At 54.1% G+C, this 134,147-nt stretch overlaps 33 protein-coding genes and 1 non-coding gene across 34 annotated transcripts in view; 19 read left to right on the top strand and 15 right to left on the bottom strand.

Annotated features, from left to right (window-relative positions):
- Positions 1-1,752, bottom strand: part of M406DRAFT_353709 (uncharacterized protein) — a gene marked incomplete at its 3' end in the record, with an annotated part of 2,262 nt that extends 510 nt beyond the window's left edge. The window contains exons 1-2 of the mRNA XM_040922782.1: positions 1,441-1,752; positions 1-977 (exon numbers count right to left, since the gene is read on the bottom strand). The exon at positions 1-977 is cut by the window's left edge and continues 510 nt beyond it. Of these exons, the coding sequence (XP_040772085.1) occupies positions 1-977; positions 1,441-1,657 (1,194 nt within the window). The 5' untranslated portion in view covers positions 1,658-1,752. The remainder of the gene's footprint in view (positions 978-1,440) is intronic.
- A 2,053-nt stretch (positions 1,753-3,805) lies between these two features.
- M406DRAFT_93945 (uncharacterized protein) lies at positions 3,806-5,936 on the top strand (the record flags this gene model as incomplete). The annotated part of the gene is made up of 4 exons (XM_040926263.1): positions 3,806-4,398; positions 4,744-5,044; positions 5,132-5,335; positions 5,445-5,936. The coding sequence occupies exons 1-4, from the start codon at positions 3,932-3,934 to the stop codon at positions 5,934-5,936; spliced, it is 1,464 nt and encodes a 487-aa protein (XP_040772084.1). The 5' UTR covers positions 3,806-3,931.
- Positions 5,937-8,272: 2,336 nt separating this feature from the next.
- M406DRAFT_358480 (uncharacterized protein) lies at positions 8,273-10,268 on the top strand. Its single transcript, XM_040923907.1, has 2 exons — positions 8,273-9,364; positions 9,447-10,268. The coding sequence occupies exons 1-2, from the start codon at positions 8,946-8,948 to the stop codon at positions 9,847-9,849; spliced, it is 822 nt and encodes a 273-aa protein (XP_040772083.1). The 5' UTR covers positions 8,273-8,945; the 3' UTR covers positions 9,850-10,268.
- A 1,874-nt stretch (positions 10,269-12,142) lies between these two features.
- Positions 12,143-14,677, top strand: M406DRAFT_12357 (uncharacterized protein; the record flags this gene model as incomplete). The annotated part of the gene is made up of 7 exons (XM_040915376.1): positions 12,143-12,603; positions 12,714-12,937; positions 13,032-13,160; positions 13,652-13,707; positions 13,763-13,916; positions 13,980-14,468; positions 14,547-14,677. Coding segments are annotated over 7 exons (1,644 nt in total), but the record flags the coding sequence as incomplete, so codon positions are not given.
- Positions 14,678-15,405: 728 nt separating this feature from the next.
- On the bottom strand, positions 15,406-15,807 carry M406DRAFT_57161 (uncharacterized protein; the record flags this gene model as incomplete). The annotated part of the gene is made up of 1 exon (XM_040924580.1): positions 15,406-15,807. A coding segment is annotated over exon 1 (230 nt), but the record flags the coding sequence as incomplete, so codon positions are not given.
- Positions 15,808-16,423: 616 nt separating this feature from the next.
- On the bottom strand, positions 16,424-17,795 carry M406DRAFT_353706 (uncharacterized protein; the record flags this gene model as incomplete). The annotated part of the gene is made up of 2 exons (XM_040922781.1): positions 16,424-17,452; positions 17,562-17,795. The coding sequence occupies 2 exons, from the start codon at positions 17,793-17,795 to the stop codon at positions 16,424-16,426; spliced, it is 1,263 nt and encodes a 420-aa protein (XP_040772080.1).
- A 3,730-nt stretch (positions 17,796-21,525) lies between these two features.
- M406DRAFT_48149 (uncharacterized protein) lies at positions 21,526-21,768 on the top strand (the record flags this gene model as incomplete). Its single annotated transcript, XM_040924354.1, has 1 exon — positions 21,526-21,768. The coding sequence occupies one exon, from the start codon at positions 21,526-21,528 to the stop codon at positions 21,766-21,768; it is 243 nt and encodes an 80-aa protein (XP_040772079.1).
- Positions 21,769-22,951: 1,183 nt separating this feature from the next.
- M406DRAFT_283033 (NAD(P)-binding protein) lies at positions 22,952-24,732 on the bottom strand (the record flags this gene model as incomplete). The annotated part of the gene is made up of 4 exons (XM_040918500.1): positions 22,952-23,430; positions 23,533-24,118; positions 24,416-24,560; positions 24,703-24,732. 4 exons carry the CDS (start codon positions 24,730-24,732, stop codon positions 23,367-23,369), a joined length of 825 nt encoding a protein of 274 aa, XP_040772078.1. The 3' UTR covers positions 22,952-23,366.
- A 4,698-nt stretch (positions 24,733-29,430) lies between these two features.
- M406DRAFT_108385 (uncharacterized protein) lies at positions 29,431-32,270 on the top strand. Its single transcript, XM_040915295.1, has one exon. The coding sequence runs from the start codon at positions 30,051-30,053 to the stop codon at positions 31,833-31,835; it is 1,785 nt and encodes a 594-aa protein (XP_040772077.1). The 5' UTR covers positions 29,431-30,050; the 3' UTR covers positions 31,836-32,270.
- Positions 32,271-32,916: 646 nt separating this feature from the next.
- M406DRAFT_t112 lies at positions 32,917-33,008 on the top strand. Its single transcript has one exon. It is a non-coding gene; the product is annotated as a tRNA-Gln (tRNA).
- Positions 33,009-33,608: 600 nt separating this feature from the next.
- M406DRAFT_334707 (uncharacterized protein) lies at positions 33,609-34,257 on the top strand (the record flags this gene model as incomplete). The annotated part of the gene is made up of 4 exons (XM_040920967.1): positions 33,609-33,699; positions 33,742-33,759; positions 33,833-33,895; positions 34,037-34,257. 4 exons carry the CDS (start codon positions 33,609-33,611, stop codon positions 34,255-34,257), a joined length of 393 nt encoding a protein of 130 aa, XP_040772076.1.
- A 3,919-nt stretch (positions 34,258-38,176) lies between these two features.
- M406DRAFT_48267 (uncharacterized protein) lies at positions 38,177-39,147 on the bottom strand (the record flags this gene model as incomplete). The annotated part of the gene is made up of 2 exons (XM_040924358.1): positions 38,177-38,764; positions 39,040-39,147. The coding sequence occupies 2 exons, from the start codon at positions 39,145-39,147 to the stop codon at positions 38,177-38,179; spliced, it is 696 nt and encodes a 231-aa protein (XP_040772075.1).
- Positions 39,148-41,011: 1,864 nt separating this feature from the next.
- Positions 41,012-43,283, top strand: M406DRAFT_353703 (uncharacterized protein). Its single transcript, XM_040922780.1, has 3 exons — positions 41,012-41,499; positions 42,119-42,962; positions 43,046-43,283. Exon 1 carries the CDS (start codon positions 41,020-41,022, stop codon positions 41,455-41,457), a length of 438 nt encoding a protein of 145 aa, XP_040772074.1. The 5' UTR covers positions 41,012-41,019; the 3' UTR covers positions 41,458-41,499; positions 42,119-42,962; positions 43,046-43,283.
- A 3,796-nt stretch (positions 43,284-47,079) lies between these two features.
- Positions 47,080-47,916, bottom strand: M406DRAFT_267924 (haloacid dehalogenase; the record flags this gene model as incomplete). The annotated part of the gene is made up of 1 exon (XM_040917901.1): positions 47,080-47,916. The coding sequence occupies one exon, from the start codon at positions 47,914-47,916 to the stop codon at positions 47,080-47,082; it is 837 nt and encodes a 278-aa protein (XP_040772073.1).
- A 1,523-nt stretch (positions 47,917-49,439) lies between these two features.
- Positions 49,440-51,025, top strand: M406DRAFT_230711 (uncharacterized protein; the record flags this gene model as incomplete). The annotated part of the gene is made up of 4 exons (XM_040915848.1): positions 49,440-49,652; positions 49,775-50,305; positions 50,423-50,650; positions 50,978-51,025. Coding segments are annotated over 4 exons (1,020 nt in total), but the record flags the coding sequence as incomplete, so codon positions are not given.
- A 7,167-nt stretch (positions 51,026-58,192) lies between these two features.
- Positions 58,193-62,540, top strand: M406DRAFT_267871 (uncharacterized protein; the record flags this gene model as incomplete). The annotated part of the gene is made up of 3 exons (XM_040917898.1): positions 58,193-61,211; positions 61,309-61,672; positions 61,802-62,540. 3 exons carry the CDS (start codon positions 58,193-58,195, stop codon positions 62,538-62,540), a joined length of 4,122 nt encoding a protein of 1,373 aa, XP_040772071.1.
- Positions 62,541-63,969: 1,429 nt separating this feature from the next.
- M406DRAFT_268882 (OTU-domain-containing protein) lies at positions 63,970-65,097 on the top strand (the record flags this gene model as incomplete). The annotated part of the gene is made up of 3 exons (XM_040917971.1): positions 63,970-64,243; positions 64,355-64,669; positions 64,757-65,097. 3 exons carry the CDS (start codon positions 63,970-63,972, stop codon positions 65,095-65,097), a joined length of 930 nt encoding a protein of 309 aa, XP_040772070.1.
- A 132-nt stretch (positions 65,098-65,229) lies between these two features.
- Positions 65,230-66,846, bottom strand: M406DRAFT_343201 (peroxisomal Pex24-like protein; the record flags this gene model as incomplete). Its single annotated transcript, XM_040921848.1, has 3 exons — positions 65,230-65,778; positions 65,887-66,601; positions 66,674-66,846. 3 exons carry the CDS (start codon positions 66,844-66,846, stop codon positions 65,230-65,232), a joined length of 1,437 nt encoding a protein of 478 aa, XP_040772069.1.
- A 6,770-nt stretch (positions 66,847-73,616) lies between these two features.
- Positions 73,617-75,658, top strand: M406DRAFT_93935 (uncharacterized protein; the record flags this gene model as incomplete). The annotated part of the gene is made up of 2 exons (XM_040926262.1): positions 73,617-74,180; positions 74,266-75,658. 2 exons carry the CDS (start codon positions 73,617-73,619, stop codon positions 75,427-75,429), a joined length of 1,728 nt encoding a protein of 575 aa, XP_040772068.1. The 3' UTR covers positions 75,430-75,658.
- A 749-nt stretch (positions 75,659-76,407) lies between these two features.
- On the bottom strand, positions 76,408-80,905 carry M406DRAFT_296638 (uncharacterized protein). The gene is made up of 3 exons (XM_040919264.1): positions 77,485-80,905; positions 76,742-77,385; positions 76,408-76,702 (listed from the first exon to the last, which is right to left on the bottom strand). Exons 1-3 carry the CDS (start codon positions 80,718-80,720, stop codon positions 76,479-76,481), a joined length of 4,104 nt encoding a protein of 1,367 aa, XP_040772067.1. The 5' UTR covers positions 80,721-80,905; the 3' UTR covers positions 76,408-76,478.
- A 1,142-nt stretch (positions 80,906-82,047) lies between these two features.
- On the bottom strand, positions 82,048-83,010 carry M406DRAFT_267766 (uncharacterized protein; the record flags this gene model as incomplete). The annotated part of the gene is made up of 1 exon (XM_040917888.1): positions 82,048-83,010. One exon carries the CDS (start codon positions 83,008-83,010, stop codon positions 82,048-82,050), a length of 963 nt encoding a protein of 320 aa, XP_040772066.1.
- An 888-nt stretch (positions 83,011-83,898) lies between these two features.
- On the top strand, positions 83,899-85,683 carry M406DRAFT_267188 (MFS general substrate transporter; the record flags this gene model as incomplete). The annotated part of the gene is made up of 2 exons (XM_040917862.1): positions 83,899-84,836; positions 84,981-85,683. 2 exons carry the CDS (start codon positions 83,899-83,901, stop codon positions 85,681-85,683), a joined length of 1,641 nt encoding a protein of 546 aa, XP_040772065.1.
- A 161-nt stretch (positions 85,684-85,844) lies between these two features.
- Positions 85,845-87,634, bottom strand: M406DRAFT_64133 (uncharacterized protein; the record flags this gene model as incomplete). Its single annotated transcript, XM_040924868.1, has 2 exons — positions 85,845-87,322; positions 87,412-87,634. 2 exons carry the CDS (start codon positions 87,632-87,634, stop codon positions 85,845-85,847), a joined length of 1,701 nt encoding a protein of 566 aa, XP_040772064.1.
- A 963-nt stretch (positions 87,635-88,597) lies between these two features.
- Positions 88,598-89,845, bottom strand: M406DRAFT_220436 (uncharacterized protein; the record flags this gene model as incomplete). The annotated part of the gene is made up of 2 exons (XM_040915565.1): positions 88,598-89,069; positions 89,157-89,845. Coding segments are annotated over 2 exons (1,161 nt in total), but the record flags the coding sequence as incomplete, so codon positions are not given.
- A 1,375-nt stretch (positions 89,846-91,220) lies between these two features.
- On the top strand, positions 91,221-91,634 carry M406DRAFT_73527 (uncharacterized protein; the record flags this gene model as incomplete). The annotated part of the gene is made up of 1 exon (XM_040925629.1): positions 91,221-91,634. The coding sequence occupies one exon, from the start codon at positions 91,221-91,223 to the stop codon at positions 91,632-91,634; it is 414 nt and encodes a 137-aa protein (XP_040772062.1).
- Positions 91,635-95,813: 4,179 nt separating this feature from the next.
- M406DRAFT_283015 (uncharacterized protein) lies at positions 95,814-97,898 on the top strand (the record flags this gene model as incomplete). The annotated part of the gene is made up of 3 exons (XM_040918499.1): positions 95,814-96,065; positions 96,207-97,209; positions 97,378-97,898. Coding segments are annotated over exons 1-3 (1,668 nt in total), but the record flags the coding sequence as incomplete, so codon positions are not given.
- A 3,058-nt stretch (positions 97,899-100,956) lies between these two features.
- On the bottom strand, positions 100,957-103,093 carry M406DRAFT_283012 (BAR-domain-containing protein). Its single transcript, XM_040918498.1, has 3 exons — positions 102,883-103,093; positions 101,488-102,802; positions 100,957-101,410 (listed from the first exon to the last, which is right to left on the bottom strand). Exons 1-3 carry the CDS (start codon positions 102,916-102,918, stop codon positions 101,388-101,390), a joined length of 1,374 nt encoding a protein of 457 aa, XP_040772060.1. The 5' UTR covers positions 102,919-103,093; the 3' UTR covers positions 100,957-101,387.
- A 1,099-nt stretch (positions 103,094-104,192) lies between these two features.
- On the top strand, positions 104,193-106,394 carry M406DRAFT_296629 (cysteine desulfurase-like protein; the record flags this gene model as incomplete). Its single annotated transcript, XM_040919263.1, has 3 exons — positions 104,193-104,487; positions 104,548-105,371; positions 105,596-106,394. The coding sequence occupies 3 exons, from the start codon at positions 104,193-104,195 to the stop codon at positions 106,016-106,018; spliced, it is 1,542 nt and encodes a 513-aa protein (XP_040772059.1). The 3' UTR covers positions 106,019-106,394.
- Positions 106,395-106,855: 461 nt separating this feature from the next.
- Positions 106,856-107,816, top strand: M406DRAFT_358474 (uncharacterized protein). Its single transcript, XM_040923906.1, has 2 exons — positions 106,856-107,311; positions 107,388-107,816. The coding sequence occupies exons 1-2, from the start codon at positions 107,018-107,020 to the stop codon at positions 107,631-107,633; spliced, it is 540 nt and encodes a 179-aa protein (XP_040772058.1). The 5' UTR covers positions 106,856-107,017; the 3' UTR covers positions 107,634-107,816.
- A 3,744-nt stretch (positions 107,817-111,560) lies between these two features.
- Positions 111,561-113,211, top strand: M406DRAFT_296625 (NAD(P)-binding protein; the record flags this gene model as incomplete). The annotated part of the gene is made up of 3 exons (XM_040919262.1): positions 111,561-112,117; positions 112,216-112,837; positions 112,934-113,211. The coding sequence occupies exons 1-3, from the start codon at positions 112,016-112,018 to the stop codon at positions 113,209-113,211; spliced, it is 1,002 nt and encodes a 333-aa protein (XP_040772057.1). The 5' UTR covers positions 111,561-112,015.
- Positions 113,212-117,085: 3,874 nt separating this feature from the next.
- Positions 117,086-119,103, bottom strand: M406DRAFT_268524 (Metallo-dependent hydrolase; the record flags this gene model as incomplete). The annotated part of the gene is made up of 3 exons (XM_040917948.1): positions 117,086-117,352; positions 117,498-118,843; positions 118,977-119,103. 3 exons carry the CDS (start codon positions 119,101-119,103, stop codon positions 117,086-117,088), a joined length of 1,740 nt encoding a protein of 579 aa, XP_040772056.1.
- A 1,533-nt stretch (positions 119,104-120,636) lies between these two features.
- Positions 120,637-123,555, bottom strand: M406DRAFT_73520 (family 78 glycoside hydrolase; the record flags this gene model as incomplete). The annotated part of the gene is made up of 1 exon (XM_040925628.1): positions 120,637-123,555. One exon carries the CDS (start codon positions 123,553-123,555, stop codon positions 120,637-120,639), a length of 2,919 nt encoding a protein of 972 aa, XP_040772055.1.
- Positions 123,556-125,071: 1,516 nt separating this feature from the next.
- On the top strand, positions 125,072-126,354 carry M406DRAFT_47152 (uncharacterized protein; the record flags this gene model as incomplete). The annotated part of the gene is made up of 2 exons (XM_040924321.1): positions 125,072-125,254; positions 125,347-126,354. Coding segments are annotated over 2 exons (1,191 nt in total), but the record flags the coding sequence as incomplete, so codon positions are not given.
- Positions 126,355-129,314: 2,960 nt separating this feature from the next.
- M406DRAFT_73518 (uncharacterized protein) lies at positions 129,315-131,291 on the bottom strand (the record flags this gene model as incomplete). Its single annotated transcript, XM_040925627.1, has 3 exons — positions 129,315-130,097; positions 130,359-130,871; positions 130,938-131,291. The coding sequence occupies 3 exons, from the start codon at positions 131,289-131,291 to the stop codon at positions 129,315-129,317; spliced, it is 1,650 nt and encodes a 549-aa protein (XP_040772053.1).
- Between the last annotated feature and the right edge of the window lie 2,856 nt (positions 131,292-134,147).

Here is a 134,147-nt window from a genome sequence, read left to right as displayed (position 1 = left end):
AGCAACATCGCCAGCAGCAATAAAACCTGCGCCCAGGGTTCCGGCGCCCATCTCCATGTACGTCGGGACGTTCTCTGGGCCGAAATAGTCCTGGTAGCCTACGCGCCCGGCACGGCTCGTGCCCGCCGTCGACGCAGGATAGCCAAGGCTCGTCCCGTCTGCCTCGGACAGGTTCCGGCCTCCCCAGCCGCTGCCAGCAGCACCATGAGCCATCTCGTTGCCCCCTTGCCCTTCACCTCCTCCTCCTCCAGGCGGCACACTACGCATCTCCTGGCCCGAGACGGTAGGAGCAGAAGCCCCAGAGCGCCTCCGCCTCCGCAGACAGAACCACGTCAGGAACCCAATCACGAGCGCGGCGACCACGACCACGCCGACGGCGATGCCTGCTTTTGCGCCGGAGGAGAGCTTGTCGCCGCTTGAGGACTTGTGCTCGACGGTGATGCCGGAGCCGGTGGGCGCAGCGGCAGTGAAGGAGGAGGTCGGAGTGGCGGTGACGGCGCTGCACATGACCTGGGACGAGACGAGGGTGCAGGCGTAGCCGGCGTCACAGCAGCCACCGCCAGCGGTGCAGTAGGTCTGGCCCTGGGCGGTGCAGCCCGAGGCGACGGGGGTGACGAGGGTGCTCATGGCCTCGGTGGAGGCGGTGGACGTGGTCCCACCCGCGGTGCCGAGACAGACGCCCTGGCCGTCGGCGTTGACGCCGCAGTCTGAGCCGTAGGCGCAGCACCCGCCGCCTAGGGAGGAAGGGCAGAGGTAGTTGGTTGACGTGCAGACGCGGGGCGCGCATGCTGCATAGGTGGACTGGGTGGTGGTGGCCGATCGCGTGATGGTAGAGGTGTAGTTGACGAGGTACTGGTTGGGCGTGCAGGCCTCTCCGCAGGTCGAGCCTAGGTCGCAGCATTGCGCTTGCCAGCTTGTGCTGTTGACTAGGCAGTAGGTCGTGTCGGGACAGCAGAGGGTGGAGTTGATGTCGGAGCCTGGTGGTGCGAGTAAGGAGGTATTGTGAGCTTCATGATGAGGAGGATCGTGGTGGTGATAGTGGTGGTGACAATGATGATGATCATGATCATGATTATGATGGAGAGACGTGGCTGCTGGTGGTGGTGGTGGTGGTGGTGGCCCAACCCCAACCTTGCAACTTGGAGGATGAGGAGGAGGAGGGCCAGACAACAAGCCACATGCGATGATCACATTGGAGCCAGGGGATGTACCGTGCACGCTGCACAGCGGGTAGGGCTGAAAAGGATAAAAAGAAGACGTAGAAAATATCAAATAAGGATGCAACGCAATGTGTCGTGCATGACAGGAACCGAACAAGAAAAAAGTCGGGGCTCTTTTGGCTGGTGGGGGGCGGGGGTCGCAGACGAGGGGAGGCCAGGGGGGCGGTGAGATCTGGGCAAGACCAGACGAGACTGCAAAGGGCCATCATAAATAACTTACATGGATGCGAATCAGTGCCGCAGTCGCCATCTCTCTTTGCAAAAAAGGGCGGTGATGCTGCAACGGCCGCAGGGTGCCAGTAATACTGCGGCGCCCGGAGGTTGTGGCTGTCATCTGGGTCGAGATCGAGGTCGGGGTTGTTGTCTCCCATCATCGCGAATCTTGCATACTGCGCGCACACCCCGTCGACGAGGAGGAGGAGGAGGGGAAAGCGCATTGTTGGCGCGCGTGGAATCAGACGATCAGCCTATTTGCTGTGTCGGTCGTGGGTTGTGACATTTGATGAGGTTCGTCATTTGATCTTTCGTTCAAGACATTTGTCTTTGACATGAAGAATGCACAAAAGAGGATGGAAAAGGAAATGAAGGCAATTAGGTTCTCTTCATCATTTTGTCCCACTCTTTTCTACAAAAGACCTCTAGATGCTAAGAAGAAGGAGAAGAAGCAGAGCCCTATGCACCTTTGAACGAGACCAACATCCACTGGATGGCAACCGAGATGCAACCTGGGTGGCACCTCGAGTGGACCAACAGCGCAAGAGTAGCCGGAGGGGACGCAGGCACCAGGTCCGGCCGCACCTTCCTCGTCACCTGCTCCAACTGCTGTGGGTAATCCGGCAGGATGACAAAGTGGCCCTGCTGGCCCTGCAGACAGGGCTGGCCGGCATCTTCTTGAGGATCCAGAAGGGGGTGAGAGGCAAAAAGGAGAAAAAAGAGTGAGCACTTGCTTGCTCACCACTGGAGCCAAAGTGTGGCGTGCAATCCTTCGGGTTCGGGTCTTTGGGGCCCCTCGTGTGACCAACCTACGGCAGACGGACCGGATTGATTGAAATGGTGGAGGGGGTAGGCGGGCAAAAGGCAGGAGAATGCAAATAGAAAGAGCTCGAATGCAGACCTGCAGTATTCTGCATTAGCGCTGGCTGGTTAGTTGGCGAGTTTTGATGCATAACATCCCGACCGAGGCCAGGTGGGCAGGAGTAACCTCCCCTTCCAGCCCTCCCTGGTACTGTTGGTCCGTGTCTGGTGCTGATGATACGAGAGAGAGAAAGAGAGGGTAAAGTAGTGTACGGAGAATTGAAGACAGTGAGACCAGACCCTTGTGCTGTAGCCCCACATGTAATGACACCCAAATGAACTCCCTCGAGCTGACTCGCAGTGGAATACCACCACTGATCTGATTATCATTTGGTTGGTTCAACCAGCAAATGATGGCCCTGCAGATGACAAACTCTCTCTTCACAAAGTAATCATGACTTGCCATAATTAGTTCAATCAAAGGGTTCAAAATTTTCGACAAATACCCAGACGGAAGAAGTAATGAGGTCTTTGTCTTTATACATTGTGTCTATCTGCTATTTATTGTTCCAGACAGCTTATCGAGAACCATATTATGCATTTCAGAGTTACAGAAAGTTAGGAAAATGCCTTCCTTCCTGTAAACCCCGTTCATTCGCACCAGTTCAGCTAGGAAGCTTAATTACTTCATAATGCTTTGAATTCCACTACCTCCTCACCAGAGTGTCATACCATTCTAGTCTGATCCACGTACATGTAATTTCGAAGGATGGTGTTTGGTGCCATGGTGTGCCCACGGATATCTCTGTCAGGATAAAAAGACTCGAAAGTGAGTACCGTGACACGTGCGGTGAGTACTTGCTTGATCCATCATGAACTCCACTATTATCCAGATTTTGAGAGTTTTCACCAGACCACGGTGTTTAAACCTGGCCGGAATTCCGTAATTGCACGGTGCCCGGTCTCGGTCATTTGTCTCGGCTGGCTTAGCGGAAGACGTAGCATCCGGAGTGGAGCTCATCCCGTCCATCCGCCTACCGACTTACACATCCCCCGGTATTTGACGTGGCCCTCTTCCTTCGAATTCACTCAGTTCCATCACGACACTGTGGAAACAAGACTCGAGCCAAAGAGAAATCGAGAATTTATCAGCGCGAGGTCAGCAGGTCTCTCAACAAGTTTATATTATGCACTTCCAATCTCACTTTGTCTCCTCCACATTCAAAGTTGGTGTATAGGCTTGTCGCTCCATACTACAAATTTGCGAGTGGCCACCAATTTATACTCACGATGTGTAACCTCACCCCATGAGTTTTACGGTGAACGAAAACCAGGGCTGGACCGTGACAGGATGATACGTGTCAACTCGTTTCTTGACGTCGGGGGGGTTGCAGCATGACCCTGGCTTATCGATGGGACAATAGTTCTCGTGACTGGTTGTTAAGAATGCCTCTATCTCCGGTCTTCGTCGTCGACAGTTTCTGAGCGCGGAAATGGTTCCGGCCACGGTCTATATTAACCACCACCGCGCCCAGCCAGACAATGGACTGTAACTGCACTCTAAAGACACATACCACACAGATCCAAAACAGCGCACCAAATTTTTTATAAAAAAAAATCCTTCCCAAAAATCCCCTGATACCACTCTTCCCTCACCGCTTGAACACTACCCTGAGCATCACCATCGAACATCCACCATGGGCTCTGTCGGCATTGAGGATGACTATGTCCCCAACGAGGACTTCCAAGTCCTCGATGACTGCCGTCCAGACGATGATTCCCTCCAGGCATTCATGGTCTCCAAGCCTCGTGGTTTTTTACCCCGTGCCAACCCTATCTGGCAACTCCCCCCAGAGTTTCAGCCCCTCGAGGATATCCTCCAGGCTATGCCCGTCAAGACATCGTCGGGTGAGCCAGGCCTGCTCGCCAAGAGCAAGCTTGGACCTACCGTCGACGCAGACTTTCCAGACTTGACCTGGGCTGTCGACAAGTACAAGGAGAACATGCCCTTAATGAACGCCCTGTACCGAGACTACTCGTTCTTGTTGTCGGCGTACCTCCTCGAGCCCTGCCACGAAAGGTTCCTCAGGGGTGAGCCGTATGGTTTGGGGAGGCAGACCTTACCGGCTGTCATTGCTAGACCCATGGCTAGGGTTGCAGAGTTGTGAGCACATGCCCTTTTCTTTCTCGTAATATGTTGTCATAGTTATTGCGCAACCCCCCCCCCCCTCTTTTCACCGTCTGTCCTATTGTCGTTGTCTCCCTCCCTTTTCAGCTCTTTAGTCAACCTTCTTTCCATCATTGGCCCCTTCTTTGTTCCCCTCTTCTGCCCTCCACGCCAAGTACCACACAATGAACTCCTTCCTTTCTCATCATCGTCTATCATCGGGTGTTGGCTTCGGCTATTGTCGCTTGGGGTGCTCGTGTCTTCTATGCTTCACTACTTCCTCTCTGTGCCTCACTCCGAACCAAGCAAGTCTACCCTCCATGATCCCTGACAATCATGCAGGACTGGCTTCCTCCCTTTCATGGAGTACGCCGGCTCGTACGCCCTCTACAACTACAGGTTGGAGGACCCAGCTAAGGGCATGGATTACGATAACCTGCGTCTTATCCGTGCCTTTGAGCATGGTCTCGACCCCAAGTCATCCGAGGCCGGCTTCGTGCTCGTGCACATCGACATGGTGAAGAGCTCCGGCCCTCTTGTCTCTGGTGTCGTCGAAGCCCTCCAGGCTGCGCACGAGAGCCGTGAGGCTCTCAATGATGCCATGAGAAAGATGCTGGGCGCCATGATCAAGATCAATGCCACTGTAAGTCAATACATATTGTCTCATCTGAACACGCACACATGCACACAGGCGAGGATTCATGAGGCTGACACCTGCCACGCAACACAGATGGAGACGATGTGGATGAAGTCCAAGCCTCTGGACTACACCACCTTCCGCACATTCATCTTTGGCATCACTAGCCAGTCCATGTTTCCCAATGGTGTAGTGTATGAGGGCATCAATGACGGCAAGCCTATGTCCTTCCGTGGCGAGTCGGGCGCCAACGACTCTATGATCCCCACGATGGACAACTTCCTGCAGATCCCCATGGTACGAAGCCTGTTCTCTTTCTCACCCAAGCCTGCCCATAGGCAGAAGCCAACCTTTATTTCTCTCTGGTCACCTTTGTTTCTCTTGTTCAAAGACTGACAACACACAGCCCGAAACCCCCCTGACGGAGATCCTCAAGGACTTCCGCAAATACCGCCCCTCCAACCATCGTGCGTTCCTCAAGCATGTCCGTGACAGGTCCATCGAGGTCAACATGCGCGAGTTCGCCCTGCAGCTGTCCAACGCGGACCCCAAGGCCGAGCAGGACGAGGAGGTATGGGAGTCGCGGCGGCTGTGGCTGCAGCTCCTCAACCAGGTGCGCGACTTCCGGTGGCGGCACTGGTGCTTCGGCAAGGAGTACATCCTCAAGATGACGTCGCACCCGACGGCCACGGGTGGCAGCCCCATCATCACCTGGCTGCCGAACCAGCTGAGCGCGGTGCTGCGGGATATGAACTTTGTCGCGGGCCAGATCGGCGAGGAGAAGCTCGGGGGAAAGGTGAGGGATATCATGGACCTTGTGAGGAGGCAGGAGGACACGCTGAAGAAGGAGGTGGCCAAGTACTGCGCCGAGAGAGGAGAGGGAGAGAAGGGGCAGTGAGGTTGTCAGAGTAAAAATAAGGATAATAGCAAAACAAGAATCGTTCCTAAAACGGGGTTAAAATTGAAAACATCCTACAGGAAATAGGCCGCCGTTCTGGAAACTATCTGAGTACCTAGACTACACGGCCCCGACAAGGTCCTTCTTGAGACGTAGTCACCTTTCAAAGACTATTACCAGTCTGACTTCCAGTACTCTTCTAGATCAGGAATCTTTCATTATGGGGCCTGTAAACATGATTAATGGCACAACCACTGTTGTGAGACCGCACTGCTGTCTCTGAGTACCATAGAGGGATGTCACACCCACCAAGATGTTTAAGAGGCAGTGTATATGTTGCTTGCCGCTGAACCTTGAAGTTCATGCCAGTCCCACACCTCTGACGAGGCCGGTCACTATGGGGTCTGCTTCGGCTTGTAAGCTGCCAAGATTCATATCTCGCTCTCAAGTTCTACACTGACAAGAAGGTGTTTCAAGTATAAGCAGTTTCTACACATGTTTACAAAGCCAAGCTATCCGTAGGAGTATATGTTCATGAGGGAGGGGACTAACGTCCACACTCTTCATGCCATCCCTGGGCTAGACAGGTGAATTGATGCACTGAGCCCCCAGTAGAGGTGTAGGTCGATAGTGAGCGCTGTCGCGAATTGCAAGTATAGAGAACTACTTTCTGATCGAAAGAGAAACCTTGGAATGTATAACAAGCACAGGTGTAGAAGCACCATAGTGCTACCAAAAGCCTACCTAGGTACGATTCAACTATTACCATAGTACATAATTCGACTCATTACTATAGTAGCATTCAACTCTCGAGGGGCATGCTTAGGAGAACCGAGATAATGCTCAAGACACGCTGGAATAGCCGTAATCAAAAGGCTGACAGGGCTATTTGCTGATCCGATTTACAGTTACGACCCTCCAAGGTTTGATAGTATGACTTCGCCACCCAGTATATACTGTACAAATGCCAAGCTAAAATTGGACTTTATAGTAGTCGTTGAGTTTGACATTGCCTCACTGACATGTCAATGACAGACAGGCTGAGGCGAGCTGGCGGAGGTGCAAATCTCGCTCATCAATGAATGACGCATTGACGTTGTCAAAACTTCTTTGGAAGAGGCGCAAAGCCCCTATTTAAGTGCCAAATCCCAATCGAGGAGAGCACGGTCGATTTTTTTCTGTCTCTCTTATGGCGGGGGGTTAAAGGCATGACACTATTAGAGTGGAGTCGGAAAGTGATTCGTGGGTGCCGCCATCTATGCCTGGGGGCTCTCGCTCCGGAGTTATAATACTTTTCATTTGTCGCGGTTGGTTGTGTGATCAAGGAGCATGACTTTGGTTGGATTTTCTAGTGACTCCGCTTTTGGTGATAGTACTCCATCGACTCGTGCCGGTGCCTGCCTCCTCCAGCCAGCTTTGGCTTCATTCGGCAGCAGACATGTTCGGCATCATGAGGCACGATGATAAAATCAGGATGCAGAGCCATAACAATTTGTTGTTGAAGGGAGGAGGGGAGAGGGGACCAAAGTGAGGAGATACTTAGACGTTACGAACCCCCTTTTTCCTGCTCCCTTTTCTGCGGGAGCGATCCTCATTCTTATTCCCTCTTGGACGAGGTGACGAGGTCAGATGGATGGATCGGCTGTGGGCGGGTTTCCGGAGATTGAGCGCTTGGGCAGTTGGACGCCCACTGAATGGATGGATGGGGTGGCAGTGAGACCTTGAAGGGGATGTGAGACCTGTCGGCGATGATACGGTGGCTTGTCCTCCATTAACAGTGATAGGCAGCAGAACTGGTATAGAAACAAGGATGTGTTGTTAGGAGTGTGACAAAGTTTCTGACTAGATACATGCAGAATTCTCAGCAGTCCTAGCGGAGACACACCAAACCAAAGTTCACACTGCCTGCACCCTCCTTATCTTGCCACACCCGAGATGGAGACTTTGAGGAGGAAGAAGATGATGATGTGGTGAGTGAAAAGTTGGGGAACGATACACTTTGTATTTCAGTTCATATTCATCTTGTAGTGAGGGAGAGACAATGAAAGGAACAAGGGGAAGAAAAGAAACTCCAGACAGGACAATAAAGAGAGAAAAAGGGAGGAGAGACCACGAAAATAGAATCGACAAGCGACGGGTTGCAGAGAAAGGAAAGGGTACAGAGGTACAAAGTGCCTTGGGTTGCCTTATGTAATCCAGTCCAGCCCCAGCCGCGGCAGGGGGACCGCGGCGGCCACCTGCAGGTGAGCTCAAACAAGGTTGATCGCCCGCGCCAGGGCTACGAAGCTCGCATTTCCCTCCAAGACCCAAACCCGTCCCGTCCTCGTCTTGGGCGCCTTGGGGTGAGTGAGGGAGAGCGCGAGGCCTGGCCACCTCAGCCCAGCACCACAGGCACAATGACTGAAGCGCGAGCGGCACCATCGAAACTTGAACGTTTCCTCTCCCACCGCACCGGGCAATAAAACAAGTCCAGGTGATGGATTCCTCCCACCCTCGCCGTCCCATCCTCTTTCTCTTCTTCCCTTCGTAACCATCACCACCCAACACCACCATCACCACCACTATAATTCCATCGTCGCCGTCGCGCACACTTTTTTCTCACTTGATCCCACCACGCACGCTGCAGATAACTCTGCACGCCTGTCATCACCAAAAAAGCCCAGCCCAGCCAGGCTGACTCTTGATTTTTTTTCTTCTTTCCTTCTATGCACCGCACCAACAACCAACCCTCCCTTCCCGTCCAACTGATCAAGTGGATCGGATCTGCTCAGCAACCAACCCGCCCGTCAAGGCACGTACGCAAATCGCACACTCATGCATACGCACTACTCTCCCCCCTAGAGACGCATACCTTTCTTGCCAATTCATCATCTCCGCCTTGCCCTGTCGCCTCTATTATTGAGCTCCATATAAAAAGGCATCGGTCCTCCCACCAGTCGGCGATTACACGCTCCCGACACGAATACTACTTTCTTGACGACGTCCAGATCCTCCACACAGCCAAAAGCGATGGCACCCTCAACGAGCCGAACTTCTACGCCTGCCAAGGACAAGCAGCGCAAGGCCTCGGCCTCCAGCAGCAAGGATTCCAAGATCCTCACACTCAAAGTCTCGCCCGATCGTCTGCGAGCCCTTCTCGACCCTGCTCCGACGCCAACTCCCGCCCCCGAGCCCGTCAAGGAGGATACGCCGGTGAAGGACATCAAGGACTCGCCTGGCGCCTCGACACCACAGCCAGCCCCTGCCTCGAACCCCGAGAACGTCTCCGACTCCAGCCCAGCCACGCCTGCCAACGGTGGCACACCCGCCCCGACCGCGATGGGTCCTCCCGACAAGAAGAAGGGTCAGAAGAGGTCTGCAGCCGCAGCGAACGGCGATGGGCAGGCCAAGGTTCGAGGCAAGCCTGGCCCCAAGAAGAGACAGCGAATGTAGGTGCCTTCTCCCTCTCTCCCTTTCTCCACATCCACGACCTCGAGCAAGCATGCAACAGTGAACTAACCCAACTCGCAGGGAGGATGGTACCCTTGAGCCCGCCCGAGGAAATGCCCACCGGCTCGGCCCCAAGGCGAACCAGGGTGCCATCAACGCCGGCTTGCGCGCCCTCGACCGTAGTGGCAAGCCGTGCCGCAAATGGAACAAGGGCAGCTTCCGCCTCAAGACCTTTACCGGTGTCGAGTGGGAGATTCATCGCTGGACTGCCCCTCCCAAGCCGGAGCCCGTCGAGGCTACACCTGAGGAAGTGCCCGCCTCCGCCGCCGCCTCCAACGCAGACAGCAGCAAGGAGAACAAGGAGAACGTCGAGCAGCCGACCAAGTCCGACAACAGCAATTCCGGTGGCGACGTCGAGATGCAGAGTCTTCCTAGCGTTCAAGCCTCCTCGCCTGCCCCTATGGCTATTGCCGCTGGTGCTTAAGTGCGGCAGCCGTGGGCAAACGACGATTCTCTCTTTTTCACGGGGACACGAACATTTTTTTCTCTCGTCTTTCATTCTCGGTTTCCTGGTTAGGGGCATGTAATACACTGGCGTTCAAGGTTTGCGGGGGGAAAACAATTCCAGCAAAGGATGTGGCACTATTCTAGGGCAAGGTTCTTGCCCATGGCTGACATCCACTTCCTCTGTCATTCGTCCTGGAAGCTGAAAGGACGGAATAAAAAGGTACCAGGCACAGATGGCGTTTACAGGTGGTTTGACGGCCTGACCACTGCCATGTCGGAAGGGCGTTGGGGGTTGTCCGGTTATGCATAGAAATCTGCCAGTAGCTGTATGCGTTGATTATATGAGACACTGTCCTCACACACTATTGACATGAAATTGAATGTGCCATATATTTCATTTCAGTACATCTACTTCGTGGTGGATGTTTCTGGAGACATGACCTTCCATGGTGGTGTGTTTACGTCTCCTACCAGTGCTTTGCTGTGTGGCCTCAGTGAAATGGGTACGGAGTTTTGGATTTGTAATAGGAAAGAACCAACTATCCTCCTGTGCTATCTAATAAGGTTGGTTCATTACAAAAATTCTCGCCATCATTCATATGATTTAGTCGGCATGCTCGAAAACGTAGCTGCTAAGCTCTCCTTGCGAACTTGATCTTGTCTGGAATGTATGCCCTTGAGCTTGCCTGCTGCTCCTAGAGTAGGGCGTTTCCGGCGACTTAGGAGCAAGGGCCAACTCTACCATGGTTCAACAGCACAAAGTATACAGTATTTGTTCCTTTTCCTCCTCCTTTCGGACATAGATTTTTTTTCTTCAAGAAATATCTGCCAATAAAATGCTGGTTCAGATTCCCAAACGCAACGAGCAGCTACGTGTTGGGCTTTCATTGCATTGAGACAGGGTGTGTCTGCTTCTGAAGGAGTATTGACTGAGTCCTCTTTAGCCACTAGCTCAATGTGCAGGGCAATGCAGTGCAGTGCTGTGGTGTGGCCTAACCTGCCAGGGGTAAACGAAAGGCAAACTACAGCTTGGCACTCTGTAGAAGACGAAACCCACCGTGCTGGCTGCGTTTGGACTTGTCGCCAGTGGAGAACATTGGATCAATGCATCATTGCGCCCCCCCCCCCCTTCCAGGGTGTGCTTTTGTAAAGAGGGCACATGCACATTCTTTGATAAACTCCCTCCTGCTATGACTTTTAGCACCACCTACCTCCTGACTCTACATGATAACGTATTGATAGCGACAACTCCACCACTCACTAACTACCCCGACTCTCTCAACGTCTTTCCTCTCCTTCCGTTTCCCCCCTTCCCCCACTCTTCCTCTCCAACTGGATTTGTCCTTCTCTGAGGAGGAAAAGCTGTTGTTTTCATGTGCATTGCTTTTCTGAAAAGGGTTCATTGCCAGAAAGCGGCTTGTCTCGGCCTCCAGTCTCGTGTGCCTTGTGTTCTCTTTATGTCCCGATTGAGCTCAGCTTAGGTAGACTAAGCAGCGGGAACAAGTGACGTGCCTCCACCCAAGGTGCACCTCATCCCACCACGGCCGGCCCCAAAGCGAGCCAGCCAGCCAACCTAAGAAGGAAGCAGAAAGAGAGGTATGCAATATTCTATCTGTCTGGACATCTGTCTCGTGAAAGTGGTATTGATAGGCAGCTGAGGAAGCTTCTGATTCTGCTGCAGCTGCCTGACAGCCCCTCCCCTCAAAGCATCGAAGCCATTCGTTCCGGAACCAACCCAGCCCAGCCATTCACGTCTTGGACCCTTAGTCTCTACCTCACCTGTCTTCTACCTCTTCTTCCTGTCCTCCGCCCAAGTCTGCTGAATAACCCAGACAACTATGAGCAGTCCTTTTCAGCATTCCCAAAATACGCAAAGACACGACAACATCTACGATCCGGCCCAACCCCATATCACGTATGCACGAGTAGCAGCAGCGTCCGAATCGCGAGAGAGGACGGGCAGCACCAGCAGGACGGGCCCGACCTCCTTCAGCAACATTCTCAATCCCTCCGACGCCGACTGGAGCCCTGCAGCACACCGAAATCACAATATCTCTGGCTCGGCACGAGACTGGGAGCCAGCAGGAATCATGACGCAGAACGGCGGCAATCTGGACGGTGCCGCTGGGGCGAGCAGCTTCTACGCAGCACCCAGCCAGCAGCTTCCAGAGTCCTCGAGGGCCTTCGAGCTGTTCATGAATCGATCCAGCTTCGAGACACTCCCGGGCGTGGAGGCCGTCCTCGCGGGGCGGACAGACCCAATCCACACGGCGGCCGGCGGCTCCGGCACCACCACATCATACAACAACTTCCCCAGACCCTCCTACCTCGAGGGCTCCAGCTACCTGGCGAGGCTCGAGCAACAGGCCCGGCAAAAGGCACTTCTGCATAGCAGGGAGCCCAACGGCTCACAGGCGGCCAACGGGGCCGGCAAGAATTCAGCGTCGCAGTCGTACCACATGGGCATTGCCAGGGACGTGGTGGAGCGTACACCCGCACACGAGCAAGAGGAGGACGCGATAGGCCCGCTGCCCACAAAGTGGGGCACAAGTAAGGAGGAAAAGGCATCGGGCCTGGAGTTGCTGTCGGACGACCTGGAGGTCAAGTGCACCGCGAGGAACCCCAACGAGAGGGAGCACGAGGCCTATGCTGTCCGCGCCGATCACCCCATGCCCGTGCAGTGTGGACTGTATTACTTCGAGGTCACGATATTGTCTAGAAAACACACCGAGTAGGTTTTTTCCCCATACCTCCTTGTTTCTTTACTTTTTCCTCTTCATCTTCTTTGAGTTGGCGGGAAAGAGTGCTTCTCTGACTGATTTATGATATCTACCGCCGCAGCACCACCATTGCCATCGGCTTTTCCAGCAAGTCCGTCTCGCTGAACCGAGCTCCCGGCTGGGAGTCCGAGTCGTGGGGCTACCATGGTGACGATGGCCACGTCTTTGCCTCACAGAATGTGGGCAGGAACTATGGTCCGTTATTCTCGGGCGGCGACACGATAGGCTGTGGTGTCAACTTCAGGACAAATTCGGCCTTCTTCACCAAGAACGGTCATTTGATAGGTATGTCTAGGGCGATCGGGACAGGACTGGGGGGAGGGGGGGTTGATCTGGTGCCCTGCGACTGCCATGTGCTGACGTACCCTCGATGTTCTAGGCCCTGCTTTCAAGGAAGTCAAGGGGAAGCTGTATCCCTCGGTTGGACTGAAAAAGACGGGCGAACACGTCCGTGTCAACTTTGGACAAACACGGTTTGTTTTTGATATCGATTCCCACATGAAGGCATGTAACATCCCTACACTCTTTTAGCATTTGACTTTCCTTTTCTTTCATTCTTCCCTCTCCCTTATACACACCGTCATGAACAGTTCTCTCGGGCATGTCTTTCCCCTGTGGATACACGAAGTCTTCGACGACCCCATCTGGCAGCAGCAGCCGGGATCGCGGAGGCAGAGTGCCCCGCTGTCGTCAGACAGAGCCGTCCTCTTCAGCTTCGACCAGCAGCGGAGGGCAAGAACTCCAACGCCCTCAAGGTCTCCGTGGTGTACCGATCGGACAGTCCAGAGCCAGCCACTGCAGAGACCAGCGTCTCCAGCAACGCCTCAGACGCCCGACGATCACCAGGTTTGGACACTGGATGAGTTCATTGAGAAGATGTCTGATTCATACTGGACGGAGCGGGGCTGGGTCTGCCCTCGAATTTCAAAATTGCAAGAATCATGTGCTGACCGACTGTGCAGAAGGAGATTCACCATCTCGAGGCGGAGATCTCCAAAGCGGACACTAGCAAACTTGCGCCGCCACTCAACGAGACGGATCTGATCCAGCAGCTGGTGGGTTGTTCTAAGGCCCGGACCTTGTTGATGACTGAAGCTGACGGCCGCTCAGGTTCTTCAATTTTTGCAACATGACGGCTACGTCGAGACGGCGAGAGCTTTCGCCCAAGAAATACAAACCGAGAAGCAGTCACTGTGTTTAGACCCCAACGTTCAGGTGCCCGGCATCGATATCAAAGATGATGAGGATGCCAACAACCGGCAAAGTAAGTCTGACCTCGGTTCAAAAATCAGACGTAGTAGTCTTCCTACTCACTCACAACGTGCAGGGATCCGGCGGGCGATTCTAGAGGGCGATATTGACAAGGCGCTTAAGCACACCAACGCATATTATCCCCAAGTGCTACAGGAAAATGAACAAGTTTACTTTCGTCTCCGGTGCCGAAAGTTCATCGAGATGATCCGGCGAGAGGCTGAGATGAATCTGGTCGGCGGCGAAAGGCGCAGCCAAAATGGACACAACCACCCGCCACAAGGCGAGGAGATGGAGCTGGACGACGACGACAATGACGTGAGAGACTCTAGCGGCCAAAGGGGTTCCGACGGCGCCGGCGACCTTACGCAGGTTGCTCTGCTGTACGGCCAGTCCCTCCAGGCTGAGTACGCCGGCGATAAGCGGAAGGAGGTGCAGCAGGCTCTGGAGGACATCTTCAGCTTGATGGCATATCCAAACCCTCTGAAGGAATCCAAGGTTGCGCATCTGCTGGACCGTAAGGGTCGTGTGGCAGTTGCGGAGGAACTGAACTCTGTGATATTACGTGGGTTTTGACACGCTCTCTCTCTTGCAAGCATCTACAGTGTGACGTTGAGGTTGTTGGACTAACTTGGTGGTGCAGAATCCCTGGGCAAGTCCTCACGTGCGGCCATCGAGAATGTCTACGCGCAGACAAGCGTGCTCCTCGATGACCTAGCAGAGAATGGTGGCCCCGGTGCCTTCGTCACCATGAAGAGCATCATTGACGAGGTCGAGCCCAGCAAGTCTGACTTTTAGGGCATTGTGGACTCGTATGTGCATCGCACTCGGGTCATCGCCGCCGACAGATTGAGAAGCGATTACGACCAGGAGGCGAGAAGGCTTAGACGACACACGTTTGTCCTGAGGCCTGACAGGCCGTCGCCGAACAGATATGAGCCCTAAGTCGGTATTGCTGCACCGGCGTTTTCACAACACAAGCCTTCCCCTCACTATGCCTCTATGCAAAGAGCCTGCAATTCTCATCTACGTACCGTTACATCTTCCACTTTTTTTCAGCTTGGGCGGCCCTGCTGTGGTTACGATAGACTCATTATCCGGAGAAAATCAGCCATCCGTGTACGGCAGCAGCGCATAATGGATATAGTACGGACCACTCCCGAGCAGGTGTCCGTGGAAGCGTTTTCTCGGAACAGCCTCGTCCTCGTGTGCAGCCAGTAATTTTCCCGTGATGGCTCGGTGGTCGACTTTTCAAGAGACATGTGCTGGCATACGGGTCCTGTGGCGTGCCTCTTCACTTCTTATGCACATAACCAGTGGCAACTCTCTCCTCAACTTTTCCTTTTTCTTGTGTTCTTTTCCACTTCTGCGAGAACAATTCGCCAGCATTTTCCGGTTGGGATGGACCGATTCGTTGATTTCGATTCAGGAGTAATACGGTTACGGAAGGAAGGGATGGAAGCTGGCGTTGTGCTCACCCGTTATCATTCTTTTTTCCTCTCCCTTTTTTTGTCTTTTTGTTCTCGGATTCGCCTTCACCCCACTCACGCATGGAAGGGCCTGACGGACTCACGACTTGGGAATGCCCATTGGGATAGATAGACACTGCCGTGTTAGGAGGACCAGTACTGACTGATTTCGAAGGAAGGCAGATGGGTTTGACTGCCAGTGGGCTGGACGGGCGGACATCGTCAGATAGGTCAGGATCACCGATAGTGAGCATGCGTAGCATATGGGAACGTGCTCATTCAAAATGGCCAAGCATGTGTCGGACAGGAATAAGCAGCGGTCAATGCACAGGCATGATAATGCGCAGGCATGTCACATAGAGATGGTAGCGGGAGCAGTACTACTACCCACGTGCTCAATTAGCGAAATGGAAATACCGAGATTGACGTATCTTCAATCTGATGTTCTCCTGGGCAGTGACTTTTAGTCCAGGGGCAAGCTGGATCAAGGATCGAGATCCAGTGATAGATAAGTGTACGGGGATGGGTGGCTCAGAGAATATTGATGAAGACGACGAGGTAGGCAGTCTCTTCGCAGTCGTCATTTTAAGAGTATCCTTTTGTGGAATATACACATATCTAGGCTTTGTACACCTTCTGCAAGTCCTGCTTTCTTTCCTATAGGACTCTCGGCAGGACTTGATGCCAAATCGTTCTCCTCTCTATGGAGATGGATGGGATTAGCTGCTGAATCTCTTCCCTTGTGTCTGAACTTGATAGATGGGTAGGTATATGTGTAACAGAGGGGAGCAAAGTGGCCAGCCTCCCTCCCCCCCTCCCCCCCTCTTCCCCAAACCCCCGGCCCTTGATCTTTCTCGCGGAGAAGGTAATTGGTCCTGAGATCTTGATGATAAATAAGAAACCATTGTATAGATCTTTCCCGGCTCACCTGCAAAGGGAAAGAGGGGAAACATTCGTGGCGCCGAGTGGAAGCTATGACGAATCGGCTATCTGCCGATTTTTTCCCCTTCCAGTTTTGTTTTAGTTTTGTCTCTCCTTCCATCGCCCCCTCTCACACCCTCCCCTGCGAGCCCCAGCCCAGCTCCAAGATCCTCTCGACATGTGCCACCAGACGCGGGCAGTCGTCTCGCACAATGTGCCGCAGCGTGTCGTCCCCCCAGGTGGTGCCGGCGGGGGTGTAGTCGTCGTGCAGGATGAGGTAGGTGTAGCTGAAGACGGCGGCGTCGAAGAGGGTCGGGTTGGGGCTGCCGAAGAACCATGGGCCTCCAGCAGCAGCACCACCTGTTGCTGCTGCTTCTTGTCCTCTTTCTTCATGTTCTAGCTCTTCTTCTTCTTCTGGGCTCGGACTAGTACCAGCTACAGCCTCAGCCCCGGCCGCAGACAGAACTGCTTCCAGCGCCGTGAACGCTCTTCGCGCATCCTCGTAGACCTTGGCCGGGTCGACCGCCGGCCTGCCTCCCAAGACCCATGTGAGCAGGTCCCCGCCGCCCAAGCTCCCCAGTGACAGCGACCAGCCTCCTCCTCCTCCTCCTGCTGCTGCTGCTGCTGCTCCTTCGGCGGCACTCGTTGTCGTCGTCGCACCGCCCCCAGAGGCGCGGACAATCTCGGCGCGGGCGGCAGTGCGGAGCTGGGTGAGCAGGGCACGGCGGACGAGGGGGGAGCGGGAGGTTGGGTCGACGTAGAGACTGCGCAGGACAGGCTCGTTGGGAGGGGAGAGGTAGAGGGTGTAGAGCCAGGCGCTGCGGATGGCGGTATCGAGGAGGGACTGGTAGACCTGTTGCCGATGGTAGCGGGCGTCGGGGGTTGTTGCGGCGGATGAGACCGGCTGTTGCTGTTGCTGCTGCTGGGAGGAGGAGGAGGAGGAGGAGGAGGAGGAAGAAGAAGAAGGGGGGAGCGAGCCGTGCTGTCTGGCGTACGAGTCTAGGCGGGAGGAGGGAATAGGGAGGAGGTGACGGGCGTCGAGGCGGTGCTCTGGGGTCGATGGGAGGGCGGCCTGAAGAAAAGGGAGAGAGCCCGTCGGGGAGGCGTGGTTGGTGGAGGGTTGGAGGTTGTGTTCGATGGAGGCGAGGCGGAGGTAGGTCTGGTGTATGTGTATGTATGCAAAGATGTCAGTTTGTTGGGTGAATCTTTGCAGCAGAAGGGAGGAAGAGGAGGGCACAGAAGGACAGGGAGAAGGAGAAGGAACTGACCTGCCACTTCAGACACGAGGGGTTGAAGCTCGGCCGTCCCCTCGCGGCGTCCTCCTCGGAGATGAAGACATGGAGAGTAGGAAGGTCACTTGATGTGGGTGACCGGCGCGGGAGCTCGTTGGGAGGGTAGGCGACGAGGGGCACGGCGGCGAACAGGCGCTGGAGGGGAGAGGGGATGGACGGGATCCAGCTCCTTGAGGAGTCCCTGGTGCCGGGCTGGTGGGCAGATGTCATCGCATCGCCTTGTAAGGGTCGCGTATTCTCTTCGTTTGTCAGGTGATGTGGTGGCGGCAGCTTGTTGCTTGCTCGTGGGGAGACACAACCCCGGTTGGCGTCTTCTAGAAGCTTTGACCTGGGTTGTTTGTGTGGGTTGGATTCGAGCCGCCTTGGCGAGCAAGGGGTGTTAAGGCCGGGGCGGGGTGAGGGGTGTGGTTCTAGAACGAAAGCAGGCCCTTCTCAGTTGTTATACAGGATGACGTATAAGAATACAGTTTCGCCTTAATGGGGTGTACGAAACTTTTTGGGTGGGTGGTGTGGGTATGGAGCAAGGATGAGATAGAGAATAGAAGAAAAAAGTATAAGAGAAGGGGAAAAAAAAATTGCAAGGCGAGGCTGAGAGTGGCTGGACTGACGTCGTGCGAGGCTGCAACAGCGGTCAGGGAAGAGGTACGATAGCGCGTGTCGGTGCTTGGGAAGGCCGGCCCGAGGCATGCGGCGAGAGTTTACCCGGGTCTCCACTGCATCTATTCGATTGGGACCTGCATTTGGTCTGCATCCTGTGCCTGCGTGCTGCATCTTCTCTCTACACCTCCCCTTCCCCTGTTCTTCCTAATTGATGCTCTTCCTTTCCAGAGCAAATACGATATCGTGTTGTTGTAATTGGATTGACAGAACAGTACTGTGCCTGGTCCTGAACAGGGAGTATACATGACCCTTCTTGTCAAGCATAGATCATGTAAATTTCCATGAGTATCACGATACGTACATAGATCTGCAGGGTGTCTACAGATAGTTTATACTATGTTGTATCGTGTATACGGTAGCGGTTATTCTCGCGCTACAGAGATGGCTTACACGTTCGAGGCCCTGCCTGCCTTGTCTGCGACCCTCAGCGCTAGAGGAGATGATAAACGGACTGAATTTAAGTAAACAATAAAGAGAAAGGAAAAGGTTACTATGGACTAGTAGAAGAGTAAGGGAGGGGCATGGGTCCAAAAAAGAAAGAGAAAAAAAAAAGTCTGCTCTTGACGCAAAACTCAAAATTCAGGGTCCAACACGCACGACTCGATACAAGTACATAGTAGTCCTCCATAGGAGTCCTCGATTTGTGGCCCTGCAACTCGGCGAAATATCCCTGACCCTCGATCAACTGCTCCCCCTGATCACCTCTCGGAAAGAAAGGGATAAAAACTTCCTCGCTCTGTCGAGGCGGTGATGATTGTATGAGGCGAGTGAGGACGCAAGATGGCCGAAATCCACCGAGGTACAACGACGGGGTAGCGAGTTTCTCTAGCGCAGCCCACTGCATGACATGGGCCGTTTTCTCTCTCTTCCTTCTTTCTCTCTATCCCACCCGGAATTTCCCGCCTGGCGGTATACATCGTACTGTAGTATGACAGGAATCCAGCCGTCGTATCGCCGGTACCATGTACTTACTATCTCGGCCCTATCTAGCCCATCATCTCAGTGCTCCCTTGCCTTGTCGCCCGCTCGCTTTTAATAGCCTCCGATGCCTTGTTTTCCCAAGAACAAGCAATTTAACGAAGGGAATGACGAGAGAGAGAAAGAGAGAAAGAAAGGGAGAGAGATCGTGATGAATCGAAGCAGGGGGGGGGGGAGAACAAGTCCGGAAGCGGCCCTCTTTCCAAGGCACTTCGCGTCCTAGCTAGTTGGAGTAGCCAGGGGGGACACAGAGAGAGAGACTGAGACGAGGAGGCTACTTGGTTGTGTCATGGGCAGATGAATGGCTCAGGTGGCATATTCTTATCTTGCTCTCAGGGTTTAGGCCCTCGGAAAAATGATGATGATGTAGAGATATGAGCATCTCTGTTTCTTTTCTCCCTTGCTGCATTGCATAAGAGAAGATGAAGAAAACAGAAGGGGCGAGGTAACATGGGCTGATGTGATGCATTTTCGTAGCCGTCCCCATCTGGAAAGAAGGAGGAAAAAAGGTCTTGATCAGGCCTCCATCCTCGAATGATGCGATGCAGTGCGGTACCGCACTTGGCGCTGCCTAGAGTACTACCGCGTTTTTTCTTTAAAGTATTCCCTGTAGTAAATGGCATGCACAAGATACAACGTACAGGAGATCATGCCCCTTTTGTGCAGATCCGTCCAAACAAAAGGTACACCCAACGCGGGGCCCCACACGCAGATCCCTCGGCTGTTGCACGCCTGAAGGGAGGTGCTAGTCCTGTCAAGCCAATGTACCCCCTGTTAAGTGCAGGATCCTCGACCACACTAACTCGTTCCACTCCTCCGTACGATCTCCTGCATAGAGTTGTCGCCCTGGCTGCTGTGCCTTGGCCCTGCCTCGGCGGGCACGCGGGGTCCTGCATTTGACAATGAAGTATCTCTGGTGGGACAAACTAAAGTTCTATATTTCTCTATCTCTTTCTCTTTGAGGTGAGGAGGGAGGAAATCAGAAAGCAAACAAATCTGCCCTGCAGCACGTGTTCTCGATGTACGGACAACGTAGCAAATACGGAAAAGATAATCTCCGCCAGAGAGGAAACAAAGAAGCATTATTGATAGTAGTAGAAGACAAGGTCTGACTCGAGGTCGAGAAGAGAGGGGAGGTCCTTGTCCTTCCCCCCCATCATCGTCACCACGCACTCTCACACACTCAGCCAGGCCCGTTCTGCCGACCCAGTGCGCGCGCAGCCTTGAAATATCCACAGCAGCTTGGGGCGGTATCCACTTCGTTTTCTTTTCTCTTTTCGCATTCTTGTCGTCTCTGCCTCTCTCGCGGCCTCGCTTTCTGCTTGTATCGCCCCAGGCTGGATTTCATCTTCAAGGTTTCTCCCTTTTCTGCCCTTCTTCTTCCTATCCCTCCTATCGCTCTGCCGACAGGGGACTGGGTTATACATGAACAAAAGAGTTTTACCCCACACACTTCGGCTCGGCAGAGTACCGATCTTCTTGGGGGCTTGACTGTGAAATCTTGAAAAAGGAAGAGCAAAGACTCATATACACACACCCTTTTTCTCTCTCTCTATCCTCGGTCTATTCTCTCCCCCGTCTTCTCCTCTCCTACAACAACCAACTAAAGACAGACCAAGACGTATCTCATGTGCCAAAACTACACCATTTCAAACCCAAACCTTATCTGGATCTGATCTCATCCACTCCAATCCAGCTCATTGTCCGGTCCAGTTCAGCTCAGGACGAACCAGTCCAGAAAAAGGAACACACAGCGTCTGCCTTGCGTAGTAACATATGATTACTCCTACCACCACTCAATAATACGCTCCCTCCCTTCCGTCGGAGACCTCGCGTGCTTTCTTTCTTGTTCTCGCCTCGCACTACTCCACATCTCCCACCTCGTTCATCTCGCCTGACCTCGCCTCGCCATACATACCTCCACCTTTGACTCTCTCCTGACTCCTCTTATCTCATCCGCCGTCCTATCGTCATCCTCACCACCATCGTCATCCGCCTCGCCGTTTCAGCAGATCTTGGTCCCACACCCCTCGATTTTTCGCCCACCTGAACATCCTACCAAAGTACACGAGCTGCCTCCACCGCAACTTCCCACGAGGAAGAGGAAGGAAAGACCCGAGCTGAACCCTAGCCCGTTGCCTCTCTTTTATCACCAGTCCCTCTACACATACAAGAAGGAGCGACCAACTACTGCCGCCGCATCTCGAACCATAGTCGTGGAGCTTCTCCCACCACCAACCCCACCCTTCAATCATCTTCTTTCTCTCATACACACTCAACCAAACCAAAGAAGAAAATAATCATGGACGCCCCGCTCTCGTCGCCCACTCACCAGCAAGCCCAACCCCCGACCAACTGGCCGCAGACGCAGGCGGCCAAGGGGAGCTTCGGCGCCATTCCCCCGCCCCCCGCCCCCAGGGACGTACCAATGAAGAATCCCTCGACCGACACGTTCCTCAAGGACTTCACGCTGGTTGCTGAGGCTGCCAAGCGCGCGCAGGTGGCTGTCATGATCAGGGATCTCGAGAACGTTGGGCTGTCATAAATGAGAGGCAGACAAGAGAGACCTCAGGTGTGGTGTTGGGTTGGATGGAAGGGGGGACACGACTTAGCCTTGGGATGGAGAGACCAGAAGAACATCCACCCTCTCGTATTCCACAATGTTTGGATGGGAAAGGGGGGGGGGGGGGCAAGTGGACTTCTGAACTGGTGGTCGGCCTGGTGGTGCTGTTTGCGGTCTGTGTCGTGCACGACTTGGGCTCCTTGCCCCAAGGGCACAGGTTCATGCTGTGCAGCACCCCGCCTCGCACAATCCTGGGATGGGACGCGGCCAATTCCAAGAGGGGTGTTTCTTTCCCTCTTTGCACCCACGAACATGAGCTCCCACAAGTCGCAAGGGTTGTTACCGATTCAGACGCTCCTGTCACCCAACAAGGAGAGTCTCTGAGTCGTCCCGTCGACATGTCGAAGCCATGGAGGAGAGCGCTTCTGTATTCACTCCTTCTCCCCCCCACCCCCCTCCCCTCCTCTCTCGGCCCCAAACCACAACTGTCGACTCGATCTTGTTGGTATCGGAACACCAAGAACACGATGCATGGGACGATCCACTAGGACGATGCCACCGAGCTCATCCAGCATGCGGGCCCAGAATAAGCAAAGAGCAACAAAACAATTATAAATAAAAAAAATACGAAGCGCACGGTCGGGAAATAACAGCATACCTAGGACGGAAAGGCCGGTTTAGGCAGGCAGGCAGGCGCATGGAGTTGGCACAGGGTGCTTCAATGATATCCCTTTTTCGGCCTCTTTTTTCTTTGTTTCTCTTTTATTTCCTCTTCTCTTTTAAATCCTGCATGCCTGAATTATTCTCATATATTTCCCTCTTTCTTGTTTCCTCTTGCATGTTCATGGTACATTTCTTTCTTAGTCTTGCTTGTATCAAGAGAGAGGCTATTCATATCGACCTGGGTGATCAAAGAGCTGGATGGACGGGCCGGTCGGCTTGTTCCTGGGCTTACAGACTAGAGATCGGTACAGAACCTTTCCAAGCCTCCTTCCCTCAGTGGCTTCATAGAATTATTTCATCATGGTCAGACAGGGGCATGGCATCAGAGAGGTCATGGGCAATGGATTTTAAAGATACAAAAACCCCCCACAAAGGTCAGACTGGGAGACAGAGAGGCGGGAGGCAGGTACTAGATTAAGGGGGAGCGCGGAGTTTTCTAATAGGACCAAGTCTAGTGTGTTACAAATTTATGAGAGATGACTAGAAGCCCTTTCTATTGAGGTGGGCCTGATTCTACATATTTTCTCATTGTGCGCCTCACTCGCATGGTATGGTTGGCTGTGACCTGACACCCCTTCCCCCCCCCCCTTTTTTTTTTTCTTTTTTTCTTTCTCCCCTCCATGATGCTGTACAGTCCGTACCCTCTGTCTCATGAGGCTTCTCTCACCCAGCTCGTAACTCCATCGCTTCATCCAGAAAGGCGGAAGACACAGGCACACCACAAGGCAGAGCGAGGATCCCAGCCCAGCAGCATGCAAGCTGGGGAATAAAGTGATCCTCATACAGTAGAATCCACTCGTGGCCCAAGTCTTCATTGAGTCAAGAACCGCCTACCCAGTCGAGCTTCTTTGTATTATTTACAGTCTAGAGAGCAGGTGTATACCGCCGTCCAGGGTGAGCGTCGCACCGTTCACGAAAGCACTGTGGCATGTCAGCATATTGCACACCCCATTGCTGTCCTATCACTCCCCGACAAGAGAAAGAAGGGAAGGAAGAATGAGAAAGAAGGAAAACAAGACTCACCCTGCCCGCCCAGACAGGAAAAGACAAGCACCCGCAGCATCCTCAGGGGTCCCGATGCGGCCCAAGGGGTTCGCCTCCGCCAGCTCCTTCCCCGCACTATCCAGCACCGCCTTCATCATCTTGCTAGGGAACGGCCCGCAGGCAAGCGTATTCACCGTGATCCCCCTCGGGCCCAGCGCCACCGCCGAGGTGCGTGTCAGCTGGTGCAGGCCCGCTTTGCTCGCGCTGTAGGCATAGTTCTCGATGGTCGGGACGCGGATGGCGTCAATGCTGCCGATGTTGATTACGCGCGCAGGGTCGTCGTCACCACCGCCGCCGCCGCGCTTGCTTGCTTTCTCCAGGAGAGGGGCCAGGAGCTGCGTCAGCGTGAAGACGCGCTGCAGGTTCAGGGTGAGAAGCTTGGTCCAGGCGTGGTCTGGGTGGGTGTCGAAGGAGTCGCCCCATGCGGCGCCCGAGTTGTTGATGAGGATGTGCAGGCCTTCACGGTCGCCCTCGCGGCGGGTGAGCTCGGCGGCGAGGGATTTGCAGGCTTCTAGGGACTGGAGGTCGGCTGGGAGGGCGATGGCGCTGCCGCCGGATTGTTGTCCTGGAGAAGATCAGCCTGGGGGCTCTTTTACTTGGTAGTTGGACTGCTTGTAAGGCTGCAATCTCAAGTCTTCTGCTTAGAAGATAGTGGCAAAAGATGCTATGAGAGGCTGTCTCTGCTGCTTGCGGAGGAGATAAGGGGGGTTCAACACAAGAGGTCGAGCAAGGGTCTGTTTCTCACAGCTTGACGAGGCTGCTCTACCTCATCAGGAACAACCTAGCTGAGGAAACAAATACGCAACGAATAGAGAGAAGAAAAAAGACCCTCTCGGCCTTGTCACCATGCAGTGATACGTACCGAGAGCGGTGAGTTCCGCCGCGGCCTTCTCACAGGCCTTGCCGTCTCTCGACGAGATGTACACCTTTGCACCATTCGCCACAAAACCCTCCGAGATCATACGACCGATGCCCTTTGCCCCGCCCGTGACGAGCACCACCTTGCCCTGATTGTGTTGTGGCTTTAGCAAAGTCTCTCTCAGCCAAAAAAAGAAAGGGAGGAAATAGAATACGAATAAGAGAAGTGTAACGGAGGAGTGGTTTCTTGGTTTTCTTCTCCGTCGCGCTCTCTCTGTGGAATTCACTCACTTTGACGTTGAAAAGGGAGTTGACATCCATGTTGGTCCGAATGAGGAAATTCAGTTGGGATCTGAGATGAGGAAGAATGAAATTATTTATTCTATCCAAAGCAGTCAAAAGGGAAGGAAAGAAGAAGAACAAGCAAGGACAAAGAGGTTCACTGTACAGTGGGAGGGTTTCTGTACACGCAGTACACCGTTATTACAGCGTCCGCCCGGACCAAGCAGATGAGCCGAGGCTCTTTCCCCATTGTATTGTACAGCAGAGCCCCTTGTAACGGGTATAATGCGGTCCTGGGTGGCCGCATTTTGATTCGCCCGCACCGGGCCCGCTGCAGGGGTTTGATAGCAGCTCTTGTGCCATAGTATGTATACTGGTATAAACCGAGTTTGAAATATCGACAGCATTTAATAGGGAATGGCTTGTTCACTATGGGAAGACATCCTGTATTTGGGGCTGCACATGCTATGCATAATTTAGACACTTAGAAATAACTTAAAACTTCTTCCACATCTTCTTTTTGCAAGTCACATCATCAGCGCTCGCCCGTCCAGGTCCAGCTTTTGTTATGTAATCCAGCTTACACGCATATACAAACGAGAGCTGTCTTGCTCCCTGTTGTTACCTCAGGACGGACTTCTTCCGGTCCCTTCTCAAGCTCATATTTACTGCAAAATATATACCAAGCAGAGACCCACAAGATGGCAACAGTCGTCGAAGATCTGCCGACCGAGCTGGTTGAGTGCAAAGTTACAGCTCTGGGCCCAAGCGATATCGCTTCCCTCCGTCTAACCTGCCGGGCTGTAGAGCGCAAAGCTTCCTGTGGCTCCTACACCACCTTCTCCAAATGCAAGAACATCCAACTGACAATGACAGCACTCTGAAAGCTGGTGGGTCTCACAGGCCAAAGCTACCTAGGGTGTCTCTTGCAAGACTGCACCATCATAGGCATCGTACTACTGGGATGGGCATCGCAGCAGATCCCAAGGCCCTCCTTCTCTTGGCCGTGGCTTTTCGAGACATCAAGCAACACTCCGAGAGTGGCGGAACTCCTCACTACACCTTGATATTGATGCAAGTTTCCAGGACGATAAGGAGGTCCTGGCGCTCGCTCAACCTAGCACAAGTCACCGCTCCTGGAAAGCTGTCTGGGATGACGCGGCGTACAGCTTCAGCATGGCAATGACAGTGCTGGACGAGGTTGAGCTATCCTTACATGAGAATCTCCATCTTTCTCAGCAAGCCCAAGGCTTATAGTCTTGCGTGCGATGTCTTTCTGGCCACCGTCCGCGGCCTGAAATCAAACAATGTCCTGGAATCCACTTAAGGAGCTGTCGCTGGGGCTGTCAGTGTCAAGTACGAGGGGGCCCCGGCTCTGCGGATAGGATGTCGGGATGGTGGCCGCAAGAGCGGATTCAAATCCAATGGTGCCGCCATGTGACGAGTGAACTTCTGCAGTTGTCGCATTTGATGCTAAATCTGCATGCGCCCCAGCTGCACTGGTACAATATCAGGTAATACGCATCCATTTTCATCCCTCCGGCCAACGACGGACGTTCATCATCATCACCGCTCGAAGAAGAACTTCAAGGCTAGCAAGGCTATCATCTTTCCCAAAGATATCAGGGTGACCAAAGATTACACCACCCCAATTCCGACCTCGCCAGCTTTGGTTTTCAATCACGAGGCCCCCGAGGATATTCATCACAAGCTGCACAACAGAGCAGCTCGCACCAGCTCCAAATCTGGAACAACGCGGCTCGGAGACTTTGGCTTGCACAGTGTATACTTGTCAGGATCCAAATCTGCTGCAATTCCTGCAGGAAGTGGCGTCTCGCAGCATTCACAGTGCCGTACTGGAATATCTCACAGTACAAGAATGCCTGGTCACTAGTTACCAACTGGATGATGTGCATGAGAGGAATCGCTTGGAACATTTCGATATCCTGGGAAAGTCAAAGGGTATTTATAACAACGGCTATCTGGGACACGATGCCTTAACCTGAGGACTTTCTGATGCGAAGACAGGTGTGCGATACTAGTTCGCAACGGAACTGGTTTAAGCGACCGAGCAATTTTTTGCAGTGCTACCAGGACAAGGAGCAAAAATACTGGCTACCTTGGAGCTATAGATGAAGATGAAGATAATTTCCATACCTTGAGGTTCAGTACAGAGGTCCAATAATACAGAGGTGTAATGAGGCCAGTTTGTCTATAGTTGTGAAGGCTATCTAGCAGCAGAACACACGGCCATTCGATGCATATGTCGTATTTACCGTTCTAAAGAATGAGAAGACATCATATCACTCGGGCTTACCCCTATGACCAAGCCATTGGCTTGCAACATACTCACCAAACAGGCTGCTACACTGACCTGCATAACGACAGTTGAGTCAGTTGAGGCTAAACTCGGTTACAATGTTTCTTCCCCGACGAATATCCTGTATGTAAAGCGCAGAGATTAAGTAGTTGCTAATTCTGCCCTCTTCTGGAATTTGTTTAATGAACTACTGTAATGTACAGCCGAGGAAAGCTCGCATAAATCCCAGCGCAGTGATACAAGCATTGCCAAGAATAAATCGGGGAAAAGGAAGGGATCCATGCACCCAGATCCTGTAGTAATTTACATACAAAATAAGTAGAATTAGAAGCCTTCTCAGGCCTAGAGTATTCCTCACTATGGCCTAGTCCATCAACTGATGATCCTGTTCTGTCTCCCTTCTCCACCTGGCCGGCAATCCTGCGTCGCTTGCGTCCGGGGGCTTAGTGATTCTCCACAGTTGAATCCCTCTCATGGGATTTTTGTCCTTTGCAATATCACTTTGGCAGGGCGTTGCAGCACACTTGGAACGGCCGGGCAGGCCGGGCGGGCTTGGTGGACAAGCTTTGTGGACAAGCTTTGTGACACTTTACTCAGCACTGTCAGCCTCTTGTTCTGATGTCTTCCCCTAGGTGTTGAAAGGGGGTTGAGATGTTGGACGTGTTCCCTGCCTGCTGACAGGAAAAGTCTCGAGATGATCTAATACGGCTGCTTATTAATTAAGGTCAGCTCGGTATGTCTTGCCGGTTGAATTGTTTGCATTACATACCATGCAATGTAATCAAACCGCGGAAAGCGTATCTCGCCCTTTGTTTGTACTTTTAGGTAAACAATATTTATTTGAGAGGGGGAAGATGAGGGTGGTGAGTTTCAAGAACGTGTTTACAAAGGGCAGTCCTTTGGCACATGAACACTAGCGAATTGTCACTCTGTGGATCATGACAGACTCTGGAAGTTGACATTGAGTATCTAGATAGCCAAAAGATACCTGATTAGTCGACCTTGATTCCGACATCTGATCATGCATTGCTGCTTGGTTTCATTACGAAGTCAGTCTATATACTCAAGTAAATCCATGGCTCGGAATTACTATCGAGTAATTAGACACCATAGTCCCTCAATGTACTTCAGCTCCTCAACTGAATATTAACCAAACACAACACTCAGTTTGAGCAAAACCTCCAAACACCCTGCCCACTTTCCGTTCTCAAAGAAGAGAGTAGGAGGTGCAGTTCAGCAACGAGGGCAATTAGTATGCCTTCCCCAGGCCATGTAACCCAGCCCTGATGCACGAACCAGTTCCATGGAGAAAGGCCACGGCCCTCGATGGGGATGTCTGCCTGACGTGCATCAACACGTGCTTCCAATCGTGCAGCAAGCAAGCAAAAAGTCTAAGCCCCAAAGGCCAAAGGCCGAAGGGCCCCGGCACTGGGCCCAATCGGCGCAGGTTCGTATTGTCTTGCATCAAGGAAGGCCGGCACCGGTCCTTTGGTTTGAGGCCCAGGGCTGGAATCAGCGGGTGGGAATTGAAATCAAAACATGCAAGGCTGCTGCTTGTCTATCACCACAGTATAGTATGCTCTGCAGGGGTTTCCTTCTTCTTCTTCCTCCTTCGTCCTGTCTTCTTTTGGATGGGATTCAAGCCAATTGTAACCCAGATGTCTAATCTTGACAGTAGGAGCACGAACAGCGCATTAGTAACTTTTAGCCTCATTATACTTAGAAAATGGAGCTGTAGGCTGGTGAAGCGAGATTTCGGCCAGGAACGTGCCCCGAAGAAATCGGGTTAGCCGTAATCATGCAAGTCATTCCTCCCGCCAGCCAACAGATACGCGTCAACACATCCACAGGGGGCCTCTTGCTTACTGGGTTCCTAAGACCTTTCGCTTATCTTACATGTAATATGCAGTGCTTGCAGTAGGGAATGTGTACGTAGAATAATCTTGCGGAGAGAGGAGGGTGAGAAGGGGGGGGGGGGCAAGAATCACACGGCCAAAGGAACCACCATTGGTGGCTTGTGACATGCCTGGAGGACTTTTTGGTTCCAGATCAGATTCCACCACAAAGATCTGTCACACACACAACCCCTTCTCCAGCATCTCTCACGTCTCATCCGTAGCACTTGGAGAGTAAGAAGCAGGACGCAAGGTCAAAAGCAGGCAGGACATCTGACAAAAGGGGCATGTATGATGAAAGGGTAATGATTGCGTGGTTAAGGCCGGTCTCCCGTTCCAGGCCAGCTGACTCATACATACTCTCTAGTATCCTTAACACTAAAATATCTTTTGGGCGGCGCCTTCTCGATCCGGTTTGGTGGAACCGGAGTAGTAAGCAGGGCAGGATCAGGCAACCAGCCTGGATCGGGGACCACACACCACACCCGCACATGCAAGCAAGATCTACAGGCATCAGGGTCAAGTTTCGATGCCATTGCCATTGCCATGCAAAGCCAAGCCAAGCCCTGCGGCCCCGGCCCGGCCTCCAAGCCCGAATCCTGTGGCATTCACTCGGTGGACGAACAAAGCGTTGCAGCATGCAGGAACGCGCGTGCACAGTACACACACGCCCGTGACCAGTATGAGGCTGACTACGACAACCTGACCTCGATCGTCCAGGCATCCCGCAATGGTAGAGTAGACACTGACCATACTGGCTGCGATGGGCTTTAGCAGAGTCGAAAGAAGAAAAAAGTGTATATATGTCACGACTCCTCCTGCCTTCTGTTGTGCTTAGTCTTCTCCTTTCCTCATCATCATCATCAATCATTCCCTCTCCTTTCAGTCTTTCACTTCTCTCATAGTGTCTACTCTGGTAGTGGCACTTTTTCCTCTGTCTTTCCTTGCAGTAATAATTCAACAACACCATTCGTTCGGTAATACCTAATAATTGCTCGTTCACTCTTTTTGGACAACACAATCCTCAATCTCAACAGACCCTCCAACTCCATCCACTGTCCTTTCCCCTCCTCCTTATTTTTATATACATAATTGTTTAGAGCCGGTCTCTTCTATCTCCTCTCACCACCCAATCATTCAATATGCGTTCCAACGAGATCCTCGCCGCCATCCTGGCCACCATCGCTTACCTGGAGACTGCCCAGACGGCTCCCGTTCAGTCTCTCAGCAGCCCCGTCGACGGCAAGTTGGACCTTAGCCTCCCCATTTTCGACATCAACCAAGAGCGATCAGTCGTCACCACCGTCGCTGAGGATGCTGCCAAGGAGGGTGAGTCCCTTCTCGACAAGGCCATCGGTGCCGGCGTGACTGGTGCTGCCAGCAGTGCCGGCAGTGGTATCGGCACTGAGGTTGTCGACGGCGTCAAGAGCCTCGCCAGCAAGATCGGCCTGAAGCGCGAGGACCAGCCTGCCTATCACGTCCGTGGCGTGAGCGATCTCTTCACCATGCCGCAGGAGCGGTCCGTGGTTGGTACCGTTGCTGAGGACGCCGCCAAGGAGGGCGAGTCGCTCCTCGACAAGGCCATCGGTGCCGGCGTGACTGGTGCTGCCAGCAGTGCCGGCAGCGGTATCGGCACTGAGGTTGTCGACGGTGTTAAGAGCCTCGCAAGCAAAATCGGCCTGAAGCGCGAGGATCAGCCTGCCTACCACGTTCGCGGTGTGAGCGACCTCTTCACCACCCCTGAGGAGAGGTCGGTGAGCAGCTCTCTGCTCAAGGCTGGCGAGTCTGCCCTCACCGGCGCGGCTGGCAGCATCGGCAGCGAGATCGGCACGGGCATCGTTGACGGTGCCGAGACCCTGTACAGCGACGTCACCTCCAAGCGCGATGGCCAGCCCTCCCAGCACGTCCGCAGCCTCGGCTCTCTCCTGGGCGACGCCGCCAAGGCTCTGGCTGGCGGTGCGGCCAAGACTGCTGGTGAGGATGGTCTCTCTGCCATCGCTAGCGATATTGGCCTGAAGCGCGACGATCAGCCTTCGCACTATGTCCGTGGCATCGGCTCCCTTCTGGGTGATGCTGCCAAGGCCCTGGCTGGCGGTGCGGCCAAGACTGCTGGCGAGGATGGCCTCTCTGCCATCGCCAGCGACATTGGCCTGAAGCGTGACGACCAGCCCTCTCATTACGTCCGTAGTGTCGGCTCTCTGCTGGGCGATGCTGCCAAGTCCCTTGCTGGTGGTGCTGCCAAGACCGTCGGCGAGGACGCCCTCTCTGGTGTCTGGGATGATGTCAAGAGTGCCGCCAGCGGTGCTGGCATCGACCTGCGCGATGTGACCGAGACCTACGACGCCCCTGTGGCTAAGCGCACCGGCTTCTGGTCCGACGTCGAGAGCGTCGGCGAGAGTGTGCTCCCCAAGGTCGCCTCCTGGGGCCTTGATGCCCTCGACGCCGCCGAGAAGCGCAGCACCGAGACCGTCGATGCGCCCCTCGCCGCCCGCTCTGGCATTGTCAGCGAGGTTGAGGGTGTTGCCGGCAAGGTCCTGCCATGGGCCCTGGATGCCTTTGAGGACCTCAAGCGCAGCGAGACCGTGGATGCTCCTCTGGCTGCCCGCTCTGGTATCGTCAGCGATATTGAGGGTGTTGCCGGCAAGGTCCTGCCCTGGGCCCTGGATGCCTTTGAGGACCTGAAGCGCAGCGAGACCGTGGATGCTCCTCTGGCTGCCCGCTCTGGTATCGTCAGCGATATTGAGGGTGTTGCCGAGAATGCTCTGCCCAAGGTTGCCTCCTGGGCGGCGAGTGCCCTCGAGGACCTGAAGCGCAGCGAGACCCGCGATGCTCCTCTCGCCCAGCGCTCCTCCGAGGTCCTGCACGACATTGAGACCGTCGGCGGCACTGCCCTGAAGGTCCTCGGTGGTCTGTTTGAGGATGAGTAGATCGATTGATGCTTTCTTACTCGCCGCTCAACAACAACAAAGCTAAATACAAAAGAAACCAAAACGAAAAAAAAAAGGAAGGAAGGAAGAGAAAGAGACGACAAGTTCATACCATGGAGTTGGTTGGAGGGGCAAAATGTTGAGACGACATGAATTAATGATAGTTTCCTTACGAATGTTTAACAAGGACTAGACGGGGAAGGAACAACCGGTACTGCATCTGAGGGCATTGGGAAGGCGCGAAGGGTGTTGGGTAGTGCTGGGCGATGATGATCAGGAGACTCTGACTTGGTGCCGATGAGAGGAGCAGGCCCTCCTCGGACCAGGGTATCTAGATTCGTACTTCCTCCTTGTCGCCTTCTATTCTGGATGGTCTGCAAGCGAGTGTCACTCTTTTTTAGATCGAATACACTGTCCACGATTTGGATCTCCTCTAACCACTTTGCTCTCCACAACGCTTTGGCTTTCAAGTGATGCTGAATGGTCGGAACGATATGAAGACCCGTCAATGGGCAGTCTTGAAGGACATGAAGGAACCGTAAGTCGAAGGCGATTTTGATAAGTTGTCTGTGTCATCTTAGCCAGCTGGCGTAGAAGGTCTACAAGCTTCTTGCTTTGGAACCAAGTCATAATGCTCGGTATATTGGCATGATAGCAAACCTGAATATATATAAAATTAGCTGTATCAAAATTCTTGATGATGTAAATGACACCATCATTATATGGGAAATCAAAGCCGATGGGCACGGCCACATGTTTATCACCCAAAGGTTGTTCGAATAGGTCGCCATCAAAATAAGTTCACCTGCATAAGTGTGACTAGTCGCTTGGAGCCAGCCTGTTCTGATTGTGAATTGAGTAGTTGTCATAAAAGAGAAATGAGGAAACGATTGGAAATAAAGGACGTCCCTACAGGTCTCTGAGGACATTCAACGAGACTTGCACCAAGTTTGAATGGAACAACGAAGAAAGCGATTGCTGAACCGAAACAGTGGAGGACCGCACCGCTAGACGATGGTGGGCTCGTTGGCGCCGTGCTGGTGAGAAACCTTCATAAAGAGGGAAAAAACACGCGGATTACGGTTGTGTAGTGTAGAGGTTATCACTCCGGATTTTGACTCGTACGACGGTTAGAACTTTCCGGCAACCGCGGTTCGAGTCCGCGCACGACCTTTACGTTTTGCTCTTTTTTCCATTTTACCATAGGCCGGATACTTTTTCTTCTTCTTCCGCTTCCTTTTTTTATTTTATTTTATTCTTCCCTCTCCATCACACCGCTTGATGATCTTGAAACAAGGTGGTCGTGTAGTCACTCGGCTTGCGTTATCCCTTGCTTATCTATCTACTTACTTATTCAGTTATACCCCATTACGGCTACAACTTTGTGCCGAACACCAAAAAAAAATCTGAGTTGAGCATTGCCGTCTGTCAACCCCCCCCCCCCTTTTACCCCCAAGCGGCCTACAGCATCGGGCCCGCCATTTCTACAATCTCGTGCCACTTGAGGGCTGCGCAACGACCGGGGCGCGCGCACCGGGGAAAATGGCATACAGGAGGAGGCTGGTGTGGGGGGCGAAGATCGCGTTTCAGACAACAAGAAAGGGGCCCATATATAATGCAGACCCCCACTCATCTTAATGGTTGCCGCCGCATCCCAAGTATCGTGGTATGCATATGTGTGTGCGTGTGTATGTGTGTTCGTGGGTGAGTAGGTGGGTGGTATAGACATCATGATTTGTCCCACATTGCAAGCTACTGTACCGTCAACAACGAATGGCCTGGGGAACGGACAAGGTCTCCCGGGCACGACACAACCTCATCCCGCGCGGGATCATGCGAATTTCTGTCAACCCCACGTTCCAGGGTTTCTATGTCTCTTGAGGATACTCTATATGCTGCTATCTAGACATTGTTGGGAATGTCGGTAAGAAGAATGGAAAGGACAAGAGAGGAGCCAAAAAAAAAAAAAATTTATAAAAAAAAATTTGATGGACAAGATGGAATTGGACACCTTCCTCATCGATCCCTCGGTCCCTCGTCTGCACGGCGCCGTCACAATTGTAAGTACTATGGTGTTCTCTGTCACTCCCAATCAGGGGGAACATGTCGAGCACGTTTGGCCCTTATCCCAGTCCAATATCTCAATCTAGCAAATGCAAGAGCTTCCTCCTGTTTCCTCTATTTGCCCTCCCTCTTCCCAGGCCCAGAAACCGGGTCCGAACCAAGGACAGCAGCGTCGGCGCCGAAGGCTACGAACAAGGGAATGAAGGCGACCGGGGCCGGTGGAAAGGTCCTCTTCACCGCTGGACAGACTGAAAGGCTAAGGGAGAGAGACAGAACTGGTGTGGAGGAGCAGCAGGAGCAGGAGGAGGAGGAGGACAAGCAGGCGGAGGCGAACCATGAATCGTTCACACAGGTCTGACACCATTTTTTTTTACCCTTCCTCTGATGCAGTCACTTACTGGGCGCACATCGGCGCATCCTGTCCCCTCCCCCCTCCCTTGTCCTCACCGAGACGCCCATAAAAGGATGGATGGGTCCGTTCATCATATTCAGCGTGGGGGGATTCCCGAGGGTTGGGGACAAGTGAAGAAAAAAGATTGACCAAGGTAGTAAATTTAGAGAGGGGACAGGCGTTTCGCCTTTCAGATGTATTTCGTTGAACGTTACAACCAATATAAAGGGAAAGATGAAGAAATGCTAAGAAGCTCTACAGTATACAGCACAACATAAAGAAGACATTGCGACCACCCCACGCCAAGAGCACCACTTTGCACCCTTCCCTCACCCACACATCACACGAAGGAGGGGGGGGGGGGTGTGGGCGAACACAAAACTGCACCCCAGACGGCAGACAACCCACGTGGGGCTGAGCTGGCTGGGCCCTTGTCTCCGACTCGGCTCCGACGGGGAAGAGGGAAGGAACCATGGCCTTCCCTTGTCTGCTGGGAATTTAGGGTAGAAAAAGAAGAAGAAGAAAAGAAAAAAAAAGACTGTAACTCGAGATTACGATATAACCTAGTCTTTGCAGAAGGGGGGAGGGGGAGGAGAGCTGTAAAATTATGGATGGCATTGGACCCCTTGGCGGGCAATGGTCGACGGGCACCACCAACAAAAAAAAGGTGTATGCATCGTGCATACCCCGGAAAATGACATCAAGGCACGCCCGCCCGCCCTGCCCCCCCCCGGCCCCCCTGGCCTCAAGGTCCAGACTCCCGGGACCCGGCGGTATGGGAATGGCGTCAGTCGACGCGGGCTGACCAGGCTCAGTATGGGAAGTATGTCCGTCACGGTAAAGGTAAAAAGGCCAAGGCCCACAAACTGCGCGAGCCGATGGACTGATCGATGGTGAGAAGGCCTAAGACCGCCGCCTTCTCCCACTAGCCGTATCTACTGTGTGTGTGCGTGCGTGTGTGTCTGGCTCTTCTCAGGCCACTTGGAGGAGGGCTCTGGGAAATGTTCCATGCAGGAGGTATCATCGGCAAAATATTCAGTCTCGGGTTAATACGAGACGAAAGAGAGAGGGAGGGGTCAAGTAAGGAATAAGGAAGAAGCCAGAAGAAAGGGATGAGGAAAGACGAAAGAAAAAAAAAAACCGCCAAAAAGTGAAGCATCCAAGGCATGTTTTCCTCTTCAAATAGAGGTACTACCAAACTAATCAAGTGCAAACATGGTACACATCTTGAAATGCCCCGCCAAGGCAGGGCGAAGAAGGACACTCAATTATGCGAAAGGCCCGCCAAGCCCAAAAGCGAGCTTCACCAACTGGCCAGAATACGACCCAATAAGTAACAGTAAAAGTAATCCCGTTTCCTTCTTCTTTTATATTCTTTTTCTTTCTTGAAGTTGTTTAGTGCTCATGCACACTTAAGAACTTTTAACTGTATGATTCACATGGGTGCGTTGGGTGGACGGGTGTGGATGGCCCAGACTGGGTCAGAAAGGGGGGGTGGGACATTTGACTAAGCTGGGTGGAGTCTGTGTGTCGCGGGGCCGTCTGACGTAGCAAGTACCCATGGTCAGAATGATGTCGACACTTAATTTGACTGACAGTGGGTTTGGTGATGGAGGGGAAAGAAGATGGGAGAGGGGAGAGAATGTAGGAAAGAGAAAAGGACAAGCTTGGAGGGAATGCGATGATGAACTGCGAGCGACATAATTTTCCTTTCCGAGAAGACGGAGCCCAGGAAGGATCTGGAAATGCAAAGGGGGGGAACCGGACAGAACACCTTTCTGCGCAACGTCACTGACTGTCTTGTACAATCGTAAAGACACATTCTGAGTTGGTGGGGAATAAAGGATATGTAGATTGCTTACAAACAAAAGATCCAATCCTTCACCGCCAACTCATCCCCCGTTGAACGCGTCAACATATAAGCTTTGGTCATGACAATCAGCAGTGATCCTCGAATTCAACTCTCACTGACCCTTGCCCTTTTTCCAAAGTCTACACACCATGTCATGTGACAGATCACAATACAACTTCAAGACTGAAAAGGAGGAGAAAGGAAGGAAGAAAAGAAACAAGGAAAAGGGTAAACAAACCGTTTGAGAACCATCCATCCCATCTTTGGGGTTTGGGGGGGCCGGGGCCAAGTACTAAGGCACAAGATCGCATCAAGGGTTGTAATCTCCAACCCCCCGGCCCATACCTAAAAGTAGCAGGTAGAAAATAGGACGAAAGGGGGAAGGGGAAGAGGTAGAAGAGAGGATGTGCATAGTCAAGAGTATCTCAATCTCGGGACCGAGAAAATCTGCTATAGGTCGGGTTGGGTTGGAAGTTGGGGGTAATGAACTTCTTTTCCCTTTGGGATTATTCAGTACCGAGTCCTTGAATTTGTGCTGCTGCTGCAGCATCTGGGACGATGGGGACTAAGTTGACTGCCCTTCCCTCCGTCCAGGCTCGGTATGTTACATAGTACACATGGTAACAGCACGAAACTGCTTTCTGTCTGATATTGGTAGTGTGAGCCACTGCCACACCCAAGACGACGCTGCAGTCCCTGTCCGTCACACCAGGGCAAGCAGGGTTACGCAGTAATTTGGTATATAGTAAAGACGTAATGCTGTGTCACCCCCCCCCCCCCCCTCCTCCCTCAAGGGGCCCGGCATACACAGACCAAGACAGTTTGGAAAAAGCAGTCGCAGGAAGCCCGAGATGACGATGATAAACAGAAATATTGCTCTTTTTTTCTTCTTTTCTTTTTCTCCCGGGGGGGGGGGGGCTTCTACCAGAATGCGATTGGTCTAACGGGAAGAGAACCATGAATACTGGAATTTTTTGGTGGAACCATCTAATGAGTATCGCCGCGAGGAAAAATAAAATAACAAAAATAGCCGAGATGCTCCAGAACAAGCAACCAAAAAAATGACGGCAGCCCCATGACACACACTATGCCGGGCCTCCTACATCTAATCCGGCCAGGGCGAGTTCCGCGCGGCACAACCCACCCCTCATCCCGCCCCTTTGCTGGGCGGTAAACCATTGAGCCAATCTCTCTGGTGTGGTGGAAAGTGAACCAGTCGACGCCGGTCTCTGCAGACGAGCCCCGTGATAGCGCCTCAGCTGCCACGAGGGCTGCCTGCTCCTCAGGAAAGCCCGATGATCATTCGAGGCCATCCCAAACCGCCACACACGACCCGTGCCCGGACCTCCATCCCCGGCGATAAGCCACACCTCGCTCTCTGGACGTGCAACACCATCAACAGTAACAACACCGAGTGCGATGAAGTTCTCACAACCACAGTACTCCGTTAAACATAATAAGCCCTTCCCTTTTCCAGATTTCCATGTAGATACCTTGGTATAATCCATCATCTTTCCTGGGCTGAGTAGCGACCGGACCCCAACCAGACGCCCTGTCAATGACCCAAACCATTTGTTTTTCTTTTTTATACTCACACGCCGTTCGCCTGGTCGAGGAAGTCATGGCACCGAATATAACGTGTATTTCCCGGGAAACAATAATAGATGCCAGGCGGGAGTGGGAACCCCACGTTTTGGGTGCTAAGCCAGATCATCTCGAGATCAGCATGGGGTCCTTTCCCCCTCTTTTCTTTCTCTCTTCTTTTGCTTGTTTTCTTTTTATTCTCTCGGGAAGATGGGTGCTGTCGCAGCTGTGGTATCTTGATGTGTGACTGACTGCGCCTCTTCCGTACCCGTCGCACATCGCCTCATCGTGGAAGGCGTGTAGAAAATGTGTGTGCAAGTGCGTGTGTGTGTTTGTATATCAAGGAAAGGCCCCAAAAGCCGAGCACGGGATGTGGATAGTAAAAGACCGAAAGAGAAAAACAAAACAAGAAGAAAACGTGCTGATGGCTGAGCTGGCAAAAAAGGCTGCTCATAATATCACACACTTCTTGTCGCCCTTCCTTCTGTACCGGCCATTGTCGGCCAGAGTGTCGCGGCGTCCCGGCGTGGCGCCGTTGGCTGACCTCGAGGGACCTGAGCCGTATGAGCCGGCGTTCTGTCGTCTTATTATCCTGACGACGTCGAAAAAGGCCTTCTCGACGTTGATGCAATTCTTGGCCGATGCCTCGACAAACTCGCAGCCAAGCTCACGTGCCAGGGCATGGCCCTCCTGCGTGGACACCTCGCGCTCCGTCACCCGATCGCTCTTGTTACCGACAAGCATGATGGGTACGTTGACCTGGCCGGCGACCTGGGCGATCGGCGAGCCAGGGTAAGAGGGAGAACCGCCGGTGGACTCCTTAACCCTCTGAATCTGGTGGTGAAACCTCTTGATGCGCGAGAAGGAGGACCGGGAGGAGATGCTGTACACCAGCACGAAGCCCTCGCCGTCCCGGATCCATTGGTCCCGCAGCGCAGTATATTCTTCCTGTCCAGCAGTGTCGAGAACCTCAAGCATGCATGCCTGACCGTCGATGACGACTTGTTTGCGGTATGAATCCTCGATGGTTGGGTCGTACTAGAAACGCAGAGACGGGATTAGCCAGAGCCGGGTAAACAGAAAGCGAGGCCAAGACATGCAAAGAAGAGCGAGAAATGGTCCTCTCCACCCACAAGCGAGCGAACTCGCCGAGGATGCAAGCATTCCTGTAGCAGGATGCCCCTGAGCAATAGACTGACCAGGCCATCTAATCAGGGGGAAAGGATGCTGTCGACGAGGAGTGGAGCGCCAAAAAGAAAGCTATGATCGGTGGAGGGGCAGGGCAGCTAGGGGGGTGGGAGAGGGGGACCCACGGTCTCTATGAAGTGTTGTAGACACAACTGAATGGTGAGGGCCGTCTTGCCAACACCACCATCACCTAATACCACAATCTTGTGTGGCGTGGTAAACCTTGACGCCATGTTGTGGACTGAAGATAAAGGTGGAAGGGGGGGGGGGTGGTGTCGCAGGCCCAGGCCGGCCTTGAGGGGTACGATCGTAGCGACGACTCGGCAGATCAATGACAACGGAAATAATCAGACTAGCAGAAGAGGAAGGGTGCGTCAAGTTGTCCTGGGAATTGTATGAAGGGAGGATCGAGAGCCGAGAGGCAGTAGAGAGCAGTTGGAAGGGGAGGGAAGGTCTCTGTTGCAATCGGGTTGGCGAGGGAAACGGGCTTGTTGCTGTGGGTGCGAACGGCAGTGGCCAGTTGTGTTTGGTTTGAAGCTCTGTGTCGCACAGCCGGGGGTATGATAGGAAACAAAAGAAGAGGGTTCTTGGACGAGGTACTGGATCTTCAGTATAGTCAGGGGTGAATGAACCCTGGGGAGGTAGGTCTGTCGACTGGTTTGGGAGGGTGACGTGAGGTCAAGTTGAGTTGTAGGTAGAAAGGTGGTGTATGTAGGTGGTAGCGAGGTTGAGGATGAGGTAGTCGGGTATGTAGGCAGGTAGGTAGGTAGGGGAGTTGGTGGGTGGATAAAGTATGAGTATGGTATGGCAGGGAGATGATCAAGGTGGGCAACGGGCCAGGCTTGACCTCTCTTGGGCTTGATTTTGATTGAGGAAAATGCAAAGGCAGGGTTGGGCACCGGGCAGAGACAGGACAGGGCAAGCACCACAAGGGCAGGGTCAGGACAGGACAGGACAGTGCGATTTCGGTGCTAGCTAGTATGCAGTGCAGAAGCAAGTGCAGCATTGCATTGGTGCAGTGCAGTAGTAGCAGCAGGGCAGCTTGCAGCAGTAGTGGCAGCAGCAGAGTAGCCATGGTGAGTGGGTGCCCCCCCTCCCCCCCAGGCCCAGGCCCGGGTTCCAGGGCCAGGTCCCCAATCCCAGCCCTGGTCCCTCAGTGGGCCCCACAGTACTGACGAAACCAGGTTACAGGGGATTCATGACAGGAGGGATGTCGATGCTGTCAGGGTCAGAGAGCTAGTGGTAGTAGACCAGACAGATGGGAGCAACAATGGTGAAGCAGTTTCTTGGGGGCGGGGGGGGAGAAGCCAAGTTCAGGGATGGAGGTGGTGAGAGACAACAGGAAGTCAGGACAAGGCTTGGATTGGTCAATCAGTCAGTCAGTCAGTCAGTCAGTCATTCATTTACAGTTCACAAGACAGTAATTAGATGGAGCAGGAGTTAGATGCAGAGGCAGAGGCTTAGACACAGAGAGGCCTGCTGCTGGCTGGTGCTGGCTGTGGCTGCTGGAGGAGACGAGTTGCAGCAGTAGGTGGGGTCGGGGAAGGATAAAGAAAAACTACCAGACCCATGCTACAAAGCATTTGGAGGGCGGATGGGGCCCTCTTCTCCAATGTGCAGTGGAGGTGCTAATGCAAACACAAATCACCGCAGGAGCTATCTGATCTGACCACCTACCACAACTCCATATAACAGTACAATGTACCGCGCTGTGTAGCCTATCTTGGGCAATAAGAAGTACATGAAGACAACACACCCACCCGCACGCACAAAGATAATCCATAATCTGAGATAATCCCTAACAGTTCTTCCCCCTCTCACAACCCTTCATGACACTAACTCTCCTGTATTCTATGATCTATTATTATGAAACGGGCTGAGAGAGAGGGAGAGGCGCGAAGAGGGCCAAGAGGGATAAAGGTACCATGATACACACAAAAAGAGCTTGCAAACGCCGCACCACACCAATAGCCATGTCTCATTTGCTCTCTCCCCCTTCTCTCGTAACGTCAAACTGCCATATAGTATCTTCTCGCATCGATCAATACCTACTTCGATCTTGGTGGCGCTTGCCAATCCTCACTACTCATTTTACTCCTCAAAGTATGTTATATGATCGTTTCAAGTATTTCTCAAGTACTCTTTCTCCTCAAGATGTAAATCATCTTTTGGGCAAGGGTTCTTCTCTCTCAGCATCGCTAAAAACGGCCGGTTACTCAAAATCATCGATCATAAATGATATCACTCCTCTCGTTGGCCCTGTCGACGGGGAAGTCCAGGCGAGATCCACTCTTACCGGGCCCAGCTTGAAAAAGAACCCGGCAATTCAAATGACAGGATCTGCTGCTTTCCCTCTCCCCCCCCCTTTCCCTTCTCTCTCTTTCCTCTCTCAAACTTTCTATCGTGCACAACAAATGGGCACCGCACCGTATTGTACCACAGTATGTTTGAGGGGGGGAGAGCCGTTGGGAGGCGAAGGGCCGACCCACGCGCAGACCGGGCGAGCCGCTTTTTTTGCCTTAGGCGAGCTGTTCCGTTATTGACGGGCCCACGGGAGGAGGACCAGGCACGTATGTATGTACATGGTAAGTTATTGCTTGTAACCCCCGACAACGCTTTGTCACAGGGATCTACCTGTCGTCTCTGTTTCCCACCCCCCCAGCTTGCTGGTGTTGGTGCTTTTCAAATACCATGGTACAAAGTAATACCAGACATGACATTTGGAGTTTCCAAGTGGTCTGGCTTAAGGTTCTGCGCCTTCCCTCCCCTCCCCTCAGTCGGAGATGCTAAGCTGTCACAAGATTGCCCTGGCCCTGTTTGTGGTCCTGCCGCTTTCTCCTATGACAGTCAGCCTCGTTGCAACATCAACTTAGTCACTATGCTGGATGTTGAAGACGCCAAGGCTGCAAGATGGTATTTACTATGGTATAACAAGGCTTCCTAGCTTGGGATGGGAAAGAGAGAGAGAGAGAGAGAGAGAGAGAGAGCTATAAGTAAGGCGATTTGATGGCATTCGAGGTGGATAAGCCGAGTTTGAATGCTTCAGCCGGGATTATCCAGTCAGGCGGGATATCAATAACAATGGGGACCTCTGAGAGCATCTACCTAAGTAGTAGAAGCATCACCACCATCAGTAACTACACACACACATACACACACACACACCAACATAGTACGTACTACGGTACTAACCACGTACAATAGTAGTGTGTATGCGAACAGGAGGAGCCGAGTCGAAGCTCCCCGCTCTCTGAAAAGGGGGCTCCCGTCGAGGTGGGCGCATAGTGGTGCGTGCCCACCTCATCCTCCACTTCTCATGGTGCGAGTCACGAATGCGAATTGTATGCTGTGGGTTTGAGAAAGTACCTACTATGGTACCTGAAGAGGGAGGGGTGCACACATCCACACACACTCTCTCTTCTTCCTGATTTTCTCTATAGCACACAAAATACTGGGTTTTTTTGGTGGTTTTTTATTTATTTAAATTCTTTCTTTTCCATGCCTGAACCCTCCTCCCGAGTGCCCGCGTCGTAGGAGCCACCTTTGATAGCGGGGAAGGCAAACCGGGAGCCTGGGTCCTGGGTAGCACATGGCATGGTTTGGAAGGGGGAGGGGGCGTGCTAGCAATGTTCTTGTAGCCGAACCTAGGCCTGAATTTCTCAAGCGGGTTGAGGCTTATCTTAATTTTTTCCCCGTGCAATATACGATCTCAGGTACTTGATTCATACAGAATCCCGTGCTGAAGCCCTCCTGACAAATATCAGCTCAAAAATCCCGACATGGACACAATGGGAAGAGGAGGGATGAATTATCAGAGGAAAGAGAGAAGAGAGGGAGACAGAGGAGAAGGAAGGGTGGTATGTATGATTTATTGCATGTACACTAGATGGTAATATTGAAGACCTGGCTGTCGGCACCGGGAGCGCCAACTACCCATGGCCGTAGCAGCAGCAGCCGAGTGTCTCCCTGGCCAGGGACAGCATTTTGCCGTGACAGAAGACACAGTACGCCGGGAAGCCTTCAACCGTTCCGTCATCCCTCGGAATATGTGTGTGTTTGTGTGCATGGACCAGGCCCAACTACTGGAGCAGGGTCTTGTCATTTCTCTCCCATGTTTCTCCCACGTGGCAGGGTGGCTCTCGGCCAGCCAAGCGACATGCTGAGGAATCATCAGCCAAAATCCTGCGCGCATCTCTACGGCAGAGCGAGCATCAGTCCAGCCGAGGAAGAGCAGCAGCAGCAGCAGCAGAACAAGAAGAAGGAAACCACCAGGAGACAAATAAAGGAGGAGGAGGAGGAAGAAGAAGAAGAAGAAGAAGAAGAAGAGAGCGGGTCGTGTGCTGACTTTCTTGGGGCAAAGGAGGGGTGAAGGCGCAACACGGACGTCCGCTACCAGACGAAAACATCATGTTCAATCCGCCCACAGCTGCCCAACTTGTCCCGACGGGCAATTGTAATTTGAAAGCGAATGGGAAATGGCCCATCTTAGCGTTGCACCGGCGAGAACAGCGAGCAACCGGCACGGCCAGCGTTATCAGCAGGAGGGACCCCCCTCTTGGCAGCCCAGATACCACCATGAGTTTTCTCTGGTAAAGTATGTTGCCATAGTACTGTACTATAGCTAGAGGAGCACATCCATCCCATTCTCATCAAGAGATGGCGCACCCTGAAGATGCCGCCGAGAGCGAGGAAGGGGCCCATCCTTCTCCTCCCTTGACGACTAACGACGACGCCCTGCTTGGATCACCCTTGCGCTTGGCCGCCGGTTACATTAACCACTCACTCCACACCCCGTTTCCTGCAGAAATATGAAGATCAAAACCTCGAGACGCTTTGGTTTTTTTGGTTGTCTACGAATGGGCTACCCAATTCGTCCCTTCTTAGGAGGGGGCAACCTTGGAGAACGATTAATGGCCCGATCCGGATGTGTGCTGTTGGGCTCTCTTCTTTTGGTGCGTCCGAAGCTATCCACTGCGACAGCTTGACGAGAGAACGAGGGGGGGACCTTTCTCAGCAAGTCTCCACCATACTGCAGATGTGAGATTTACTATGTAACACCGTCCCTCTGCAGACCACTCATCGACCTGGTTCTGTCCGCTCGTTGTTTTGGTTCATTTGCTTTTTTGTTCTTCCTTTTTTCCCTCTTTCCTTGACCCTGAGAAGAGGAGGAGGGTAGGGAAGAAGTGATATCAGACTTGTGGTTTCACCAGTCCCCCTGCACCATTCAGGGTCTTTTCTCTCTTCTGTTCTCTTTTGACAAGGCTAGCTCGCACGTCTTGTGTGGGCTCGTACTCTGTATGGGTTGTATGACGTCGAATTCAGGCCTCGGAATACTTTTGATGGCTGCAAATTACATAGGTACTGTGGCACTGAGACAAGTACTGTCATAGTTGATCACAAGAAGCTTGTGTACACCGCACCGGATGAGGCTCTTATTCGAAGATGAGCTCGTGCTCGTAAGAATTCTTTGCTCGCTCGCAAAGTGCAAGGTAATATCAATTTCTCTCTTTCTGTGTCTCGATGAGTATCTATCGTTACACTAATTTTTAGCACTGACCTCTTTCCTCCCGTATAGAGGGACCTGTTTACGAGCCATCCTCCTCTCCTCCTCCTTATCCTGCCCTTCTAGTGAAACACAGAGAAACGGAAGAAAACAAACAGAAAGGGGACAAAAAAAATCATCTGATCATTTCATCATGTGCTTCTCCCATATCACTCAAGAGCTTCACAATCTCGGTACGCAGACATCATCCCTGTCGACCAGACGAGACACAGCAGGAACCCTGCCGTGTCGGCCACACGTTCATTGTTTGGCTTTTCCTCGCTTGAACCTCCCCCGCGTGCCGTACTGTCGGGTCCCCATCCAATAAGCCTTACCTCTTGCCTGGGGCTTTTTCTAGTTTCTTGTTTCTTCTCGAAATCCGCGAGAGTGGACCTCGGCCTCACCTTGAGGTCCGGTTCGATGTGGCCTGGAACATTACTTGTTCCGGAAGTAGAACGGAATTGTAACTTGCTTAGAAGCTGGGAAGGAGCGAAGGGGGTGGGACCAGATGTTAATCGTTCCTGCGTAGTCCACGTCCATCTCCTCCTTCCCCTCCTCCCCCCTCTTAGCCTCGTACCATGGATGTCTTTCTTCTTTTTTCTTTTTGGGTCTTCTATTTATTACCCTTGTCAAGCCCTGTAGGGACTCGGTGAATGAACGGGCATAGCCTTCGGAGCAACACGGACCTGGCTCCATGCTCCTTGTCTTGTTGTCTATCGCGATTCAACCTTTCAAGTTGAGCGCTGTTGGTCCACACCGTTGGGCAGTGACGTCGGCGCCGTTGCCCCAGCCCAGGATCGTTCTCCCTCCGATCTTCAAGTCACTGCCACCACAAGCTGAGCCCAGCTAAGCAGTATTACAGTCTGAGTGCGATGAGCAGAGTTGGGCACCACTTTACTACCTCAGGATTGCCTCTTTCAGGCCGACGAGACCGCCATGTCTCACACAGCACACGTCACCTGATTACCACGTACAGTAGTTTTTCTTCCTCCTGGTCTTCTTCCTGCCTCCCCTCCCCTCCAGAGGGTCAAAGAGCAGCAGGGGTGGGGTTGCCAGCCTAAGTCAGTTACACACACATAACAAAGCGAGAGCTCACGGTCTGGATCATTGACAGGGCTGGCCGTGATGAGAAGGGAAGTGGGGGATCACTTAACATGGCGGCTACGTGCGTGTTGCACATTGTCCCATCCTTCGACCTCGAGCCGCCAAGGCCTCTGCCTCTTTTATGGTAGAGTACTTCTTCTATCCCAGAAAACTACCCTGCCTGAATGTGACGTGACAATTATTGTCTTATACTACAGGACAAGCATGCAGCCACCCTCCGTCCTCTCTTCGTCTGTCCTGCTGTTCGCCTATTTGCTTGTGACATCCATCGTTGAGCTTGTCAACCGTTTTGATATGCCGCTCACTACCCCGCCTGCATTACCTCGACAATCCCAGCAGGCTGGCAATTTAGAAGGAACATCAACACATAGGAGTTCCCTCCAGAGTGGCACACGACGGCTTGGACCATTTTGCCCTCCTCCTCCTCTTCCTCCTCCTCATCTGTTGGCGCGCATGGCCAACGGAGAATCTCCTCCCGGCACCCCTCCCACTCCCCTCTCCTTGTCTTTGCCACTGCCGATGCGGGCACCCGGGGTAGGTCTCACATGTGTGAGCCGGGGGAGGCCAGCGCTGACACGAGTGCCGAGGGATGCTGTGTGGGTGACGAGACAGTGTGGTCCTGTTCGACTGCCGACTGTCCAAGGGGGGGGGGGGGCGGTTCCGCGTGGTGGTTCTTCTGGGCTGTATGCTGCCGTCGAAACGAAAGAAAACTTAAGATGATACAAGCCAGAGCTTTGCTCAGTGGTAAAGAAGGGAGGGCTCTGGGTCTTGGTCATGTCTATGCTATGTGGACATGTAACGGACCGGACTCTTCCGTGATGCTCACTTTAATGTATCCATTAGACAAAGGTTTGCAACCTACTTTTATCTCGGCGGAGGATGATTTGTCTTTGGGGTGACTGGCTGCCTGCTTGGCAAGAAGGAGGAGGGCGAGGGGGAGTCATTGGAAGTGCTGTGTGGGTTTGCCAGACAGGAACAGGATGCGGTTGCTGTCTCACGAGCAGTTGCTGTCTCACGAGCAGGTGCAGAGTGGAGGTTGTGTAAGTATACGTATTGTAGCCTGCGCGGCGCACCTAAGCCTCTTCCTCTTGAACGAGGCTTGTTCGGTCACGACCTCGGATTTCTGGTTCAGATGGGTGGGTGGGTGACTGAGACATGCGTTCGAGACGTCCATGCAAGAAGTCGGGATTTTTTTCTTAGTCTCCTTTTCCTTCTTCAGCAATAGAGAGTTTGGTGCTCTTGGAATAAGCACCAAGGATTAGACTGATGACCAACATTCTTTATAGAGAGGAGATTTCCAGCTCTGCTAGCAGGAGTCGAGCGAGCTTTTTTAGTCTTATCGACGGCATGAGACCTGGAACTAACTTTTTTTCCCCTTTGGTCTACCTTCGTGTTGGTTCTCCATGACGTGATGACTGCCTGTTGTGCCAGCGTCTAAAGTTTGTGTGCGCTTCCGGAAGCAGAAACCGACCTTGATGACGGTCACGTATACAGTTCTCTCTTATCTTTCTCATGTTTTTCAAGATCCTCCTTTCAAGCCACACTCCCCAAGCCTCCTTGCAACCTCAACAAACCCTCCTTCCCGCTCCCCGACCCAAAGATCCACCCACTCCCTCGCACTCCGATACGTCTCCTCGCCAGCTGCCCAAGCCTCCTCCCTCGCCCTCTCGACATAGATGGTCCTGAGGCCCAGCCGCCTCGCCGCCTCCAGGTCACCCAGGTGCGCAGCCACCATGGCCACCTCCTCCGGCGCCACCCCGAGCCTCTCGGCCGCGCCGAGGTAGGTTTTCGGGTCCGGCTTGTAGGCCCGGAAGTCCTCAGCCGAGATCAGGACCCGGAACCCCAGGCCGCCAAAGGTGTTCAGGTCGGCCAGCAGGGACTTGTTCCCGTTGGACAGCGTGGCCGTCACCAGACCCAGCCCGTCGTCGCCCAGCGCGTGGATGCCCTCTGCGGAGTCAGGCCAGGGCCGCAGCCGGTGCCAGACCAGGCTCAGGTCTCTGATCTCCTCGGGCGTGTACAGGCCGTCGAGCTCCCATCTTGCGAGCAGCTCGACGAGGCTGTCGTGGTGGTGGGTGTCGATGTCCTTCCAGGGGGTCTCGCCCGCCCTGAAGCCCAGGGTGAAGGCGGAGTAGGTATTGCGCCACTGCTGGGCAAAGGTGGCCCAGTCGGCGTCTGTCAGCTCCTGGGCACGCTGTTGCAGGCCTGGCGGGAGGGAGTGGAACAAGGGTGAGTCTATCTTGGTTTTGAGGGCGGCCTTGAGGCCCTCTTCTACTGAGGATCGCCAGTCGACTACGGTTCCGAAGGTGTCGAAGGTGAGGGCCTTGATGTTCTTGAGGGCTTCTAGAGAGGTCGTCATGGTGTGGGTTTTCAGATAACAAGACCGAGGCTTGTCTTCTTTTTTCCCGTTCTTTTTCCCGTCTTGGATAAGTATCTACCGAAACGATCACAGCACACCAACTTCAATTGTCGGGGATTGGGATTTTGGCATATATCGTCCAAGAGGAACTTATACACAAAATATCCACAACAGCACGACCAACCAAAAGAGAGAAATCAAGATGTTAAAGGAATCGGGACCCCACTCAACCAACCGTCCATTCAATCCATCCTCTATACCCGCCCCCCCTCCCCCCTCCTCCGGGAATCTTCGGCTTCTGGACTATGACCACTTCTGCGTTGGCGCCGGCAATACGGCAGCAGCCCACGAAGCAAAATAAGAACAGAAAAAAAAAAGTGCCTACCAAAAAAAACCTTGGAACAACCAAGAGCCCCCTGCGGCTACTACTAATGGTAGTGGTAAAATTGACGTCAGGCCAGGGGAAGTTGGATGTTCGGTTCATGGTCCCTTACTGGACGCGCATCCCGAAAACCCCTGAAATTTGGTGTTGTCAGATTTTCGAATTTTTCTTCGGCCAGCACAGCCAGCCATGCTTGGGGCCCCCAAAAATAAAATAAAAATCCGCGGCTGAAAGAAGGAGAGGGGAAGAGAGTAGAAAAGGAAGAAAAAGAGAGGGAGGGGGGGGGGGAGAGAGAGAGACAGGGACAAAAGAAAGGACCAAGGCAGGACGAGAGACGAAAAAATAAAAAGAGAGGCGTCACGCAAAACCAAGAAACGCGGCTGCCATCTCACCATTGTCATCGACGTGTCGTCTTCGTTAGTTCTTGGTCATCGTTGTTGCTCCTCTCCTTTCCCTCATCCAACAACTCCACTCCTTCTCTCTTTTCTTTGCAAAGGATATTTCGAAACTTTTATGTTTCTTCGCATTGTACAATTCCAGTTCTCAATTGAGCCATTGTTCTTGTTTCCTGCCAAAAGGAGTGCCAACATTCGACCATCCGGATCGCCCTTTCATCCTCCACACCCCTTTCCCCTCGTGTTCGGCCCACCACCGTCGCCGCCGTGGCTACAATACCAAGCCAGCCCGGACCCCCCCTCCACGCCAAGACTCCGTCCGATCTGAGTGTGGTCCACCTCGTGCCTTCTTATATAATTCCTACGGGGAACAGTTTCCGCCGCCGGACCCTTTTTTCTTTATTTGCTCCCCCTCTTCTCGTACGTAACAGCACGCACGGCCGGTCGGCGCCATGACCGACCGTAGCACTGAGCACTGGAGCGGGCGCCACTACGATGCAGACCACGTCGCTGGCCCACTGTCCTTCCTGAACCCAACGACCCGCCTGCTCGCCCTCGAGAGGCCCAAGACAGGAGGCCCACCGGCACCGGCAGCCGCTACGAGCCAGACTGCAGCAGACAAGTCGGACGGCAATGGCGTGGGTCGAGCGGAAGAAGAACGAGGAGGTGGAGAAAGAGACGGAGACACGTCCTCCCCGGAGCCAGACATCACCAAGAGCAAGCAGACTGCCCCCCATACGCAGGGCATCTACAATGTTTGGCGCAGCCGTGACAACCGCAAGGGCAGACACGCTCTCGCCCTGACGCCCTCGGCCGACGCCAGGGGTGTTCTCGCCGGTGAGGGCACTAAGTTCACAAACACATGGTCTGCAACGATGGCTGGGATCGGGCGGATGGCTTTGCGGTATCCGGTGTGGGATGTTTCGTATGATGTCGCTACTATCTTCACTCTTGGATCAGTAAGTTCCCCTGTTGAAGTTGGAAGGGGAGGAAACAAGAACCCACCCCCCCCCCCCCTTCAAAAAAAAACCAAAAAAAAAAAACCAACCAAGAACATATTAACTAAATCCTCTTTCTACAGATCGTCTGGGTCATCAACGGCTTTTTCGTCCTCCTCCCTACCACCTTCGCAGGGGAGTCCACCTGGGGCGGCGGCATCTCCGCCGTCGTGGGCGCCACCATCTTCGAAGTCGGGAGCATCCTCCTCATGCTTGAGGCCGTCAACGAGAACCGCTCCGAGTGCTTCGGCTGGGCCCTCGAGCACAGCGCCGAGGACCTCAAGCTGACCCTGACGCGCGACAAGGACGGGTGTCGGCATCATCATGCGCAGAAAACCCGGTGGTTGGGAAATGGGAGCGGGAACGACGGTGGTGGTGGTGATGATAGCCAGGCTGATGGGGACGCGGCACCCGACCAGGGGAGGAGGATGTGGACCTGGTGGCCGTCGTGGTACGAGCTGCGGACGCACTACTTCCGCGATATTGGTTTTCTCGCCTGCCTGTCGCAGATGATTGGGGCCACCGTCTTCTGGATCTCGGGATTCACGGGCCTTCCTCAAATTCTGGACGTGCTCTCCCTGCCTGCTACGAATGGGATCTACTGGTTACCTCAGGTAAGTCCAATTTACAGAATTCACTCTACAACTCATCACATCTAGCTAGAAGATTGTTTGAGAAGAGAAAGAAGAGAAGAAATTCTGCTGACACTTTGGCCTCCCTCTCAACTACAGGTAGTCGGCGGCACGGGTTTCATCGTCTCCAGCTGGCTATTCATGCTCGAGACGCAAAAGAAGTGGTACATCCCCGCCCCCAATGTCCTAGGCTGGCACATTGGCTTCTGGAACCTCATTGGCGCCATAGGCTTCACCCTCTGTGGTGCCTTCGGCTTCGCGTCCAGCAATGAGGCTTGTGAGCTGGCTGGCATCTGGTCCACGTTTATCGGCTCGTGGGCATTTTTGGTAAGCACAGTACCTTTCTTCATTTTGTTCATGACATTTTCCTTTTTGCGAGGGAAAGGGGGAGCCCCAAATGGCACAATTATAGTGTCCAGATCAAACATCTTATATCCTTTCAGCTGTGGGTACGTCTGTGGTGGCTGAGCTGAACACGTCCCTGCTCCAAGGGCTGTTGAACTCGGAGACCGAGATGGTCTTGAAACCCCTTCGAGTGCTTGGGGCAAGGGAAGAAGAGAACAACGACACAACTTAACACGAGACGTGCTTCTAACCCGCAGGGAAATGAGGTTTTGGCAAGAAATGAAGACTGATGATCAATGACTTGGGCAGATTGGCTCCGTTGTCCAGTGGTACGAGTCCCTGGACAAATACCCCATCATCGTCGACAAGAACATACTATCCGCCACCACCTCAGAGCAGCTTTCCGAGAAGGCAGAGGCTCAGGTATGATGTTCTAGAAAACGAAAAAACCAGAAAACGAATTAAACACCCGAAAACCTAATCACCCACTATTTCATGACACTACTATGTACATAGTAAAGTGATCCGCAATGGCAAGAAGACGAAGAATGCCTTGGGAAAGTCTATGTCGAGTCAGGCTGGTTAGGGAACCAGTGCGAAATCGCACGTAGTGTATATATGCAGCTATCTCGGATGCAGGGGGAAAAAAAATTGGAAGACAGCCGAAAGCTTAATAGGCAAGTGGTGGATCCTATCGCGAAGAAGCCTGTGCTAGAGACACAGTGTTTTATGCAGAGGGTGTGTATCATAGTGCTTGGGTATTCTGGGGCCCTGGACGGTTCCTAGAAGCGAGGGCGTCTCAGCGAGATCACTTGATTTCCGGCGCATGTATGAAAAATGGTCCAGAGGCGTCATGACCTAAGAAGAGGAGGGCTTGCGAAGAAACCCTACCATCGTTCGGGACCCCGATGTGATAGTCGACATAGCAGTGCATGAGCATTTCTCGTTACATCACAGTGGAGATCCAATCTGTGTTCCACGAGGCACAAAATAAAAGACCAATGCTCCGGCTGTTGCATCGTGTCCAGTACACCTGGCATATATTCAATGTTCATCCGGTATATCTGCTGGTGAGGAGATCTGGTTCTGGTCTAGTATCGTGACAGATTGGGTCGGCTGAAGAGAGCCAACGAGGTGCGCCAACGGCTAACGTGCCGATCTTTCATCCTAAGGATCTCCTCTGCCGCAGTGGCCACAACGCAGATGTAACCAGCCCACGATGTCGTCGATCCAGATGCGGAAAAAGCTCTCAAGACAGCTGTCCTGGGCAAGGCAGTCCTCTGGCAGGGTGTCCAGACTTGAACGGTGACCGCCGTACTGCGTACCATTTGGTGTCCCAGGCGATATCCGACATTGCAAAGGTAGCACCGCCCGGTGTGCACCGCCCGGTGTGCACCGACGTCAAAGTCTTGACAGGGTCTAGCTGCCGGTGAGCTTGGACCAAATTTCGAGAGAGAAAAGTCAATCTGTGACTGTGCAGCCAGGGCCCCAAGTCAGTGCGCAGACTGAGATCTCCCGTGGGGAACGTTTTGGATAAAGTAAAGGATCTTGTAGTCTTGTCTAGAGATGTAAAGTGCTGATGGAACCCAAATGCGCACGGGGAATTTGATCCCAGATCGATTAATACTTACCATGCCCAGCCAGCTAGCTGACCGCCGCCACCAACTGAGCTTTTACCGCAAGGAGGTCACCATGGTCCTGGCGGAGTGGTAGAACGAGATTAGCCGATCATTTCACGACGCTCGTAATTGCATCCTTGACTTTGTGAGAACCTTGGCGTCTGATCCTGGTTGTGGGAATGGGGTCCCAAGGTTCGGGCGCAGGCATGTCGCCATCATCGCTTAGGTCAATGAGCTCGCGTGGCAGATAGGCGAGTATTGATAGTTATGAAGCATGAGCAGCGTGCCAGATAGGCCTGGCCGTGTGTGCAAGCAGCCAATATTCTCAGCCATGGTTCGCCTAGAGAAGGATGCGCGGAGACCGGGCCGCCGGTGGCTAGGTCAGGTAATAATGGCTCTGCACGCCCCAGTTGCTAGAGGGCAGTGGGGCTAGGCGTCAAATCCCAGCTGCTCGCTGGCGTCAGGAGGGAGAATCAGAGGAGCTTTGACGCAGAAAGGCTCGCTGCTCGGGTTGCATCTAGAAGCTGGGACGAGGGCCTGCGGAGGACCGACGCCCCAGATAGCTCCACGGATCCTTCGGTTCGATCGTGCATAGTACATGCGGCTGCGACCCGATGGTTCGGGTTGAGGATCCTCTTTCGAAGGAGGGGCCCGACGTGGGTGATCCACTGGGGAACATGCTGTATTAGGCAGACCACTGTGCAGTATAGTAAGTGAGTGTAATGAGCAGAAACCAAATTTCTGAGAACATGCACACCATCCCAACATGTGACAGAGAGAAGGGGGAGAGCAAGGAAACTCAGACACCTGAAGTAAGATTGCGAGGGTTTTCTGTGGCTTGCATACCTTGTGTAGTTCAGTATCAGCGTAAGAAAGATGTACAACGCTTTGTGGAGAAAGAAGACAAGAAGAAAAAAACCGCAGGCTCTTGCGATGTGGGACGGCCCCCCCGTGGCTTTCAAGGCGTTGTTGAGACACCAGATCATCCCTCTCTGCTATGGGACATGATTGGGGGCGCAGCTTGGTCGTGTTAGCGCGAGAGCACGTGCACGCGAGACACTACGATACTGGGGATGGCACTACAGACCTTTTGGTTGAAGGCCAAGAGCCCGTCTCATCTCTCGCCGCAGAGACAGGGCCTGCTGGCGGGTACACGTGTGCGAACACGGTTCACTGTTGTGTGTTGTCCGTATATAATCTCCTCGAAGGTGATGTGCAGTTGGGTATCAATGCTAGAGCCGTTGATCTTCTCTCGAGCTTCCGCGAAGCAGTTAGCAGCTACAAGTCTTGTTTGCTGCCTTGGCTTAGATCCGAACGTGGCGTGGCCCCGCTGTTTCTAGTACTCAATCTTGAAGCCCATGCAAGCAAACACGAGCAAGGTGCACCTTGGCACAAAACTGCTGGTGCACTTCTCGAGGGTCTGCTTGAGCGGTCACTCGCGTGCAGCAACGTTGATCCTTGACCCAGTCCTTGAACGGGGGGCGTTAACCATGTTCCAGTCTGGTGGAGTAAAACGGTTATCTGAGCATCGCCAAATAAAGAAAAAGAAAAACAAACCACAGAGAGAGACGGGGACAACAATCATGCTCAGCCAATATCCGGAGGACGGCACAGAGGGGAGGGTCGAGGACTGTGCTGGTTGGAAGACAAGGCCGAATGGGCTTGTGATCATGTGTGATCTGGGGCATTGTCACGGGGGATGGCGGCCACTACTGCCTGCCAGCCGTTTGGATTCGGTCAAAGGTCCAATTGAGCTCGCTGGAAATGGTCCGTTGGAGAAATGAGGACGGAGATCAATCAGCAGGAAAAGCAATCTTGAAGTGTGACAGGGCACGCAAAGGTGCAAGGTTGGTGGGGATATCACATCCGGGGCTGTAACGATGCGGCACAGCTCAACAACCACACGCCATAGAGAGCCCTGGAACGGGCGGCTTTCCTTCCTCATCTCAGTCTAGGTATGTTGTACTGCTTCTCGAAATCGTACCCTGCTTGGCTTGCTTGTTGCCATGCAGCAGTCATCTCGCCTCGCCAGCTCTAGAGTTCGGTGTTGAACTCTGCAGAGCGTAGGTTGTGTTACCGAGTAAACCCGAGACTAGAAAAGAAGGAGAGGCCAATAGGCCATGCAGTAGTACGGCCTGTGAGTTCACAAGCGAAATCGGATGGCGACGGGGTGCGATTGCTACCATGCTATGCCTGCCCTCGTGCTGAGTCGTGGATGAGGACAAGAGACGCCTTCACACACACCAGCAATGCCTTCAGAGTTCGAGAAGGGAAAGAAGAGGTGGGGATGGTGGGGGAGACTCTAGAAGAGGAGAAAAAGACCGCCCAGGACTTCCTTTTACTGGGGTCCCTCACTGGGTCCTTCACTGGGTCCCTCACTGGGTCCCTCACTGGAGCCTTCCTTCTCACTGGGGGCCTCCCTCTGGAAGGGTTCCTCAACGGGGCTCTGCCGCGTGGCTCTTTCCCCGATGGAGAGGAACGGGCCTCCCGGAATGTTGTTTCTTCCGGAGCGAATGACAGCCGTCACAGCGCACCCTCCAGCGGTTCCTGGCAACAACACCACCTGCAGCCAGCTAATGCAGGTGCAGTGCAATCCGACCCACCTCCTGCCAATGTGCTATGGTACCCTATGACACACTACTATGGTATTGCAGTACATGGTATGTAGCTCATAGCAGGTAGGCCGACTGGGGGCCACGCATAATACTACGACCATGCCATAGTAGAATTACCGTAATCCCGCCAACACCAATGTGTTCATAGTATGTGATGTATCAACATGTCATAGCACACTACATCGTACGCAGATGCTTTGCTGCATAACGTAGCATGTGGTATGCTGGACTGAGGGCTAGACCTCTCTGTCCTGTCCATCCTGCACCACCTCGGTGAGATGCTTCCAGGAAAAGGAGATCGGCGGTTCCTCATGCCAGAATTACCATGTCTTTGCTCCCACCCATACCCCCCCTCCTTTCGTTCAACCAGCTTTTTGTCAACGGACAAAACTTGATCATAGACGAACCGGTCTCGATATCATTCAGGCACACGCACAGGAACGGCCCGTATTTTCTAGTTGTATTTGTGCGAACATTGCCCAGCTGGATTCAAGAACTAGAGCTAATCCCTTCACGGACAAGGCATGGCCCGAGCGGCCCTCAACTCAGGTTGCTGGTCCCTGGGAGGAGTTACGAGAGCCACCATAGTACCATAGTACGACTAGTAGTACCTGCCATACGGGACCAGCCGGGGTAGACCACAGGGGGCCCCTAACGTGCCAGGAGCTTCCCCGGACCAACAGGGTCAGTTGGTATAGCACAGTTCTGCACTATCAAGTAGTTGGGGGGTTTCGTGGCTTGACGACTCTCATAAATTTTGGTTATTTTACCCCATCGCGGCTTCCCAGAATCGAATGGATCTTCATCTCACCAGCTTGGCCCCTCGCGCCCCTTCCGCCACCAGTCAAAGCCAAGTCTCCTTTCAGTTTCCTTTCTGTAAATCCTGACCGAGGCTTCTCTCTCTTTGGTAGTACAGTAGTAGAGGGAGGGTCGTGAGCGGAGACCCTGTGCTTCTCCCCAGGTTACATTCCCTGTCCCATCTACGTTATAACTCTCTGTATTTTGGTGGACATGCACCAATGCAGGGACGAATCTTAATCATGCCCCCCCTCCCCCCAGGACCCCCTGCTCTTTCTCTCCTCTTTTCTCCTCGCTCTCCCTCGCCCTATTAGGTCTCGAGATGTTCTTCTGCAGGCGAGCGGCTTCTTCCCCTCCTCCTCCTCCGCCTAATCCGTCTGCTGCCAATGAGACTACTCATGGTGACGCCTTGCTCATAATTCCCAAACAGGGCGGGAGACTGGTTGGCCCCACGCGATTCCTCACGAGCGAACAGAAAACGATCTCGACGCCTTGATCGGGTTCGAAATGAAGTCGACAGGCCCTCGCCACGTCGAGGCCTGTGCGACCCTTGCCTGGCTGCGACGATAGAACCATCGTAACAGTGTTATTTGTGACCCTGGGCCCCGGATGGGCTCCACTGCAACTTGCCTCTGCTTGTCATATAATTGAATCTCTTCATTGGAACCCACTCTGATAATCTTATTTTTTTTTTTCAATACCCTGATACCTTTACAACTCACGCCACGTCTGGATGTACCGTGTTTTTTGTAATTCTCAATAATCTCTGTCCATCCCTGGCGTTTAGGTGTCACTCTGTGTGCTCTTTGGCCCCTCCTTTCCCTACCCTCCACTCCATATTCAATCTTCTTGCCCGCCTCTTTTTCTAATTAGAACCTATCTCTTTCTCACTATTGTTGGACACTACGACAGGAGACTACAACAGATCACGATTGTCGTTACGACAAGCACAATATCACCGCCCGTGTGCCCGACGCTGTGGATACACGTCACGATCGGCTCACGATACCCGGGGAGATCTATTCACTGTTCTTAGCTGCTTCTTTTTGTCTTCTACTTTGCCTTTTGTTTTACTTCTGCTTCTTCCTTCTCACTCTCTCCTTTCCTCTTCTTTTACGCCCTCAGAATTTATTACCAGCCAGGTCGCCGCCATCCATGCAGTGACTGGACGGTCATCTCGGCGTATGACTGAGACCTGATCTTGCCCTGCATCTGTCCAACAGGCCAGTCCTGCTGTGTTTCTGTTCTTGTCTCACATGTGATCCGGCCTCACCTTTGCTCGCCTTCTCGTCGCTGGTCCAACAAACAGCCCGTCCAAAATTGGTGAGTTCCCAACAAGCCTGTGGTCTCACTCCTCGTGCCTTGCCCTGCCTGTATTGCCCCTTGTGATAGCAAGGCCACCAGCCGGAATACGCAGCCAGGCTTGCACGAATGGCCATCCACCTTTTTTCTCGACTCGTACAAGTATCATACACAGCCTATCTGACTCCCTCGTGCTGATTCTTCACCAGCAGATGTTCGATCACTGGCCTGCAAGATCTTACCTGGGAACGACGCTGATATAAAGGGTTTCCATCTCGAAAACCAATCAACTTTGCATCTTCATTTCTCCTCGCGTTTACCCCGTTCATCCGTCAACGCCTTGCCAACTCTGTCAGCGAAAAAGAGGCCTCACAATCCTGGAACATTGGAACCCTGTGGCGAATTATTATCATCACTATCTCTTTGCTCGACAGCAATGCTGCCAGACCTCCCGGGCCGGCCTCTGCCATCGGTTCATGCCTCCTATTGAAAACGTCTTCGAATCAGTTGTGACTGGGAGCAATTCGCATTGCACGGCTCCACACAAGACCAGATCTGAGCAAAGAACGGTACGTATGGTATTCTTGGGCCTATATGCCCGGGGACCCTCTCATAGCATCGCTTGTTATGACCAGGGGACTCCAGGGGACTCCAGGGGTCAAGCCGGGCTCTTATGCTGCGCTATATCATACTTCAGACACATCAACGTGCCAGACGTTACGGAATGCAACCCTGGCTAACGTCTTGTAGTCTCTTTCTCTGGATAACCCTCTGCGGAAGCTGCAGGTCGCAATCATCGGTCTTCGGCTCTTGTGGGGGCTCGTCCCTTTGCGCTGTTCAGTACGTGATCTTCGACCTTTCTCCTTCACGTTTCCTTCCCCCGTCTCCTGGGAGGTGTACCAATATTTTGGATTCGTCGCTGCCCTTGCTGACCAGGTCTCGCATGATTTCCAGCGTGGCTTGAGGTTTCGTCCTAAGGCCACCTTCATTTATTGAGGATCTTGCCTACTAGTAGTCGTCTACCACGGCAGTCGTGACAGTACGGCAGGAGTTTTGTTCCTCCAGGCTCTGTTCGGAAGACTACCTGCGACAGCGATACAAGAGGGACAGGAGGGGATTCATTTCCGCTGGCTTGATATGCTACCTCTTCCTTATAGGAGCCTGAACAACCTATCTCGAGGAATCTCGGCATGGAATCAACACATGCCACCACGGCAGCCTGGGAGACCGAGGACGAGATGAGCGTGCCCACCTCGTCAGCAACCCTCACGACACCCATGGAAGCCAAACCACCGTCAAGGGGCTCGAGGCCGTCTTCTCGGAGCTCAAGGCGCTCTAGGCGCTCGGTGACCCCGCCTGGGAGGATCACCAAGTCACCACCGCCGATGCCCGGCAGCGATAAGACAGACAAGAGCGACAGAGTCGTCAGAGACCTTGCGACTGACGAGAAGATCAGTATCCTGGACCCACGCCGGTTTACGCCTACCCTACATGCTAATCTGGTCGCCGAGATCCTGTCCCTGAAGCGCGACCAGGATGAGAAATTGAAGGTGATAGAGGGTCTGGAAGCTACGCTGCAGTCGGCGCGGGATGAAGGAGACAACCTCGAGACAAGCCTCCTCAACACGTCCAAGGAGAACAGGTCCCTCAAACGGCAGTTGGCCCTGCTGGAGGGAGGCACTTCATCCGCCCTCGGAGAGTTGGCCCGTGAGCGAGACGAAGCCGTCGACGCTGCCGCCGAGACCAGAAGAAGGCTTGAGACGGCACAGAAGAAATTAAAGGCGCAAGAAGACGACTCAGAAAGAACGAACGACCTGTGGGCCAAGGACAAAGATGCGTGGGAAGAAGATAGACGGAAGACGGATCGCAAGATCCACGTCCTTGAGACCCGACTCAAGATGGTGCTGGAAGAGATGGCAGAGTACCAGGCGGCTGCCTTGAACGACCAGGCGGTGCCGGAAGAGGACGCTGAGGACAGAGCTAGAGACAGTGATGCCGGCAGCATCCGCTCCATGAACGTCAGGGAGAGCCTGCGGTTTTCTCTGCTGCAGAAGGCCAATGGGCACTCCCTTGCGGACGAACTCGACTTTGACGACGACTCGGATTACCAGACGGATGCGAACGGCCGAGACAGCGTCATGTCGAACTATAGACATGCCCGCAGTGGCTCCCGTGCCAGCGTTCTGTCCAGATCCCATCACCGCCACAACAGCAACGACAGCCTGGTCAGGTCAGGCAGCGTTGCGCGCGTTCGTTTCCAGCCGCAATCGCAGTTAGATGATCTAACAAATGATGTGATTCAGGAGGACGACGAGGTGCAGAGACCCGTAACCCCCAAGGTCAGCTACACGGATACAGGAATCCAGTACTCCCCTTCACCGTCGCCCAAGATTTCTCCCGTCAAAGCTCCCACTCCTCCTGCCCAAGAGCCGATGGTACAGGCCTTGGCGGCAAAATGGGAGAAGCACTATGAGGAGGGCAACAACGAGGCAAACCAGAGGAGGAAGAGGACCAGTATCGCGAAGCCCCTGGCCATCCAGCCACCGGCTCCCCAGAAGCTGATGGTGTCTGCCGCGGCACAGACATCAGATGTTCCGTTGACCCCACCAAAGACACCGAAATCCCCAACCCAGGAGCAACAGCCGAAGCTGAGCTCAAAAGAGGCAGCTGTCATGGTTTCTGCCGGAACGCAGACAGACGCTCCCGTGCCTCCACGGCCTGCAACACCGCCGACGCCTTCTCTGGCCATCCCGAGTATCGCCATACACCCTCCGACAAGCCGACCCAGCTCGCCCAAGCAGTCTCGACTGCCTCAGCTCTCGAGAGACTTTGCGTGCCAGGTCTCGCTCTGGGATGTTCCTATGACCTCGATCGGTATCCAAACGGAAGAGATCCGGATCGACCAGCGACTGGACAGGCTACCACCCCATCTACACCCCTCTGCAATCACCTCGAGACCTACATCTCCCGCTGCCGAATCACAGGCTTCTACTGTCCACGCGGAGGCACAGTTTACTCCTGTCCCTGGGAACGTTCCACCACGTAATCCCCGGAGGCTCACTACCCAGAGAAGCTTCGGCGACTCAGCTCCCTCGCCTCGAGACTCACTGGACCAGGAGGCCAAGAGTCCTACTACCAGCACCCTCTCTCATCCGCACAAGTCCACCTCGCGGAAGACGCATCGTATCAGCAATATGTTTGCCGACCACATCGATGCCAGCTCAGCTGACGAGATGGACGATTTTGGCCTGAGTGATTCCGAGTTCAGAACAGCTCTGTCGGCTCCACGTGCTGTCAAGTCCCCTGAACCTGGCCGGGCGACACCAGTCTCGGCACCGACCTCTCCTGAGGAGAGCGTCGCAAGGCCTGTGTCGGGCTCGAGAAGTCCTGTGGAGCCACTTGAACCCACCAGTGCCTTCACTCGCTACAAGCTGTCCGGTAACCAGGGCGTTGCCATGCCTCAGCGCGAGTCCTCTACGAAGGTCAGCCTTCGGGCCTCTTCCATGGCGAGCAGTATGAAGTCTGGAGGCATGAGGAAGGCTGCCATGATACAAAATGGCATCAACACCCACCAGGAGGATGCAGCAGACCCGCCCTTTCCCATCCCCACGAGGGCCAGTTCCCGACAGCCTGTGTTCAGCGCAGGTGGGCGCAGTGCTGATGACCGCAGCCCGACGAGGAGAGATCCGTGGCACAGAAAGGGCACACGGACGACGCACTACCGTACAAACAGTGTCCGGAAGAGCAGATCGGCAGTGGCTGGTCAGGGCAGAAGTAGGAGGAAGAACAGCAGGTCGCCCTCGTTCTCTCCGACTGTGCCCCAGACGCCCACAGTCCCTTCTGTGACACAAAACACCCATGAACTCGTCACACCTAGGAATGAGCGCCCTCAGGGAAGAGGACATCGTCACCAGAACTCGGGCACCACAGCGACCACCGAGGCGACTGGCTTCCGGTCCAACGAAGGGTCACAGGCCGCAAATGGTGTGGTGGATGCGATTGCCCAGACCATGGTGGGCGAGTGGATGTTCAAGTATGTCCGGCGGAGGAAGTCGTTTGGTATGTCGGCCGACACCAGCAGCAAGGACGACTCCAGCAACGACCGGCACAGGCGCTGGGTCTGGTTGGCACCGTATGAGAGAGCGATCCTGTGGAGCAGCAAGCAGCCTTCTAGCGGAAGTGCACTGCTGGGCAAGTCTGGTCGGAAGCGTAAGTAAACTCTCTCTCTCTCTCTGCCGCAACAAAGTGGTGTCCCCTCCTTTTTGGTGCATCATGAACTCTGCTGACCAGGTGCTACATACATAAGTCACCATCCAATCCGTACTTGATGTCAAAGATGACAACCCTGCGCCCAAGGGTCAACTTGCTGTCTTCAACCGGTCTATCCTCATCCTCACGCCGCAGAGGGCTCTCAAGTTCACCGCAGTCAATGCCGAGAGGCACTACCTCTGGCTGACAGCACTCTCGTTCCTGGCACACTCGCAGCAGGACGTACCTGAGATACCCACAACGGTGCCGAAGCATGCCCCCGAGTACGAGCTGCCTCCTGAGCAGAACAAGGTACGACGGCCACGGATCCGCGACTCGATCCGCCTGGCCAAGAGCCAGAACCCTATACTGGGCCACAAAAACGCACCTTCTCGGTCCTCTGGCGGGGTGAGCTCGACCATGTCGTCGCAGGGGGCGGCACCGAGGGGCGCCTTCAGCGATCGCACCATCTCGCCCATGCCCAGCATCCCTGATGTCCCGCCCAGTCTCGCCCCGAGCGCCTACCGCTCTGTGCCTTCGGCGCCGGCAAGCGAGTCGCGGTCAAGCTACTCGCACCCTTCGATCCCCGAAACTAGCAGCTATAGCAACAACAACAACAACAACGTGGCACTGCAGCACGAGCGCGACTGTTCTGGAGACGCCGCCATACCGCCAGCGATCCCTCGATTCGGAAGGGACCAGGTCCCGCCCCTGCAAACTGGGTTCCACGGCCGGAAGCGCAGCAACACGGGCGGACGCGTACCACCTCCGCTGTCTTTCCGCGGCTTCGGAGGTAGCCCGACGTACGCGCACAACCCCAACAACAACAGCCAGTCGACCAACACAGGCTCGAGCGACGTGTATTACGGCGGCAACGGGCCGAGGTCGGCCGAGATGGCCGGCGAGTGGAGCGGTCGCAACAGCGAGGCATCCTCGTGGCGAGACTCTGTGGCGGGTGGCGGCGGAGGCGGCAACCTCTTCGAGGCCATCGGCACGGTGCGCATGGAGGCCTTCATCAGCCCGCTCGCATACAGCCGATACGAGAGCGACGGCCAGCTGGACTACCCCGACCCGCTCGAGGACAGCAGGATGCGGGCGCGTAAGAGGACCAAGGAGATAAGGCGACAGAAAAGCCGATCGAGGAGCAGGAGCCGTAACAGGGAGACTTTTGCCCGCGGAGGCGTCGGTGGGTGGAAGGACGAGTATTGGGGCTACAGCAGGCACAGGACGGTGGGTGAGGAGAGCAGCGTGAGCGGGAGCGGAAGGGGCAACCCCTTTGAGGGTTTCTGAGCCTCTTTGCTCTGCTTTGCTTCCCTCCTCTTTCCCTGGCCCCCATCTTGGTGAGGCTGCCGGCTTTCCTTACCCCCAAACTAGAGCGCTCTCTTCTCTTCTCTCTCTCTCTTTTTTTTTTTTTTTGTTTTGTTTTTTTGGTCTCTTCTTTTCTTTTTGGCTCGTGTCTGGCCATAGTCTGTATGATGGCTGGGAAAAAGGAACAGCACAGAAAATAACTTTGGGGAGTTATTTCTTTTCTTTCTTTCTCATATCTCTTTGATTCTATTACGGCCTCTTTTCTTACATTGAGCGTGGGCTCATGGCCATGAACCACAGCTGTCGCGGGATACCCCCGGTCACTTTTCTGCTTTGTCGGAATTTCCTCTTGTGTCTTTTATATTTGGTCAATCTTTTGATTTTCTTCTTCTTCTTCCATCTCGGATATATTATATACCCTTCTGATCTGCATTAAGACCCTTGATTCTGGGTAATTATTCTGGATGGTCAAAGGCCGTATTGGGACGGTATCTTGGTGGGGAAGGGGGGGGGGGGGGAAGGCCTTGGTTGGCTGGATTAGTAAGGAGAATTAAGTAGGGATGAGAGGATTCTAGGCGAGAGAAGGAAAAGGGAATGTCTCTGTCCCTCTCAAAAGATGGAATGAACATATCTTCTTGGGTCAACGTACCTCTTGGACTACCCAGAGAATGGAACAGGAGAACGTGTGGGCGAGAGAGAGATAGAGACAGAGGGTTTGTGTGTCCACTATAGCTGTATAGCTGTTCTCAGTACGCCTGGGACAATAACCAAAAAGCCATGACGGACTATTCATTATGATCGTGTGTCGTGTCTGTTGGTCGTATTTTCCTGGTGAACGTTTATGCTAGAATGGAGCCTATTAAAGCGTCTCTGCCCTACTGGATAGTGTATACCACCACACGTACCCTGTAATCGTACGTATGGTAGTCGAAGTACAAAAGTGTGAAGGGCCCAACGCTGTACTGGACAGGGGTGTTGCCTAGTGGTGTCTGTCTTGCCTACCGCGGCGCGTTCCGCAGGTCAACCCCGCCTACCAGTAATGCAGGAAGCAACAGGAAAAAAGACCTCTGCCCCACTATGAATGAGTGTACTGTACAGCACTGACGTCGACCCTCATTTTACCCACTACTCAAAATGAAAAAAAGTGTTGGAGTTGCTTGCTTTTCATTCTCTCTTTCTAATTCACACTGACTCTAGCCCATACCACTTCTCTTGGCTACGCAGCATACAATCGTTGTCGACCTGCTCGATCTTGTTGTAACGACCTGGCTTCGAGTCCAGAGGAGAGAGGTCGCTCCAACTCCTGTTCCCCCCCCGACCCCCGCCCCTCCATACATCCTACCTATCTATCCAAGACAAGAAGAGAGAGAAAGAAAAAAAAGGGACAGAAGAGAAGACAAAGTAACAGACAATGGCGTCCGACGCACAAACCACCTTACCACCAGCACCCGAAACCCTCGAGCAGATCCAAGCCCGGCACCGCAAAGAGGCCAAGGACCTCCAGGGCCGCATCACCAGCAAGAAGAAGAACGCGACCAAGAAGACGCGCAAGGGAGTCAATGATGAGTGTGCCGAGATGGAGAGGCAGATGAAGGAGCGGCAGGCGGAAGAGATACGGAAGGTGAACGGCGGGGCGGAGGACGGGGAAGAGGAGGAACAAGACGGAGGAGGAGTGGATGGCGAGGGTGAGGGAGCAGACGTGGTTGCAGACAAGCTGGGCGACGTAAGCCTACTAGACAAGGCCGTAAAAGTACCCCCATCCGCCCAACAAAAACAACCACCACCGCCGCCACCAGCACCCACACAAAAAGAAACACAAGAAGAAGAAGAAGAAGCAGGCGCAGCAGCAGCAGAAACAGGCAACGGCCCAGCCAAGAAACGCAACCGCCAAAAGGAGCGTCTAGCCCGCCGCGCCGCCGAACAAGAAGCCGCCGCCCTGGCCGCCGAGCAGGAAGCCGCCCGCATGCCAGACCACCGCGCCGTCGAGAAGACGACCATGCTCGCGGCCTTCAAGAAGCACGGCCTCGCCGAGCACGAGATCAGACCCGACGGGCACTGTCTGTTCTCTGCGGTGGCGGACCAGCTCGGGCAGATCGGGGTGCCGCTCGGCGGTGGCGCTGGGGGAGGAGGAGAAGAAGAAGAAGAAGAAGAAGAAGAAGAAGGGGAGGAGAAGAAGAAGAAGAAGAAGAAGAAGAGAGAGGGGACGGTGGGGGAGCCTGGGTACAAGATTGTGCGGCGGAGGGCGGCTGGGTATATCGAGCAGCATGGAGACGAGTATGCTGGGTTCCTGGAGGAGGACCTGGGCAGGTATGTGGCCAAGATGAGGGATACGGCCGAGTGGGGCGGGCAGCTGGAGCTGTTGGCGCTGGCGAGCGTGTATGGGGTGGAGATTCATGTGGTGCAGGACCGGGACACGGAGGTGATACGGCCGGCGCAGCAGGAGGAGGGGGAGGCTGAGAGGAAGAGGATATGGCTTGCTTACTATCGACATGGATATGGCTTGGGGGAGCACTACAATTCATTGAGGAAGGCGGCGTGAGCAATGAAAGCCCGTCAGCGTATGCATCAACATCACACCATTCTCAAAACACCATTTCTCAAGCACGCCCAGACGCTGTGAAGTTGACTTCTTCTTCTTGTTGTTGTGTGCTACTGCAGATCGACAAAGCAGCTAGATCGCCTCTTTTGTCATCCTCCTCTTCACCAGCCTCACCCACCTCCGTCTCCTCCATTCCCCCCTGCGGCCCTCGCCCTCTTCGCCCTCCTCCCAGCTCAGGTGAAGCCGCCTCTTGGCCGCCGCGCTGCCGGCCTCGACGACGTCCACATGCTCCCTGACACCCGAGGCGCCCTCGTTCTCGTTGAACATGTCATACACCCACCTCTCGCCCTCGGTTTCGACCTCGACGCCCGTGATGATCCTCTCCTCCACCCACTCGCGGCTCCATAGATCCAAGGCCCACTTCTTCTCGCTCCACTCCCAGCCCTCGGGCGCAAGCACATCCTCGAAGAACCGCGTGCCCCTGGGCCGGTCCCCTGTGATGCGCGCCTGCGACAGCGGATCGTAGGGCGACGGGCTGAATACCCACGGCTCCCACTCCCCGTTCGAGGCATCCCGGTGCTGAAGCTCAAAGATCTCGACCTCGCGCGTCTCGGGCGCCGAGTCGAGGATGATGTCCTCGGCGATCCACGAGTCCAGGAGGCTCTTGGCCTGCTGCTGCGGCTGCTGTTGGCCCCTTCCCTCTCCCTCCGCCTCTCCCTCCTCCGAGGGGTCATTAGTGGTGGAAGTGCTGCCCTTCTTCTTGTTCTTCTTTGTCCTCGCTCCCTGAGCTGGTGGAAAGTAGGCTGCCTGGGTCTCACGCATCATGCTCGCCACGGTCGGGTGCCCGCTCACGACCGCCGCCCAACCGCCACACAGGGTGATGGCCCGCCACGGCAGAAGGTGCGCGGCGATGGTCATGAATAGCGTCAGGCCGAATAGCGCCACGAAGAGGCCTGAGCTGAGCGCCTCGTCGCTGAAGTTGGTCTTGGGCACGACCACGGTCACCACCTGGTCGTGACCCCGGCTGAAGTCCTCCATACAGTTCTGCAGGTCGCGCATGTTGCGCATGAAGTGGCTGCTCATCTGCCGGGCAGGTTTGACCGTCCGGGCGGGGGCACGCGGCGGGCCGCGGGGGCTGTAAGCCAGCTCACGGGAATCGGAGGGGTGGCGGGCCATGAAGGAGGGGATGAAGACACCCACGAGGGCGGCGGCGAGGGGCAGCACGGTGAGGAGGTATGGGTCGAGGCAGACGAGGGTGTAGACGGCCAGGAAGGAGAGGGTTTGTGAGGGCTGGCGCCAGGAGAGGAGGCGGATAGCGCGGGACTGGAACTTGAAGACGACGCCGATGCGGGCGTTGAAGCGCGTAAAATTGGTCGCCATGGTCGCCATGGCAAAGGGAGGTCGAGTGCTCTCGTAGGAAGGGAAGCTGTCGGCCGGCACCGGTGTGTCCTGGACGTGGCCGCCGGGCGCGAGATCTTCGGTGGGGATCACCTGATGCAGAAGTCTGTGATGGTGGTGGTGGTTAGTAAGAAGGCGTCCTCGAAATCCAAGACAAAGGGAAGGGAAGAGGACTGACTTCTCCAGCAGCTTGTCCTGCATGCTCGCCTGGGCCTTGAGCGCAGAGAGACCACGCCATCTGCTCTTGCTCTTGTCCTTTCCGTCATCCTTCTCGGGACTCTGTAGCACATCACCATCCTGGAGAGTGGACTCGTCCACTGCGTTGAGGATGTCGGACGTTGCGTCGTCCATCTTGACGACTCCTGTAGGGCAAACCCTCTCGTGCTCGACTGTACTTGATGGCAAGGTTTGTCGTCTCTTGCTACTGACGGTGCCACATTGTCATCAAACAAGCCAAGGATGAGAGGGGGCGTTCCTCTTTGATGGCTCCAATTCAGAATGTAGAAAGGGGGGGTTAGGAAGATGAGACAGCTTCCTCGACGATGTTTGAATTTAGTCAGGGTCCAGGTCCAAGAATGGAGGAGCAGGAGGACTGACTGACGTGTTGCGTCACATGTCAAGGCCGGCGCGGCTGAGCTGACGCGGGGAGGTGCGGGAGAGGCCGCCCCCATGCCACACAGCGTCAGAACGTTCTTGCAGCCGTTTGAGCCAACCATCGGGCCAACGCAGGACCCCCAAGGCGGGCCAAAGCTGCAGCTACCAACCAGTAGACTGTGTACGTGTTTTTGAATGCGACAAGTCTATCTATCTTGTGCAATGCCCTCTCTCTCTCTCTCTTGTGTGTGTGTGTGTGTGTGTGTGTGTGTGTGTGTAGAAGAGTGACTATACTCTCTTGATTCATGATGCTCATCATGTGAGAAGGTGTCAGGGTCCAAGTTCATTTGGTGGAGATTGATTTGATTTTCTTTTCTCTTCCATTTTCGTCAATCTCTTCTTTTTGCCTTTCTTCACCTTTTGCTACTATGCATGATTCAGGGTCATGTCAAAGAAAAGCCTAATAGCAGTGGAGTGGAGGCCAAGCTTAGCTTTGTGGCATTATAGCACCAGCACACCCCGGGATCCCGTTGTGCTGAATCTGCAATGTCACCTAAAATTTTGGGAGGCAGGGAGAGAGGGACAAGACACGGGCTTTTATGCATTAGCAGATTGCCAATTTCAACATGGGGGACTACTTCTCACCTGTCCAAGCAGCCAGCAGCCTGGTCACATTGTTGACGGGCGGGTATCCATGGTAATATTCCCCTGCACATAAGAAAAGGAATAGAAAAAGAAGGAAAAAAGAAAGACAAAAGAACAATCTGCATCACAAGCAGCTTGGAAGTTCTACACTGGGGGTCCTCGCAGGGCCTGACACTGGTTAGCACTGGCTGGTGTGGATGGATAAATCAAAGTTGCAGTGTATCCATCCTCTGTGCCAAGCTCAGAAGCCTTGACAATGTCGTGTGATGACATATCATGACACGTGTGTTTGTGTCTGTGCCTCGTGTTTCGTTTGCCTCTGGAGCAGTGTTGCAACTTTTGGCTGAGACATGCGGGCAGATAAGTGCTGAGGAGCAGCAGGATGAAGATCTGGGTTTCGGGGGACCTCGGTTGGAAACAAAGGGTCTTTTTTCCTTTGGAAGATCGCTTGGACACAAAACACTGGCCAGAGTGGATGAATTGGATTGGGGGAACAGACGGATTCGACTACTGTTTGTGTGCATGATGCCCACCTGCGCTGTTCAGAATATGCCCCAAGCTCTGGCAACTTTGATTGACACATGTTTATCTATATTATAAGCTGCTGTCTTGGGATCAGATGCAGTGACAGCAATGCTATGTGAAATGGCTGTTTTGGAAACCAGCCTGCCTGCTTCTGTCGAGAAGGACGAGAAAGTGAATAGAGACAATAAGAAAAAGCAGCAATGCTGTACTGCCGTACTCATTTCTTGAGGTTGTCCGATACTATTTGTAGGAAGGATGTCGTCCTTGAGAAAGAGAAGAGGGGGGGGCCCCCCTTTGGTCGGAGAATTGGGCATCATCCATAATGGGGCAGGTCTCCGGGACTTGGGTATTAATCTCCAGCCCCATAAAATGAGAAGTGGGGGCAAAAACAACCAAAATCAACAACAACATCATGAACAACATCAACGCCCTGGTCACTGTTGTGGAAATTGCATGTCATACTTGAGCCGTAACCAGATTGCTGCAGAATCTTGTTGTATCCCATTTTCTCTACCAGCAAACAGATGCACCACATTGGGGTCATGGTGGTTGATTGATGGTGTTGCCCAGCGCACACACCAAGTAGTAACGAGCTAGCAAGTTTTGAAGCACTTGTACAATAATGGCAGGTATGAGGTCCTATGGTATGACCTGTAGGGCCTGATGGGAAGCTTGTTATGCGCCACTAGCCCACTGACCACACAGCGGTCATGCACTGCTGGACCCTGGATTTATAGTATAGGCCTAGAACAGGGCCAGTGCTGGGCCAACGCTGGGGGTTGGTCATAGTAAAAGCAGCTTTTCTTCATCATAATATGCAGGAACATGTTCTCATCTGCAGATGATTTTTACTTCTTCAATTTTATCTGGAAAGGAGGACAGGGGAGGGGGGGAAAGGGTGGGAGGGTGTGTGTGTGTGTGTGTGCGCGCGTGTGTGAGTGGGCTTCTGGCCGAGAGTTGATAGACAGTGATTGGCAGAGCTGAGGCAGGTTGCCCAGTGAGATGCGAAATATCCCCGTCAATATTCATCAATAACAAGATGATAATGGAACAAAAGGATTGGGTACCAGATGAGATGGGCATGGCAAACGGGGAGGAGATCAGGCTGCATCTGCTGCAGTCAACACAAGGGTTGTACAGAATTTGTGGGTTGGGGCGGTGGGGTCAGTGGCCGTCTGCAGCGACCGTGTGTGTATGTGTGTGTGTGTGAGTGTGAGGAGTTGTTAGTGTCTGGATTGCGTCAACGGGCACATCACTACCTATCAGCCCAGTCCAGTCCCCTGCCGTTCGCAGCCAAAGAAAATACAGACGGGGTCCCTCCTGCACTCTGCACTCTGCATCGCACTGCACGAGACTTCTAACGTGCAGGTACCACACACGCGCACACCCGCCCATCCACACGCTCGCACCACACACCAGGAGGGACGGCGTTATACCGTTAGCACTTACTCACCTGCCGTCACCCCCAACTAGAGTAGATAGCGTCTTCTTCTACCACCCTGGCCGTGGCGCTGGTTCAACTCCATTCATTTCCAAGGCTCACTCATCACCTACCCTGGCCTGCACTACCACCGGCCTTTCTCCTTCTTTCCCTTCAGTCGCCCTGCCATCGAGGTCAGACAACAACAACCGCCAACCTCGACATTCCACAAATCGCTCTTTTCGCCCACTTCTTCTCCTCTTTCTTCGCAGGTCACGTAGCTACCAACACAACAGCTGCTGCAACGACGTCACGACCACGACGACGACCGAGGACGACCACGACCTGGCCCCAGACTCTCCCCCTCTCAATCAAACGGGATGTGGTAGCCTTGCAGACTCACTCAGATCCTCATCGGACTGAGTCCGCGTCCTGCGATCCCTGCGTTCTAGGTGTTGGGGCCTTGCGAGTTGCGCTGGGGAGAGGGAAAGAAGAAAAGAAAGAGACAGAGACGAGAGAAGGGGATCAAAAGAATTTATTCCTCCTCCCCCCCCCCCCCCCCAATAACCAAAAGCCCACAAGTTCCTTGTCGACCGGACCACTGCCCGGTCCTGCACCAGTGGGAAGAGCGGAGCTCTCACCCGCATTAACGGTGCCACCTCCTCCTGCTGGGGTTGCCAGTCGCTTCAATTGACCGCCGCGAAACCTCTCGTCCTCTCTTTCTGCAACCCGGCCTCCAGCGGCCTGTGGACAAAGGGCACCAACCCACCCCTTCCCCCTTCACCTCAACCCTCGAACCCGGCCCAGATCGAGAAACGCGACCGCCTCTCTGACAGCCGAGTCGACTCGTTTCGACCACTCATTCTATTCCCCATGATCAGGGACCATAGGGTTCCTGCTGGCCCGCGACCAGCCAACTACTCCCCCACGCGGTATGTCCGTCCAGACACATGTTCTTGTCCCCATATCGAGCCAGCACTTGCAGGAGGATCCTTGCCAGCGCACCGCGGCAAATGGGTTTGGCGACAGCCCTGCACGACTTCCCCAGTGAATCCTGACCGCTATCGCTCACTGTCTGTGTGCTGTACTCGTGTTGTCCCGTCGTCTTGTCCCCCCCCCCCCTTCCCCTCTCTGTCTCTTGCCTCCCATGGCGCCTGTCGCTGACAAGCTTGGGCTCTCTCGTTTCAGGAACAGAAGCAGAGAAATCTCCAGTCCCACCAAGCAGCACCACCACCTCCTCCACACAAAGCGTTCCTCAGTGATCGAGAGTCCCCCCATGCTCTCTGCTTCCCCCTCCAACAACCACTCGCTCTTTTCGTTTGGCCACAATGGTTCTGCCACCGGTGCCGTCTCCAATCCCCATGCGATAGAACAGGACGACTCCACCCACTACGCCTTTCTCCCCGAGGTCAGCTTCGATGATTTCCAGACCAGCATAGAATCTGCGTCCGGCGAGCTCGAGTTGACACAGTTCCCCTCCCCGACCGGCGAAGGCAGCATCCTCGAGGCGCAGGGCCTGCTGGGAGGAGACAGCAGCAGCAAGATGGTCGAGAGACCAAACACCTTCCGTGGTGCGACCATGGCCACGCGAGCCCCAATCTCGCACCAGGGCCACCAGCGGGAACAGCAGGCGCCGCCGCTGCAACAGCAGCAGCAGCAGCAGCAGCCAGTGCGGACACGGGTTGGCCCGGTCTTCAGGAGACCCAGCGTGTCCAACAGACAGACTAGCATCTCATCGACGACCTCTACGGTGTCCCGGACGAGCGACACCACCCGCGACCAAGGAACGATACGTCCTCGCCGTCAGAACCAGCACCCCCCTATCTCGAACAGTACTCTCATCGGGAAGCAGCAGCAGCAGCCGAGGAAGTCGCTGGGCCCGAGTTTCCTCGAGTCTACCACGGAACCGGTCAATGGCCTGGGAGTGCGCCGGCGCCCGAGCCTGACTACGACTGCGGACCAGTCTGGGGTCGATTCTACACGCTCTTCCATCGACAGCGGAGCCCGTTATTCTGACACGTCGCGCAACATGACCGCGTCTCGGGCCGCTAAGCTCAAGACGCTGTCGCAGCCTCTGCCGCCCCGGGTCAACCAGACCAGTGCATCTGCAGACAGCACTCTATCGGTCGATCAAAACACGACATCATCGGCGGCAGGTGTTCCCCCGCGCTCACCGCGGGCTGGGAAGACAGGTGCAACCACGCCTGCCTCCGCGAGGCGGATGTCGGTGGTGCCTGGCCACCCTGCTGCTCACCACGTGTCTGGCCTGGGGGCAAGGACAATCAGCCCCACGGATACGCAGAGGCTGAAGCGGCGGTCGTTCATGCCTCCTGCTGATTCTCAGCATACCGAGCCTCTGACCAACTCGATGGTCCTGCAGCCCCCGCCGCCACCCCTGGACCGGCCTTCGTCGCGCTCGCCCTCGATGCTACCGCGGAAGACCTCCACGCCATCCTCTCAGAGGACCACGCCGGATCCTAACCGGAAGTCCTACAGCTCCATCTCTGTTGCCTCCGTCACCAGCAATAACACCGTCCGGACATCCACTGGATCATTACAGCCGCGCGCTCAGCAGACGGCCGGCAACTCTCGGCTGCCCGCGCCCAAGTCGATGAACAACCTCCCGGTGTCCAACAACGACGACGAGGAGGATGTGCCTCCTGTGCCTGCCATTCCGAAAGCGTACGAGTCACCCAAGGACTCGCCGGCTGAGCTGACCTTTCTCGACAAGAGGAAGTCGAATTTCGGGCTCGACTCGAGCAGTCTTCGCAGCAGCACCTCGACAGGCAGCCTGTCGGGGCCTGGCGCGCAAGAAAAAGCAAGGGTGCAACGCAAACCGAGCGCGCGCAAGCCCGTACCGCAGAATACAGCCACTGAACCGGAGAAGAAAGCCCAGCCCGAGAAGACGCAGCCGGTCACACAGCCTAGGAGGAATCTCAAGTCCATGAACCTCCCACCACTCACGGTGGGTCCACTCAGCACCCCGACGGTCAACAAGATCGCCAGGCTCCAGCAGAGCCCAGTCCATTCCGAGCGCAAGGCAGGCTCGCCACCAGCGCGGCAGACCGCCAAGACACCATCGACCCCGATGACGGCTTCCCGGAGCACCTTTTTTCCCAAGAGAAAAGAGGTTCCTGCTTCTCATTACCGCAGCAGCAGCTCCGTACACCAGCCGAACCGGCTGGAAAGTCCGCTTGCCGATACAAGCAGCACAGAGTCCGTCAGCGCCAACGTCGTGATACCGTCAGTCTCGCCATACCTCTCCTCCTCCGTCCCTAAGGAGGGAGGATTTGATCATCAGCCTTACTTCAAGAGGTCGCAGACTGGCAGTGATGTGCGCGCAGCTGACGAGCCTGTCAATAGCGGCAACAATAACAATAACAATAACAACAACAACAGTACCACCCCGGCACAGTCAAAACCGTCGGGTCCCCGTGCGCAGAGACAGCCGTCCAGATCGGTGCCCAAGGTGTCGACGAAGCCGGGCACCAAGTCCCCGCCGGTTCAGCAATCCAGTCCCGATGAGCCGCAGACGCCCTCATCTATGACTACCCTGCGGAGGAAATTGTCTCTGTCCTGGAAACGGAGCAGCTCCAAAACAGAGAAACATGCCGACCACGCCAACACGAAACACGACGCGATGCCGCCACCGCGCATCCCGATCTCCGCTACTACTGGGAATTCGATGGCTGCAAAGACTGGCAGCCCGAGCATCTCGACAAGTTCCAGGGGACCCCAACTCGATGTCGCACGGCGGAAGGCTTCTAGTGCAAGTCTGAACGGCATGACTTCTGGGATACAACACCACCAGCATGGCAGGAACAAGAGTGATGCATCTTCAGGCGCCGCGATGCAGAACGCAACAGGCCGCCAGTTGAGGGCTGACAATAAGGCGGACAGCAGCACTGGTACCCGTTCGACCGCGTCCACATCCGTCATGCAGAAGTTCCTGCGATCGAAAGCTTCGACAACCAAGATACAGCAGGGCGAGGTGGCGTTCAGTACCGACCTGGACAAGGATGATTTGGTTGCCGAGGAGGAGATGAAGAAACTCGGCAGTCGGCGGAAGGAGACAGAGCTCGCAGCCAAGACCCTCGACACGCTCCGGAAACGTGCTACGCCCAAGGAACGCGTGGGCCCTCAGGAGGCCATCCGGATAGCTATGCTGAACATCTACGAAAGAGGCGAGATTATCGACTACAAGGACATCTATTTCTGCGGGACGCAGAACGCACAGAAGGTCGTCGGTGATCTCCATTCCAAGGCCCCCAACTTTGGCTATGACGACGACCGCGGTGACTACAGCATTATCATCGGAGACCACCTGGCCTACCGGTACGAGATTGTCGATGTTCTTGGAAAAGGAAGCTTTGGGCAGGTTGTGCGATGCATCGACCACAAGACGGGTGTTCTGGTCGCAGTCAAGATTATCAGAAACAAGAAGCGGTTCCACCAACAAGCCCTGGTCGAAGTCAACATCTTGCAAAAGCTTCGCGAATGGGTAAGTCCGACCTCTAGCTCTCCCTCTTGACAAAACAAACACATCATCTCATGACCATGCGCTTACATTTTCTTTGTTGTTCCAGGATCCCAAAAACAGGCACAGTATGGTCAACTTCACCCACAGCTTCTATTTCCGCGAACATCTGTGCATCTCTACCGAACTACTCGACATGAACCTCTACGAGTTCATCAAGGCGAACGCATTCCGTGGCTTCTCACTCAAGATGATCCGACGCTTCACGAAGCAGATGCTCAGCTCCCTCAACCTCCTGAAGCAGAAAAAGGTCATCCACTGTGACCTCAAGCCTGAGAATATCCTGCTGCGACATCCTATGCATACCGAGCTCAAGGTCATCGATTTCGGCTCCAGCTGCTTCGAAAACGAAAAGGTCTACACCTATATCCAGTCCCGCTTTTACCGGTCTCCAGAAGTCATCCTGGGAATGTCGTACGGCTTGCCCATCGACATGTGGAGTCTCGGTTGCATCCTGGCTGAGCTGTACACTGGCGTCCCCATCTTCCCTGGCGAGAATGAACAGGAGCAACTGGCTTGCATCATGGAGGTGTTTGGCCCTCCTGAAAAGCATCTGATTGAAAAGAGCACGAGGAAGAAGCTGTTCTTCGACTCCATGGGCAAGCCGCGCCTCACGGTGTCATCCAAGGGCCGGAGGAGGCGGCCTTCCTCCAAGACTCTGCAGCAGGCACTGAAGTGCGACGACGAGGCTTTCCTGGACTTTATCAGCCGGTGTCTGAGATGGGACCCCGACCGACGGATGAAGCCCGAGGAGGCTATCCGTCACGAATTCATTACGGGCCAGAAGATGCCTGTGCCTGCACCCCGAATGGCCACCGTCCGCGAGCAGTCACCTATCAAGCGTCATAATACCATCTCCACCCCTCGACCCCTTCCTGAACCCCCAGCGGCAGCGGCAAGCATGAGGGTTAGCTCCAGCATCCGGCCTGTCAAGGATACATCAGGGGTGTTCAGCGTCAGCTCCAGCCCCCTCAAGCCCAGCGCCACGACGGCCGCTCATTCGAGGCGGCCATCAGGTGTCTATACTATTCCACCCAAGCGTACAAGCACTGGGACCACTGGCGGTAGCGGTGGCGGCGGTGGCGGCGCCGGCGGGGCGATTAGCGGTGGTATCAGCAGCGGCCTCCCACGTGCTGCAGGTCGCAGTGTCAGCTCCAAGCAGGATCTGGCCTCGGCAGGAGCAACTGCCGCCATGGCAAGTCGGCGTGCTTAGGGAGCGCCGGTCTCGAGACCAAGCCGCCTGCGGCATTCTATGGGTATATAGAAAACATTAGTCGGAGTATGCTGGGTTTGGGGAGGAAGGACTTCATTGTAGCATGTCTTATCATCAATGGCTAATGAAGATTTACAGCGGATACGAGAGGGCGGTTCTGGCATGGCTTGGCACGGCAAGGCGTTAATACTCCAAAGGGTGTGAGGAAATTTCAAAGTCAATTGTGTGGAAGCCAGCAGATGGACCATACGCTCTGTCTCACTTTCTCTTCTCTCTCTCTCCCTCTCTCTCCCTCTCTCTCTCTCCCTCCCTCTCTCTCTCTCTCTCTCCCTCCCTCTCTCTCTCTCTCTCTCTCTCTCTCTCTGTCCATGATGCTTCTCCACTTGTGAAGATGACCGACAGAGCTTGCGTACATCCATCATTCATCATGCACCACGTAAGCTGGCTGAACTGAGGACGAGGGCAAAGGGCCTCCTCCCTCCTCCAGCCAGTTCTCTCACTATCTCATTATGTTTCATTGTCCCTCTTGTCTTTTTTATCATAAAGCAAGCAGGCTAGAAGCATCAAAACCACGATGATACCACTTTTACTCTTCGCGATTTGTCCTGCCTTGCCTATATGTTTCACAGCAAAACCTTGGCGTTGTCGAGATGATGCGCACCGAGTTATAGGAGAAGAGCATATTGGAGAGGGTTCGAGAAAAGGGAGCAACCGCCCCCCCCCCCCCCGCCCGTCCTTCCTCCCGGGGCGGTGGGTGAGAAGGTGGAAGAGGATGTGACGAGCCATGAGAAAAGGCTACACCAAGGGCTATGGGTGCTGAAGGAGAGTAGAAAGGAGAGGGAAGGGGGGGGGGGGGTTCCGAGAGCATTCTAGTTGTAGATTAAATTCAAGACGACTCCCTTGTTTTGGTGGGTAGATAAAACTAATCAAGGCTGTGGCCGAGTGCGAGCCGGTCACCCTGTACTCTCGAATGAATTTAACATATCATGTCTTTGTTCCATTTTTCAGATTGTGCTCTATGTGCTCAGTAGAAGAGATGCTTCATATCATCAGACCTGCAGCGCCGTATCCTCCCTCGCAGCATGGCTCCCCTTTCTCCAGCCTTCTGTCGGGTCTGCAGCCTGGCTCCGGTGGCTCTTCTCCTCCCCGACTTTGCCCCAGCCACCGCCTCCAGGCGTGTTGATGATGATCCTGTCCCCAGCCTTCATGGGCGCGCTGTTTTTGGCGCCGAGGTTGATGTGTCTCTCCTCGTACTCGATGTCTTCGTCTTCTCCTTTCTGCTCATGTGTGGTGGCGTCGTTGTTGTTAGTACCCTGCTTGAGCCGTCTGAGCTGTCTCTCCCAGCTGGCCTTCTCGACCTTCCTCACCCAGACGTTCAGTCCACATGCGGCATCCTCGCCCCCCGCGAGGCCGTACGGGTGATACACCCGCCGCTCACTAAGAATAGACACCTGCACAGGAATCCTGAATTCAATGTCCCGCACGACGCCATCCCCACCGCGGTGCTGACCGTTACCACCCGACCCCTTCCGGATGGAGAACTCCCGCAGGAGAACGGGGTACCGCCTCTCAAAGACTTCCGAGTCCGTGATGCGCGTGTTAGTCATATGCGTGTGCACACCGCTCGTGCCGTCCCAGTGGGGCCCAGCACCGGACCCGCCTGCGATGGTCTCGTAGTAGCCAAACCCTTTGACTTCGTCCTGACCGGCCACGTTGCCGCCGAAACCGAAAGTGAGATTGTTGCAGTCGCCCTGGGAGGCGGCGCAGGCCTGGAAAGCTTTGAAAATGACGTCGGTGACGCGCTGGGAGGTGAGGACGTTGCCGCCTACCACGGCGGCATGGTCCGAGGGCGAGAGGAGGGATTTGGGGGGGATTTTCACTTTGATTGGCTTCAGACAGCCTTGGTTCAGGGGAATGTCTTCTGATATGAGGCAGCGGAGGCAGTAGATGATGGCGCTTATGTTTGGCGATAAGTGTCAGTTGAGGGAAGAAGGATCATTATAAAGTCAGGGAGGGATGGATGGATGGGTGGATAGGTGGACGGAGGATTCTTACCTATAGGTCACTGCTTCTGGCGCATTGACGTTGCCATACACCTCAGCACCGGTACCCTCAAAATCAAAGACAGCTTCGCCCTTGTCGGCGTCGATGGTGACCTTCAGGGCAATCGGGCTCCCATCATCCATAAAGTCGACAGCCGAGAGGCCCCTGCCCTCAAACTTTTTGCTCACGTCCTTGAGAAGTCTCCGCACGCATGCCTCGGCATTGTCCTGGATGTTCTTCATATAGAACATGACAGTGTCCTCGCCGTACTCGGCAATGAGGTTCTCAATCAGAGAAATACCCTTTTGATTCGCAGAGACCTGCGCTCGCAGGTCATTGATATTGTCGGCCAGGCATCGCGTCCCACTGCACCCAGGGTACTTGGCAGGCTCGTTGTAAAAGAGCTCGACGACGCGCTGCTCGTTGAAGGAACCCTGGCTGACGAGCTTTTCACTCTTGATGGCGGCCCCTTCCTGGAACAGCTCGCGGGAGTGCGGCGGCATGCTGCCCGCGGTGATGCCGCCAATGTCAGCGTGGTGGGCCCTCGACGCGGCGTAGAAGAGGATATTCTCCCCCTTCTCGTCAAAAGCAGGCATTGTGAGCGTGACGTCGGGAAGATGTGTCCCACCATACGACGGATGGTTGGAGATGATCACATCACCTTTTTTCAAATCGCCCTTCCAGATCTCGGCCTGACGCTTTACGCAAGTGCCCATCGAGCCCAGATGCACAGGCAGGTGGGGCGCATTCGCCACCAGCCCTCCCGTCGAGTCGAAGATGGCACAGGAGAAGTCAAGCCGCTCCTTGACGTTGGTGCTCACGCTCGTCTTCTGGAGCGCCCTGCCCATCTGTTCCGCAATCGCCATGAACCGATGCCCGAAGATGCTGAGCAGGATAGGGTCAACCTCTCGCTTCGATCTGTCTTTCTCTGATTCATCATCATCATCCCTGCTGCCCTTGCTGTCTGTGATGTTGATCACGACGTGTGTCCCGAGGATGACGGCCTCGGCTTTGGGCGTGACGACGATGGTCTGTGTGCCGTCTGCCAGCATCGCCGGGCCGTGGATGACCGTTCCAACGTCGAGCTCATCAAGTTTATAGATGGGTGTGTCCTCCCGGCCTTCAAAGTACACCTGTGCAACTGAGTGCTGCTTCTTTGAGGAGACGTCCTGTCGCTCTAGGGTTTTGAGCTGTTGATCGACGGTTTTTTCTTCGTACCTGAAACTCTTCCCAATGCCTCGCACCCGCACATCGTCGACAATAATGTCCCGGTCGTCGAGGGTGAATCCAAACTCATATCGATGATGTTTTACAAATGCCTTGCCAAATGCCCAGTCCTTGCCGCCAAAGTGTTCTTGTGCATCCTCTTCGCTAGGCTTTACGATCATGAGGGCAGATTCCGTACCGCGGTATCTCATGTTGAGGTACTCCTCAAAGACAATGTCCTTGTCGTCGAACCCTTGGTTTTGCAGAGCCTTGCGAGACTTGTCCTTCAGCGACTCCATCTTCTTCCTGAGTTCGTAGACCACCTTGCCCTCCTCGTCATCATCAGACCACACCGCCGAGTCGGGCTCCTGCCGCTCGTCAACGACGTCTGCTAGCGCCATGCCGTATGCAGACAGCACTGATGAGTAGCGGTGCACCAGTATCTGCCTGACCCCGAGTGCGTCGGCGATGGCGACCGCATGCTGGCCCCCGGCGCCGCCAAAGGTAGCCAGCCGGTGCTTGGATGAGTCGTGGCCCTTGGCCTCGGTGATGGAACGAATCGGGCGCGTCATGCTCTCGTTAGCGACGGTCAGGAACCCATACGCCACCTCGTCGACTGACATGTTTTTGCCCGTCTCCTTGTTCACCTGGTCGGTCAGCTCCTGCAGCACCTTCTCGCTCGCTCCCAGGTCAAGACCCTCGTCCTCATTCTTGCCAAATATCTTGGGGAAGAAGTCGGGCAGCAGCCTTCCCAGGAACAAATTCGCATCGGTAACGGTGGCTGGGCCGCCCTTTCGGTAGCAAGCCGGGCCTGGGTGGGCACCGGCCGACTCGGGCCCTACCACGAACAGGCCGTTCCTGAAGAACAGCCTTGAGCCGCCGCCGGCTGCTACTGTGTTGATGTCGAGCTGTGGCGACTGTATGGTGACACCGGCCGTCGTGGTCTCGAACGTGTGATCATACCGGCCCTCGCCGTACCGCGAGACGTCGGTGCTTGTCCCGCCCATGTCGAAGCCGATCACGGGAATCCTCGTGTCAGGGTCATACGACGTGATGGCATAGCCAACCACACCACCAGCGGGACCCGACAGGATAGCCTTGAGACCTGTAAACTTCTCCACGTCGACCAGGCCGCCGTCGCTCTGCATGAATTCGCACCTCGCACCCCTGTCGCTGCCGGGGTTCTCCTCCATCACGCTCCTGGTGCCCAGCCCGCCCTCGAAGCCCCTCTGGAAACCGTCAATGTATTTCCTGATGGCCGGAGTCAAGTAGGCGTCCGCGCAGACCGACGTCGCCCTCGAGACGAGCTTGATCATGGGCATGAGCTCGGAGCTGAGCGAGACGTGCCGGAAGCCGATGTCCCTGGCGACCCTACCGACGACAGCCTCGTGGTCCGGGAACGTGTATGCGTGCATCAAGCAGACGGCGATGCTCCTGATGCCCCTGTCGTAGACGGCCTGCAGCTGTTCCCTCACCGTCGTCTCAGCAGGCCGCTGCAGGATCCGCACTGCCTCGCCCGACAAGCCCATGACAACATCAGCAATAGCGTCTTCCCCCGCTTTGGCGTCCACCTTGGTCGGATTCCGGCTAGGGTCCTCGGCGTAGTCCTCGAGAGTGACGCGCTCGTCGACTTCGACAACCTCCGAGTAGAGCACATCGGGTTTTCGGATGGCCAGGTCGAAGATCTTGGGGCGGGACTGGTTGCCTATGAGGAGGCAGTCCCTGAACCCTCTGGTAACGACCATGGCGATCCTCTCGCCTTTTCTCTCAAGGAGGGCGTTGGTGGCGACCGTGGTGCCCATGCGGATGGAGTCGATTTGGGAGGTGTCGAGGGCCTCGCCGCGGGGGATCTCGCGGTGCAAAAAGTGCGACATGATACGGCGGATGCCTTCGAGAGGGGCGTCATCGTAGTTGGCTGGGTCCTCGGAGAGCAGCTTGATGACGACGTCCTCGCCGCCGAGGCTGCCCACGCAGTCTGTAAAGGTGCCGCCCCTGTCGATGGCGATGCGAATGCCTTTGTTGTCTCTTTGAGTGGAACCCATGTTTGTGTGAATGCGCGAGAGGAAGGACAAGGAAGAGGATAGGGAAGAGGGTCTTTTTGTCTACTTTCGGATGCTATAGGATCGTAACATGGCCTGTAGAAATATTGGGTTCGTACTAATTTTGGATGGATCGATCTGTTGAAGCAATCGTGAGGAGCCAAGGCAGACACAGTATGTGATTCAAGAGACACCTTGTTCTTTGGTAATGAGAAATACACAAGGCAGTTACCCCCTCACGACCGCTCACCTCTCTTTCCTAAAATACGCATTTCATGCCGCACGTGGATTGTGTCGTCATGCCGGAGCCGAGGAGGGGCGCTGATCTTATCTTATCTACAAACTCCGGCCATCCATCCGGGGCTCCACTTCCGGCATCGACTCCGAGCGGCGCATCGGAGCGGCGAGAACAAAGACGGTTCCCAGTTCGCACAGAACAATCCAACAGAATCGTATAGCACGTCACAAGAACCAGTTCGTCCGACAGAAACTCGCGCTTCATTGTCTTTGATGGGAAGGCGGGACATCCAGGTGAATCTGGTCAGCACGGACAGACAAAATGTGTGTCTGACGTTGTAGCCCTTGTGAAAGATGTCCAGATTTCGAGGTCTTGGCTCATAAGAGCATCAGAATTGGAAGATTCCTTCTCACTTCATGTGGTCAGGACAGTAATTTTTCCATAGATTCAGTTAACTGTTCTACCCACTCGAGCTTCTGCTGAAAGCTGCCACTCGATCATTCACGCCAGAAAATGAATAAGAGCCTAGACAATTGTTGAACGGCGCAGGCTTTCTCTAGCTCGTTCGGTAAGGCTACTGGTTCGGTGACAGACAGCGTCGTGCTGTTGCTTGGTAGGACTCCTGTTTCTCGCCCTGTATCCATCTCGCTGAAGGGCTTGTAACGAAGAGTGGACATGGTTCCTCCAGAGCCGAAGCCCTCGAAACCATACCAGCCTGGGTCGTGGATCTTGCAGAGAGATTGGAGATGTTAGCTCAGCTTGTGATTTACCCTTGTCCACAATTCTTGAGAGATCAATGGCTGACTTCAGCAGGTTTGAGAAGATTTTTGTTGACGCGGTTTTCATCGTCATTGCCTCGATGTCCGCGTGGTATGGATCCCATGGGGAGACGATGCTTTGCTGGCCCCGCGGCGTTCATCATGGTCATGTGCCAAGGAGAGGTAATGAATGATGCAAGGAGCCTCACCCTTTGGTCGAACCCCACCAGCCCCATGTCGGGGTATTCGCGGTATGTTGCGAATCTCGTATGCGATATGGAAGCAATCCACCGCACCCATATAGTCTCTGACTGCATGATGGTCCAGCTGCAGCTCACGTCTCAGGTCTGAACTTCCCCCGCTTCTGCCTCATGGCCTGGACCTTCTTCCGATCCTCCTCAAACTTCTTGATCAGCTCGGCCTGCTCGGCCTTCTTCCTCTCGCGCAGCTGGAACCTGTAGAAGTTGCCCATCTCGTCCTTCTTCCTCTGCTCCTTCTCCAACATCTTCCTCCGCGCCTCCTCAGCCTCATCCAGTCTTGCAGGCGCAGCGCGGCTGCTGCCCTTGGTGACCGTGACGAACCCGTCTTCGTCAGGCTCGTTGCGCAGCCTCTTGGCCAGCTCCGCGGCCTCCTTCTCCTTGCGGTTGTACAGGGTGAAGAAGGCGTCGACGGACTGCTGCAGCAGCTCCTGGGGCGGGTAGGCGAGCTTGTTGTGGGTGCTGAGCCAATGCGATCCGAGGGGAGGGACTTTCTCCTGCACGCCTTCTCCCCATACGGGGAACTTCTTGGTCTTGTGGGCTCTCGTGACCGCCTTAAGGACGAGGTCGACACTCTTCCCATCTGCCAGGACAATGACGGCGGTGCTGCCACTTTTCTGGAGCGGTCGCGTCCATGTCGTAGGCAGTCGTGCAACCTCTTCCTCCTCGTCATCCTCCTCCTCCTCTGAGTCTGCGGAGTCGTCCCCCCGCTTTCGTTTTCTCGAGGCAAGGGCAGACAGTCGCGCGGCCTGCGCAGGCTCGAGGGACGCGACGGAGGCCTTGTTCTCTGCCTCGAACCGTACCGACTCGAACCGCCCGGCCCCTATGAGGCCTGCTATGATGGCGCGGAAGTGGGGCTCAGTGCTGTCGACGGGCACATTGGTCACAAACAGACAGCGATCGTCGTCGGGGGTGGGATTTTTGGGATGGTGGCGTCGCAGGTAGAGGTGGTGGGTGACGGTGTGCGGATAGGATGGTAATGGTGGTATGCTCAGGGGGAGTACTGAGAACTCGCCGATCGTCTTGGGTATCGGCGCCATGGTTGCTGTGGTGGAAGTGGTTGCGAAGGTTGAGAGGAGGTTCGTTTTCCTGATTAGCGAAGAAGAATGTGTCGAAACTCCAAGTTGACGGGCAAAGAAAATCGCTGTCAGGCTGGGACCCACTTTGTTGGCTGATCTACTTTTTTGGCCTGCCGAGTCGGCTCCGATAGACTTCTGAATGCTGGCCTGCCTCTCTTCACGACATTTCCATTAACAACAACCACTACTAATCACATACGTTCTAATGTGTTTCAACTCTTCAGTATGAAAACCCAACTAATTCCATACTCCCATGAGTGTATGAGTACATGTATTATTTTCGTCATTGAACCATGCATAATTCCTCCATTTCGTGTAGCATCAGGAAAGGCATATAAAGAATAAGTACATTGCGATTTAGTAGCCAAGTACGAAGCATCAGTACTTGGCGAAACTCTTGAAACCACACATAAAGAGACAGTCGCAGTTGATATAGAGTGAAATTATTCCTTGCGAAAAAAAAAGAAAAAAAAGAAAAAAATTTACAAGAAGGGCTTCCGGCAATGTGCTTGCTTACTTGGCTTTAGCTTGGCTACCCGAGGAAGGGTCTCGTGGGTGTTAGTAGCACACGAAGATAACGGGTACGAGGCCATATCCGGATATTGCACTTCTCCTACCCGAACCACCATTTCCGTTGAAGAATTCATTCTCACATGCCACCGACTCATATTAACTTTATCACCCACGCCTTGAGCGCTGAGTAGGAAAGGTGTTGGGATCGCGGACGAGGCTGACAGCAAGAGAGAGAGAGAGAGAGAGAGAGAGAGAGAGAGAGACAGAGAAGTCACACGCTCACCTGGGTAGGCGTGCGTCATCATGGCAGGTGATGATGGCTTCCACTTCAGGAGCATGTCTCACTTCCTAAAGGGCCCGAGGAAGGAGAATACAGCAGCCACAAGCTCCAAACCGCCCTACCTCCTGTCCCTGCGCTCCTCCAAGGCCTTCATAGCAGCGACCGTCTGCATCGCCATCTTCACCGACATTCTTCTCTACGGCATCATCGTGCCCGTCCTCCCCTTCGCCATGACCAACCGCATCGGCATCCCCGACGACGCCCTCCAGCAGTGGAACGCCATCCTCCTCGCCTGCTACACGGTCGCCCTTTTCGTCGGCAGCCCCCTCGTCGGCATCTATGCAGACCACACCTCGTCGCGGCGCTGGCCCCTCCTCATCGGCCTCTTTGCCCTGGCCGCCTCCACCCTCCTCCTGTGCCTAGGCCAGACCGTCGCCCTCTTCATCCTGGGCCGTCTCTTGCAGGGTTTCAGCGCCGCTATCGTCTGGAGCGTCGGCTTGGCCCTGCTAGCCGACACGTTTGGCGACAAGATCGGCATGGCGATGGGGTATTCATCCATCGCCATGTCGCTGGGCCTGCTTGTCTCGCCTGCGATTGGGGGTGCCGTGTTTGCCAATTGCGGGTATTACTCTGTCTACTATGTCGCCTTTGGGTGCATTTTTCTCGATGTGATCTTAAGACTGGTCCTTATTGAGAAGAAGGTCGCCCAACGATGGCTCGACGAGGATGATGGAGTAGGAGGAAGCCGAAGGACGGATCCCGAAAACGCTCAGATCCAAGAGAACAAACTTGAGACAGGCATGCCGGCTGAGAGTCGTGGCGGCAACGGTGGAGATTACAATCACGGCTCAGGCACACCTCTTGCACCAGCAGCAACAACCTCAGCCGTCACTACTAGTAGCAGACTGACGGCAAGATACCCCAAACTCAAACTCGTCAAATCAAGGCGCATTCTAGCCGCCAACTGGGGCATTATCACACAAGCCGCCATCATGTAAGTGAGACAAAAAAAGTTATAAAAAAAAATCAGAAGCAACCACACAACCCCCTCCCTCCCCTTTCAGAGAGTCAATCTGCCTAGGACTTTTCGTTGCTACCCATCCATCAACACTACTTACGTGCTGACAATACCCCACAGGTTCTCATTTGACACCGTCCTACCCTTGTTCGTCAAGTCGACCTTCCACTGGAACTCGACCGCAGCAGGCCTCATCTTCTTCTGTGTCTTCATCCCAGGCTTCGTCTCCCCCGTAGTAGGCTGGCTCTCTGACCGCTACGGGGCCAGGTGGCCCTCCTTTGTAGGCTTCGTCGCCTCCATCCCGATTCTAGTGTGCTTGAGGTTCGTGACAGAGGACAACACGCCCCAAAAGGTTCTACTCGGCGCTCTCTTGGCCCTACTGGGCGTCACGCTCGTTTTCTCCAACACGCCGCTCATGGCAGAGATCACGTACGCGATCGAGGCGGAGGAGGCCAAGAGCCCCGGCGTGTTTGGTGCCAAAGGTGTATATGGGCTGGGCTACGGGTTGTTCTGTACTTCTTTTGCGCTGGGAGGGTCGGTGGGGACGCTGATGTCAGGATATGTGATGGCTGGGGCTGGGTGGGCTACGCTGACTTGGGCTTTGGCGGTTTGGGCGGCCGGGGGCGCGGTTGTGATTGGATTGTTTGCTGGCGGAAAGCCGCCGGTGAAAATGGCGGGGTCTGATGAAGAGGAGGGGGAGGAGGAGGAGGAGGAGGAGGATGTGGAATCTGCATCAGAGACTCTGGATCAAAATGTTGAGGCCGGACCAGAAATCAAGAATGATCGAGATGCCAAAGAGGAGGGTGTGGCTCATGCCGTGTAACCCACCGTGCATGTCGCGCCAAGAAGAAGAAAGCAACTTCAATCCAACAAAAGATGAACGAGGCTACAACCTGAGGACAACCTAAAGCTGTCACCGCTCTTCTGCGGCCTTTGAGAGACGATGTGTCCCTACTTGCATATACTCAACAGCAGCCTCACCCATCATAACTCAACAGTAATCCGGCCAACCCCCCGAGACACACAGCTCAAGATGGAATCCGCCTTCTCCTCCTCGGTCAGCGCCGTGCCCCGATGATCCACCCTCCCCGCCTTGAGCCTGATCTTGCACGTCCCACAGTTGCCCACCTCGCACGAGGAAGGGATCTGGTCCACCCCAAACCTCCTCTGCAGCACCTCGAGCAGCGTCTCCTCCCCGTCGACCTTGACGACCTCCTCGTCTCGGTTGGCCACCACGGCCTCGAAGGGATCTCCGCTGGTCTCCGCCGCAAAGGCCTCAAAGTGGACCTCCTCGGGCCCGATCCCCGCGGCCTGTGTCTCCCGCAGCGCCTCGTCCATCAGGCGCGTCGACCCGCAGAAGTAGAGCCGCGAGTTCCAGGGCATGTCCCTGATGACCTGGCGGATGCACAGCCGCTGGCCCGCTTGCCTGTCGTAGATGGTGACCACGTCCGGCCCCAGCGCCTCGATCCGATCCCGGAACGGGATGTCGTCCTGGGAGCGCACGGCGTAGTGCAGCTTGGCGGCGAAGTTGAAGCGCCGCAGCTCGGCGAGGAGGTTGAGAAACGCCGTGATGCCGATCCCGCCCGCCACGAAGACGTGACAGCTCGCCGAGGTGAGGAGGGCCATGGACGTCAGCCGGCCGACCTGCAGCACGTCGCCCACGGCCGCCGTCTCGTGGAGGTACCTCGACCCGCCGCGGCTGTGCTCGTCCAGCGCGATGCCGAGCTCGAGCCTGTTCTTGTCGCCCGAGACCACAGAGTAGGCGCGCACCAGCGGCTGCCCGCCTCCGCCGCCGCTGGGCGCAGGTAATCTGATCTTTGCGTGCGCGCCCTCGTCCAGCTCTGCCTCGGCCACCTTGTCCACCGCCTCGAGCACGAACGAGGTGATCCGTCCCGTCTGCCTCGTCTTCTCCACGATTCTAAAGTCCCGCCACTGCCTCTCCTCGTCCCCATCTTTCCCCTCCCGCTCCCTTCTCTCCTTGGCCTTTTGTCTGGCCACTCGTCCCGCAAACGCGTCGTGGCTCTCCTTCCCAAACTCCTCGATCCCCGCCAGCTCCTCGTTCACTGCCAGCACCCCGGTGTTCCGGTGCAGATACTCCTGCACCCGCTCGATGGTCCAGCGGGGGTGGCGCCGCTCGACCAGCCTGATCTCGTCCCCTGCGCTCACCCACCCCTCGCGCAGCACGCGGTAGTACCACCCCGTCCTGCTCAGCCGCCACGTGTTGGGGGCGAAGTTCTTGAGCTCGAAGCGGTGGTTGAGCTTGAAGCAGGGCTGGCGGGGGAGAGAGACCTGTAAGAGGGGTCCTGTAGAGGGGTCAGGCCCTATGGCGACGATGTCGCCTATGCAGACGTTGCGCTCGTTCATGTGGGCTGTTACCAAGTTCTCGCCGAAGCCGCCTGGGACAAAGCGGGAGGAGGCGGTGGGGAACTCGGAGGCCCAGGATGGGTAGTGTGTGCAGCAGTCTGACGTGTCGTTTTTAGTAGTGGCAGAGTGGAGGTGATTGGTGAAGAGAGTGAGGAGAATGAAGATCAGGATGGGCAAGGAAACTCACATCCATGGACGGCTTTGTCAGGCCCTCCATGAAACGTCAGGTCGTGCTCATCGCCGTCTATGCCCAGCTTGCCGATGTAGACTCGCCCGCTCAGGAGTGACTTGTCGATTCCAGATTCGATATTGAGGCCCTTAAATTTCTTGAGCTTCCCAGAGCGCACCTCGAGGATGGTATCGCTTGTAAAGGGCGACCACAGGTTGACCTCGTCCTCTCCCACTGCCATGTTTGTTGGGGCCAGTACAAACTGGTGGACTGGGATGCAATTAGATTCTGTGAGAGCTAAAAAAGAGAAATAAGAGTAAAGATACAAGATGAGAAGAAGATGGGACTATTTAATTTACAGAAGGAAGGATAAATTCATGAGACTTGGACTTTTAAGAGGAAAAAAGAGGATGACTAACATTCATACTATCTCCGGTATAGAGCGGGCCGGATGCCGGTGCTCCGAATCTGTGCCTCCGCAGTCTTGTTTACCACTGGCAATGTAGACATGGCCTAATGCATAGACAAGTGGACCCGATCCTTCACAAAAGGTCATAGGGATGCTGAACAAGGCTTCGCTATCTTGGTCAAATTCTTGCAGGAACACTGGCAGCACATCGTCGCAACTCCCGTCTGCTAAGGTAAAGCCCTGCCAACAACGATAGAGATAGAGCATGCATAAGGCATTGTCGCCTGCTTGATAGGCCGACCAGAGGCTGATGGCTCTACAAATGTGAGGGTTTTTGGAAATAAACCTAGTTCCCATGTTGAAAACAGTACACTTGGATGGGTCGAGTTTCTGCTGTACCGGGTACAGCCTCTCATCGTTGCTTTCGCACAAGAATTTCCTCTGTCTGTGATCAACAGGCCAAGCATTGGTAGTATGACCGTCCAGTACGAGGTGGTGAGTATCTCGAACCACTTTCATGATAGGTGTATACGTGCGAGTCTGCCGGGTATTTCCGCCATGCTCGCCCATACACTGGTGGCCCTCGAAAGTGAGAAGTCTCCAGATGGAGGACCTGGAGCAAGCAGCATGACGGTGCGGTGGAACAGACCGGCTCCTCCAGTGGTTGTATGATCTAAAACGTCAGAGCACATTTCCGTGGATTCTGAGCCTCACTGCACCTCATCCCAGCCTTCGCCGCTTCGAGCCTTCCATTGTAGGTCTCTCTCCATCTTGAACCAGCTCGGAAGACCTGCCAAAGAGATAAATCTCCACCTGCTCATCCTCGAGCCCCAGAAGAGGAAGCGGCTGGCTTGCGCTCTCAAGCACATCCCACCTATCCGCCTTCATGAGGTCGAATAGCGCTTTCTCCGACGAGTGCCGAGGTTTAGTGGCGAGCATGACCTTCGGCCCAGCCCCCTTGCCGCCTGCCAGCGCGACGGATGACTTGTGCAGTGCGGATAGGGTCCTGACGAGGGCGGACAGCATGTCCACGTTGTAGGTACAGTCGGAGATGATGATGAGGTCCCAACTGATGGCGCTGGCTTGGGGACCCAATGCGCCTGTCTTGCCGTCTTCCCAGTCAAGACTTTCGAAATCGAGGGATGGGGTGTCGTCGTCTTGTTGGGAGGTGCTGCGCTTCTGACAGCGCGTGCTCAAGATGATGTTGTTTCTCGCCAGCTCCTCGGCATCTGGCAGGTCGGTCAGAAGAACGCGAACAGTAGGCGATCTCGTGGGTAGGGCGGTGTCCAGTTCACCGGAGATGCTGGTGTCTGTTGATTCTGGCAATGTCCCACTGGTATTTTTCTCCGAGTACTGTGCACCAGATAAAGCCCTTGCAAGCCCGATACCCAAAATCCCGACACCACAGCCGAGCTCAACGATATGCAGCGGACTCTTGGGCGAGACAGAATGCAGCATCTCCCGCAACAGAGGCGTCCTCCGCCACTTCATTTCCCTCTCTCCGCTGGAGCTGCATATTTCTAGAAATAGGCCCGTCGTGACCACACCAGCGTCCCACACATGACGGTCAATACTCTCGCCCATCTCCTCCTCGATCTCGAGAACGGCAGTCGTACCGTCGACACCTGTCATCAACTCTCTCGTAGCTGTATAACAGGCCTCCTGGCCGTGCTTGGGAAACGGGACGGATAGCCCAAGAATGCGGCCTTCTGTGTCAAACGGGACTTCTGCAGCGTCTGGGGGATCTGAAAGCTCGCGAGATGCGACGATCCTGATCCTCGTGGACCTGCCGGCGGCCCTCTGCGCAGTCTTCGCGGGAATCGGCAGGTCGAGCTTGAGGACCCGCATCCCAGCCCTCCAGCAACTCCGCCCATCATCGATTCTGACTTTTCCTCCATCATGATTGAAGACGTAGACGGAGATGGGAACAGGCTCGTCTGGACAGAGCAGCGAGTCGCCCAGATCTGTTGTTATGATCAGCACAAGCTTGAGACGATTCCTCTCGTCGAGACTTGGCGGTCTCATCAAGCGGATGTAGTGCATCACATCTGCTGCGAGAAAGGAGAGGGTGGGAGGACTTGGCGCGTCAGCAGGACGAAACTTTGATTTGACAAGCCCGCTGGTCGAGGAAGGTGGCCCCGGCCAAAATCATGGGAAAGGGCCCATATTTCTCCGGCTGGCTCCGGTTGGTTCGGGACCGATCGTCCGAACACTACTTGGGCTCACTTCCAGGCCAAGTCGTTGCGATGTTGAGAAAGAAATATTGGAGTAACAACTCGATAAAGGCTCTACTGCTGACCTAAAGTGGAATAACGCGCCTGTCAATTTGTTTGATTTCTACTCGATCCGATTGTCGTACCGTGATGATTACTCGCCCGAGAAATTATTTCTTAATGAGAAGACTTCTGGCCGGCTTGTGACACTTGTTTCTCTCTTTACTTATTTCGGTCTCATCTCTTGGTACGACCTTGTATAATCACTTCAGCCCGATTATAGTGAAATTGGACGTGCAAAAACACAATGTCCATCCACGCCATCGCGTTGCCCTCACGGCCACAGAAACGGCGAGGGGCCGCCAACCAAGGTTCAATTTTAAAGAAACGTGTTTCAATTCCCACTCAAACACACAGGGGCCCAAAAAACCCTGTCAGATTTGGTCTTCGCCTAGACAGTCCAACCAAGAGTGTACAACAGCCAGTCGGGGCCCGTGCCCCCGTCGTAAGCACAATGGCCCCGGGGTCAGCCAACGGGTCTCGCAGGCGACCGGGCCGGCCTCGAGATCCTCCCGACACCAACCTGAAAGTCGTAGGCGAGAGACCGTTCTGAATTATTCAAGTAATGGATTCTTGAACAAGGGCCCTAAAAGTCAACCAGCATGTACGAGTTGATTAATTTTCGAAACATTTTCAGTTGGTGAGGCTTGAAACTTGTCCAAATGATGGATTAGCACCTGGCGTGGTAATACATGTGTCGGGACTGCCGCCCGGCTCCGAGATGACCACCTCGACACCTTGACGTCCAAGGTCGAGATCCGCTTGGCCAGATGATAGTAATGAGCATCTTTGAGACAGAGTTGATACGTTTGGGTCTCTGTGCAAGGCCAACACCATGGATACCAGACTCCGGTCCAAGGCGAGAGAGTTGTCGATGGCAGACGATATAAACCACCGGGACTTCTCATCTTTGGCCTAATCATGAGAAACATCCAACACCACCACCCCCAAGGCATTCTTACATTTCCATAGCAACATCTTTCCTCAAGAAACCTCAAGCATCAATCCTTTTTTTTTTTTTTTTTTTTTGGTCCCACTGCCTCAACTAGTCAACAGCTTGCAACCAGGATTCAGTATCTCCTCCTCAGTTACATTCTCTTCATCATCTATACGCCTGCCCAGTACACACCTCAAAAGCATCCACAATGTCTCCATCTTACCTCACCGCCTTCCTCTCCGCCATGCTCCTCGCAGCACCAGCCTTGGTCCGCGCATCCCCCCTGCAATCACCCCCGAACCCCCTCCTCCAGCGCGGCAGCTACTCGGGCCAGATGACCTGGATCGGCCCCACAACAGGCGCCTACACGTCGTGCGGCGCTGTCTACGACGACAGCAGCATGTACGTCGCTGTCGACCCGTCGCTCCTCCAGTGCAGCGGCGAGTCCGGCACCTCCATGACCATCACCTGCAACGGCAAGACCGTCCAGGCCACCGCCATCGACAAGTGTATGGGCTGTGCTTCTGACCACATCGATGTCGCTACTGCTGTCTATGAGGCATGTGGGTTCAGCACGTCTGATGGAGGGTCGCAGACCTCTGGAATCAGCTGGAGCTTTTAAGTCCTTGAAGCTCTTGCGGAAATCTATACAGAACCCGGGGGGGGGGGTAAACTTTCACATTGATTTTTCAGCGACTTGATTCCTTCGGCAATGGTTGTTTTGGTAGAGCTTGATGTCTTGGCTGCGATCGTGCTTTTTTTTTTCTGGGGCATATGGGCATATCACTTAAGAGGGGCATTTCAAGGTTTAAAGGCTTTGTAAAGAATGTTTGTTTTCGAGGTTACCTTTGAGGGTTGGAGGAATTTTGATAGCGCTGGGAGTCCGGAACATGTTTTTATCTCTTTCGTTCTTTGAGCAAGCAATACTCACTTCTGGTTTCAAACCACTCTCAGCTTACATGATGGACTGGAATTGGATTAGGAAATAAGATTTACCAAAGTCTAGAATGTCTCTTGTGTTTGATTTTACGCCTATGGTCTCATATCCTGGTCTAGACATTTCGTTTTGCAGCCTGCAAACAACTCGCTGTCCGGACAATGTAAGCTATAGGCGTCCCTTGAGCCGTCGATGCTGCAAATATGTCGACCAAGTAGCAAGTACCCAAAAACGCTCATGTCCAAAGGCTACTTGATTAATAATTTGTCGGAAATAATGATGCTCGAGTCTAAAACATATTTACTATTTCAAACTTTAAGCAGCCAATACTTTTGCTCTTGCCCGTGTCTTTCAAAACACCAATCAAGTGGGCACAGCCTCATTCAATCCGTGTCGGATAAGGCTCTGGTTGTATATATTGCGGAACCTGTCATAATCACATGTTCAACAGGGATGTCACGTTCTAGGGAAATGCCTCAAACAAATAGCAATGGTATATGCAATGCGACATGACAACTCCACAAGTGGGACGACCTTCATCTATCTACACGAAGTCGTTTACGCACTCATTTGATATCCTAAATCCGAAACAAATAGTCTCATATATATATATATATATATGTATATATGTATGTATAATTGGAGGGCAGTTTTTGCCGATCTACACGACGCCAATAACACCTCGAGTGCTCTTGGCATTGAGGATTCCGCCCCCCTCCCGCCCCGAATCACATGCAATTATCCTGCATTTACCAACGACCCGACCCCAGCATAGTCACTGGTAAAGGATGGACTACCTTGTTAGATTGAGGGTTCTTAGTTTGGTAGATAACGCAGCCTTGGGAGGACAATCGGGAGTGACCGGATACGTCGGGTGATTCGTGTTGATCAAAGCGTATTGCGTATGCAAATCCGAATATTGAATTACCATTTTATGGAGATATAAGGCTGGGAGTGATTTTGTTAGCCCGCGTTAGGCGTTGCCATCTCAGCTCAGCTGTTGTGTCCGAGTATGAGGCTCATTCGTGTTTCTCCTCTCTGAATATTCCTCATTGCTGTCTTCCTTCACCCCCCCCCCCCCCCCACCAACGTCTTCTGCCTTCGGGAAGTACGATTGGGATGATAAACTCTTCGCTAGATTTGGTCCCCTGACACAAGGCTTAAATAGCGTCGACAGTGATTTACCATGTGGTACCCCTTAAGTATTTACCCCCAGTATCATGAAGCATATTCCAGTTACGCAATTTAACTGTATTCATAATGCTTCTCATATTATTGCCCAAAAGTGGTTTTTCATGGGGTGCCAGAGTCGATCGCCGCCTTGGCTAATCATTACCAGAAATTCATGTTTGTTCGCGATAATTCAAAAAGCCTCGCGGGTATCCATTTTCATGGTCCGTGTTCAACGTCGTCGTTGTGTGATTGTAACCCTGACCTGGGCAGGTGCTGTTCAATTTGCGTTGATTAATCTTTAGGCGAGTTGAGCCTCTGCTCTTCAGAAACAGAAACCTCGCATTATAGAAAGACGCCACGATATCAACCATCGCCGAGAAGATGACAACGGGTAATTCTCTTGGAGTGTGGTCTTCGGCTTTTTTTCTTTTTTTTCTTTTTTTCTTGACTAGACGCGGCTTGGTGGTCAATTCTAAATTGTGAGATTGAATACTGGACAATTTTACACTTTCCTGTTTGGGACACGGTTCGCGACAACAATACAAGAAATGGGTTTCTTGTTTCGTGCATGAACTCCGTACTTTCCTGTCTTGTCGGAAAGAGGCCAAGCACTAGACTGGTGCTGATATGCAGTCTCTCCAAAGGTCGTCAACATATTGCTTACCTGACTTGGATGCTATTCCTAGTACTATACATTCACGTCGTTGCAGTAAAGAGAATTTATATCAACACATAATCACAGTACAAGACATATGAGGTTGCCAGCCCACCAATCCTCATGTCTAGGACTATGTAGGATACAGCCCAGGAAGCAATGGGATGGCAAAGCGGCGCAGCTACTTTTTGGGATTGTGAAATCTCTTACGGTCCAAGGAAACCCACCGTATTGTAGGGATACTAACCATGCCAGGCTCAGAAGTTGACTGGGTAAAATCTCCACAGGGCGAGAGGGGAAATCGGCTCATGCACCAGGGAAGCCACGGCGAGGGATTCGGCTCGATACTACCCATAAGCTTCAAAGGTCATGCAATCCTGAGATTCCAGCTGCGGGGTTATCGAATCGTGGAATCTTCCAGTCGATGCTGAGGTACATGTAGGCTTCATGCATCGGATCCCGAAGGCAATGCTTCAGGCTATACAAGGTCGTTCGTCTGACAGATGCCTGGAGGGACGGAGCTAGCAGGCACTGGACCCGCTGCGTCACCGCGTTCAATGTACTTTGGTCCTATCGTCACTGAATGGATCCGCGTATCTAGCCACTTTGAAAGGTTCAGCAGGTCACACCGCATCGTAGGACCCCGCTGAACACATGACCGAGCAATAATGCTCACCGCGCGATGGATCAATTCCTCCGCATTGGTAGACACAGACCAAAAGATCTCTTGTTACAACATAGGACAAGATGATGAGATTTTCAAGCCTTGTCATGGGTGTTCGAGCCGAAATGCGCTGCCGGGATTGCCCATAGGTCCTTGCCTCGGTCGACCAGCAGAGCCGCAACATTGAGGTGGTGTTAAGTATTATCAGCGCAAAGGTAATCCCTGGCGTTTGTGTATCGCTTTAAATTTGCCGCATGACCTATGACCCGGGGTCCACTGGGTCCACTGGTGGACCACTGACAGGAGTGGCTAAGTAGGATCTGGGAGAGCACGAAAACTCGGAGTAGTTCTGCAGCCTCGTCTCTTGCGGCTCAAAATGAGGGCCTCGGCACGGCCTTGGAAAGTTGTGGGGAGTAAGCATCGGGTCAAAGTTAACAGTGTATGAGATGGCTGAGGGGGCAAGACTTAGCCAAGACTAGCCGTAATCGTGCAAGAGAGTCATGGAGCGAATAAACTCCATTCTTCTAGACCAACATCGTGACCATGACCATCGACACGAGGGCTTGGATGATGACCACCCACACCGGTTGGTGCAGCGGTTCATCCGCAACGACCTCATTGCGTCAAGATTGTGTCATCTTGACTGGGGTGACGAGCTATATAGCCTGCTTCTGGGATAAAAGGGGCAGTGACGTCGTGCGAGAGGGCCAAGGGGGAGAACACAGACGGGGGAAAATGCATATAAAGAGAGGGATAAGCACAGTGTAATGTCTGAGGAGCCAAGATCAGGGGGATTTGTTGTTGGAGAAAGAGAGAGAAGGGACCGGAGCAGAGGAGGGAGGGAAAGAGGGAAAGAGGGAAAGAGGTTGGCCTCGAGCTGTAGTGGGTACTCAAGTACTAGAGCCTCAGGTTGCACTAAGAGCGCTAACGCCATGCTGATCCTCCCTTCAGGGTCTTAATACCCTTGTCCTGTAGTGCGGTAGATGGTTGTTTTTCAGCTATCATCCCGTATTCGCCCTCTGCTCGCATCGCGCAGAGCCTCATAAGTCCCAAGCTTGGGAGCGGGGGTTGGAATTTCTTGACCAAGACACTGTCACAGCCAACTACCGCCATGACAAAAACGAGGCTGCGGCGCAAAATACGATAATCAAAGCGGAATGGAGCCATTCCTCATCATCCTCGCGCTGGGCTCCCAGTTTGGCACGATGGGTCCTTTGCGAATCTTGGGTGCTGCTAGTTTCAGTCCCTGGAAGCCTTATTCGTCCTCATCAGACTCGGAAGTTGAAGTCATCCTTATTATAAAAACCATTGCTCAGTCCGTCCGACCTCTCATCATCTGCAAACGGGGCTATGCCCTCTCATTCTTTGCCCCCAATCATATTACTTCTCAATGTATGCATGACCAGCAGAGGCACAGGGCCTCCTTGCATGAAGCTCTCCTCAATGGCGCGGACGGTCAGCCATACCAAGAATTCAGGATATGTCTTTACGGTCTCTCCCATATGAGGTTGTCTTCATGATTGTTCAAAATCTAAGCTTGGAAGATACTTTTCACCTGTCCCTGTCCAGTCGATGGCTCCGATATTTGATCCAAGATGACAGGTGCTGTAAACCACTTCTGGAGGTGCGTCGTCCCACTCACAGGCTCTTCCCCCCTAAATTACCCTCCTGATCACCTCATCCCTTGGTGTGCATTCTCTGCCCACGTACATTGCCACCATCTTTTCAGTCCGTGTAGACCTACAGCTGACCAGCCTGGGCGCAGGCACTTGCTGTGGCCACGGCAGAGGTTCAGGAGGCCCGCATCTCGGGGAAGTGGTCAGGGGCGCTACGCCGGCTTGTTCAGCGGCGACAGGCCATTCGCGCTGCGGCACCCTTCACCGCTGCGATCCTCGCAGTAGCTGAGTCATGGCTGTACTCTGGTGGCGTGCTATGCCACATCCTGGACCGGACACTACGAGTGCTGGATGTGTATGGGTCGCAGTCTGAAGAGACAGTCTTCGACATCCGCAGCTTGCTTCACAAGAAGCTGCCGCAGCCGAGGGGCCGGAGGCGATATAAGTTCGAGCTTCTGCACTACGCCGAGGGGTTCGTGTCATGCCTCTACAGCCGTTCGCGGCCCTACTCTGAGAGCTTCCTGGTCGTCCTCAAAGTGCCCGAGGGGAGCCTCGTCACGACCCGGCCGCTCGAGTCAACCTGCAAACTTTTCGTAAGAAATAACGCTGATTTTCTCTACTTCGGCACGCACTCCGAGATCGGGGAGGATGGCTTCCGCCGATGGGTCCTGACAAACTATGACATTAACGGAGGTCAATGGGCAAGGAATAAGATACACCTCATCGACATGGTCGGCTCAGACATTGGACAGTCTCTCTGCTTCGAAATCATTGATGGCTACTTTTACGGACTGTCTAACCAGACCAGCTTCGAAGTGAACGAAGTAGACTGGACCTCCTACTATCATTGTTTTCGGTTCCCTGTTGACCGACCACGCCAAGAGCTGACTGATAGGGCGGACAAGAAGCAAATGTGGCGTCGCCAGCATGCTGACGGACCTATAGACGACCGGTGGTCCTTTGTCCGCCTTGTCAAGAACGAGGAGACCGGTCAGATACAGATTCTCGAGTCCAGAAAAGAGTGGCTAGACAAGCGAAGTTCTAGCCAGAGGGCTTATTACACTACAGACATAATCTGGAAGTCCAAAAGGGACGACAACCAGAGCAATGATACTGAAGCGACTGCGGGCGCTGGAGCCGGAGCTTCATCGAGTAGCAGCAATATTGCTACCAGCGGCAGCAGTGGAGACGGCACCGGCGGGAGTAGCAGCAGCGACAGAGATACATGGGACGACATATTTCTCGATCCGGGCTGCAGTACCACACCCACCCACACCACCCCCACCCGATGGGATAGCCTTACCATCCCGGCCAAGACAGAAACCCATCTTCGCAACCCATACAAGACGCATATAGGAGATGATTCCTCGGCGAGCGTGATGATCACGCTCAGTAAGTGTCATATCAGGTCTTACCATTACGAGAGCCAAGCCTTCCTCGATCTCGTGGATAATCCGCATCCAGACGACCTGAGCAGCAAGGCTCGCCTGCAACTCCGCTCAGGGTCGAGACAGCTTCGCCCGGCGGCCCAGCTCGGTCCCGACTCACCAGGACATGACAAGACGCTGCCGCACACAGCGCGCATTATGCATCTCTACAAGAATGATGGGAAAAACACTATAACGCTCTGGCCCCCGACACCTGAGGAAGGCGAGCAAGCAGGGGCTGATGCAGCCGGTCTAGAGAAGTTGGGGAAGATCATCAACCCACCGTCGCATACAGGCAACGTGAAGGGCGTGTGGGATGAAAGATCATTCGTCTACTCTGTAGGAAGTAACGCAGATGGCGTCCAAGCTATTGTTTTTGTAGGTTTCGACCCCAGCCTCAAGTTGAAGGGCCTGCAGAGGTGGGGACGGGAGCAAGTAGAATCTGTTGAGGACCATGGGCTCGGAGGCAAGAGCATTGACAGCACGAGCGAAGCCCCAACAACGGAGCATGCGCACATGGAATCTGCAGAGTGTGTAGATGGGGCTGCTGCCGCTACTGGCGTGGAATGGTTCGACGAGGCCATGGTGGAAGAGGAGGAGTCTGCCGCTGGCCCTTGGCTGGAGGAGGAGGAGGAGGAGGACGCAGGCCTGGACCAACCTTTAGCAATCACAAGCGAAGGTGCGGCTCCCGATGGGGAATCTCCAGGATCTTCTGGATATTCATCAGGAGAGGACAGCTCTTCAGTTCCATGCTCATCCACGGATGACCTGCAGCATCGAATTGTTGGGGGGGGCCAGGCACCTGGTGCCGCCAACAATGCTTGGTCTCAAAATGAGGCTGCGATGTACCGCCAAATAGCGTTCGGCTATTACGGATTGCCGGATTTTGCGGAAGACAAAAAAATATTTGCTGCTGCTGCCGCCAAAGAGAAAAGAGCTTAGTCTGACTGCATTGTAGGGGCCGAGGGGTGATGTCCAGGGCAAGACAGCGTGCTTTATTGGCAGGCTCCGATGCTCTGCAGACACTTAATGCAATTCAAGAAGCAAAATGGCATTTTTTTCATGCACGTGGCATGAGATTCTTTCGAAACACACACACACACACACACACCACCACCAGTGTTTGCTGCAGGCTGGCACCGGTGGACGATAGCAGAGCGCTAAGGCGAGGAGCATGTCAGGGGTAGAAGCATTGGAGAACAATTCGCAAAATCGGTGTCAATCTGGCCAATCGCTCAGAAGGTGTCAGCACGCCAATGGTTTGTCCAGGAATCTCGAGAGGGCTCATTCCATCCGGCGATGTCTGGATCAAGAAGGCCATTGGGCCAGCTGCCCGAATCTGCCTTGCTTTTTTTTTTCTTTTTCTTCCACGCCCCCCTGCAAAGCAACCATCATTCATGCAAAGCAGATGGAGAAACCACATCGAGATCTTCGTTTCGCGGGAAACAAGGGAGAAAAAGGTAACTAGGTCACTGCAGAGAACGTCCTGGAACGTTTGACAAGGCTGTTTAGGGTTGCAGACGATAATGTCATCGGTTTGACGACGACGCGGGCCTCAACCCCAAATATGCAGGACGTATGAAGACGAGAGACATGACACGAGGCCCACTGGTTTAGTGATCTATCTAATTAGGTTTGTGGGGAATCACAACAGATAGGACCGAATTATTCGCCTTACTTATCTGGTTGTCTGACTTCCCTCTTGTGATGATCACGCGACATGGGTTCTCTCGCCCGAATAATATGAGAGTGGTGTCCATCCCGTACACAACTACCACCTAGGCACTCAGGCTCACCCTTGGCACCCTCACATACAACCCTGTATAAGCGCCATGTGTCACCTGGATGAGGCTCTCTCACTCTCACACACACTCTCTTTTCCCTGGGGCTAGGAGGGGGAAAACGTGTTTTGTTTCGAAACGTGGACTTGCACACATGGCTTGGTGCTAGCGGTGGCCATAAGCTTCGTCTGAAACCATCTACTCGCCAGCAAGCAACGGCAGCCAGACAAAGGGAAAGCCCTTCTTCCCACCCGGGGTAGGTAGCTAGACATCCTTAGATCCATCTCACCAATGCATGTAAGCCCAAATCCCTGTCCAAGGCTTTTTAACAGCCCCAACCTCACAGTGGAGGGGAATCCCATGACCGGAATTGGCTTCATGTGTGTGTAAGATTGTGTGGGTTATCGTTGCAGTGCGCCGTTGCGCATTGAGAAGGTAACAAGCTCTCTCTCTCTCTCTGTGTGTGTGTCTCTCTCTCTTGGTCGTGACACTTTTTGGATATGATGTCTTGCCTTGGTTTTTTTTAGGATATGTCTTGGAAGTGGCCACCCCGAGACGATTTGAAGTATCTTTCTAATTACCAAACCCCCAACATGAAGGATCTAGTGCTCATCAAAAAGTGCCGTTTTAGACATTGGATCTAGGCCACAATGCTTGATACATCATTACTCACTATATATGTAGAGCGTTCCTACGCTGTCGCGTTAAATCTTTTCCAACCGGTCCCCATAAATCAGAGTGATAGTGTGAATAGTAAACGTAGTAGTAGTCCTGCGATAGAATGGAACCGGTTAAAAGCTCGACAGCCTAGACTAACGGAAATCGAAAAACGGACAAGAGTCTGCCTTGACAACAAGTCGAGTCCTTGCTGACACTTACCATACTCTCGAACACCACTTGCTCACTCACAAGGGGCCTCGCGTGACCCTCCTTTGGCAAGACACTCCCGTGGTTATGGATGGGTCTGCTGACCTAGAATGTTTCGCCGGAAGAACACCCTCCCAAAAATGCAGGAATGCCGAAAAAGAAAGTACACTAGTTTACAGGCACAGGAAAAGGGAACTAATGTGCGAAAGAAAAGATGGGGCCCGGAATTTGCTTACCCAGATACTGACCAACCGTGCTCCTGCTGCAAGCCCACCCCCCGGGGGGGGCTGTCCGCTTCCCCTCCCCGCCTTCGGATAGATCTTCCCTAGTGTTGATGGATTACGGAGAGCAGCATTAGTCGGGGGCCCGGCATGACGGGAAGGGGACGTGACAGACACGGGGTGGATGCCAGTCAGGAGTCTTACCATAAGGTTTTATTGTCAATGTCGTGTTAAACAGGGGCGAGGCGATCGATTTGGAAAGTGTTCATAGCCTGTAGTCTTACTGGCCACCAAGACCATCTCAACTTGCATGAGTTTCCTTTGCTAGATGTCCTAACAGCCGCCTGATTAGGGTTGACAACATCGCACGCTCTCTGCTATACCTCCGTTCAGCATTGCAAGGGCAGGTGGATCTTGAAATAATTTTGCTCTCCTTTCACAGTCGTGTAAGGCACCGCGGGCCAGGTTCAAGCTATGATTCTATAAAATTCCATAGTGGCAATGAACAACCAAAAAAAAACTCTTGCATCAGGGACAAACCATTTATCTGATTGGATCCGAGCACACGTACCTTCTCACAATGGAATGATGAGTATCAGGGATGTAGTAGTGTGACTGTTTCAAAACTCTACTTCGCACTGGACCGGTAACTTTGGAGAGTGGTTTGATGATAGTAGTAGTGCCTTTCTTCGGATCGAGGCGATAGACTGAGCCCAGAGTCTCGTCCCATCTGCCAGATCCAGCCTACCACTCAACTCTCTCCCAGATCTAAAGAAAATACACATACATTAGGCAAGTACAAACAGGAATAGACACTCCTTATCATCCTTGCCAACGCCAAATTCAGGGACCCCTTTCGATAAAAAAACACTGTCCATATGGGTATCCGCGAGACCCTGTATGCTAAAACCTTTCTACTCCAGGTAAACGACCGATCTAGAGCCCCATCGTCTCCCAATGTGCGACGCACGTGTTTCTCCTACATGAGGCCAACGCGGCCAGGTGCCTCAAGAACTGTGACAGTGCGTGGCTGCTCAGTTGAGCTTGACATAGTTGCCTGCGAACAGAATCCGTCAGAATCTACCGTCTCACGTTGATTTCCAGAAAGGAATGAATTGGTATACCAATACTGACCTGGAAATTGCCCAGACTTGCCATGCAGCTTGCCAGTCCACCACTCGTTATCGTTCTGCGTCCTGCTCACAATCTCGATGACGTCCCCAGCCCGGAAGCTCAAATCGCCTTCCGCCTGCGCGGAGTAGTCGTAAAGGGCTGTCACCGTCTCCACAGTAGTCGGAGCACCACTCAGCCTGCTGGGCTTGGGCTTCGGTGGTGGAGGCTTGGCCTTGGCAGCAGCTGCGGCGGCCAGAGACCCGGGCTTGGGGCTCGTCAAAGGAGGGGACGACAATCCCGGCGAGTATGGTGGCGGAGGATGACTCTCGACGCTGTTGGAGTGCGCATGGTACCCCACCTGGGGAGAAGGCTTCGCCCTCATGGCGAGGGGTGAAGCTAACGAGGCAGATGTTGACGGAGCTTCTGAGGGCGCAGTGCTGTCGTCCTCTGAACCGGTCCCCTGGGTGAGCAGACCTGCTGGCTGCGTGGAACTTCCAAGGGCGGGCTTTGGCTGGTATTTAGGAGGCCTCTTCTGCCCGGTTGTCTTGAACTTGACAATCGAGAGCTTCTCGGCCTGCTCCTGGACGTCGCCACGCTTGGCGAAGAAGGCTTCCTCAATATCTCGTGTGAGGTCGAAATAGCCGATATCACAGGCCTGCATCTTCTCGTGGAGCGTGTAAAAAATGTTGAGCTGCATATAGTAGAACGACTGGAAGAGGGGTTGGATAAACTCCCTCTCCAGGACGAACAACTTGGGCAACTCATCCTTCAGCAGGTCGTTAAAGTAGTTGTACTCCTGTGTGGCCTGCTCCACGTCCCCCTCGGCCTTCCACGTGGCCTTCTCGTCCTTCATGGACTTCTCCTTCTTATCCTGCAGCTTCTTCAGGGTCGCCCGGTGTCGATCGTAGTCTAGCTGCTTGTGCTCTCGCTTGACCAGCTGCTTACGGATGATCTTGATGACGTCCAGCAGCTCGTTGGCAGGTCGAATCACCCTACTCTCGATCATTTCCAACTCAGGTGCTAGTGTCTCTTGCAGGTCTTTCACGACGGCCTCGTACTCCTCGCAAGCCTGAACGCCTTCGGGGTTGCTCCTAATGACGAGAGAGTCTGGGTCTGACATTCTGCCGCTGATGGGTTTGTATATCTCGGTCATGGCTTTGGAGAATTCGATCTGGTGGTTGAGCATGTTGTTGATGGCATCGAAGTACCTCTTGCTGTCATCGTGGAGCTTCTTGGTCTCGGTCTCCAGCTCTTGAAAGCGCCGTTCCGCGTCAATGAAGACGGCATCTTTTGTGTGCTCGCCGATGTTGAATTTGGACTTGAACTGCTGCGGTGCCTATCATGACATGTCAGATCCCCGACATAAAGTCAAATGCCACCACATCCAACCGCCCCTCCTCCCTAGCGATGACCTACCCGCGATATACTCTTTGAAAACCCTCGGAAGCTCATCTTGCCTCAGTCGTGTTGCGCAATGCGTGCCGAGCACGAGGTTCCGCTCGTCTGTCTGTTTATGAAGGGGTTTCACCGCACAGGAGGATGGCGATGACTGGGACTGTAGGATTTAGGAGGGTCGAAAATGGCTCAAGCAGGGCGGTGGCGGCTGGTCACAAAGCTGAAGGAGGAGGATGGATGGAGGAGTAAAGATAGATAGTCTGTAACTCCGAGTACTCCAGGAGGATCTGGCTCTAGGTCTGCTGTAACGATGTGGCTGTGTACAAGACGAGTGCGGTCAGCTCGCTTTCGTTGCCAAGTAATCAAGCCCGCTGCGCATCACCACTGTCCACGTCCGCTTGCGCTTGCGCTGAGGTCAATCGCGGCCAAGTTCGAGGTCCAGTGGCAGTGCCAGCCGATCCGATTATTGCCGGGATCAATCAAGTGAGGTCGTGGGGCCGATAGGACGCAAGATCCGGAATGTTGTAAGGTCTTGTTTGTAGGGTGTCGCTGCTGGATGTGTATGCTGAACTGTTAGGTGGTCAAAGTGTTTGAGGTTGGCGACTGCTCACGGTGCTGTTGGCGCGACTTGGACAGTGAGGATGGCGGTTTTCAGATAGGCCCGAGGTGCTCGTTCAAGTTCTTTGTGGTGCCGAAGCATTCCCTCATTCAGCTGGATCCAGCGTTCCTTGGCGGCTGCAGGACCCCCCCGAAAAGGCTTGTGAGCGGGGTTTACGTCATGGGCTCGCGGCCAGCTCCATAGTAGTACTGCAGCAGTTGCAGTTAGCCCACAGTGGCGTTGGCCCTGTACAACATACCAGCACAGTGGCTTGTTCAGGCCGCGAAATGTCCGTGTAAGCTGCTCACCGGATTAATGAAAAGCATACAAGATACGGGCATGATATTGGCATTACTATTATCTTTTGCCCTCTTTTATTCTCTCTATCTATGCACATATGCCAAGTGGTGTCTGGGCTATTTTACAATTCTTCTGCCAGCAGCACATCAGAAGCACATGCCATAGGCAGGCCAAAGACCGTGCGGGCTATACAAAGCCCGTGCTGGGGTGAAGAAAGCGGGGCATAGGCTGCTAAACTAACCAATCAGAGTCTATACCGACACGGGTACGGCGTATTCAGCGCCCCTCCGCAATTGTTTTGTAATTAATCATCAATAGGTCAACTAAAAAAAAAGTTCCAGCCAACCTTCTTGAAGCCCCTCTTCCGCTTTCAACCTCAGCCTCCACCTCAACAATAGGCTTCATATTCCAGCATCGCACCATCGCAGTCAGAATGGCCAGCATTGGACCCTCTGCACTCAGGCAGGCATCCCGCCTGGCCTCTAAACAACCGTCGTTATCAGCATCGCTGCGCAGAGCGTCACAGACATCCCGGGTGGCGACCTCTCTCCCACATACGCAAGCTGCGTCGCGGAGAGGCTACGTCTCAGAGTCAAAGAGGGATCATGCCCAGGTTGCAGAGCCCAAGATCGAGACCGCCATACATTTGGATAGGGAGGTTCTGCAGAAGTCGGGCCTGGCTATGAGCGGGCAGAAGCAGGGTGATATGCTCGTCAGCCCTATGGCAGGTGCGAACAACCTCTCATCGAGAGAGTGGTTGGTGTTAGGAGATGCTGACAGGTTTACAGATGTCCTAAAAGAAGCTTCGCTGATGGACGAGGGCCAGAGACCAATCTACCTCGATATGCAGGCAACGACGCCTGTCGATCCACGCGTTTTGGACGCTATGCTCCCTTACTACACTGGAGTATTCGGCAATCCCCACTCGCGGACACATGCCTACGGCTGGGAGAGCGAGAAGGCAGTTGAGGAGGCACGACAACATATTGCCACACTGATAGGCGCCGACCCCAAGGAGATCATTTTTACCAGTGGCGCTACTGAGAGCAATAATATGAGTATCAAGGGGGTTGCTAGGTTCTTTGGACGGTCTGGCAAGAAGAGACATCTCATCACAACGCAGACGGAGCACAAGTGTGTCCTGGACAGCTGCAGGCATCTACAAGACGAGGGGTTCGAGGTCACGTACTTGCCAGTCCAGAACAACGGCTTGGTTAACCTGGACGAGCTCAGAGCTGCCATCAAGCCCGAGACGGCCCTGGTGAGCATCATGGCCGTCAACAATGAGATCGGTGTCATCCAGCCGATCGAGGAGATTGGCAAGATGTGCCGGCAGAACAAGGTATTCTTCCACACCGATGCTGCCCAGGCTGTTGGAAAGATACCGCTGGACGTCAACGCCATGAACATCGACCTCATGTCTATCTCCTCCCACAAGATCTATGGTCCCAAGGGCATCGGTGCCTGTTATGTCCGTAGACGGCCTCGTGTGAGGATTGACCCTATCATCAGCGGAGGTGGTCAAGAGAGAGGCTTGAGGAGCGGTACCTTGGCGCCGCCTCTGGTCGTCGGATTTGGTGAGGCCTGCCGCATTGCCAAGGAGGAGATGCCGGTAAGTCAATCGATTGCAATGTTTTCATCAGCCTTTTGTCAAACTCAACCTCTTCCACCTGATGATCTGCTCTACTTGCATGGCTTTCTGAATTCCCGTGACAAGGAATTTCATGTTGATCCGATAGCATTCTTGTTTACCTGATTATGGACCCTCCTCACATCATTTACCAGTTACAACGTTTCTCTTTTTACGAATACTTATTAACATAACACTCTTGCCAGTACGACTCCAAGAGGATCAAGTATCTCTCTGACCGACTTCTCAATGGCCTCCTGTCGCTCGAGCACACGAGCCAGAACGGCGACTCCAAGTCATTCTATCCTGGTTGCGTCAACGTTTCATTCGCTTATGTTGAGGGCGAGTCGCTCCTCATGGCCTTGAAAGACATTGCCCTGTCTTCGGGAAGCGCCTGCACGTCTGCGTCTCTCGAGCCCAGCTATGTCTTGCGAGCTCTTGGCAACAGTGACGAGAGCGCCCACTCCAGTATCCGCTTTGGTATTGGCCGATTCACCACAGAGCGGGAGATCGACTACGTTTTGAAGGCAGTGCAAGAACGTGTCACGTTTCTTCGAGAGCTGAGTCCCCTATGGGAGCTGGTGCAGGAGGGCATCGACCTCAACACCATCCAGTGGAGCCAACACTGAGTTCATCAAGACGGTCAGAAGACGATGATATCAGCCACTGGTCGTGATGGATACACGTGAACCCACCCATCACACACGTGGGCTAAAAAAGGGACCGTCATTGTCCAACTGCTCTTTGTAAATCATATTGTACGGTCAAGCACCATCACCTCCGGTTCTTATATTAGTTTTAGGGGGAAGGCGGAAGGCGGAAGGCGGGCGACCTTCTCTTGACGGGCTTGCTTTTCTACTTGTCGGCGTCATGGCAATTTGTATATTGGGGGAAAGGGATACCAACGTCACTCTGGACTTTCCATCATTCAGCTCGTTTGCAAGTATGGGCATCGTTTTCACAGTCAAGGTAGTTACGGATTCAACATGACATGTCCTACCTGTGCGTATTCGTGATATTGCGGGTCCTGTGAATCATATCTAAGCACGTGCCAGGGCAGTTTTGGCAGCAAGAGAAAATCTGTATGCCTGATGGCTCCAGACGATGCCCTCCGTGACAGGCATGATGGCGCACTAAGGTACTTGAATAGACCATGTGGACAAGGAGGCAAAGTGATCACGCCAGTTCTTCCTCATTTTCCTAACGCCTCGCACAGATCTTATTACGTATGAGGCCAACCAATCGAATGGCAAGCACGAGGCTATTTCTGGCGCGGTCTGGGTTGCGCTGGTGCGGTGGTTCGGATGGCAAGTGATGTCATCGCGGCTACCTCTCCCTTTTGTTGTCCGACGTGATGTCATAGGCCAGACCCCGCCTAACTGTGAGACGCGTTTGCGCCTTCTTCAGCCTGTTGGCGGGGTTAATTCACGAAAGTGCAAGAGGCAGTGACGGAACATGTGAATCAGGGGAGGGGTTCTGGATTATTTAAATGGCTGTTCTTCCCTTCTGAAAGGGACTGTTGGCGTTGTACAATCAACAACAACTAAAACAACTCAAACACACTTTACAACCACAACCCTTCAATAAACCACCAAACCCCCCACAAAAACCTTCCAAACACAACAAAAATGTCTACCAACGACAACACCTCCTCCCTCAAGGCTGCCGTCGACTCCGTCACCGGCACCGTTCAGTCTGCCTTAGGCTCGCTGACTGGATCCAATGGTGACAAGAACCAGGGCGAGGCCAAGCAGGACAAGGCGCAGGCCGAGCACGATGCCTCCCACGCCGCCGTCAAGCTGCCAGGCGCCACCGTTTCTACCTCAGGCGTTGCCAAGGACAACTCCGACCGCAGCGCAGGCTCGTGGAACCAGACCGTGGGCAGCGCCAAGGAGACTGTTGGAGGACTGATTGGCTCTGAGGTGAGAAGACCTTCTCTTTCCCAACCCCTCTTTTACCTGCTCGCTACAATATGCTAACGTTTGACTCATTCTACAGGACCTCAAGCAGACAGGCCGCCAGCAGAACCTCGAGGGTCAGGAGCAGGAGGCCCGTGGTCAGCTGTCTGATCTCGGCTCCGGCATTGCTGACCGTGCCACCGGTACTATTGGTGGGGCTGTCGCCGGCCTGACGGGCAACAAGGCCGCCGAGGCTGAGTACCAGAAGCAGCACGATACTGGCAAGACCCAGCAGCGTGGTGCTGAGGCCGATATTCAGAAGCAGGCTGAGGCTGGTGCCCACTAAGGCAACCACCACAAGGGAAAGCTTGATGATGACATAAATAATTCAGGGCGATGGGAAGGCACTCTCCAGTTTTGATACCCCCGAATGGAAGGACGAGGACTTGCAGCTTCAGCAGGTGGACACCGCTTAATTGAGAAGGCGCTTGCGACTACATAGACAGATAATGCACACTTCTTCTTTCTCATGTGATTTATCTTTTCGTTCTGTGTGGCCTTGGCGTGACCAAATGATACTGGCTATTCCTCTCATGCTTCGTGATGAGTCGTACAATCCACACCTGTCAGAATGACTTGCCTAACCTGGCGAGTGGGAGGGTTCACCCGAGTATTCCGTTTCTTATGAATCCTTCCCGCTGAATAGCCAAGCCTCGTGGGGAATATTGGCCCATTTTATCCCACTTTGTTTATTTCCCGAGGCACAATAGGTATTCATTTGTGATCTAAGTCCGAGAAGGATATGCCCAAGTTTGCGAGACTATTAGGATGCCCTGCGATTTCCCTCCCCCACCAAAGCCACCACACCTCTTTCCAACCAATAATAAAATTGCTGTAGCAATCTACTTAGGTTGAGAGAGCGGCCTAATATTTAGACAACCTAGACCGACGTGTTCCTTCGCAACTTTAGCCTCTTAGTCACCGGTGACAAACATGCACGCAGTTCTTATCCCACCAACGGATGCCTGATGCAACATCAAGCTCGTGCGTACACAAAAGATTGTTGTTGTTGGTCTATTGCCTGCCTTGTCCCGGGCCGGCAGTGTTGCCTGTTCCTTCAGGAACAAAATCAAGTCAGGCAATCACTGACTTCGCCGCATCGATTCCCGATCTGGGGAGGAGGAAGCAAAGGAGACAAGGGGACATTAAAATAGGAAACAAGGGGGGGGAGGGGAGAAAGAAAAAAGTCCTTCTGCATTTGGCAGTCTAACTTACTTCTTAGCCAGGGCCCGGAGGATCCGGTTCCTTGCGAGTCGCTGCGGCCCGCCTTGATTGTGGAGTGCTCGAGTCTCTCTAGCATCCTTCCGAGGGCAGAATCCTGCTTACGACCTTGTATATATGTACCTATGTGCATGTCTGTACGTAGTCGTATGAGACGCGGGTACCCTCGTCTCAAGAGCCTTGACCCGCGCCCCTTCGGTCCCGAGGATCGTTAATGCTGCTGGGTTCGGTGTGTGTATCTGTGCGAGATGATGTTGCTGCTTGTCGTTTTGGGCGTTTTGGCGACCTTGACCAGGGGCAAGCAACCCAATGAAACGTGACAATCTCGCACGGTGTTTGCGCGAGAGAGAGAAGGGCTCGGCACGTCTTGCGGGCCGTTGAAAGCCGGGGGGGGGGGTGTTCGCTTCAATCGTGCCGGTGATGATGATGATGATGATGATGATGATGGGCAAATGACGACGCCGGTTTGAGATTGAGCCTCGCTTTCTGCCTTCTGTCTTCTGCCTCTTGACCTTGTTCCGCGATCCTTTCTACTACGGTACGTCCTTTTTGTTTCCGTTTGTTTTCCCCCTCCTTCGGATAGGGAGGGGGGCGTGTGGGTTGCAACCATCCGCATGCCGTATTTTGGCTGCGCCAGGATTGGATTTGGTGAATGCTTTCAAGACTGGGCCTCGAGATTTCGAGCTACATGGGATCGGCCAGACGTTGTCCGTTTGTCTGTCTGGACGATTCATCAAAAGCGTCTTTTCCTTTCGCCGGGCGCAGAATGAAGGTCTGGTAGGGTGCTAGGAAACGCTGGCGTCGTATAATGGAAATGAGCTCTGCTGCCCGACAGACGATCATCTGCATCACCTTGGTGGGCTGCTACTACGGTTCTCCAGAGAACAAAGATAACTCGCCACAGTGGGCATCATCTCATGCAGGTTGGCTGGCTTATCGGGGAGGCAACGTTCACTCCGAAATTAAATGGCTCTTGTCTACATGGCCACACCCTGCCAAGACCAAATGAGAATTTATAGTTTGAGAAGCGAGAGTATCGTAGAAGCACGAATTAAAAATCAGAGATTGGATGAGACATTCTTTTTGGAGAGAGAATTCATTCCGACATGCTATGCTGTTGAAAATGGCGCTGATTTATCTGCAGGGTGGTTGTAACCTTGCGCTGGCGTGCTTGGGTACGATTACTATTCTACTGCACTAACATTCTGACACTGTGCCACTTGACAGGCAGTCAAATCCAAAGCCACAGCCACAGGCCAGTCGCTCTTTCCTCGTCCAGCCACGCTTACCAGCCACACTGCTTTCCAACGTCACCTCATGTAGCGACGATAGCGCCACTACGGTGTAACGAGCTTCCCGAGAATGTTGCATCGCTCTCCTGAACCATCGAATTGGCCCCCAAGTGTCCACCAGATGCTCACAAGATCACCATATCGAGTCTAGGACATGCATTTGTTGGTATCCTAGGGCTGAACCGGTGATCACAGAGTGTGATCCACACCTGCAAGGCATAATCACACCAACCACAAACCCCTCCAATGGCACAGCTGCGAGAGCCTCTCCTGTCTCTCTCTCTTACCACCCTTTTCACCCTGGCAGGACTCGATGAGGATATGCGCTTCTGTTTTCTCTTTTTTCTCATTTTTCCCTTTTCTTTCTCGTCTTCTTATTGTCCCCGTACGGTACAATCGAGTCAACGGGCCGGCTAGCCTCCACCGCAACGGCGGGCGGCTTAGAGTTCCTGATCCGGTCATGTCGAGATGGGTCCAACGAGGCTTTGTCTCTCGCTCTCACGCACACACACACACACACACTTGCTAACCCTTCCTTGCCAATGTGATCCTGCCTGCACCTTGCAGCATGACAGGTCTGTGTCGGTGTGCGTTACCATCTTCTGGTACGTTGGGCTCCGCAGCCTCGGATCTTCCCCCCTGCCCTGGTATATTGTCACCTGTCTTGTCAACCCCTCCCCCTACCTCTCTTCCAAGGTTTGTGACATCGAGGAAAGCCGATGCAGGGCACATGGCCGTGGCTGATTCTGTCTGTTTCAAGATCTCTGGTTGGATCAGAACCATGGTACAGATCTTCTTGTTGTTGCCTTCATATATCTCCTTGGATGTACACTCATTGAGGGACCAGGTGAGATTGCTCAATTTACCTCTCTGGTTTTGGGTACAAGACCGCTTCTTTCCTTAGTCCTAGGCGGGGCGACGCGGGTCTTCCGTCATTCTCATTCCCGTGTTTCGTACCCCTTCGTTCACTTTGATGCAACAAACCCCTGGAACAAGAGTGGTGGTGGATCCGTTGGACCCGAGCGTTGCCAACCTCGCTTGGTTCCGAACTTCCTGTGCGATCATCTTTTCGGGTTCTCTTCCATCCCATAATCATCATCCCTCCCAGGGCGTGTCTGTATGTGTGTGTGTGTGTGTGGGTGTGTGGGTGTGGTCTGGATACTGGCCGCATCTCGGTCAGTGCCGATGTCCGTACCTCGGGCACCCACAAAAGTAGGGAGGAGCCGATGGTCCTAGGCATTCCAATCGAGCTTCGTTCATAGCCTGCCACGGGGCTTCCGTTTCTAGCGATTCAGAAGAGGTAAAGAGGGAGGGGGAAAGAAAGTACCGGTGTGGTAAGAGCGTGGGATGGGAGTGAATTCCAAAGGGTTGGCCCGTTGCCGTGTCCGCTTGTGCTAGTGCTGAGGGACGCGGGCTTATGCGGTCGATCTGCATGCAACTCACGGGCTCGTTCTCAGCCCTATGAGGCTTGCTAAGATCTCCGCGCAACTGCTCCACCCCCGAAGGATCATTGATATGCAGTCAAGCTCTCTCCGTCTATGACATGGCTTGACTAGTGTCTGTTCATTGGGCTGTTACCGTGCAGGAGAGCCAAGGGGTCTGCGGTATGGTGTACTTTATTTTACATGGACCTATACGAAGACCGCATGCCACCAGATTCCTGGAATCCTCATGTCATCCACACTCACGCACACGCACGCACGCACGCACGCACGCAACACACACACCGAGGCCGATGACACAGGGTAGTAGCAAATTTCCTTGCGACCACACCAGGCTACTTGCCTGCCCTTTCCACCTCAACCACTCACGGCGCTCACAGCCCCTGAGTCAGGCATACCTGGGGGAGGGGGTGCTCAGTGCCAGGGTATGTATTGTCCTCCGAAGGAGGCTGTATTTGCCGAAAAACCATTCGCTCATTCTATCGACGTCCTGCTATTATTGACCCAAAAGGTCTTAATTTTCTTCTCCTTCCTCCATCAGGTCCCACCAGGCACATTATAGCACAAGTCTTGGAGGCGAGGCAGTCCAAGGCAACGAGATTATTTGGCCTCAAGCTTCCGGCAATCATTTATTTACTCGGGCCTGGTCCGGGTAGACATGGACGACCAAAGGTCAATGGCATCTTGATAAAAAGAAATTAGCGGAACCAACCATGACCATGCATATCGCTATTGCTGGCGGAGGCGGTCTCGCCTACATCCTTGCCCGGGAAATAACACAGAGTACCGATGCTGTGCTGGTATTATCCACTCAGGTAAGCGCTTGGAGCATCCGCCTTAGCAAACCCAAGAGAGCCCAGGTTTTTGTCAGAGGAGGCAGATGCTGACGACAAGATTGCTTTTCAACCAACAGCTGCACCCAGAGTTCGATGACTTGGGCGTCCAGCAGGCAGTCGTCAACTACGCCGACGTACAGCAACTACGATACACCCTGCGGGGTGTGGACCTGGTCATCTCGACGATACCGGGAGAATCGCAGCTCAACCTCATCGATGCCGCCCGCCACGCACAGGTCCGCACCTTTGTGCCGTCAGAGTTCGAAGGGGCCCTGGCGCAGCGGCCCACTTCTGACGACCCCCTCGACCGCGGCTCAGTGGCTGCCCTGCGCCTGCTAGACCAGTGGTCACAGTCGACATCCACACACCATGGAATGCGATACACCGTGTTCTCCTGTGGTATTTTCTACGAGCGATTCGCTTCTGGCGGCCTGGCCACGCTGAGCCTGGGCGCGGGCGAGGGCGTGCAGAACCCGGGCGACTACCTGCTCAACGTGGATGCCGCAACGGCTGAGGTCGTGGCCCATACCGCGCAGGGAAGACCCATCGATATCTCGATGACCTCTATCTACGATGTTGCGCGCTTCGTGGCGGCGGCTATCGAGATTGGACCCGAGCACTGGCCGAGAGAGCTCAGGATGCGAGGGGACCACATGACCGTCACGGAGATCGTGCGCGAGTGCAGCTCCGCAAGACGAGGTAAGCCCCACCAGGCCATCTTGATTTTCTATCTTCTACGCAGGTATAAGTCCCTATAAATTCTGCTTCATAATTAAAACTCCCCTCTCTCTTTAGTGCCGTTCAACCTGGTCAACCATGAATACCGAAACATCCAGGCCCACCTCGATTACTGGCTCGAGCACGACTTCAACCGCTGGTTCTACTTCCAGCGGCTCCGTGCCACAGCGGACGGCCGCTATACCTTCGGGAGATCTAATATCAACGACCTGATTGCTCAAAACGGAGGTGTGGAGGTCAGGCCAGTGAGGTTCCGAGATTGGGCGAGGCGGGCGCTGGCTGCACCTCAACAGAACCAGCATCATATGGGCTCCAATGCCATGCAGCTTCACTAGTGGGCTCGAAAGCTCTCAGACTGAGATCGATATGGATCTGTAACAATGGGTTTGTGGTGGGGGATTTTACTTCTTGTTGTTGGCCTTTAGACTGGGTCATGCTTCATTGCATAGCGTTGGAATATTCGACCTCTCTTGTATGGTTTGTTGTGGCCTTGATGTTCAGTTGTTGCTCTTTGGCACATATATGCACCCCTCCCTCCCCTCGCCCCCGCCTCCCCTCACCTTCACAATTTCTTTCTGTCTCGTTGTCTTTGCGCTTCTCTTCCTTGGACTCAATGTGTCATTCCTGTTTCAGGAATGTTGGTTGTCTTTCTATTACAAAGGTCATTTGTTTTCTGACCGGAAGTCCTAAGTTTGTTGTCAAGTATTTCAGCCAGATGATCTAATTTTCGGTCTGTGGGGGGTGGCAACTTTTGTGGCACAAAAGATACTTAGACTTTTGGAATCAACTTATTTTTTCTTTGGCCTTTTTCCTGTTACTCTTTTCTTGGCTATGCGAAGGTTGTCCATGGGATCTCAAAACGTTTTCTTTGGTTGATTATTTGGTAGAACCTGCTGGTTCCAGACTCAGATCAAGATTTATGCTTGCTCCCTCAGCATCTGAATTTACTGCGACGAGAAAATATGGCTTGGCTACTTAGACATAAAATACAGATACAAAAGGCAGGGAATTGGAATTCATTCTACCACATTCAGCATGTTTGACTTGACTTGATCGTTTGTGCTCTTATCCTTGTTTAAGAAAGAGAATTTGACCCCTTCACAGCCCTCAACTATCAGTCTTGGGACTTAATGTTGACCACCCAAGTAGGCACGAAAACTATAGCATTTGACAGCAACATCTCCAAGGGCAAGACTCAGCCACAGCCAAATCACAAAAGTGACTGGCTGCAAAGGAAACTCACAAACAGTACGTAGCAAATTAACTGGCTATACTGCGGCCCATGGACTCTGTCGAATTTCCTCCTCCTCCCTCCTCCGGTCAACTATGGGCTCGGACTCTAGTTGTTCCGTAGACCATTATAATGTGTGGCTACCGAGAGCCACATGGAGGGTGACGAAGGAGTGGCTATGGAGGTCATTCCCGTCGCCCGTCGGCCCCCCTTAGGGTATGGTCATTCACATCATAGGCTGTATTGCACAGCAGCGGCTGAAGTTCCTTTTTCTTGCGTCGTGTCACCTTTGATCGCGGACCGAAGACCAATCAAGCCACGCGTCAAATCGAATACGTGTATATGTGCTCAAGATGAGGTATATTGTGGCAAATGCGCCGGGCCGGGGGGGGGGGGCTACAGATGCAATCCTAACAATCCATCATCTTGATCTACACACATTATGGGGCCGTGACGGAATTCATCCAGTAGTTCTAGCTCTCTCTGCGGTACAGCGTTGACCTGATGCTCGCTAGAGAAACTTTGTGTTACCTCGCTCCGTGGTCTTTACCAATGAGGAGAGCGGTACCTAACATTACGGCCGTAGAATTCTGGAAACCTCGGGAAGGGAGGCCTGGGGGGAAAGGATAGGAGGGAGGGGGCATTCTCTCATTCTTCTCGAGATAAGAGGGTTGCTGTCCAAACATCACACGACGCCTGCTGGGGCATGCTTGACCCACCTGGGTACTCGAAAGTACCACACGAACGATACTTGCTAATACTACCTCTTATGACATGCCAGTCCGGAGGGATTTAATTTTTTTTTCTTGTTCTTCTTTCGCGCGCATGATGACGAATGAAGAAGATGATAAAAGAAGCCAATGAACGGGAGGGACCAATGAGCTGATAAAAGCAGTGCTCACCTCATAACGTCCCATTCTTTTTCTACATTCGTGTATTGACTTTCTTGTCCATTTCGGGTGTTATGAGGCGAGTTTTCTTAGTTCTTCTTTTTTTTCCTTGCGCCAATAGCTAACTTACCTCAGATGTATGTCAGCGACGGACGGAAAGCGGAAAGCTTAAAGAGGACTAAAAGTCATCGTTGGGGGCGGAAAGCAAGAAGAAAACAACAACCAAGAAATTGGAAAATAAGGATAATAATAATAACAACAATACTAAAAAAAAAAAAATCAAGAGAGGGGTTTTAATCTGACAATGGTGGCATGATGAGCTTCAAACCTAACCTGACCTGCGGTGGAGGCCTTTCTACACTCCATCAAACCCATGTTCCCCCTGCCCACCCTCCCTCCCGCTGCTCATGCAAGCACATTGAAAAGGAGGGTCACGCGACAGATGCAAGTCTAGTTGCAACCCAACCAGCAGAGTTACGTACATACATATTGCGTGTGTATGTACGTGTGCATGTGTGTGTGTGTGTGTGTGTGTGTGTCTGTCGGGCGAGGACCATTTCTCTGCCCGTCCCGTCCCGTATTCTTAATCCTCGAGAAAGTACCTACCTACCTCTTAACCTGACCTTGTTTTCTGTAAGCCTATTCCCGGGGTAGTATCTGCGGGTTCTCGTAAACTTTTGGCGGGGGTTAGTGCTTTAGGGCTGAAGGGGGGGTCCCAAGAGACGCGCGAGCCTCTGGGGCCTTAGGGCTGAGCTAGGCACATGCTTCATGTATGAGGTTGAATGTGGTGGTGCGGGTGTTTTGACGGGAGGGGATTGGCTGAGTCGTCTACGTATACGCAAGTCTACGTTGACTAGTATCTTGTTCCCGATTTTCCCGGTACAGGCATCCTCGTGCTGCTCCTCCGCCTACTGCCCACACGCATAGTTCACACAGAATCTCGCTCGCCCGCTCGCCGGCGCCTAAGTGCATGCATGCATGCACGTATGCATGCGGCGGCCTCGGGAACCCACCCATACGACCTCAAGCAGGAGGCGCTGTCGAAGCATCTCACAGGTCCAGGTTGGTCCCTATGAGCTGGATGGGTACGCGTCAAGTTCCTCTTTGCAAGCAACAAGTCTCATAGTCATGTAGTTAGCCTCTCTCTCTCTCTCTCTCTCTCTCTCTCTCTCTGTGTGTGTGTGTGTGTATTTATATATATACATGTGTATGCGTGACGTGACACGAACAAGATCTGCTTTCTTTTCTGTGATTCGCCTTCTTCCTCCTCTCCTCCCCTCCCGTCCGTTCTCCCGTCCGCTCTCCCGTCCGCCCTCCCGCCTCGGGGCCCTCTCCGGCCTGCTAGGGTAGGGAAGGAAATACCTGGGTAGTCTACCCTGGATCGAGTTCAAATCTCTGATGACAACTAAGCAGCATATATGCAAGCGTGTAAAGGTAGGGAGGGGAGGATTGGTTGTTTGTCATTGGTGATGTCCTCTCATTTTCTCCGTATTACAGTACTTGGGGGCCGAGGCCGTCAGGTGGGAAAGTTTCCCAATGAGGTTATATTTTTCTTCCCTCTTCTTTCTTTCTTTTTTCTTTTTTCTTTTTCCTCTGGTTGAGGAGAAGAGAAACGGGTTTGTTGCGTCTTCCGTTTTGTTTTCTCCCACGTCCCGTTTTTTCATGTCTATGGCTATGCACTACTATATTGTACTACTTGCCTCTTATAAGGTCACAGATTTGACGCCCCTTGTCTCCCTGTCTTTGCCTACTACCACCTCCTCTTCTGTATAGCCACCCCTGAAACGACCAGAACGCCTACCTCTCTCTACTCGATAATGCCGTGGCTGGTCAAGAGAGAAAGAAGAAAGAAAAACAATGTGAACAACGCCCCGACCGTTTAGTCTTTGACCGATGTTGAATGTAGCCTCCCACCCCCTTTCCCCCCTTGCCGTGATGCCAAAAGCCCTCCCAGGAATCTTGAGATGTATCTCTCCTTGTGTGTTACCTTACTCATGCATGTTTATCCTCGAAAATCTGCCTCGGCCTGTATCGTTCGTTTGCCCCCCCAAAAATGATATGTCCAACTTTGTTGTTTCCTACCCCTTTTCACGCCTCGCCATACGTCTCCCCATATTCCTCACACACCCAGAGACAAAACTCCTCCCAAAGGACCCGCCACTCTTGCAGACGCTGCGCCTTGATTCCGCTACCCAAGCTGGCCTCCTTGATCCCGTTGGCCCACTCGTCTGCGGTCTGGTCCTCGAAGCAGGACCAGCGGACGCTGTTCTCGGCAAGGCTGCCTAGGCCGGCGAGCCCCAGGTTCTCCCAGCCCTGGAGGGCCTGCCAGAAGTCATGGCTCATGCCCGCGGTGTCCTAATAGTTGTTTTGTCAGTAAGAGAGGGAGTCGTGTGTGTGCGCAGCCCCCCACCCTCTCCAAAAAGAGGGGAAAAAAAAAAAAAAAAAAAGACAAGGAGAGCAAGAGGAAAAAATAAATAAACGATGGCCATGGACAACTCACCTGGCCCAGCATGGCCGGATCGTCATTGCTCAGCGAGCACGGCACCCCCCTGGCGATCAAGGCCGGCAGAGGGTGCGACATGATGCTCCCGCACAGTCGCAAGACCTCATTGGAGATGGGACACGACTCGATGAGGATGCGCTTCTGCTTAACAAGGTCGACGAGGAGAGGGTGTTTGTACAGGCTGAAGCCGTGGCCGATGCGGCGGGTGCCCAGCAGCACGGCGTCAAAGAGGTTCTGGTCGGTGGCGGTGCCGTCGCCGAGGGTCTCGCCGGCGTGGAAGAAGAAGGGCATGCCGTCGGGCATGCCCTCGTCGGCGAGCTGCTTGCGGAACCAAAAGAGCTCGGGCAGGACGTCGCGCAGGGGCCGGCCGAGGTCCTCCTGGCCGACGAGGTCATAGCCGGCCAACAGGTGGGGGAACTCGATCTTGGTGGTCAGGGCGTGGTCCATGTTCTGCACGATGGCCTTTTGCTCCCAGATGCGGAGGGCGGTCCAGATCATGCGCAGGCCCCAGAAGCCCCGGCCCTCGGGCGAGGCCTTGAACCGCGCCAGCTCCTCGTCGATGACGGTGAACATGTGGCTGTAGTTGGTCTCGGGGACCTCGTGGCCGAGGCGGTAGTAGTTGAGCGGCCAGGTGAACCGCAGCTCGCCCCAGTACACGCCGTCGTCGTAGTACTGGCGCATCAGGCGCTGCAGGAACTTGCGAAAGATGGGCTCGTAGTGGATGACGGTGCCCATGATCAGAAAACACTTGCTGAACTTCTTCCATATGTGGTCCACGCCGTGGTGCTGCTCGAGGCTGTCCGTCTCCGAGATGGTCGTCTTGGTCTTCATCCAGCGGATCCAGCCCTCGCGCCCGCCCTCGGGAAACGACTCGGCAGCCCTGCCCAGCGGCACAAACGCCCCTGCCTGGTACGACTTGGCATCCCAGATGGACGTGTCTCGGTTGCGCTCTTCCTTGAAGAAGCGGAAGGTGACGACAGCGTCGGCGCGGGCCTCGGCGGTGGACAGGCCGCCCTCCTCTGCGCCAGGCGCGTTCATGTGCATGCCTGGCTCGTCCAGCAGGGTGCGGAACACAAAGTCCAGGTCGACAATGGCGTCGAGGTGAGCGTGCAGGATGGCGCCTTTGGGCATGCGGCGCACGATGCGCCACAGCTTGGTGCGCTCCATCAAGTCCTTGGCCAGGGTGAACATCATGCCTGAGTGCATGGTGCAGCCCTCACGCACGGCCAGGGCATCCTCGTACTCGGGGGTCCAGAGAGTGCGCTGCTCCTCATCACGGATGCGGTCGACTATGCGGCAAGCTCTCTGAGCGATGGGAGAGAGGTTCTGCCTGAAGGAGTGGTCTGCCAGGTTTGGTCAGAAAGAGAGTGTATGTGAGAGTGACAGAGTGAGTGAATATGAGAGAGAGAGAGAGAGAGAGAGAGAGAGAGAGAGAGAGAGAGAGAGAGAGAGAGAGAGAGAGGAAAGGGAACGGACCAGCTCGTTGCTTTTTCTCCTGTGCGATGAGGGCCTCGCGGCCAGAAATGTATTTCTGAACAAAGGCGTCCTCCTCAGAAGGAATGGATGCCGCTATCTCCTCCCACTCCTCGCTGGACATGGCCATGGCTGGTGTTTTGGGAGACTTGTCGTTCCGTTCGGTGGTATTGTTTTTGTTATTGCTGCTGCTGCTGCTGTTGATTATTGATTGTTGTCGGTGTAGGCTGTTGAAGAGTGGTTGTCAAAAGATAGCTGCTCTGGCTTCTTGGTGGTGAGTGACTAAGTGAAGTTTAAATCGAGAGTAGTGACTGAGTAAGGCAACAGGTTTCAGAGGGAGCGACAGGATCGCCCAGGGCCTGGTTTGGTTGGCGTGACTTGTTTAGTGGTTTTAGGGGGGAAGACCGGACAATTATTATGCACAGCACCAGCAGCACAGCAGCGCCCAGTAATTTATAAGCACTAAGGGGAATGAATGTCCACTGGGTCTAATCATGAGCAAGGGGAAAAGGGTAGAAAAATAATCGAAAGGTAATTGATGATTTCTGATTCGTCAACAAATGATAGGACTGACAAACACGTCTCTCAAACCAGCACTGTATGAAAAAAAAATTAAAGGAAGAAAGAACAGAAAGATTGAAAAATGAATAAAGTGACGGACTGTGGCACCGTGAAATTGAAGAAGAAAGAAAGAAAGCGGAAAGAAAGAGAGAAAGGAAAAGGGGATGAGCTGAGACGACAAGTTAAAGAAGTGCAGAGCCACTCTCAGCCAATGAAACCGTTTCCTTTCTTATTCTTCTTGACGGATGTGATCCCGAGGGCTGACAAGCAAAGGGCCTCTAGGCATTCGCAGTTGACCTGTGTCAGAACACGAGACCGTCGATCTTTTTTTTTTTTCAGAAAAAGAAGGGCGGCTCCTCGATGTTTAAAATGAGATGAGCTGAGGATCCAAATAGAGCCCGGGCCAGAACCATATCGTATCCCAGCCCTGAAGCGAACGGGCTTTTCGCGATTCAAGGAGGCTGAAAAAAAGAAAGAAAAAAAAAGAAGGCCTGCTGCTGCCGGCCACACGAGGAGAGGGAAGAGGATGGGGCGTTTGGGGCTTTGTGTCTCATTTTCTGTTATGTCATGTTATGCTATTCACTTACTCAAGCAGTTCACTTATGAGGAAGTAGTTGTGCAAAGGTTGCTATTATTTCGCCCTATCCCCTTTTTCGACAACTGACCCAAGTTTCAAGGCTGGTTGCCCGTTGTCCTATAAGTGGTGAAGTGGCTCGCCCCCCCCCCCCCCCGGCGGGACGATGCAACTCGGCCGATGTCAAAAAAGGAGCCGCCAGCCGAGACACTGTAATACCCACAACTTGTACATAACCGTATTCTTCTTCCTCAAGTAATCTTCATTCTGCTTTGTTTGTTTGTTTGTTTGCTTGTTTGTGTTTGTTGTTTTTGGTTTCACGTTGTACACAGTTTGTTCATTGAAGGTCGGGGTCGCGTGTTCATGATGACAATGAACCCACTCACTACTTGGTTTCAGCCGCAACAAGTAAAATAAATAAACCAATAGAGAAATCTTAATACAATACTATACATCGTATAAGTCATAAAATCATTCCAAATTTTTCCTACTCTTTCCACACTCCCTTTTTTTTTTTGTTTTTTTGTCTCACTTCAGCTCACATCCAATCTCGTACCTTCCACAGCCCTTCCACTCGCCCTGGTTCTCCTCCTGGCCCGGCAACACCACCAGCGCCCTGCAGTTGGGCGGTATTTGCACCTTCATCTTGAACAGCCTGTCGCCACCCACCACCGCCGCTTCTGCCCTCGTCCTCGTCCTCGCCCTCGCCCTCTCCTTGGTCTCCTCTTCCGCCTCCTCGCCCTTGCCCTCTTCCTCGACAGACCAGCTGCAGCCCACTTTCCCATACGGGCTGTCGAAGGCAACCTCGCACCTCGTCAACTTATCACTTCCGCCGAGCCTCGGCCGGACCATGAACGTCTTCCACCCGGCCTCCAGCGGTTGAATGCCGCCGACCACCGTGTGCAGCCAGTCTGCCACGCTGCCCAGCGCGTAGTGGTTAAAGCTCGTCATGGAGCCCGGGTTGACCGTCCCATCGGGGAGCATGCTGTCCCACCGCTCCCAGATCGTAGTCGCTCCCATCGTCACCGGGTACAGCCACGACGGGCAGTCCTTGCAGAGGAGCATCTCGTACGCCAGGTCCACATGGCCTGTCCGCGTCAGCGCATGCAGCACCAGCGGCGTGCCCGCGAACCCTGTCGACACCTTGAATTTGGACTGCCGCACCAGCCTCTCCAGGCGGTCTCCTGCTGCCCTGAGCTGCGCCTTGTCGGCGAGGAGCCCGAACGAGATGACCAGCGACAGGCCCGTCTGCGAGTCGCTCACCACCAAGCCCTTTTTGGAGATGTACTTGTCCGCGAACGCCGTCTTGAGCCTTTCAAACTCGGCCTGGTAGCTCCTCGCGTCTGCCGCGTTGCCTAGGGCCACCGACACGTGCGCCATCACGTCTGTGACGTGCACTAGGTAGGCGTCCGCGACGAGGGTGCCGTCTGTGCGGGCGAGGTCGGCCTGGTCCGGCGGCGCGTTGGGGTCGAGCCAGTCGCCGAACTGGAAGAGCGAGTCGTCCCACAGCCCATCGGCCCCGCGGCGGATTGATCCGTGCAGGTGTGCCTTCATGCTGGCCAGCTGCCTGTGCAGCACCCCGACGTCGCCAGACCACCGATACACCGCCCACGGCACCAGGATAGCCGCGTCATCCCACACCGCAACCGGTTCGTCGTTGGGCGCTGACCTGCCGCGCAGGACGTCGGGAATCACGACGGGCACGCACCCGCCTGCCGTCGCCTGGTCGATCGAGAGGTCGATGAGCCAGTTGGACAGGAACCCGACCGATGAGTACAGGAACAGCGCTGTGGGTGCGAAAGCCTGGATGTCGCCGGTCCAGCCCAGGCGCTCGTCGCGCTGAGGGCAGTCCGTCGGCACAGACAAGAAGTTGCCGCGCATGCCCCAGCTGACGTTCTGGTGCAGCTTGTTGACCATGTCGTCGGAGCAGCTAAAGTAGCCCGTGCGCGGCATGTGCGAGCCGACGACCAGGGCGGTGATGTTCTGCGCCGAGGGGGGCCCGTCGTCGTCGTCGAGGGACCAGCCGTCCAGCTCGATGTAGCGAAACCCGTGAAAGGTGAAGGCGGGCACGTGGCACATCCTGTCTGGGTCCTCTGCGCCCGAGAAGATGTAGGTGTCGACGGCCTTGGCGTCCCTGAGGGGCCTGGTGCAGAGCTCGTCGTGCTCGAGGACCTCGGCGTGCCTGATGGTGAGAGTGTGGCCCTCTGGCCTCTGCAGACCCCGAACCTCGACTCTGCCCACGAGGTTCTGCCCAAAGTCCACGAGGGTCTTACCGCTGGGGCTCTTGAACACCCTGGTGGGGCTGACGTGCTGGGTGATGGCGACGGGCGGGGCGTCGGTGCTCACCAGCTGGACCTCGTCAAAGTCAAAGTCGAGCACGCGCGTCTTCTTCCAGTTGCTGCTGCTGCTGCTGCTGCTGCGGCGGCGACGGTGGTCACCCCCTCCGGGCGGGCTCATGTAGGCGCGCGCATCGTACACCTCGCCGTCGTAGATGGAGGCAGCCTGCCTGGGCGAGGTGCGGCAGACCCACGACTCGTCTGAGACGATCTGCTCGATGGACCCGCCGTCCCTGTGAATCTCGATCTGTGCGATGAAGGCGGGCGTGTCGCCGTACAAGTTGCGCAGGCCTGGCACCCAGAGGAGCCGCCCTGCATACCAGCCCTCAGCCACCTCAACAGCGATGGTGTTGTTGCCCGAGTGGACCAGGCTGGTCAGGTCATAAGTCTGGTACTGCAGGCGGTGGTGGTAGCTCGTCCAGCCAGGCGTCATGTGCTGATCACCAACACGCTGGCCGTTGATGTAGACCTCATACAGGCCGAGGGCGGAGATGTAGAGCCTCGCATGGGTGTAATCGTCGCCGAGGTCGCAGTGGAAGTCCTTGAGGTAGACCATAGGGTGATGAGGGGTGCTGTCGTCCTGGGGCGGCGGGTCGGTCGAGGTGATGAACCTGGCCTTCCAGTCGGAGGCTTTCAACAGACCCACCTCAACGGGCGTCCAGCCGCTGAAAGCTGTTGCGGCGTGTTCCTGGTTGTCAAAACGGGCAGTCCAGCGCCGCATCATCTCGGCGAGGTCCAGCGTCGTCGGCGAGGAGAAGATCTGTTCCAAGCGGCGCTCGTCTGCAGGTGAGAAGTCACTGGCCGTGTTGGCGCCTATGACACGGACCAGAGCCATCTGTCTCGATTGCAGCTCTGGGCCACACCACGGGGCCATGATGGTCTGGTCCGAGACGACATGGGTACGGAGGGGACCGTCCAGCTCCCAGCCGCCAGCCTTGGACACGAGGCGTTGCACCTCGGAGATGTAGCTTCTCTGGAGCCAGTTGCCGCGCGGACCAGAACCGTCTGACGAGTATCGCCATGATATGCGTGGAAGGCCAGTTCCTATCCCAAAGCCATCAGGGTGATGTTCGAAGCGGACGTCTGCGGCCACGAACAGCTGTTCAAGCATCATGACGGACAATGCGCAGTGCTGCTAAGTGAGTCTGAGGAGCATGCGTAGGTTGAAAGTCAGTGAGGGACAGTCAGTCAGTCAGTAAAGGGACACACACACACACACACACACACACGACTTGCTGTGAGAGGAAATAGTCAAGACGGAGGAGATGTTTCGAATCATTCCTGTATTTTGCTTGACACCAAAATCTTTTTCTGTAAGATGAGCAGACTACGTCAGAGTAGGAAGAGAATGGAGAGCAAGTACTAAGTAAGTAAGTGAGTAGCATGATGGAAGAAGGAGCACCCCTCCCTAGTTGAGGCCCCCTCCACCTTCCCCGCACTGCACTACGGCGACCTGAGATACTGAGACTGGGGATGCTTGGTGGGGTTATTGCGTGGTAAATAGTGTTGCGCATGTCTCAAATCACCCCTGAAACACCTGCGCTCGATGTGCTATCACTCAATCAACCACTTGATGAAGGTGTGAGGAATGTGGGTGGGTGGCACATGGCCCCGCCTAAGGTTTGACCTATACTCTGGTATCTCGGCCGCTGTGGCGATGAGAAAATTCCTCAAAAAGAGAACGAGAACTTGTCATACTGGAACGAGGTAGACCAACAAACAGGTGGTTCCATGCCATTGGTATAAACAACCTTTCTGGTGGAGATGTATAGTACCTGAGTAGGTAGGAGTACCTTTCAAGGGCAAGCACGTCAAACTTGATAGACGTGCTCGTTGGCAATGCAGAGAAGAAATATACACCTTGGACATAATTACAGCAGGCGAGATAGGCGCCACTGTCAGCTGGGAAAAAAGTGGATTGGATAGAAGCAAAGATGCATGCACTGGAGTGCTTGTCTTGTCCTCAATTGATAGCTCTTTGAGTCTGCTCGGGAACACGGACCAGTATTTCTCATTCTATTGATAGGGTAGAGAATATAAAGAATGAGACAGAGAAACAGGGAAAACGAGGAGAGCCATCATCAATCCAATGGCGTACATACCTCAGTTCTGTGTGACTGCGCATTCCACAATCCTACTCTTGCCCTGGCTGATCATGGATTGATTTCGATTGCTGCAGCCACAGCTTGCATAGGAAGACGCCACGCTGGCTGCAAGATGCGAATACAAGGGAGGAAGAAGACAGGGCAGTCCAAATAAGTTAAATAAACAATCATGCGTGGTTGATTGGTGATAAAATGATCAAGACGATAGTTTTTAACCTTGTCTGCAGTGGATAGTAGTAAGTGGTTGGTTGCCGTGGTAACGGGGGCGGGTCGTCTCAACACCCACGCGATACTCTCGCTGCTCAGTCCATACCAATCCTCCAACCACTGCAGCGACACCAGAACCAAGCAAAGCAAGGGCCCAACCCCCACATGCAGATGTAACTTTTCCGAGGGATACTTAGCAAATCCATCTCATCATCTTTTACAGACTTCAACACAACACAACCCGAAGCTACATCATCTTTGTGTAAGAAAGGTGGGCGTAATGACCGCCAGACCACCGACAACGATCCTATCGCAATGACAGACTTTGAAAACCTGCGCACAGCCTCGCTGTACATCAACAACCAGCTTCTGTCTCGAGGTCTGCTGCGCGATGGGCGGAGTATCGACTTCGCCAGCCCCGGCGACCATGATTACGAGCTGCCCGACACGATGGCTCGCATCATGGCTGTCGTCAACGACCTGATTCTGAGGCGCGATGTATGTTTTCCTTCTGTTCCTTCTCCTCACTCTTTAGTTGGACTGACTGACTGACTGACTGACGTTTTGCCTTCTCTTCTTCAAAAATTAAGCGCGACGCCGAGCACCGCGAGTCCCTCTCCACCGCCCTCCGCACCTTGCGCGCAGACTCCCTCCGCCAGTCTGACAACATCACCCGGCTCCACGAGCGCTACACCGAGGCCCAGCGCAAGGTGAACATCGCCGAGGCAGAAGAAGCCTCGCTGAAAGCACAGCTGAAGGCTGCCGAGGCCTCCATCCACAAGCTCAAGGACGAGGCCGCCCGCACCAAGAAGCTCGTCGCCGAGACCCGCGCCGCCTGTGCCAACGAGGTGCGCAAGCGGGACCGCCACATTGAGAGCCTGAAGAAGGCCGTCACAGACGCGGGCAGGGCGAGGGGTGAGAGGAAGAGCGCTGGCATCATGACGATTCAGGTCACTGGCGAGTTTGGTAGGGACGATGCCGTGTCGAGCGCCGCCGCATCGACCATGGACGATGGCTATGACCTGCGACAAGAGACCAACTCTTTTCTTGCGCAGCTGGCCAAGGGCCTGAGCGAGGAGAACGAGACGCTTCTCGCGCTTGTCCACAAGACGAATTCCAGCCTGAAGCACATGAGTGGGTGGGACAAGAGCGACGACGACGGTGTTAAAGGTGGTGCGGCCACAACAAAGGGCGACGGTCATGCCATCGCGCTACCTGGGAATGCCGAGGACCTTGCGACGGACATGGACAGCGTTCTGGGTCACCTGCGCACCATGCTCACGAACCCATCCTTTGTGCCCCTGGAAGAGGTTGTCGTTCGCGAAGAAGAGATCTTTCGCCTGCGCGACGGCTGGGAGAAGATGGAAACCAGGTGGCGCGAGGCAGTACATCTTATCGATAGCTGGCGCCGGAGGATGGCCGCGGATGGTCGCCCCGTCGATATGGAGGAGTTGAAGATGGGACTACGGCTGAGTCCCATACGGTTGCGGAACGTGCAGGACACGGCGCAGGCCGAGGCTTTCAAGCTGCCCACCCTGCGGGAGGAAGAGGACGAAGAGGAGGACAAAGAAGAGGAGGCAGAAGAGGAGGCAGAAGAGGAAGAGGAAGAGGAAGAGGAACAGAGACAACCGAGCCCGGCTGGGTCATTACATCTCGTCCCTGCTGAAGGATATGGGGAGAAGGGACCAGGAGAGTACGACGAAGATGCGCAAGACGACCTCGACGACAGCGACTTGGAGTCTAGTATATTCCAGGACGATATCGATGACATTCGCATGGACGATTTACAAGCATCGGAACCGAACGTCGAGATATTTGCAGAGGCCACGGCAAACGATGAGGCCGACAGTACAGCCTCGACAACACTGCTGCCACCACCGCCCAAGATCACTCCCCTCGAAGAGACACACGTAGCAGGAAACCGCAAGCCAGCAGGCACCATGCTCACAGAAAAGTCAAGAAAACGACCAGGCACCGTCATGGAGAAAAACGACAACACGGACGAAGACGCCGAGGCACCGACTCCACCGCCGCACCGCACCTTGCCGGGCCAGTCACCACAAAAGAAATTGAAGGTCTCACTGGATGCCGAGAACGAGAACCCAGCCTCACAATCAAACCCAGGCTCTTTCACAAACTCTCACTCCTCCTTAGATAGCATTCTCTTCTTGGAGCCGTCACGAGAGTCGACCATCTCGAAAGCCTCGAGCAGGACGACTGCGAATTCAGGGCAGTCCGAAGCGTCGTCCAAGGGGAGGGCAACACCAGCGCCTCCTACCAGGTCAGCTGCCAGAGCAGCTCGTCAGGCTGTGAAGGAGAAGCAAGCGACGCCAGCACGAAGGCCGGTCACGAGGCAGCGTACCACACGCGCCACCGCTGCGACGACGTCCTCGTCCGCCCGAACCGCCCCTTCTTCAAAAGCAGAGCCCTCCAGATCCCGCCCAGCACCGACATCATCATCAGCAGCAGCAGCAGCAGCAGCAACCACCGAAATGCCGCCTCCGCCCAGACCAACCCGGGCTGCCAGGGCATCTCCCGCTGTCCAGGCCATGCCCGCAGCACAAACCGGGAAGAAGACCTCTCCGACTGAGAAGCCACCTGCACAGAGCACCACCGCCGCCACCACCTCTACCACTAGTACCACCAGCCTGCCGCCCTCCGAGAAGAACGTGCCGGCCTCTACTACAAAGCGCCCACCTGAATCGCCCGTCCGCTCATCACCCACCAAATCCAGCTCTCGCCTCCCCTTACCCCGCAACGCAGGACTCCTCCCACAGGCACAACAGTCGCCCGTCACCGTGGCGAGCATAGCCGCCAAGCTCGCCGCCTCCGAGAGGGAGGCCAACGCCGCCAGGGTCCGCGCCAAACTCAAGGCCGCAAGGCTGGGGAAACCCAGCATGACCACGGCGGCGGCGGCTGCAACAGAAGGTGCCTCGACGTCGACAGTAGCGAGTACCGGCACCGGCAACAGCGGCACCCGCCAGGCCGGCAGAGGAGGAGACCCGAGCAAGCGCGATCGAGACTACTGCAGCAGCGGAAGCGGGTCGGCTTTGTCTTTGGACGAGAGCGGCGTGGCGGGGAAAGCCTCCTCCGCTGGCTCTCGTCGCGCCGAGGAGGTTGACGATGATGACGGTGATGGCGATGACGGCAGGATTCACCGTAGTGAAAGGGCCAAGACGGCCTCGGCATCGCCGCAGAAGAAGAGCAGGGACATGGAGGCGGCAGACAGGCCCGCAGCACCGACACCAAGAAGCGCAGCCGGGGCTAGGGCGAGCCCCGCCAAGGACGCCGGCAGCGGCAAGCCGCGCAAGAGGGAGCCGCGAAGCCGGGCGGAGAAGGTCGCCTCGCGGCGGAGGAGCACGTTGAACCCGTGGGAGCTGCAGAGTCTCATCGCTGGCGAGGTTGTGCCGCCGCCTACGCCGAAGATGCAGGGCTAGGGAGGCGTAGGGCATGGACAGAAGAATGCTGCGTCTTTGGTTGGTCGAGGGGGAAGCCGCTGCTGGGCTTGTGTGTGTGTTTGTTGTTTCAAGTGCTGTCGTCGTTGGGGAGAACGGCGGGGTGATCGTGTTGGAAGAAAAATTGGATTATCGGTGTTGTTTGATTTGTGTTAATGGTGGGGAAGAGGCTAGACATTTTGTTTCATAATATCCACCGGCGCTGCTTTATTTTCCTGAAATATTTCTCTTTCTTCTTTTCGAGACGTCCATCGTAGATACCATGTTCATCGTAGATACTTGCCCGATGTGAGTGTCTGGGATGAGTATGTGATAGCGGGTGCTGTTCCTACGAGTCCGTCTAGGTACGCAGATTCAGAATCGACGACGTATAGTAGCGATGACGAGTGGGAAAACACAGCGAGTGAAATATGTATTATGCATTCATAAATAGAGGCTGGCCTTCCATCAGGCAACGCCAAGTCTCTTTGGCATCAAAGTATTCCGGTATATCTTGAGTCTATCTCTGGTAATTATCATCCACCTGCATTTGCACCTCTGCAGCACGATGTTGTCCCACGAGCCTGCAACTCCTCCCTCTCACCCTTAAACCATTAAAAGACTGGGAACGCCAAACATGATGAGCATCCTGCAGGAAATGTTTCGTAATCATTTCGCAATGCTATGTCCATTGGCTTGCTTTAGAAATATGTCGTGCTGTCGGTCAGAACATGGTAGCCTCGTATGGATGTCGGCGCCATCAAAGTTATTCCTGAACTCCATGAGTGACGCCTCAGACGAGCATCATCAAAGGTTCTCTGACCCAAAGCTTTCATAGATTATTCGTGGCTGCTGTGTATGCATTCGCGTTGAGTCGCCCGATCGAATTCGGTCTTCGTAATTCTGACCTGTGAGGGAATCCTGCTGCCATGAGAGTCTGCGCATTAGGAACGAACGTGTCCATGACAGAAGTACAGATTTACTGAGCTTACCTGCAAGGATACGGGATTTCGCTGAACAATGCCCTCGAGAATCGAAGTGACTTTTGCTGTGTTACTGGTTACAGGACGCTGAGTCCTCGCTGAGCACCAAGAGATGCTTTGTACAGCGGCGGTGTTTCTTTCTTAGCCGACCTGTGCAGCATGCAGTGGTTCCGATGTCATGATGCACTGTAGGGCCGGCTCAGGTACGCGACTGGCATGGATAATCTCGATGCCCTTCCTAGCAGCATGCTCAAGAATCATGTCCCGGTTAATGCCGTGGAGGACATCGGTGTAGATCGTCTTGATGTCGGGTCGCTCCGTAATCAGCTTCGCAACGACGAACCAAGCCTCGTCGGTCTTCTGGGGGAAGACGCCAATGGTGGTGAGGTTGCGGAAGCCGATAACCCAGTCCACGAATATCTGCATGTCGCCCCTTGAGCCTCCACCATCGTCCCTGATGCTGGGCATCAGGATGTCGTAGCAGCTCAAGGTGCGGATCGCGTCTTTGTTGATGATCTTGTCCAGAACATTTCGGCTCTGCTTGTTGAAAGTGATGTGCAACGAGTGGAGGGTACCGTTATCGCAGCTCGGCTTGATGCGTTCCAAGTCAGATGGACTAGGCGCCATTCTGTCATCCGACCAGGAGTAGTAAAAGTGCTCCAAGTTATGAAGCTTTTCTGGGTTTTCAGTCTGTCCCTGGTGAGGGCGAATGGAGTCGAAAAGTCTAGGGACAGCTTGATTCCCACTCTCCAGGAGTTCCAGTGATCGGACCTCAGAGCACGACGCGAAAAGGCGACCTTTCATCCGTCCGATACTGAGGCGCTCTAACCTTGACCATCTTGGGCTGGGAACTGCTTTGTTTTGTATCAGGACGTCACTCAAGGTCAGGTCCTTGAGTGCTGGCGTTGAGTGGACGAGCTTTTCCTGCAGGCAAGTTAGTGACTAGGGCACACCTCAGAATGAACATAAATAAAAAGAAGAAAAAAGAAAATAGATGGAGAGATGTCTCACGAGATCCAGAACTGGACAGCTAATGTGCTGAATAGTCGTGTTCCCCTTGATTGTCAATTTCTCTAGCTTTGGCCAGACCGTGGACATCAGGAAACGAACGCCCAGCGCTGGTTCAGACATATTAACGAGGCCCAGGGCTTTCAGATTGGGGGCAAAGCGAGTCGTTGCGAGTACCTGGGAAGGTGTGGCTCGTTCCTTATGGTGAAAGTCTTCCAGATTCAAGGTCTCGAGCGTAGCGGGTGCGTCGTTCAGTATGGCGTCAATAGTAGCCCGTAGAGCAGGAGCCTTCTGGTAGAGATCTGGTCTGTACAGCGCGGATCTAGTATCGAAGCCGTGAAGAGAGAGGCTCTTCAGATGAGGCAATGCTCTGAGAATGGCTCGCAATTTGACGTGGTTAATGCCAAAGTCCCTCATGCTCTTGATGAGCAGGCTGGTTGCCAGGTTCTGAGACCGCCTGCAGATGACCTCGTTCATAATACCTGGATGTTTCCGGACCTCTATGGATTTCCAGCCTTTCACAAACTCCAAGTGCCGCCATAGACCCCTGTTGCGGCACGCGTGGTTCCAAACTTTAGACACTAGCATGGCCGTGCAGAGGTCCTTGTATGACAACTTCCTGAGCACCATCACCTGAAGCTCGATAGGAAGAGATCGTATGATGTCTTTTCGTAGCAGATTTCTCAGCACCTAGGTGAGCCCATCAGCACTGGGATGAACATGAGAGATGGGAGACATGAGGATGCGTATTCTTACCTTGAGCTTCTCGTCGGACGCATCACCGTACGACTGAACGCTCTGGGCCGCCTGAGAATAGATCCATGAACATCGACTCTTGGTTGCAGACCCATTGGATGGGTCCTTGAGACGCAGAGCTTTCGCCAACCTCAGATAGCCTTCAGGAGCCTGGGGTGCCACGATGACCAGAAGCGATGCATAGCTGTAAGCCTTATCATAGGCTTTCTGCGCCTCACACACGGCGGCCAGGCCGTCGAGGGCCTCGGCGTGTGCACGGGACGTGCACCGCAACACGCCGCTGCCGCAGCTACATGGCTTCGTAGCCAAGTTGTAGATGGCCAGCTTCTCACGGTCATCGACAGCTAGGGACATAATGTCCTTACAATGACAGACGGGAAAAGGGATGTCCTGAATGGAGATGCCGAGAGACTTGGACGAGGTGAGGAGAGCTTTGTTACACTTGCATATGAGAGCAGCCTGTAACGACTCTGGGTCAGTGCTGGGGCAGGAAGATGGCGACCGTGCGATCAATTGCAAACCACTTGCCTGTCTGAACGACTCAAAAGCGGGCATCAGCTTATGTTGTGCATACTGGTCTCTGCCTCGCCGGACGATAGCCTCTTGGCCATTTGGCAGCCTGGCAGCTGGCATTTCGTCGGTTGTGCTGTTGCGCAGCGTTGATATTGACGATAGCTAACGTTTGTTGACGTAAACGCGTGGTGGACACGCACGGCTGGAAATGGAAGGGGCCCTTGGCAAAGCGGGGTCGGCTGGCTCGTGCACGAATCATATGCCGGAAGCACTATGAAGCATCCCTACATGCTCTTACCCTACCATAATTGGTCTGCAACATATCCTACGATTTTACCAATGTCTATTTCATCAACTCGAGATGCTGCGTTGTATACTGCAAAAACGGACTGGTAACCCTCCTCCCTTGAGAAAGACTCAAATCAATCAGCCAAGAGCCCAGTGCCACCCTGAAGCGTTGTGCTTTATTGGTTCTCCCACAAACAATACATGTCGATAAAGCCTAAGCTGCTAGGCCCAATGGTTCCTTCGCAGGGCTTTTCCGGGTGTCGCTCCAACAGCGGGGAAAGGTTGTCTGCCTGAGGCCGGCGTATCGTATACAAGACCTCGAGGAACGCATGCATCTACAGTAGGATGATGCAGCGGCCCGGCGCATACTTCTCGCTTAGACCCGCCCTCACACGACCTGGAAACTCTTCACCACATCTTCGGGGAACATATCTTGCAGCCTCCGCCGCCCCTGAGAAGGCAATGCAATGAAATTGGACTACGCTGGCCCAGTCCCACCTGCTTGCATGTTGTTCGCCGACCTGTAACTAGTCGCCCATTCTTTAATTTTGTTTTGTTATGTTTTCTTCTCGTCTTCTCTAATTTGCTCGGTAATTACATGTCAATGACTTTCGCTATGGGGTTGGGGTCGGCGAACTGGTGGCCCTGGCAACAGGCTCCATTATGTGCATCGTGGCGTTGCCTTACCGTCATGGAAGATCTGATAGATATCAAAACGTGTCATCTTTTTGTTTTGTTTTGTTTTTTCCCTTGTTGCCTCCCACGAGACCACCTGCATCTCTGAAACTGGCCCCCAGAGTGACGGGGCGCCAACTCCTCTGGAGCAACATCATGAGCCACCGCGGGGCAGTGTGGCCTCGCCGCAGAATTGAGCCGGGTGCCACGCGAGAGACACGCGGTTGGGAATGCCCTGTCTGAGTTGCCTGCGATTTTGCCTGCGTGTGTGTATAATTGCAGGAAAGCGGAATGGAGCCCGGGCCCAGCTCGGCCTTCCATCGATCGCACTTGGACGTCGGACTTGTGCTGCTTCAGCTTGCTGCCGCCAGCAGCAAGAAGGTATACAGTACATGAGGTAGCAAGATCTGATCTGTATGAAGTGACAGGCTCGTCGCAACCTATCAGCCCGTTAGAGCTAAGGCAAAACGGCACCACCCGCCAACGCAGGTCAGACTTCGATACTACGTCTCAAGAGAGTGCCAGGACACGTAGTACAGGCAGACCAGGCAGTCTGAAGAAATTCTCAGCCCTGTCCACGGCACTCTGAGCAGTATCAGCAGCAACCGTTCATGGGTCGAAAGTGGCTACCGGAGACGGGGTGGAAGACACACATACCTACACATCGCCTATCTAGGGTTGCATTCATTGCAGAGTACCAGAGTACGTTGATATCAAGGGGTGGCTCGGTCCCAGGAGGCCAGAAGCGTTCAGACCTCCCGGCACCGAGTCACCGTCGGCACCGTTACGATATGCATGCATGCATGTCTCGAATGCCGTGCGACGTGGCCATGAGGGTACGGCGCAAATTCCGCCAACGTGGCCTGCACTTTTCAAGAGGTGTCCTCCCCCTGCCCTGTCAAAACGTACCAGCAGCTGGGGCTTGGACGGTTTTCCCAAACAGGAAGAATACGTCGAGCTGTTTAGAATGCTTATTTTCTTCCTCTTTTTTTGCTTCCCGGTTCATTATTTTTAATGCTAGTTTATTTTTTTTCTTTCCATATCATTTATTTATGTTTTCCTTGTTTCTTTTCTTTGCTAGTTCAAGAGGGGCGTCTCACTAGTATGTGTGACAGCGGCACTACTTGGAGACAACAGTTGTCAGCATCTGCGATGATGATGATGATGATGATGCTGCTGCTGGGTGCTGCTGTCACTGTACCCAGAGCATTACGGTCAACAGTTATAATTTTAGGACCCCAAGAGATCCTGCCCATGTGGCCCAGCCCCTGTCAGTGCTACTTCGTCCGATGTCTGGGCTGCACTCAGCACACCCACTACCACACATGTCATGCCCTCCAACCATCTCCGATGGGTTTGCCCGTCTGCAGCCCATGCATATTTTGGTGTGTGGAACGTTGTGATGACGACTCACAGATCTTGGATGACAAGACACACATGATGAGTGATGATGATGATGAATGATGATGGGAGATTTTGAGTGGTTCTGAACTGGGCCCTCTTTCCCCGGCAGATCCCCTAACCAACCGTGTTGGCCCCTCTCACTGTCTCTGCTCCCCGCCCCCTGGTCTCTTGAACAGCCAGCGGGGACACAGGCGCCCAGGCCGACGGCACGCTAAATCGAGGAAACCCATCCACGCCATCCTGTTGGGGGCTATTTTTAGGCCCTCTTAGGGTCACCTGGTGATCCCAGCTAGTACTGTCGGATAGTCGCTATAGCCTCTTCCCCCCACT

The sequence above is a fragment of the Cryphonectria parasitica genome (genome assembly GCF_011745365.1).
Source record: "Cryphonectria parasitica EP155 unplaced genomic scaffold M406scaffold_9, whole genome shotgun sequence".
Taxonomy (NCBI): Eukaryota; Fungi; Ascomycota; class Sordariomycetes; order Diaporthales; family Cryphonectriaceae; genus Cryphonectria; species Cryphonectria parasitica.
Note: the sequence above shows the minus strand (reverse complement) of the source record. Positions and strands in the feature narration are given on the sequence as shown.

Bases quoted from the DNA above. Each gene is read 5' to 3' on its own strand.
- M406DRAFT_358480 (XM_040923907.1), top strand. From the start codon at position 8,946: ATGGCACCCTCAACGAGCCGAACTTCTACGCCTGCCAAGGACAAGCAG. The intron at 9,365-9,446 runs GTAGGTGCCTTC...CCCAACTCGCAG, and splicing joins CCCAAGAAGAGACAGCGAAT to GGAGGATGGTACCCTTGAGC.
- M406DRAFT_108385 (XM_040915295.1), top strand. From the start codon at position 30,051: ATGCGTTCCAACGAGATCCTCGCCGCCATCCTGGCCACCATCGCTTAC.
- M406DRAFT_353703 (XM_040922780.1), top strand. From the start codon at position 41,020: ATGTTATATGATCGTTTCAAGTATTTCTCAAGTACTCTTTCTCCTCAA.
- M406DRAFT_296638 (XM_040919264.1), bottom strand. From the start codon at position 80,720: ATGGGTTCCACTCAAAGAGACAACAAAGGCATTCGCATCGCCATCGAC. The intron at 77,386-77,484 runs GTAAGAATCCTC...GCCAAACATAAG, and splicing joins CCAGAAGCAGTGACCTATAG to CGCCATCATCTACTGCCTCC. The intron at 76,703-76,741 runs GTACTAACAACA...ATGAGCAGAAAG, and splicing joins GCTCAGACGGCTCAAGCAGG to GAGAAGACGAAGACATCGAG.
- M406DRAFT_283012 (XM_040918498.1), bottom strand. From the start codon at position 102,918: ATGAGCTTCCGAGGGTTTTCAAAGAGTATATCGCGG. The intron at 102,803-102,882 runs GTAGGTCATCGC...ATGTCATGATAG, and splicing joins TTTCAAAGAGTATATCGCGG to GCACCGCAGCAGTTCAAGTC. The intron at 101,411-101,487 runs GTCAGTATTGGT...TTCTGTTCGCAG, and splicing joins CAAGTCTGGGCAATTTCCAG to GCAACTATGTCAAGCTCAAC.
- M406DRAFT_358474 (XM_040923906.1), top strand. From the start codon at position 107,018: ATGTCTACCAACGACAACACCTCCTCCCTCAAGGCTGCCGTCGACTCC. The intron at 107,312-107,387 runs GTGAGAAGACCT...CTCATTCTACAG, and splicing joins GAGGACTGATTGGCTCTGAG to GACCTCAAGCAGACAGGCCG.